The sequence below is a fragment of the Anser brachyrhynchus genome, assembly GCF_964034855.1.
Source record: "Anser brachyrhynchus genome assembly, chromosome: 8".
NCBI lineage: Eukaryota > Metazoa > Chordata > Aves > Anseriformes > Anatidae > Anser > Anser brachyrhynchus.
This window is the reverse complement of record NC_137702.1, coordinates 6,614,368-6,756,950: the sequence shown is the minus strand read 5'-3', so window position 1 is coordinate 6,756,950 and position 142,583 is coordinate 6,614,368. Positions and strand designations below refer to the sequence as shown.

The following is a 142,583-nucleotide window of genomic DNA, read 5'->3' as shown; positions in this document are numbered from 1 at the left end:
TTTAAAATCTTTCTTGCATTATCTCTTATGTTCAGTCTTTTACAGGATCTGTTTCTTTCTTGAATGCTTCCAAACTCTTTCACAGCACTTATCTGTCATCTTTCACTGCTGTCCTCATCTTCCTTCCTTTCTCACCTGTCCATTGCTTGAAGTAGTACTGAATGGATTACCCAGGGCAATGGAAAAATCTCTCGACAATGTGGATTTCAAGGAGCACAGTATAGAGTCAGCATGGGCACCACTGGATTTTTGATTTCTTTTGGCAGCTCTTGGATCAGACCAAGGCTATCTCTCGTAGAGCCCCATTCTGATGCATGCTCTGGTTTCTAGGAATTGATATTAGGTCCAGCAGTGTAACATCAAAGCAGCAGCCTGGTTGCGGTGCCGTATGCAGACTTATGTCTAGCATCTTAGAATCATAAAATCATAGAATAGCCCAGGTTGGAAACAACTGAAGACCTGTAGTCTAACCCCATGCTCGGAGCAGGGTCAGCTAGAGCCAGGTTGCTCAGGACTTCATCCAGGTGGGTTTTGAATAACTCCAAGGACAGACTGCAGTCACTCTGGGCAGCCTGTTCCAGTGTTTGATCATCCCCACAGTAAAAAAATAAAATAAAAAAAAAAAATCCAGGTCTTTTTTTGTACTTGCCCTGAAGTGCTCTACGGGCTCAGACAGCTCTCTGGGAGTCTGCTGGAATTTAGCAGAGCTTATTAGTGCTGATTGACTGTGAGCCAGACCTTTGCTGCTTTACCCAGGATGTTGGGACAGGTAACGGCTGTGGCTCTGTCCTGTCAGTTGTGCCCAGCACGGACAAAATGCAACCAGCATGGCCCAAGCTAATTCAGTGTAGAGCCCTTGGTTTTCAGGAAACATGTTGCAGAAACACATCAGCCAACTCTCTTTCTCAGGAAGGCAAACCTTCTTGCTCATTTCTTTATTTTCTGTTTCCCCATTTTGTCATCCCAGATCTCTCTATATGCTGATGCTAATGTTTTCCAGTGTTCCTTCTTCATGCTTACTGTCCCTTCTGCGCCACATGTTCAGCTCTTTCTCAGGGACTCTGCTGTTCTCCTATGACTGTTATTTTCTGTAAAGTATCAGAACTTAGGCTGTCTAATCTTGTGCAGGGTTCCCATTATCTTAATCCTAATTATCTTCATTACTTTTTCTTCTTCCCTTCCCTCCTTATCTAAAGCTTAGAGAGAACTCATCAAGTATGTAAATGAGGGGTATCTCTAATTAAAACTAAATGAATTAGTAATGCATAAATGTGTTAGATCCACCACTTGCTTAGGATTTGCTTTCTTGCATCTCTTTGAAAGTTTGAAGCTGACTTCTATTTCACTCTGGCATCCTGTGTTTTATGTGGCTTTCGGAAACTTCAGTGGGGGGTGGAGGGAGGGAGAGCAGGGATTCTGTGGAAGTGAGTGTCTGTTTACTGTTCACCAAATACTTCCGTTAATATTTTATGTAACTAATTAAAATACTTGTAAACAAAACGTTGTAACATGCTGATATACATTTTTCTGTTTTCTCTTGTTTTCTTAGAGCATGGTAGAATCAATAAAACACTGCATTGTGTTGCTACAGATCGCTAAAGTAAGTATGCTTTAAATCATTTTGAATTTTTATTATATGGCGTTAATCTGTGTGAGAACTTTTTTTTTTTCCCTCTGACATTTGAAATCTAAGAGTGCACTCTATGTGATCCAGGATATATGTCCAAAAAATGGTATACGTTGATTTCTGCTACTGCTTTAATGAAGCTTCCAAAATCCTGAGTTCCACAGAAGACAGTTGTCAGTATTCCTATTGACAGTTGTGGTGATGACAAAGCCTTTTTTTCATTAGAGAGAGACTTTCTTTTGCAGACTTTTCAGACTAAGTCAGAACTTCAACAAATGTAAGGTTAGCAGAATATAAACTTAATGGAACTAACTATTCTTTCTGTTTCATTTAAGGATGTGACTAGCATAAATAGGAAAAGGGAAAACGGTGATGTTATTAATCTAAACTGGTCTGTCAAAGTTTTTAATAGGACTGAAGTTCTTCACCATGTTGGAACTTCTTGAAATAAGTTGTATGGTTTGAGAATGCAATATGGTAATGTACTTAGGCTTTTCACTGTAATATTTTGTTACTTTGTAAATCTAGTGAGATTTGGAAGATTTGGATTCCCTTTTTTTAAATTTTTTTGGTCAAGGTCTGCACTTATAGAGTTTTATGTACTGTATTTAGGATATGTTAACTAAAAGATGCTAATTTATGTGTCAGGAGTGAAGGAGGGCGGTGTTCTGCAAAAAATTATGCTTTTTGAGAATTTAACACTATTAGAACACATTCTGATTTATTCAGGAATAAGTATAGGCTCTTTATTTTTGCATTCTAGATTGATCTTTTTATAACTTTCAAATATAATACTGTTGTTTATCATCATTGTAGATACCATGTATATTTTACAAAATTTTGAGTCTAGTGAAAATTGAAGTATTTGGAACCTTGCGGGATCAGGTTCCTTTGGAGGTAGAAGTCGTTAGGTATTGTTGCATATTTTTGTGGAATTCAGGTTTCAAATCAGTAGCTTAAAAAGAGGGTTACATTTTGAAGGAAGAGTACGTTAATAAGTTTATACAAAGCCAAAAATACCTTTACAAGTAGTAACGTACATGGAAATAGTTTTGTGCCACATCACTCTAGAGCTAGAACAGTCTATGTGTAAGGTATGGTGATGCCATCTGAATCTTTAACAGTAGTAACAGCAAGAGGAACCTTGACAGCACCTAATAGTTTGCTGTTACGTAGTACTGAGTATATTTAGAGGTGCTTTAGAATAATGAAACTGGTAGATGATGTGTCATTCTTTGGGGGTTTGGAGGAGTCAGTTAGAGATGGATTGGATGGTAGTTTGCTGGTTTTCTTACATGGATGTATGGGACTTGCAGTGTTAAAGTAGCTGTCGGACAAACCGTGCGCAACAAATGATGTGCTCATTTTTTGCTACTTCTACATAAATGCATTTGATAGTTGTTATTTCCAGAAAGGTTTATGCAATTAGTAGCAGAACTGAAAGAGCGAAGTTACAATCTCCATTTCAGATTCTCGATCAAAGCTGGTAATAGTGGCTGAGTTAGCTTTTTTTTACCATTGAATATCAAATCCCACTTCTGCTATGTGTTACGGGTAAGTTTAGGGGGTTAAGAACCAATATGCTTGCTTTTCTTGCACTGATTCTAAGCATATCATTTTGAAGTTGGTTAGGTAGTTTGCTGAGAATGGACAAAATGGAGCTTGTAGTGGCAATTGTAGTCATTTTTGATCAGGCTCAGTGCTTTGCTGATCCAGCTGCCATATAAGCAAAACATAGGTGGAATCTGGGTCTCGGGAAAACGCCAGAACTCTCAATTTCTGTAACACTGAATCAGACTTTGAAGTTCTTCCTTCTGTCCTAGAAATTAATACAAACCTGTCCATTTACACTGGTTAATAAATTTTGATTTTTTGCTAAGGAATAATCATATCTAAAGATCTTGAGGAGCTAGTGAAGATAAGGTGCTTTAAATGAGTGGTTTATGCAAAGCTAATTGGAAAAGTTGATTCACATATAGTGAATAACTACCCTCTATGAATCTTCCTGCTATTTTAATAACCTCTTCTGCTTCATCTCTTCATCTTCTTCCTGTCTCTCTCTTAGGCAAATGTACTTATTGACTACATGGCATTTCTGTCCCATCCCCTTCCCCCTTCCCTACCTGTGTTGGTACCTGATTTCGTACTGCATTAGGTAATTAAAAATACAATGCTTTTTTTTCCTTTTTCTTTCTCTAACAGTTCTGTTAGTTGCATGTCTATGAAGTTTTATGTATGTAAAAAAAATATTGTGCCTCACTGATAGCCTTCTGTTCTCCAGTATCTAACCTTTTAAGATTCTGGAAGTCTTTTTCCCCAAATCTGTTAGGCAAGTATCGTTGCTGACTTACACTACTGAAATTAAATTATATTATTAACACATGCAGACACACCCCTGCCTTTTTACTTCTACAGTGCATTTCTCATTAGGAGACAGATGTCATTACCTCTTTTTTTTTTTTTTGCATGCCCTGAAAATTATCACATTTCTGTACACTTCAGAACTTCTCTCTGTTTCCAACATATAGCCATATGTTCTAACATATAGCCAGAGCATAGTCATCTTCTTTGGAGGTATTCAAAACCTGCTTGGATGTGATCCTGTGTAACGTGCACTGGGTGACCCTGCTGGGCAGGGGTTTGGACCAGAAGATCTCCAGAGGTCCCTTCCAACCTCAACCGTTCTGTGATATATTATTTGGATTATTTTGATATGGAATATACTCTTTTGGTGTGTTGAGGCAAACAGGTTTTCTTATTGTGTGTTGAGCTGAGCTGTTTCACAGATGAAAACGGTCTGTGTTAGGTTTTGGGCAGTTAAATCTTCATTAAACTCGCTGGTAAATGAAGGGTGTAATCACGCCACTTGTGTTTGAGGTGACCCAAGGCGCATTTTGAAAATAATGAAGCAAATACCACATGTGCATGTATTACAACATTCTCACGTCCCCAAAACCAACCCAGCCACACGGAGCAGGAGGGGTGGGCACGGTGGTCGGTGTGTGTGAGCCCCGTGTGTGGTGTGTGACAGCTCCAGGTGCCCGGCTCGCTGCTACCCGCCTGTACGTGTAAGTCATGGTCCCTCAGCGCCTTGGCACCCTGCAGTCTTACAACAGAAGGAAGAATTACATGTTTTATGAAGTAGCTCTTACAGTTCAGATATTTAACTTTACATCTTTGCCTTCCCTTGTTTACTCTGTCATCTCTGGTTGCTTTTACCTGCCCACCTCTGTGGCGTTCCTCCCCTCAGTACCTCATCGACACGCCATGTCGCTGAGATAGGACAGCGAGGGGTGGTGCGAATGTATGAGGCTGCTTTGTCCTCATTTCTCAGGTCTTAGAGGTGATAGCATAACGTGCAAAGTTGGTGTGTTGGGGGGGAAAAAAGTCAATATATTTGGACTATCCTGGTGGTTTTCCTTCTTTGTTTGTAAGCTGACAGCCTGATGGAATTCATTGCCCTTAGCGTTTTTGTTTTTTTATCATGGGCAGCCTTGCTTAAGAAATGCCAACTAGCAGACATGAGATTTAAGCAGCCTTTTGCCAAGTGTATAACTTAAGGGTATATAAAGTGTTGAAACATGAGTATGTGCTAACTCTGTTAATGCTATTTACAGCTTTTTTAAAAAATATTTCTCGATCCTCTTCATAACTTTAACAACTGGAAGTCTGGGGAAATAAGGTTTACAGAAAGGAAAACTGAACTGATAGACTGGCTAATAGGAACTTTACAGAAGAAGTGAAGAGATTTGGCCTGGCGTTCAGTAAATTTAAAATGTAATACTGTCACCGGTACAGTGTTAAGCCTGTGCTAGCTGTAGTTTGGTATTAATTTGCCTGTTGCTAGCGTGATTTCCCCTGATGACAGTTTATTTCATGCATTGCCTGCTCTTTTGCATATGCTTCTAGGCAAAAACAAACAAACAAAAACACATGCTAGACTGTAGATAATACAAAAAGGTTTAAAAATCTAATAGATATGAGAGCAAAAGTTCAAAATGTTTTATTTATAAAGGCATTTTTGCCTTTTGAAAGCAAAAAATGCTTCTAAAAACTTATTCTCTATGCCAATTGTTGTTGTTCAGAAACCAAGAATGTCGTGTATTCAGGGACTCACTGGTGCTATAGACCATGTTTCAGGGGACTCTTAGCTGTTTGGGAATGACGTACACTGTAAAATGTGACTGTATTCAGCAGTGTAGAAGGGATATTTTTAAAGTTATTTGAGCTTGTTTGAACAGATCCTGAGAAAACACTAATCTACAGAGGTGCAGTGATAATGTATAGAGCTATTTCTTAGTTTAGTTTAGTTACTGTATCACATGGTGAGGAACACTAACATTTAATGGCTGAAAATGTAAACATTCCTGGGAGAAGCTTGCTGTTAGAGCACTCACATAGCACAGAACTGATAAGTCATGCAAGATTGATATGTTGATATTCTTAACATTTTTTCCTTAAGGACCAAAATAATGAGGAGAAGCACGCAGATGGACTTATAGTAAGTTTAAATCTAATCTTTATCTCCCTTTATTTCTGCAGAACATGTGAACAGAGACCTGAATTTCCACTCATTTTACAACATACTTCTTCCTTTCTCTAATATACTGCTTCAAGTGTCTCGTTAAAATTACTGTTGAGTCATTAGCTGCTGAGGTTGGCTAACACCCTTGCCATTAGAAAATGTAATGACCAGTTTTATGCTGAGTGTCTTAAATGGCAGTATTATGACTGAACACCTAGATAAAAATCTGCCATATAAACAGAGGAAAGGGAAATTACTGGGATATAAATAGTCCAGTGTTCCATCTGAGTATCTTTATGTATGAAATAGATGAGCTATCTATGTGCTTCAAGTAGTTTGTCTTCTCTGCAGTGCTGCTGCTCGTTTGGCCCAGCTGTATTCTGTCTGTTAAGCAATGTCTCTTCTTTAATCCAACTTCTGCATTCTCAGTGTAACTTCTCTTCGGTTTTGTCACATGTGACTTCTTTTTCTTTGTTCTCGATTTGTCACTTGAGTACATTTCAGATGCTTTTAATAGCAGATCGGTTCAGTAAAACATAACTGAAAATTATGGTTTGTTTTCATTACAGCTGACAGTAATTCCCAAGCTTTATTTGTCTCTCCATTATATACAGCTTACTGGTATGGTTTTCTGATGTGAACTTTGGCGTAAAGATGCAGATAAAATGCTTGTAAAATATACAACTACCCTGTGTCACATAATTCAGGTGTTCATGTAACAGAGCAGGTTCTGTTGCATGCCCCGAAGACGAGAGATCACACAGGTCTGGCTACAGCAGTTCCCTGTGGTAGGGAAGATGTGGATGGAAGATCTGCAACTTGGAAATTTCATACAGATACTACAACCTAACATAGTCTGAATTTGATTAGCCACCACTCTAATTGTCGGTGGGCTGGCTTATGCCGAAAAAATGTATTGACTGATGTAGCAGTGGTCGTGAAGGCTGAAATTTTGATGCTATTGAGATCAACATCAGCTTGGGTACGAAGGTCAGGATTTCATTTTAAACTGAGGCAGGAATGTTTGATGCCATGGTGGAATCACAGTCTTGTTCTTTCTACGTGGTTGTTTTTAAATTGTTGTTAAAATCAGAGTACTGTACTTTTATATCTGCCTTAATTTGTTTCAAAACCATGGAGGCACGCCCCAAAATATCTAAGGAGAAACTCCAGTTCGTGTTGTGGAGTGGAGAATTATTTAAGAATAAGGTTACAATCCTACATACAAAGTCAAAGATTAAGTTACTTCAATTTTTTTATTTTATTTTTTATCACACCAGTGTTCTATATCATACATGTTATTAGTTTCCCTGAAAACCTAGGGGAGATGGAGATAGCAGTAGTGTCCTGTGTATCGTAGGACTGTCTCAGTTCTTAAGTCTCTCAGCTCTCAAAACAGGATCATAATTTTGAACTGTGAAGTTTGTGGGACAGGAACCTGCCCGTGTTGCATGCGTAATTGCACAACCAGTTGGAGTAATGGCTTAGGGAGGTTGGTTTTATGTTGGGATGCCGTGGAGTAACAGTAAATGTACTGGGTTATTTATTTGCACACCAAAAAGTGACAGCAACAGAAACTTGGAAAGCAATTTTTATGCCTCTTTTTGTAACTGGAGGTTTTTTAAGATAACCAGGGAACAATAATTTTGTTTTTAATATGAGAGAAATTCTGTGCTATTAAAAAAAATCTTCACAGCTTCACTGGTTTTTAACATGGAATAAAGTTCCGAATAGTGGTTATCCAGGAGAAGAGGCAAGAACGCAGTCTGCCTGTTGTAGGAAGATGGGAGGAAGAGGTTAAAAGGACTCCATTTCCCTCAGTCTGCATGCACGTGAAAATTCATAGTCTGAAGGGAGGGAAGAGCAGTTGGAAACTTCTAAATGTTTTAATAATCTAAGAGGATATAAATAAGCACACAGATTAAATTTAAAGGCAAAGCTCATCTAGCTTTTTTTTTTTTAGCCATTTTTTTGGGGGTTTAAAGTAGAACTCGTATTACTTGCTGGGCTTGATATCTTTAAATTGAAGCATGGTAGCAAGACCTAACAAGCAGGCAAAGATCTTCACAGTTCTGATGTAGATCAATGTTTTTTAATTGCAGGATAAATGGAAAAGGATTAAATGCCTCTTATCCAATTAATAGCCCAGAACAATATCCAAATTCTGGTTGTTGCAAGTAAACCTACTTGGAACAGAAAGAAACAATGCTTAGATGATAACAAAAAGTCAGTGAAGCAAGGCAAAATCTTGCCAGTTTGGATTAAAAGGCGTTGCAGTTCAGATTTCTGAGAGGTCTTTGCTGTATAAAAGCCAAGAACTCATCCTGAAGTCAGTGAATAACGAGTCGAGTTGGTGCTTTGCTTTCAAAGTGCCCATGTTCACGAGTAGATCGAAATGTCCTTTACTGGAGATGCTCTGAAAACTGTCAACTTGCATTCAAATGAATTTTGGCAACAAAGTGGCTCTTCCTGGCTGTAAATGTGCTGATGATTCCTGATTTAATTCATGGGTTGATTTATTATGGTCTGGACAAATTAATTCCTGAACAAAATGTCTTTAAACTACTGATTACCTATCCTGATTTTTGCCAGATGATTTATGTCTTATCTTTCTGCTCTTTGCATGCAGTATTTATTAATGGACGTTGAAAGGAATACCAGAAGCTAGAACTTGAAATAAGAATTCTTTATAAAACTAGTAAAATTTGTAGCAAATTCAGTTTAGTATATAAAAATTTGTGCAAAGAATCAAACTATTACAGTTCTGAACGTATTTCTCATGTCCTCAGCTGTCGATTTGTGTTTCGCTTTCTCTCTCAGGAATTTGCTGTCTTGCATTTGAGCAAGCAAGAATTTGCTTTCTTGTGCTCACAGTGTTCTTATTATCTATGCTTGCTTGTTGTTTGTTTTTTTTTGAGGAAAAAAATGTGCTTTTGTTTCTTTTATCTCAGAGCACTATAAACCCCGTTGACGCAGTCTATCAGCCCAGTCCTTTGGAGCAGCCGGTGATCAGCGCAATGCCTTCCCAGACTGTTATACCTCCAGGTATGCTCTACAGAGACAAGCTCGGTAGAAACGTTAACGAACAAGCGGGATGCAACTGTGCTCTAGATGGAGGGGCTGCAAACAGGTGGAGAGCTTCTGTGAGAAGCTTCTGTGTCACGCTCTGTGTCACATGTAGGGGTGCCCACTGCACGTGGTGGTAGATGCTCACCACAGTGGTGCAAAGGAAGGGAAGGGAGTTAGTGCCACTAGTTCTGTGGATAAGGTGATCTGTTTTACTTGTTCTAAGTTATCTGCCTATGTTTCTAATATACTTTCTTAGAATAAATGAAACTACAATTTTGGGAAAATAGAAGTGCATTCTAGCTAACTAACGTCAATTTTTAAAATGCCATCTTTGCTTCACAAAGAAAAAAAAGTGTTAGCTGACAACGATGGAAGCATGTTTTTTCTGAGCGGCTTTTGTAGGCAAGGATTTCTTTTTTGAAGGCCAGTTGAAATAATGTGGAATCTCTTTCCCAACAAAAGTATAATTCTCATATTTCAATGTGACTTTTGGGTTTAACATATCAAACTATGCCCTAGAACCCGCTCAGTTATGCAAGTCAGAGCAGCGACCCTCGTCTTTGCCAGTGGGACCTGTAGTAGCATCACTTGGAAATCAGACTCCAACACCAAATAGTACAGGTACAGTTCTGTCTGAATGTCTGACTGGTGTACAAGAAACTGAAACTATGCTTTCTGTATATGCTTTTCCTTCCTCAACTTTGACAGTTTTTTGTTTGTTTGATTGATTGTTTAAACCTGTAATGTTTAATACTCTACAGGAAGTGGGCAATCAGCACCGAGCAGCAGCCTCACTTCTCCAAGCCATGTCAATCTTTCTCCGAACACAGTTCCGGATTTTTCTTACTCAAGCAGTGAGGATGAATTCTATGATGCTGATGAATTCTATCAGAGCAGTTCTTCCCCAAAGAGATGTATAGAGTAAGTAGCTGAAAGAACGCAGTGTATGCTGAATAGTTTGGTTGGTTGGTTGGTTGTTTTTTTTAAAATCTCCAAGTTCATGGCTTGTCTACTTGTAGTCATTACTTAAGCTAAATAAGCAAACAAGATAGATTGGCTTAAAAAAGTCAATCTACTCTTTATGCAACAGAATAAAAATACCTTATCCCCAAGCACAGCTGTCTGTCAGGGATGCAGTTTCCTCCCCTGTTCCTTTCCATTCCATCAGACGTGTATGTTGACAAAGCTTTTAACGCACACTGAACTAGGGAAGCCACCAGCTCAGAGAATTAGTCTGAGACTACCAAGTATTTCATATCTGTTTGTTTCATAAATAACTAATTACTTGTTGCATTAATTAGAAAAACAAGACAAACAAAACCTTTAAGTTGCTGCCTCTCCCCAAAGTCTCTATTTATTCTTCTTTTTTATTAATCAGAAAAATAATTTTAAGAGATGCTAGAGTTTTATTGAATTAGTGTGCAGCACATGTAATAAGGCCTGTCAGTAACCTCCTTAGGAAATTGAAGCCTATGTGTATCAACTTATAATAATTCGGTTTGAATTTGTTCATTGTGAATCTCGAGTCCTTATTACTCTTCTTCAGTTCTTCAGGTTCTGCTGCAGTCCTGACTCGCAGCAGCACAGGAAGTAGTTTGAAACGTCCGGATACCACAGAGTCCCTCAATTCTTCCATGTCGAATGGGACAAACGACGCTGGTAAGTGGATTGCATGAACTTTCAGTAAGGAGCTCTCGATTGTTCATCTATCTGTAAACTGTGTCATTAATATGATCGTAAGTATGTGACAAGATACTTGTGGAAAATGGTTTATCTACTGGTTGTCGTTGTTTTAACTAAGGAAAGATTGTTGAATTGTGAAATTTGAAAATCTTAGTTTTATGAATAAGGCCTTTCTGACAGCTAAAAATATTTATATGCTAGTTAAATGTAGACAGTCTTTGAAGGTTTAGAGAAAAAAACATTTTTGTCTTTCTAGATCTCTTTGATCCTCCTGATGATAGAGATGATGATGGGGAAGGAGAATCAGTGGAAGAACATAAGAGTGTTATCATGCATCTCTTGTCACAAGTTAGATTAGGAATGGATCTAACAAAGGTAAGCTTGCCAGCTGTTCGTGGGGAGGGAGGTGGTAAACTGAGGTCCGTATGAATCACTTTAATATTAAAGTGATAACCTAACTTTACAGTGGTTCTTACGGCTAGTTAAGCTTTAATCTCTCTAGCATGGTAATTGTTTTTTAACTGGAATTCTTACTAGGAGAGGAAAAAAGAGTGCTGAATAAATACGTTCAACTGCTAAAATCTGATTGGGAAGGTAGTTTGCTATGGAAAGTAGACGTTTGTTTTAGGAAGTTGAAGGACACGTAAAACTTTACTACTGCATACAGCGTCCCTCTTACCCCAAAATTACAGGCACTCCAAAGATCAGGTTCAAAAAGAATGAATCTTCAATATCCCACTGTAAATATATATATATATATATATACACACACACACATATATTTGTATTTTTTTATATATATTTTAAAACACTACACATAGGACTGGCAAATAATGAGCTGGATATTTCCTGAACGTGATTCATGTTGGCATCTGTCTTAACGCTGCATGAACACCATTCAAAGTGTTGATCTTTCTAGTCAGTTTGGTTAAATTTAAACAACTAATTCCAGATAGAAAAATAACAGAAGTAATAAATTCTACCATCATTTTCCTTAAGTAGATGACTTTAACTGTCCAGTCTGGAACTTACAATAGACAACAAGAAGATACATATTCCTGGGGAAGTAGCCAGCAGCTCACAGATAAACTACCAAAGGTTTCTGAACTTCAGGTAGTTCTGAATAAGAATTGCTGCAAAATATGTCTGTTTTGGGAACTCCTGGAATAGTTGAAAAGTTACCCGAGCTGCCAAGAAGCATCATGAGTGTGCTTCTTGTCAGCGTTACTTTGAAATCAAGAAGAGCAATCCACACTGCTTCCCACAGTGGTTTATACCATCCTGAAGCAGACAAGAGGGTGATCCACAAGAATGGATCCTACAAATGCTGTTGTGGAAGAAAAGTGGTAGGGGACAGATTAACCTTCCTCTTGATAGAAGCACTTAAGATGATATGACTACATGGAATGAGATTTTGCCTATTAACTGCAAATTAAGTGTTCATATAGGTGAAATTAAATGATCAGTGTTACTGTAATTAAGAACAGCTTTTGATAAGCTCAGCCATGTGGTTGGATATGCCCTGAGTAGGACTAGAACATCTGTAAGACAAAAGGCAGCTCAGTTTAAATCTTTGGTTTTTTAGAAGATGCCAACTGACCTGCTTTATGTGAGAACTGTTCAGTAGGTTTGAGAACACAATCACCTTACAGGTACAGGACGCCTTGGGTGGTTTGTAAATCCAGTTAAAATTAGGGTGTAGAATGCTTTTGTGCAGGATGTTAAAATACCGTGATCTGTAAGAGCCCTTTTTCTTTACGCAGGTGGTTCTTCCAACGTTTATCCTGGAAAGAAGATCACTGTTGGAAATGTATGCTGACTTTTTTGCACATCCGGACTTATTTGTCAGGTATTCTATGTTTAAAGTAGCATTAACTGGTTCTTTTATTGTTAGTGGCCCTCATGGACTTTAAAAAATAAGTTAATAGTTTTGAAGAATAATGCGCAAGTTTTGATCTAAACTTGGAAAACGGTCCAAGTAGTCTTAGTCAAACCTGTAGCTGTGATTCTGTGATCCAAAAAGCTTCCCACATTTAGGGTATCCACTTGTATTACATGTTGCCTGTTCTTCTTTCCTGTCTTTTGTCCCGTGTAGCATTAGTGACCAGAAGGATCCAAAGGAACGAATGGTTCAAGTGGTTAAATGGTACCTCTCAGCTTTTCATGCGGGAAGAAAAGGGTCGGTTGCTAAAAAGCCTTACAATCCCATTTTGGGCGAGATCTTCCGATGTCATTGGGTATTACCAGGCACTGAAGGTGAAGATGATATGGTTAGTTTTCTAGTGGTATGTTTTCTGGTGCTTAGAACACGAGTGATTCCCAAAGCTTTATTGGTTTACTGACTGCAATGGCATATGTTGTGTTTCAGTAGCAAAATTTACAACCTGTGGCAATTTCTTAAATGATAGTTTCATCCCTCCTTTTCCCCCTTTTCTTTGGACAGAGGTTTAAAATACCATGTATAACAAAAATTTGAGCCATTAGTTTTTTTTAAGAACTATTTGACTTGTTGAAAACATTGTCCTTTTTTTTTTCCTGAACTGTTTCATAGCACTGAGTATTAATTCTCTTCTTTCCTAAATTCTGATTTGTATCAGTTCTCTGATCCCATTTATTTTTAACAATGGGGTTTCTTTCTGTCACTTAAAACCTGGAGAGCAACACATTTTTTCCAGTATATTTAATTATTGTCTTAAAATCTTTTTGTAGACTTCGAAGGGCATGAAGTCTTCTCAGATTTGGATTCTGAGCTTGGATAATACTTTACTTGTACATCTGTCTGCCCATTACTCCTCCTTTTGTATTTTACTTCGTTGGAGTATGTCTGGTTCAGTGAAGGACAAATAGCAGTGCCACTCTTGTAATCTGAAATAGCCTGACCAGTGTACGAGCTGTGCTTTCCTGTTACTACTCAAAGCCCAAGCTTTGAGGTTCAGGGATTAATCAGAGACCTGTGCGTAAGCTATGGTCAACACAGTGCCCCCACTGATTTTAGAGAGAAGTTGTGGCACTTGATATATACGAAGGGCTGTCTTTTTTATATTTTATTTTTATTATTATTTTTTAAAACACTTCATTTAGTCTTCTAAACCTGGGAAACTGCAAAAAGATATGGGAAGTGCTGTTCTAGGATACTTCCCGTAGCCCATGCGTAGTAGGTTTGAACATGATTGAGGTGTAATATTTTATCTACTTAATCTCTCTCCCTTTTCCTCCACCACTCCCCAGTTTGTTTGCCCAAATCTTTCTCTTGTTTCTAAGGTGAATGTTTGAAATCTTCTTTGCTCGCATAAAGACAGTGTTGTATTTGTCCTTCCACTACTTCTAATGATGAATTACACTTTTTCTGATTTGCCACAGGAAATGAATGGTTGTATGTGATGTATGATCTTACTAATATGCACGTCAGACTTTCTCAGAAGTAGAAATTAAAACAATTTCTGCCACCCATTTGTTATCACTTATGAAGAAATTTAATAAGTAAATATAAATATTACTTTGTAACTGGGTTTATACATGGTTTTTCGGGTTTAACTGTTGTTTCAGTATCATGGACATCTACCCAGATACATTTATAGTTAAAAACAAGAGAGTAGAAACTGTACGTTTAGAAAGCATCGTAGTTTCAGGAAGGAGTTATTCCACATTACATTAGCGAACCAACAAATACACAAAGAACAATTGGTGTATGTTTTTAGAAGCCTACTTTAAACTTGGAAGCATCCAGTTACTTTCTAGTACCACTTTCAGTGATGAAAATCCTCTCTACTATCACACAGGAGCAAGTTTCAGAAGGACCAGTTCCTTGGGTCAGTAAAAGCAGTGTAACGTTTGTGGCAGAGCAGGTCTCTCATCATCCTCCAAGTAAGTTGACAATAACTTTGCTAAAAGAGATGGCACTGGGTAGGAGCAAAAGTAAAGTCAGCTTTTGGTTTAAATTTTGGATTTAAATTTTCTCTCTGGATTTAAAAGCTGAAAGTTTTCTTTATAAACTTTTGTCATAGAGAAACGAATTGAAAATTCTGTTGCCACATAAATATCAGAGATATTTCCTGATACAGGAATTAGGAAACAACAGTATTGTTGTCTTGTGCTGCTGTTTTTAATATCTTTATCTTCAGTTTCAGCATTTTATGCAGAGTGTTTTAACAAGAGGATACAATTCAATGCTCACATATGGACCAAGTCAAAATTCTTAGGAATGTCTATTGGCGTTCATAACATAGGGCAAGGTATGTGTGTGTAAATTTAACAATAGAATAGAAATATACATGCTGCAACTAGAATTTTTATAGAAATTATTTTAAGTCATCCTATGAAACGTAAATGTTTGAAATTATGAATTTAGGGTGTACGTATCTAGGAACTGGAGATTCCTTCTGCAGACTTTGTGTGCTGAAACCACTTAGGGCCCAGTTTTTCCTGTGAAGAGCACAATTCTCCCTGCCTTCTCTAGAGGCTAGGCATTCTCAGCCTCCATGAGAAATAAAGCTCTTCACCTTCGTGAAAGCTTTTCATTATGAAAAGCTTCATAGAGTTTTTTCTGGATGTCTTTTAAATCTATTTTTTTTCCTTTGATAGGGTGTGTCACCTGCCTAGATTATGATGAACACTACATTTTGACCTTTCCTAATGGCTATGGAAGGCAAGTAAACTCCGGTATTTTCATTTTTTTAATGCCTTGTAATAGATCATGTTTAATATTAATCTCTTAAAAGGCTATATATACATGTATACATGTGTTTGTAATTACAGGTCTATTCTCACTGTGCCATGGATAGAACTTGGTGGGGAATGCAGCATTAGTTGCTCAAAGACAGGCTACAATGCTTCCATCGTCTTCCACACAAAACCATTTTATGGAGGGAAGAAGCACAGAATTACTGCAGAAATTTTGTAAGTAACTTCAGTCAATCTCAATTTTCTCTACTTAAATGCTGACGGTACTTTTAAAGTCAACAATGTGAAACAGCTATCCTCGTACTTTGGCTTACGATTACTTGTCCTGGAATGCCATTTTACAGCCAGGATTAGTGAGAGGAAAGCTGCCTAAATCTGCATCCTGGCTTGCCGGGCTCTGAAACATTCTCAGCTGCTTACCAAAAAAATTTAAGTTTTCATTCCTGAATTATCCAAAATGTATTAATCATTACCTCTCCTACTAAAATACTGAAGCAAGTCTTTTAATACTGCTGTCATGACTGCATGTCATTAAAGTTCTTGCTGCAGACTTTTATGTACTGATTTATATTTGTTTTGGTGAATTTTCCTTAGAACCCTATGCCTGTGACCAGAGCAGAGAATTCAGTGGAGAATCTCATGTTATTTAGAGATCTGCTATAATGTCAGTAAGCAGCACTGACAGAAAGAGATTCAAAACTTGGTTTTAAATCACTTCTTGACACTTCAGCATTGACACACCTCATTCTTGAACTACTGCGTGTGTTTCCCAGTAGTCTGGGGAACAAGCTTTGAGTTCTTGAAACCTTTTTAAACTTAGATTTATCACTCAATCTGTTTCTGAAAGCCTGTTACTCGTTTCCTGAACTCTAAATGCATATACAGCCCTAAAGCAAGACCTGGCTCATGTTGGAAGAGCACTTCCTTTTAATGTTTATCTAGTTGAACTAATTTATGGAAAACCTCTCACTTGCTAAGCTTTCACATTTTCTGTATTGGCAACTGACATTTTTAAGGCCTTTAGATCAGACTGTACAGCAACCAGGATAAAGTTTTGATCCTTTGGGGTCTCTCAGTTACTGTAATACAACTGAGAAATGTCTGTGTGTTCTTTTTTTTTAGTTCTCCTAATGACAAGAAACCCTTCTGCTCAGTTGAAGGAGAATGGAATGGTGTCATGTATGCAAAATACTCAACAGGGGTAAAGCAGCTTTTTTTTTCTTCATCAAAAGTGGAAGATTGTGCTTAAAACTAAACCAAAAATAAACATTAGTAGTTGGGAACTCTTGTGAAGCTGCCCAAAAGATATCAGGAATACTGAATTAAAAATAAAAGTCCTGAATTTATTTTATTTTTAAGATAATTAGATTATGTTCTTGCTATAAAAAAATCAAGAGATTAATGTTTGAAATGTATTTTCTGACAACCGGTGTATTAGAGTAGAGGGTATATAACTTTTCAGTCTAGCTAAAGAACTGATTTTTATTTCTTTAACTCTCACTAGGAGAATGCTGTTTTTATAGATACCAAGAAAATGCCTACAATTAAGAAGAAAGTAAGAAAACTGGAGGACCAAGAGGACTTTGAGTCTCGCTGGTAAGAACTTCAATTAAACTGATGAAAAACCTTTGGGTTTTTGTAGGCTAGCAGCACACAGTCTGACTGACCTGTAGCTTTTGGTCACATCCTCACTTGGAGCAAATTTACCTAGGGGGTCCAGAGAGCTTCACTACAGCCCTCCCATTTCTGGTACTATACCGTGCAGTTGTGGTTTAATATTTGTTGTTTTTATCTGTCCTTGGGATAAGTGAGGCCTACCTTAATTCAAATAAATAGTAACAACTAATAGCCAGTAGTATGTTTTTACAGCCTCGTAGCACTTCACATCTCTAAAGCAGTCTCCTTGCCATTCCATTTAACTTTTTAAGCTTATGGAAAGACGTAACCTACAACTTGAAAATAAGAGACATTGATGCAGCGACAGCCGCAAAGCACGCACTTGAAGAAAGACAGAGAGCTGAAGCCAGAGCCAGGAAGGAGAATGAGACCTCGTGGGAAACACGGGTGAGCTTTATTCAAACAGTGTAAATGTTTTCGAGCCTGTAGCATTTTACTGTCCCTTTCAACCTCAGGCATAAAAAGCTTACATTTAATTATTCTCTTCCCTCTAGTTATTCCATGAAGACGGAGAATGCTGGGTTTATGATGAGCCGCTATTGAAACGACTTGCTGCCAGTAAACATTAAGTGGGTTATAAAAACCGAACCTATTCAAGCCTTGGCTTAGCGAAGTTTACATCTGATACCAAGATAGTCATCCGTTGTCACGTACGTAACTCCTGGAGAACCTGTCCCCTCCCATTGCAGTGGTTCCTATCTCAGGGATACCGGACTTACTGATGCAGATAAACAGTTACACAAAACAGGAAACGTCTTGGCTGTGCAGTAACTTATATGGGACTCTGCTAGACTGGTAGTGTATTTGGGCCTCAAAGGCAGGCTGTTGGAGCCCTTTTACGAATGCTTCTGAAGCATGGAGAATCTGGGCTGTGAGCTGTACACTTCGAATAACCACTGTGAAGGCCATGACATTTGGTATCAGTTGCATAATATTCCTGGGTCCTACATATTTAAAAAATATAAACAACACAGAAAAAAAATGCAAGACATCGTTTAAATCTAGCTAATGTTTGCAATGTGTAAATAGGAGGATTCCTTTGATGGGAAAGTTTGTTAGAAAATGCTACATAAATGTTATCTTCCACCTGTATGATAATCAAATCTTTTGGCATTTCAGTGTCTTGCCCAAAATAACTTTGTTATTTTGAGATTAAAATGTAACCATAGATAATTCTACTCAGTGCATCTTAAAGCTTCATAAAATAGATTTTTCAAACTTCTCTTATGGACTTTTTATTTATTTCATAATAAACCTTTACAGCAAGACTGTGCAGCTGAGTGATGATCGTTTTATGTGAAAAGCATTAATATTAATTTTCCTCTGGAAGTTGCTAGACTTACTTCGTGAAGGAAATAACAAGCTAGCAAAAGGAGCAGAATTTGCAGCACCCCCAGGAGTGTTTCTGGAAACTACACTGGCCTTGCATTGCTACTAACTACCTAGCACGTGGGGAATTTTTGCCTTTCTCTGATTTAGCTTGAAGTTATGTTTGAGTAAGTAGCTGTTTGTAGCAATCAAACTATTTTTCCTTCCACAGTTAAATCTGGTTTTTATTTGATTTAATCTCAGTTTTGTTTACATACAGAAAAACTAAAAAAAAAAAAAAAAGCAGCATGAGGTTAAAGCATTGGAGTGTCATCCCTGCCCCCCCCCGCCCCACTCTTAATTCCTGCAGGAGACCTACAGCATACTCTGTGGGAAGATGCACTTACTGCTCTTAAACAACTGCTACAGCTCTGGAGGAACGATGCCCAGGACAGTGTGAACACAAAGGCAGCGCCCACCTTCAGCCAACTGGAGAGGAGACCGCGGCATCTGTGGTGGCAGGGGGCGCTCGCCCTTCTCGCCAGCTGGAATTCAGGGCGCTGCCTATTCGGAGTGACCGTGGGGGATTAATGGAAGGTTGGCTGAGAACTGCTGGAGGGAAGCTGCTTTGTCCCAGCTAACGCTACAGCCCTGATTTAATAGAAATAAATAGGTTTGTACTGGTTGTTGCAGAAAGCACCTGTATTACACGTTACTGCAGGGCAAGATGTCATTTTTATTTTAAGATTTTATGGTAAGGGAGAACGTTGAGAGTTGATGTGTAAGCTTTGATGTCCTTGATGGAAGTAATGTTAGTCATCAGGGAGGATGGGGGCAAGAAAGTAAGATGAGGTATTTCACCAGATGAAGAATTCTGTACTTCTGAGACAGCTGTAACCTCTGCATCCCCTTCGTGCTTTCCAAAGCCAACCACCTGGAAAAAAAGTTACCATAAAACAATTTGGCTCTAAGATTCTGTAATATGGGTATCGATCAGTGTTCATCTGCCCTGAAAATTAAATGCAGATACTTCAGTGCAATCTAAATGACAGGAAATACAAAGCCACTAGTGTGGCTAACCACCAGAGAAAAAGTTAGACAATGTGACTTTTCCTACAGTACACCCTTACTAGGATCTCTCTGAGGTTATCAAAGCCTGGCATGTCATAAGTTGGCATCACGGAGCTAACAAGAAATACTCACATGTACGCTGAGCACTTTCTTCTTGTTGCTTCTGTGAGCTTGAAACCAAGTGACCAGGTCTGATTTTGTAACAGACTTCAGAGCTTCAATCTGAAACCCAGAGGTTTTAAATAGCACCGTGACGATTCAAGTCATTTTGAACATAAAAATGGTTTCTCTACAACAGTTATTCCATTAGACCTTTTAAAAATAGCATGTTTCTACTTCAGTGTGTTTCTAATAGCATAAAACCAGCTACGTGTGCTTTGTATTTAACACTGCTGCAAAAAGCTACATGCAAGCGTTCAGTTTGGCAGTACTTGACAGCAATGAGCAACTCCCCACCTCACGGGCGAGCCTGTCAAAGAGATACTGCTGGGTCACAACTTCGTTCCAGTTCCTGTCGACTTCTTCTCCAAGGTGGGAATCTTCACATTCTTTAAGCTTTATCAAAGCTGTAACCTATGTTGGGGGGGGGGGGGGGAGAAAGTTTGAAGGGTTTCAACAACCTGAATTGACTATCTATCTATCAGCCACCTTTCACTGAAGTTAAAGGAAAACCCAAATGACAGTCACAAGACAGTTCATTGCTCTCAAACTTCTCTGGAAGTTTCCAGGGACAACTATTCAGAGCATGAGCACCGCATGGAGCGAGAGCCAGGACTTAAAGGTCAGTCCTTTGTTTGGGACCTCAGAAATATATTGGCTTGGTGTAACCAAAGCCTTCAGTTTAGGTGTCAGTTACCAGTTAAAGGAAAAACGTTTCACGACCGACTTTTACCTGGGTGCTAAAAGCTTCTTCGGTTAAATGCTTGATTTTCTCCTCAAAGCAAGAAAGGAACTCCTCTATCTTCTTGTCAACCAATTCAGAACTAAATGAGAGTTAAAAAATTAAATCAGCTCAGGCAGAGAAAAAACACAACAAAAATACTGAGGGATAAGGTAGCAGAAGAGCCCTCAACCAAGGGAATGTTTGCAGCAGGGCAAAGCAAGCTCACACATCTATAAACACCAATGTTTCTGTTTTCCCCCGTACTGAGGAATAAAAATAGTGCTCTGATTTTTATCTGTACTAAGTCCTGTTCAAACCCAGGGACTTCATATAAACAAGCCACAAGAGGAAGAGCTGCATGGTGCAGGGACTGCGGCATGCCCAGCAGCAGCACATGCTGCAGTGTGCTGTCGGGCCCCCAGTTGCAGCCCTCAGCCTTGCACATGAATAGAGCAGAAGTTGGTGGACTGAAGCAGCTGAACGTTAATGCAACGAACTCTGAATGAGAGTGGGTGCACTCAAAAAAAGTTTAAGCAAAAGCCAACTGAAGTCAGCTGTCATTGGCTCCAGTAGAACAAATAGACAGTTAAATGAAATCTCTCAGCTGGCTGCTGTATAAATACACCATAAAATGTGTGTAGACATGGTTGCACTTAGTTTGATACCTCACGAGACCAAACGAGGCCCAGATATTCAGCTCCTGAATTCACACAAGGGCTGCTGACCTCCTTCAGCACCACTTCCTAAAGCCACTTGCCGTACGTGTCCTGCAGTGAAGCCTTTCTCATCACTCAGTCTACAGCAAACACCGTTACACACTTACTTGTATTTAGTTGCCTGGGTTGCTACCGTGACTGAGAAGCCAAGGATCCCAGAAGTATTCCTGCAGGTGGGGTACACGTGATAGCTTTAAAAAAAAAAAAAAAAACAAAAAACAACACAATAAAGTAATTCCACAAAAACAATTAAATTTTCACCTGCAGGACATGCTACAAGTTTAAACAGTGTTGGTGCTTTACCAAAAAAGATCTCATACAAATTCTCAAGTCTTATTCCCATTATTTCCTGCATCAATACATTTCTCTGTTTTCTCATTTTTGGGAAACCCTTTCAAGCTTGGCAGAGTAACTGTTTTTGAACTCATTTGCAGGAATTACCAAACAAAACGACAAACCTGTAGCCATGAAAGACCTGTTCCCCTGTTCCAGTTTCATGGGGTGGACGGGTGCCTCTGAGGGAGGCCTGCCACTGCAGAGCTGCTATGGCAGCAGCCCTGGGGAACAGCGAGCTGGTTTAGGAAGGGAAGGAACAACTTCGTGCTGAGTAATGCCAGGTTAACACACCAGTGGCAAACGCCAGTTCTTAAGGGACTCCAGAACAACTCAGCTGCAGTTTGTGTCAATGGGTGCCTGTGGTTTTAGTGGGTTACATTTCTGCTCCCGTTGCAACAAGCCAGGAATTAACCACTGCAAGGAAGGGGCTTGCAGAGTAAGAACACTGGGGAACATCAAAAGCATAGAGCTGAACTCACCCAAGGGTCTGCTTGGTTCTCAGGAAGTCGAAGCAGGGCTCCTCCATGTGCATCTGAAACAAAGCACAGATGTGTCACGGCAGGGGTGATGCTCCTCTGCTGCTACCCCTCAGACTCAACCCAGAAACACAAATCACAACACAGGAAAAAACCACACTGCTGCCTTTCCAGCTACACCCACTGAATGAAGAAGGGTCTCAGTCTTCCGGGTCAGTAAAGAAAACTGCTCCACGCTGCCCTCCCCAGCAGCCGTTTGGGTATCCCCTCCCAAACGCTCAGAGGTTTAATGAGAATGAGCAGTGAGTACACACTGAACCCTTCGTACCATTTAGCCCCAAGGCCTTATCTTAGCTCTAAGCACTGTTTGCAGGTAAGGAAATGTCACGGGTTATGAGCCATGACGGCTAACTTACCACGAGCAGCTCCATAAGGGTGTATTCCCTAAGGCTCCTGGCACCTGACTACAAAGAAAAGGAAGAATTTAGGATGATGTCATGGAGTTAAAAGCTACAGTCCAGCTCAAGGTGACAAGTGTGACGTACATCAGCTGCACTACAGCGTTAAACACAATTCACAGCAGGGACAGCCGAAAAATGCTTGGTCTCTGAGGGGGCTCAGTGTTGCCTGCAGGACCGAGGGGAGGGGTTTCACCCGAGGACCATGAGCTCAGTGTCAGGACACCAGGACGTAACTGCAGCACAACGCCTGGCTACAAGCACAAGGCCAGGAGCAGAAGGTGCTGCCTTCAGGAAGTGCCACGTGCGGTGAGAGCACACCTGGGCTTAGCCAAGAGGGCCAAGGGTTGTGTGTTAGGTGTTCATATGGGGTTTTGGTGCGCTCTGTAACGTCCTTGCCCAGAAACTGCTCTTGGCTGAGACCTACGTAACACTACAGCACCAGCAGCTACCAGAGGGACAGGTAAGTACACACAGAGCTGACGCGTACCTGGTAATACACTGTCACTTCAGAGTTGGCATCCCCTTTGTTGAGAGTTTTCACCTTGCAGAGCAGGTGTGTATTTGGCAGATCCACCACCCGGAACTGCACAGGGCAGGGGTGGGCCAGGGGAGCGAACTGGAGCTTTCTGAAGGGAGCACAAAGAGCAAAGTGTCAAACACCTGCTCACGTCTTAGCCAAAACCAGCCCAACACCCGGACATCTACACACTCAGACTGACATTGGTTTCCCCTTCCCCAAACCAGAACAACGTCCTGCTTAAAATGCCGTGAGCAACAGTCACCTCGCGAACTGCCAGCAGTGCTGTACCCTGAGAGGGAGAAGGGAACGTCTGCACTGCTCCCACCCCAACCCCGTTCTCCAGAAAAGAATCCTGACTTCAGTTATAGTTACCACATGCACGGTGCAGGAGTCAGATACTCACTGAACAACGTAATTCAGAAAATCCTTTGCTTCCTAGGAGAGAAAATACAATTTTTACTCAGAAGAGAATTATTAGCCCCAATTCACAGCCACAAAGAAAGTAGAAAAGAGTCTTTAGTCAGTCTTCTTTTTTCCTAACTTCTCTGCAAGGAGAATGCAGAAGCCAGAGGAACAGCAACAGCCAATGCAACAGCAAAGGGCGCACACAGGAGGGCCCCTCTCTGGGACCAGAGCTGGAGATCCGGGAAGGATCAAAGAGGAGAAACAGTAAAACTGACCAGGAGCTACAGGGATGCACACACCATAATGTGAAAGGAGCTTAGCTCACACATGGAAATTAGCTCCACCATGGACATTTCTCAGTATCAAATAAATCAATAACAATATCTGTCCATATCAATACTACATCAAACTATAAAGAATGGTGGCAATGGGGGAAAAGGCTACAGGGCATATTTCTATCACATTTTCCCCTTAACTCAAATTCCTGAAAAAAAAATAAATAAATGGGCATCTATGAAGACCCCTCAGTGGGGCATCTGCATGAGCATTCCTGAGTTTTTGGAGATGAAGCTGCCCTGCACCTGCAAGCAAGCCTCTGGGTTGTCGGTACCGAAGAGGCATTCAGCTTGCTGGTGAGCATTAGGAGCTGTTGCAGCTGTGTTTAAGCCCATTTTCAGAACAAGTTCCAGTGTGGATCAGCTGCTGAAGCTGTACTTACTCTGCTCGTGAAGTTTCCTTGTACGAGACCCTCTACAAAGAGCTGTGATTTGAAAGCCTTGACAAAGGAGGAGAGGGACTCAATGGAAAGGCCGTTCATCAGCGTTTGGTACTTGTCTATCATGGACCACCTGCTGTGTTCTAGGATCAGCAGACGCACATCCCTGCAATGCGAGAAAAGAAAACAAAACCACAAGCCGTCAACGGCTGCTTAATGCAGGAGATCCGCTTTCTGACCCAGGAACGTACTGGGGACAGGGAGATGGCACCCACGTGCACTGCCATGGGCACACCCTGCCCTGCCTCAGCACCTGCTGTTGGCTGCAGGTAGCACCAGAACGGCAGCCACCTGGGTGTCCAGACTGAGAGCTAACCCTGGAACAAGCCTCCAGGAGCTCAGAGCAGTGATTTCCGAGCTCTTCCACTCAAGCCCCACACTTACTGTGAACAGTGACTGTGCAGCCACCTCTTGCCCTCCCCCAGCACTCACTTGGCTAGAGTCTCGGGTTTGATGAGGATGTTGAAGTATGTTTTCTTCAACTGCTCCGTTATCATTTCAAAAACTGCTGGAGTAAAGCTGAAGTCGGACAAGTAATCAATGATGAGCTGAAATAGAAGCTGTAAAGAAAACAGTTTAAAGTCATTTTTTCTGAAAATAAGACCAATTTGAACTTATTTCTGTATAATAATAAAAAAAAAATTGATCAACACGAAAGACACTGTTACTAAAACACATTCCTCAGTTCTGCTAGATGCTTTTCACTAAATAATTGTATACCAAATTACAGTCAGTTTCCAAAGGATGGCATTTTTAGTCAGTGAATGAAGTAAGCTCAGTATTCCAAACCAAGAGGAGCTTCCACATTCTACTGAAACAAACCTAGCCTTTGACTCCAACACTACTGATTTGATGTTCCAGTTTTTCTTTCTACTGCTGGCTAGCACAATGAAATCAGAACAGAGCGACATTTGTGATTAAAAAGGATATTTGGAGCATGCTATGTACATCTCTGTGTTTTTCTTTTATATCTCACATTAACAGGTCTGAGAGATGACGAACAGTTTTGTTAAAGCTCCACTCAAGCCCTTGCAATGGAAGCCTAAGGAAGCTCGGTGGTTCTCTGCTCTTTGAACTGTTCGTCCTCTCCATTTGTGCTTATCAGGCGTTACATGGCCAGCCTTCAGAGAATGGGATCAGGGATCCCCCAATCCTTGTAAAATCCTAGCAACCCCACAAAGAAAAACAGCATCCCAAATGAGCTCAGAAGCTGTATCTCCAAAATTAAATTGTAAAAAAAGCTATTTTCAGACACATTTCTCCAGATAGCATGCAAATAGCCTTAGTTTGTTGACAGAGAGGCTCTAACTCTAAAAGAACATGGGAAACTCACATCTCTTTTTAACAGAAAAGCTATTATAGTCTAAATGGAGATATAGATATTACTTAAAGAAAGATTTCTCTTAAGCCAGGCAAAAGTCAGTAATTTGAGCTTCTGTAAGTGAATAAAACATATGCAAGCCATGAAAAAGCATTTGCTGCCATTTCCTGTATTTGAACAGGGAAACAAATTTCCCATTTGAGATGGCCCATCTAAACGTTCTAAGGTCCAGCCAGCCAAGCTCCAGCTGCTAGGAGTAAAAGCACACATACTGAACAGAAGCATGCCTGAGTGTTTAGAAGATCATCGGTACTTACAGGTAGTTTATGGTTGAATCCTTTCACTCGAATGACTAAGCCATGCTCTCCGGCTACCAGCTTGTATTCCAACTGGGCGACGTCTGCTTCATAAGCTGGTTCACCAAGATTGTGGGAAAGGATGTTTACAAACGTATCAAACAATACTATGCTGTGGGGAGAAAAGAGTAGAGGGTTAAAAAAAAAAAAAGAAAAAAGGAAATAATAAAAGGAGGAAAAAAAACAAGGCCAACAAGTTTGGTTGTACACACACGAAATTCTCTAACAGAAATGAATACCTAAGTAAAAGGAGATTTCAAAACCAATTTTCAACAAATCTGGAAATACAAAATGCAAATTTCCCTTCATCCAGAATGCACATGACACTACTTAAAATTATTTTGACATTCAACTATTCTTTGCAATGAATAAAATTACAGCTTCACACGATTTTAGATTTCTTCAAGGTAGGAACACACATTGTAATGTGCCAGTGCTTGAAACATTGAATAATCACAGAAAAAAATATAGATTTTTACACTTTGTGTAAAGGAATGGAGGATAGCCAGTCTCTGTTTTTTTCTGAAAAAGCTTCTGCTATGCTAAGGACTTGAGCAATGAGATCACTTTCTATCAAGGTATAAATAAATAAATAAGCTACAGTGAATTGGACTGCAATGTGGAAATTGCTGTCCTGTCCTCTGCTTCCAGGTTTTTGTTATTGCCTGGATTCCAATTCAAAGTTCAAACTAATAAAGCCCTGACGAAAACAGATTTATAAAGACATTCTTGAAACATTCCTCCTGCAGGTCTCAACAGCCTTAGGATAAAACTGCCATGAAATGTGTTACAAATAGCAATAAAATAGCTAGCCTAAGCTCAGCAAAAGTGTAGCACATTCAGAGCTATAACCTTGAGGTCTGTGGAACAAAGGGTTCTAAATGCTGCCATGAGTCCCTTCACCTGCTCCTACACGCTCCCAGGTCACTGGTTTAGACGTGATTGTGCAGTTTTCAGGACCAATTCCTTTTTTAAGCACTTCCTTCTGGCATGCACCCTGCTGCTGTTACATTAATTTTTCCAGTTGCACTGGGGAATAACACACCATGAACTCACACACACCTGTCTGCTACAGTAACCAACGGCCTGCTGCAAAACCACTCTTGCCAAACTTCAGAAAAAAACTACAAGGAAAATGCAAGAATGTGAGAAAAGGAACTGGAATTTTCTATTCCAGTTTAAAATTAGTCTCTCTTCGTGCTTTTTCACTAGGTATGGGCCTATAGTTATACTGCAAGCTATGCACAAATAATGTAAGCCTTACTTCTCTGCAGACTGCTGTATCAACGGCGAGATCAGATGGAAACGAACATAACCTGGTGGGGGAAAAAGAGACTTACATGAGTAATTGTGTAACAATGGACAGCTTTCCAAAGTCAAATATATTTCCATCAGGTTATTCTTTGGTCACAATTCAAGTCTAATGAAAATGGTCATTGAGCTGTAAGAACATATTTTTCTTTTATTAAGTCATCATCAAATGCCTTCTCTTTTCCACTCCAAAAGCTTTCCTTAAAAATACCAAATATTAGCAAACACAAAGCTGCACTTGGTAGAATACTAGCTCACATGGTGTGACCAATAAAAATCAAAACAACTCTAAGAAAATTCCACAAAACATATGTTTAACAGACTCTAAAAATAATGACATTCCACTTGAAAATACCAAAATATTTTCCACATTTGTCTCAAAGGCAGGCTGTAGCTTTCTCGTTCTGTAGAAGAGACTACAGCTTTTTTCTGCGATGTTCAAGTTCCTCTCAAGCCCCAGTCTCAGTAACATATTCTGTATGCTAAATTCTGTCCATAGTCAGACAGCAGAAGAAACCAGTATTTTTCAGTGATTCCACCTTTTAACCTGAGTAATCAGCAGGGTTTCTTTATTGCAAGGTAGTTTACCTGCTTCTCTTTTATTGTAGCTAATAAATATATCAAAAGGACCACGGAAGAGCTGGCAGTAAACACTTCAGTATAAATGGCAAAGACTCTTGTGAGTTATTTTCCTTCAAATAAATTCCAGCTGGTAAAAACAGGGACTTCCTATTCTTAGGGAAGCCATAAGGCTTTTATTTACCTTTAGGGATTTTGAATTTATCATCTTTCCTGTACCAGAGACAGCCTTGTTGTGTGTTTAGTGTTTTGACTGGATATTCTGTCTCAGGGCAGTCAGCAACTTTCAAAGCAAAGTCAGTGGCTAACAAAAAGAAAAAACAAACCAAAACCAGAAGTTAGAGGGCTTCACAGACACAGCCAGGCTACATGAATAAAAGCCCGCAAAATTATCAGCAGAATACATTCTTCCCCTCCCAGTTTGTTACATTATACATGACGGCATATGTTTCCCCGGGCCCAAAGAACATTTAGAGTTTCACACCACTGAAAATGAATGACCAAATGAACACCAAATGAAAAACATTTTTCAGTTTCACACCAGAATACTGGCTCAGAAGCTAGGCAGAAATGGTAATGTTCTATATAGGCTGTAAATTACGGGTTTGTATTTTATTTGTTTTTGGCAACAAAGCCAGGTGCTATTTAAATACTTTCAAAACCAGCAGGATTAAGCAAATCAAATTCCTCTACTTATGCGTCCACAGTTCTGTGTTAACTCTCACAGTCCACAGATTGTGTGAGATCTGTTAGAGCTGTATGGTCTGCAACTTTACATATTAGAAAAAGTCAGCTCCCAAATTCATAAATAAGAGAGCATTAAATGAAATTCAAGTGAACAGAGCTCCCATATATTTTAATTTTCAAAATCAGGTTGATGTTCAGATGGAAATAAAGATTGTTTCTAAACCACATCAAACTCACACAAATTACTAGGGGAAGATTTCATTCGTGCTCAGGTGCCTTACCTATGTATTTGTTTTCTTCTGGAAGGTGTAAATCCTGATTTAATTCAAAGTCACTGGCCCATAGATCACTCCAGTACTTGTCAATATCTGTTAAAAATATGAAATGCATTTAGTTCAGCAGGAAGGCTAATGCTTTCCTATTTCCTAGACAAACCCAAGAACATTTGCAGTATGATAAGAGTTTCTTCATGTCACCTGGTTCATCACGACTTTTTCTAAATCTGTTCCTACCAGCTCCCTTGGAGCAGGACTGAAGCAGTCCTATTCAAAATTAAATCAGGCCTGCCTGCCTTAGTAACCCAGCTGCCAAGCCACCCTGTCCTTCATTGTTTGTGTTCATTTCCCTGTTCAGGACTTGAATTGCAGCCAAGTAAAGGGTTCACTGGGATCCCTGCCTCCTAAAACAACTGTAAACCAGGGAGCGGGAATCAACTGACACTAAACAAAGAACAATTACAGGAGGACAGAGTACTTGACTAATAATGAAGTCAGTTTAGCACTGACGACTCATTTCCCTGCTTCCATGTGGTTGTATTTTGTGTTGTCACCCTTTTAATAGCTCTAATGCATACATCAGACATTCTTTATGTTTCTGTCGCTGTTTTACCTTCCACGCTGTACTGTGTTCCAAACCACTTCTCCTTTAGATGACACTGGCCCTCATTGGCAGCAGACAGCAAAACGAGGTTGGCTCTCTGAGGACTGAGCTGGTTAAGGGCATCAGCAATAACCTGCAAGTGCAAGACAGCACTTCAGTTCAAATGCAACTGTGGCTCTGCCTGACCCAGCTGAGACTTCTTAATCTGAACATATGAAGAACAAGACATCATAAGCTTACAAAAAAAGGAGATGTGCTTTCTGAATATAAAAAGTGATTCAATTAGTACAAAACCTGTGCCTCTAATATGCCTAATTGCATGCTTATATGTGCCTATATTATACAGTATGCCTGTATTTTCCCTACATCAAAACATGTAATCAGAGTTCAAAGAACATTTACCTCAGGCTTGTATTCAAACAGAAGCTGGTCTCCTGTCAGAAAATCCTCCTTCTGAAACAACTGCATGTTCTCACAAAGGCTTTCCACATAGTCAACTGGATCTGTCTAAAAACAAACAAACAAAGCTATTTTTCACATAATCAGAAAACTAAAATACCAAACTTCTGTTTTAAGCAGAGCTTGAGCGGTCAGGCACATCGAGCAGGAGTTACGCGCTGAGTTTGGTATGGCATTTAGTTTTGATTATTAAACTAAATACATTTCATAACCATATCTAAGGCTCAGGGCTGCTCTGAGAATCTTGAAATATCAGAGACAGCTTTATGGAAGAAACAGCCTTGAGCATGTGTTTACAGTCATTAAACCTACTAGGTAAAGTCCCAGTAGAATGTGCTCCTTGCCTCTGAGGAACACAAGCAGAGTTCCACAATTCAAGGTTTAAAGTAATCTGGAACCTGGAAAGAGCAAGCTGAGGACCTGCTGCTGTATGGGTATATCTGATTCTGCTCCTTCCCTAAGTTGTCTGGCATGACATGCAGTATGGGAAGGAAGAGATGTCTGATTTGGACATGAAGTACTGTGTAACTGTGTAAGACTGCCTAGTAGAGACTTCTTACTGCGTGCATTTTCTTTTTGAACCAGCCAGCATCGTGCCATAAAGATTCTGGGTCCAGACACAGACCACAGCTCCCCCTGAAAAGAGGCAAGCTTGACACATCTGTGTCTTATAAATGTACAGAAAAACAGGACCAAGAATTTCTTAAGACACTGATATCTCAGAAAACATTAAGTCTGCCTTGGGGGCACATAACTGCTTCCCCCAAAGACATGCCTCTGTAACCATCGCGCTGTAGGCCACGTACCAGATTTTTCCATCACCCAGAAGAGCAGGGTGCCATGCCTAAGTCATTCATCTGTCCCAGGGAAGAGCCCTGAACAACCCTGTCACTAAATCACATACATACCTCTGTCCCTCGCTTTCTGAGTTAAGTTCCTGAGTGGCCAGTAACCACTTAATGATCAATTAAAAAACAACACCATCAACTGGCCAGAAAGGCAGGACTCTACACAGTGGGTATTTCCCCCATGTGAACATGGGGTATTTTCTGCCCCCACCTGGCTTGATACTGGGAAGTATAAATCCTATTAAAGCAGCAACAGTTTTGAGGAACATAAAATTCTGGCTTGGTCTATAAAAAAGAACACTAGCATGAACCTTTCAGAATTAAATAGCTTCATTTTGATGAAAAACGTCAAACTTCAGATTGGACAACACCTGTTTGCAATGATTAAAGACTGAATCATAAAACTGTACACAGGGCAACAGATATACCTATTATTTCCATTATACTAAACGGCCATCCTTTAGAGATTTTTATTTCTTCTCTACTTTGCTGGGGAAACTTTTTGCTAGGAGAAGACAGTCAGTTCTAATTTTTTAATAGTTGCACTTTGTTAACAAATTCATAAAAGCTGCGTTCCAATGAAAAACAAAACACCGCATTTAAAAAATGCACTTGGCAATCGGTGGAAACTTGTTCCTAGCAAAAAAATCCACTGCTCTGTTATGTATTACTTAGGGTTGTTGGCAGCGGTCCCTGCTGTCTGTATCACTTGCAAATACCACTTTCCTCTGTTACTCAAAGGCCACTCAAGACACTCAATATCCTCCATATGCTATTTTGAAGGCAGAGCTACAGATGGAAGGATTTGCTAAAAATGACGTTTCTAACATCCTGATGCTCAGTGCAGACTGGCAGATCTTAAAAGTGTCTGAAAGGACTTTGAGTATCTAGAAAGAAAAAAACTCTTCTGATATTTCCTTCCAATATTTCCTATTCTTTTTTTTTTGTCCTTCCTGCATCTGTGTACTTTAAAGAAACCAAGAAAACTCAGTGATGTTTTCAAGCCGTATACGGAATATATGGATTTGTCTTCCCAAAAGTTTTAGCGCCATTGAAAAAAATGAAGTTACCTTGGTAGAAATTGTACTCCCTTCTTTTTCTTTTTGTATCTTTAATAAAAACGCCTAAGATTTTTGCTAACTACTATTTTAATAGGCCAAGTAAGACTTGTCACAAAACCGAATTCATCTGTGTAATGTTGTAAGAGCAGACAAGGGGGTCACTAGCATCCTAGCCCTTGTGAGGCCAGGTCACTAGCCACACCTTTCACACAACACTGCTTTTCTGTTCCTAGAAATCAGCAGTGCAAAAACAGCTTAATAGCCACTGAAATTATAGAAAAAATAGTGAAAAGCACCAGACAGTTTGCAGAGCTCTATTAATGGGCACAGAACCTCACACGCAAGCGTCTAATGACTGAAAATCGAAGAGAGCCTACATAGATGACCATAAAAACCAAAACCCAATTTGTTGAGGACAATTCTTTCAGAAAAACAACCTCATTATTTTAAGTGCATAATCTGTTTCTAGTCATACAGAACTTTGAAAACATAGTTCAAAATTTTAATAAAAAAATATCCTGTTTATGCTTTACCTATATGCCAACAGAAAACAGTGGATGAATACCTGTTCCTGATAGTGAAACTCATTAGCTTCAATCTTCTGGATTTCTTCCCATATTCTGTAAATGAGGGAGGAGAGAATAAGTGGATTTCTTCCACTACTCCACAAGATTTATTGAGAAACTGAAAAAAGCAGTCATCTAGGAAAGGAATCAAGGATGAGTTTCTCTACAGTGATTCATTCTGGCACTAGACTTAGAAGCAATCTTACACATACTTCCTTTACCTCCAAAAGGACATTTCACAACTAGCAGTAAGTTCTGCTATCTTCCAAACAGGGAGAGACTTAACTACAAGGAGTCAAATACTGATACCAAATTAATATAAAGGCTATTTATTACCAGAGCACCACGGACTTCCACAGATTTACAACAAAATTTATTTAAATCAATGCAAAACCACACCCTACAACTACAACTAGTTCAGTTTATTAAAATTAGGAATTGATCACAATAAATCAAACTAAAAACACAAAGAAAAAAACCATGAACATTTAATAAATTCATTTTTAAACTTAAATACTGGTAACGCTTCCCGCACAGCTTTTCTACTGACTAACTTTTGTACTGACAAGCTTTACTACTGACCAACCAGTTATACTCTAGTAACCTACCAAAACATGTAAGCTACAAATAAAACGCTAATGGAGAGGAATGGTCTTGCCAATAGCTGATGTAGTGGCAAACACTTGCCTTTTATCTGGCCCTCTTTGCTGCAGCATCTTCACATACTGAAACACAACATGAGCCACCTGCAGACAAAGGAACAGATTATTCCTTCCAGACATTAGGAAAACAGCGTCAAATCAAGTTACAGTTACAAAAACATACCTCATAGAAGTGCTTGTAACCTTCATCAGTCAAAGTTACGGAAATGCTGAAGACAGAGTAGGTAGAGTTCTGTTCAAATCCTGTCTCACCATTTCCTCCATATAATGCAAGAGCCCAAAATCTGTGGAAGAATTAAAGACACTTATTAATTACTCATTTTAGCTTTATCTAAGCTTAGTTACGATTAGCATATCACAGCTTTACTTCAGTGGCTTTCAATCTGTTACCAGGTCACACAAAGTTTTTCAGCATAAAGATGTGAACCTCAGGATACAGAATTTAAGAAAAAAACATTTTTTTTAATGTAATTTAATTTAATTTAAGAAAAAGCTAAATTACCTTTGGGACATCTCTTAAAAATCAGTCACAGATGCTACTGATCCAAAGACCACAAAACAAAAACCACTTATTTCTCACTTGGGACTATCATCAATTTAAAGAATATCACTACAAAATGCTCATATAAAAAGGCAGACTTGACCTGCCTTTATATATTAAAAAAAAGTATCTGTGAGAAATAGTTTGCCTTTATTTTAATCATTTCAACGCATTTAATTACTACGCTTAAAAATACATACTTTTTCCTGAGAAAGGAGAGAACACTTCCTTTGCCTTCATGTCCCACCAACCAGGAAATATAATGAAGTGGCTTCACTCTAAAAGAAAAATTAAAAATTAAATGCCAAGAGGTAATACTTTTTAAATGAAGAATTCAAATCACTGTACAAACAACTATAAAACAGTTTCTTTACGACAATTATTACATTTTCAGGTAGCATTAGGATAACAAGCTACGGACGTGGGAGTTCAGAACATGATGACTGATATGAGTCAGAGAGGAATGACGTTAAATCAGTTGTGCACCCATTCCACTCAATTTATAAAAAGAACTGCATTTGCATCAGTTTAGTTCATTTAAAAAATGTTCTCCTAGCAGAACCAAAGTAATCTGTAACACAAATAAATGTGATTCTTTGGTTTCTTGTGAAATCCAATAAAATTATTCACAAGATAACATGGTAGAAGGAAAATACAACATCACGTTACCTGTAATACTGTTCTTGTGGTGGAAGTGCCCAGGTGATACTCAATGAATGAACTTTCCTGATTGGAACAACTAAACAGAAATAAATTTACTGAATATAAATACATGATTAGAAATAGGAAAGAAATTTTAAATCAGGCAGAAAGAATGGTTAGAAGTTATTCAGAACCACACAATTATTCTATGAAACACACAGATCCTTTCAGATCACAGAGGAAATATGAACGTATGTATTCAAAATATTTAAACAGATCTATTTTACTTACCTCTGTAAAGCTTGTGAAACTCTGGTGTGTCAAAAGGCTGAGTCAGATGGCCAAAGCTGGGTTTGGGCAAACCACTTGAAAGCAAAATTAAAGTGTGGTGTTAATGGCAAAGACTCAAGGCTATATCGAGATGAGATAATCACCAGACGTCAGCACAGAGGCGGTACAGCAGACAAGCAGAAAATGGCCCTTAACAAAGGGTGCAATGCAGGATCCACCCAAGCCAAACTGGAAGGAACCCTGTCATTCACTTGCACTCTGCCCACACAACAGAGCAATTACCCAAGATTTAGACACCCTGTCAACTCCTCCCTCTCCTTCCCTCCAAGGCAGTAACAAGAAAAAGCTTGCTTTCCCAACAGGGAAAGGGAAAGCCAAACACAGTAAGAAACTCGAGATGGATTGTCTTGTGCCAAAGAAGGAACAAGAGAAGGACACGGGCAAGAAAGACAAATGTGTCTCCGTATAGCATTAGACGTTTACAGGAGCATTTTCTATGCACTACAAAAATAAACATCAAGCAACAAGGGAAAATGAAAGGGAGAATAAAGTTATTTCCAAGTTAAGCTTCTGCAGAAACCTCTTTTTATATAGCACATGGTGGTGAAATATTTAAAAAAAAAAAAATCACGTCCTGATCAGTTGCCACCTTAATGATGACATTTCAATTCAAGATACCATCCTAATTTATTTTGTTTCTAATTATTTTTGACACAAAGGAAAGATAAGAAATATGAAATGATAATCTACTTTTAAATGATTTATCATAAAATCAAGGTATCAGCACAAATTAAACAAACACTGCTGCAAGTTAGCACCACACAGCTTGCGGGTTAAATGATTGCTATGCATAAACAAAATCTTCCTGAAACAATTAAACAGCAGTCTTTAAGTTTCAGAATTAGCCATTATTTTTTATGGATAAGGATAAACAAATGTTAATTTCTTTAACGTATCCAGTAAGAGATTTAAAAAAATAAAAAGCCCTGCCATTTTAAGCACAGATAATTTTATAATTTTTAATACTTTTATGCATCAAAAAAATCTTACTTATTTGGGATCTCAGAGAAGATTTCTGTCACCCACTTTTCCAATGTATCCAGTGTTTCTATTGAGGAAAAAAAAATAAATTTAATTTCCTGAAGACAAATTCTTTATCTTATCTCACCAGTTATTTTAAAGAGACTGCAAATCAGTACATGTTAAAATTGCAAAGTTGTAAATTATAAGCTTTAAACTGGTTTGAGTCATTTCTTAATATTCACTGTGTCTGGTTTTGTATACTATTCCAAAAACTGAGGCTGATACCACTAGGATTTAAATTCTGGTAGTACCTGGTATGACTGTGAACAAGAATTACTGACTTAGGGATCTGAAAAATCACCAGTACTTGCTAGACTCATCCAATCATTCTATGTCCAGTACATATAACGCAGTTTTCACTGATGGGAACTGCAATAAGTTTTAGGCTCTCAACAAACCCCTAAGCACAAACCTAACTTGAATGTACACAACTTTATTTTCAACACAACTCTATACTACCCACTTAACTTGTAAGCAATTTCTTTCCTTTTGTCTCAGCAGAAAAGGCCCATAGGTCTGAAGTTCTCTGCTGAATTTAAACACAATTCTATTTGCACAGAATTTTTCAGTCTATAAGGAAAAAAACTTCCTAGAGTTTCTTCCCAGTCTGTTATTTCAAAATCTCTCTTGAATGAGCCCCGTTCAGAACAAGACAACTGGGACACTCAGCCTCAGTCTCCCCATCACATTCTGTGGAGGTTCACTGTCGACAGCAAGGAAAGCAGCAGCATTAAGTCATTTAAGTGGTTTGACTTTACAATCCTACAAGTTTCTCTTTTAAATATAAATGAGGCTTTACCTTCTGAGTTAATATGGAATCTATTCATCAGTTTTAGTTAAAAATTTCTCGAAAGTGGCGGGATGATAATAAGAGAGCACAATTGCTTGAGTCTCGTTTCATTTGGAAACCTGGCTAAAATCCACATCTAAATACCTCCTGCAGGACAGGATAATTCACTAGCATGGCTTGTGCTAAAGCTGAACTAGTTCCAAAAGCGCTACCCCAAGAGCAGCAATGAGCCTGTTTATAAGGAACATCAGACATTACCTTTAGATTGGACAACTAAAGTCATATAGTGAGCAGAGTAATGGCGCTGCCAGAAGTCCCTCAGCCTGGTGTAGGTATCAATATTATTCATTTTAGGCTCGTGTTTGAGCGTATCTGCATTACCTGTAAAAGTTAAAAGGTGGTTAGTCAAGACCAGACATACCAAGAATTTCTTCTCTCCTGGTCGCTGAGTCTAGTCATGGCAAGCATGTTAAAAGTACTTAGAAATCTGGAGTTAAAGGAATATTAACCAAAATTTATTTTTTTCCAGTTTCTAGGACAGTTAGTATTTCTAGGACAAGAGAGGACAAAGTCCTCCTATACTATCAGATCACACATACTGTGTACTATATAGCTCGTTGTCTGCTACCAGCTTGCCAAAGGAACTTGCAGATTAGGGGTGGGGAAAAAGAAGAGAAAATATGGCTTTTAGTACATGTCACTACACAACTTTATAAAAATGATCTACATGTCAAAGCTGGCCATCTTTATTACCCATCACACTATAATTTATATGCTCACCAGCATCATGAAAGTGAGGGAGTTCTCAGAGGGACGCTATTGTCCTATGCAGGAAGGACAAACTTCCCTTCACTCACATAACCGAAGGTCTACTCCTGCAACCTTGACAGTGAATTATTTACTTTGAAAAGCCCCATTAGAATAAAATCCGGGAATATGTTATTTATCCATGGATTTGTAATAGCAAAAACAAGCTTAAACAAGACAGAGATGACTCAGAGAACACTGCCTTTACATTAACAGAAAGTTACATGACTCTATGCCTACAGCAACCCAGCTCCAACATCAGCAAAAAGTACCAGAATGAAAAGTATCTTAAGAAGCAGGCAGCTGCTTTTATTCCCAACGGCTTTGCTGTGAAATGAGTAATTGCTCTCATACTTCTGAGAACGGGTAATGCTCGCTGTGATAAGACAGCTCGTGTTAGTGCATCTTTTAAGTGGTTAAAAGTTTTAATACTTTATAACTTTAATTCAGAACTTACCCCAAAAAAATTTCTTCATAGGATGTCCAGGCCTGGCAAGACTCCCAAACAGCATCTCCTTTCTGTTTGCATCGGAGGGTCTTGCTAACTGATACTCTGTTAAAGATTTTGCAGTGGCATGAATCAAAATTTGAGGTCATGTTCCCATGGGGAAAACAAACAAAATCAAAAACAAAAAACACAGATGCAGCCTGGAATATTTTTTGTTTTAATGGATGATGAAATAGTGAAATAGGATAAGAAACAAGACTTGCTAGCAGTAATGAAAATAAGCCAAGAAAAGAGAAGAGAAAAAAATGTAGTTCATTGCTGAGAAGTAAAGAAAGGGATAAACAGGAAAAGCATACAAAGCCCCAGCCTGTCCTGTCTGAATGTTCTCAATCTGTTAAATTTAATGGGAACACAAGGCCATCAATATTCTACAGTCAGGCCCTGCAGAAAAAGCCAGAGATCAATTACAGATCTGTTTCTCCTGTATAACACAAGGAATAACTTCTAGCATAATAATGAAATGAGAAATTGAAAACTGAGCAAGATAGTTTCCAGAAATGAAGTTTTGCAGTTTAAACTAATCCAAATAAGGGATTTTCTGTTGAAAATTAAAAATTTGCCCTCTCCAACTGCATGTTCTTCTGGTAGAAGCTGTAAACTCTCTTGGTCGGGTTGTTCTGCAGCTAGTTCATCAAGATGACACAGTTACCCGACAGCTCACTGCTACAGTGTCAGTACAAGCCAAGGAGTAAAACTGCAGGATGAAGGTAGTGCAAGTGAAGGCATAAATTAGTTTACGCTGCTGAAGAAACTACACCTTAAATCACAAGACAGGTCCTTGTGTTTATACTGACACTTAGTTAAATTCAAAGATCGAGTTGCCCAGTTTTTCTTATCAGAGAAAAAAGAAAACACTTCAAAACCATATTTGAACCAGTCAGTGTATCTGCCAGGAACAGGTTTTTATTCTAAAGCAGTGAGCTTTTATAGGCAGTCTGGAAGTATTCATTATGTATTAAATCAAGTGAGCACTCCACTCACTTCTGTGCCAATTTCCTTCTGTGAAGCAAATTTGTAGTTATTACAGGCATTAGGATAACGAGACAAGTACAATCACACAGACTTATTGTATTAACAATAACAAACAGTATTGGAGGGAGCACTGGGGCTGTGCTGGAGCTACAGGAATGTTGTTCATTACAGACTACACACATGCTTATGCAATTGTCCTACCAGTTACTGCCAAATGACCTAAAATTATTAATTTTCAGTACAAGAAATAAGATAGTAAGCTCTATCGGTAATGGCACCATGCTCAGTCTTTCTCCTCTAACAGCCACTGATACCCATGAAAGTTAAGAAGAAATCTAAGAGTTTAATTTCTCTGTTGAGTTAGATGAACTTGACTGAAGTGTTCAGAAAGGTAATCCCAAGTAGGAAGCAATAAGCAATGCTACTAAATAGGTCTTATTTTTTATTAAGATGTACTAAACACACAGAAAAAGAAACTCTTACCACTGTCTACAGCCTCAACTTCTCGGTCTATTGCATCCCTGATCATCAGCGGGTGAATAAAGAATTGTGCCCACCTATGAAAGAGAAAAATATGTGCTTTTCCTCAGTGTCTCTTAAGATAAAGCAAAACAAACAAACAAACAAACAAACACAACACAACAACTAAACTCAACACCTACTATTTTTAGTTTATAAAGTTGCTTGTCTTACTACAAATGATGTAATTCTGGAGTGTACTGTCTTAAGGAGAGGTAAAAGCCAGTTTAGTGATAGTATCAAAAAGCAAAGGGCAAGGCTGCCATGCAGGAAGAGGGCATTTACATCCCAAGAAGAATCACACCAGATAAGACAAGTGATCCATCTAGTCTGGTTAACAGTGGCCAGTATCAGATGCTTCAGAGGAAAAATGCGGAAAAATCCTCAGCTGTTCATTACAAACAACATAACCACAAGGAAGTTCTTCCTAACTCTAGGCAAAAAGGAATGCTGATTTATGACCAGAAACATAAGTTTTTGTATCCATTACAATTTCATTTACTATAAAATTCCAGACACCTCCAGATACATCTCTGCTCCTGTACCCATAGAGAGCAGATCAATGGCAAGGGACAGGTCTGCAGTGAATGGAGACAGCAGAAGGCTGCTAGACAATCTATTATTTCTATTTTATTTGTATTTTTTCCACGCTTCGTGAAACTTGTTGAAGCAAAACGTTAACAGGAATACATTACTGACAGAGTTCTACGACTACAGAACCCATTAAACTAAAGTCCATTGAAATGTAATGTCTTTCTTTAATTCCAAAGTTGACCAAACGAGCAGAAATCACCAGCAACAACCATTTATTTTCTTTGTATGTTATCCCACAGCCTACAGAACTCCTAATTTCTGCTTCCCCTCCACTAAGTGAGCTGTTGTGACCAATTGTAATTATATTTTTTGATGCTTTCTCACTTTCAAACATCTAAAACCTGGACTAATCTGCAAATGAAAACTGAATTTAGCCTAATAAAGTAAAATTAAGGCAATACTTGGTAAAATGTGCAAATACTAGATCTTGTCTTCATCATTACTTTCCTCCTGAGATATTTCACAGCATCAGGACTACTCAGCTGACATGCCCTCATGAATGAGTAATTTCTTCTCATGGAAGGAAACTACTCAGACAGGTGGAGCAGCGTTGTCCTAACGTACCTCACAGCACAAAAGAGCAAGGTAAGTACTTCACCCCAAAAGATACGCATTTCGCTGAATAACCAGGACTGGGTTAAATGTACCCTTTTGAGGTGCACACTGTACCACAATGCTCAACGCTACCCTCCCACCCATCTTGATAGATTAGACTTGGAAACAAAATAATCAAAAGCCAAAATAATCAAAAGCCAACCCCTAACTCTATCAGGACAGATACTCAGAGGATGAATCACCAGGATTCTGGAGGCACCTCCCCTCCAGTTGTCACACTGCATAACGTTTCTCACTTCAACAAAGCCACCAGTTTAAGAGTGGCAAGACAAAGAGCTCGCAGTAAGACTTGCACACAGATCCTAAGTAACCACACAGCAGCTACACAGCTACATCTGTCAGATAGCCGTGGGGAAATCTCATTTCCCTACGTTTGATACCCTCTTTTTGTAGTACAAGTCCCTGTGGAAGTGCAGCAGCAGCCAGCCCCAAAATGAAGAACTGACCACCAGGGACACGCACACACCTCCACCACCACCACCGGCGGGCAGTTACCTATCCAGCGCTTCCTTGAAGTACTTCCTCTGCACGTCGAACTGGAAGACCGTCCGCTCGCAGTCAGTCGAGGCATTGTCGCTGCCCCCGTGCTTCTTCAGGAACGCGTCAAACCCGTTCTCATCTGGGTACTTCAAACTGCCCATAAATACCACTGAAACAAAAATCAGCCAAATTACCATGATGACATGAATTTGTTACTCCTCACTGCAGCAGGGAGCCCCCCACCCAGCTGACACAGCAGCTCCAAGCAGGCGTTAACACGTCGCCCCTGCCGGGACTGACCTCGACAGGGCCCAAATCCAAGGCTAAACCGAATTCTAACTTCTCACATCATTTTTGAACGTGAGGTAAAACACCACAGCAGATGCCAGGTTCAGGTTTGGAACCAGCGATGCCAACAGCCTGAGGGCATGATTAGACAAACTATCCCCCTGGCAAGAAACACAAGTGACATCCTCTGTACTTCAGTGCCATTTCTACTGCTCATCTGCAACGACCCAGGTTAAAACATACTTTTTTTTTTGAACACATTTCAGAATCACATCAAAATTAGATAAAACATGCAAGAACTGAAGGTGCACTCCTGTAGCAATCGACAATATAATTTGACCAATAATTAGAGTAACCTGCCTTTGGCAGAAGGCCCAAATAGACTGTGTCTTTCTAGGTATGACTGGCCTCAGTAGGTCACGAGTAGCATTTATAGATATGTCTGGTCAGAAACTTCACAACATTTGTCCCCACATTTAATAGTTAACAGAAAAGCGTACACTAATGCACAGCCTGCCAAAGGGAATGAGACTCCTTCTCCCACATTAAGAGTTCCTTACCAGATCAGTATTTTTTATAAAAACACAGATTTATTTAACTAATAAAAATAAATTTTAGGTAGCTGAAATTAGAATTGGCATTAAAAATGCCATAGACATCCAGAGCTAGATATCCCTAATTTTGCACTGCAGCTGGAGAAGATGAAACAGAGGCAGATACGTACTATGTTCCAGGAAGTGTGCTAAGCCAGGCAGATCTTCGGGATCAGAGAAGCTGCCAACAGCGACGCAAAGGGCTGCTGCAGACTGAGAAAATACAACAGTCTCAGTAAAAGCTGCTTCAAGAAATACTTTAGGAAAATGACAGACATGTAAATCAATCAGGATAGGTATAACACAAAGAATGACTCTGAATGTCTAATCACAAGGTTTCAGAGCACAAGAAAGCTCTGTATATAATATTTTTTCACTCTGTAGTTTTAAATACATACCTGCTTTTCTGTACAGCCTCTCTTTCTTGTCTCTTCCTTTTCAGCTAGCTCTTCTAATTCACTGTCATCGGGATCATTGAAATCCTCATTATCTCCATCATCGTCCTCACCCTCATCCCCCTCATCACAGTCCTCATCATCAAACCCTTCTCTACCATCTTCGATCTCGGCTCCAGAGTCGTCATCATCTTCATCGCTTTCCTCTTCAGATTCATCACCATCCTCTTCTTCCTCTTCCGAAGACAATGCGGATGGGGCACCCTCCAAGTAATTCAAATCCGAAATCAAAAGTGCACATAGGCCATTCTGCAGTTTGATATACCTGAAAGAAGAGTTGTTTGCAATGAATACAATCACTTCCCAAATCCAAATTCTCAGAAGCACAGAAATTTCCGCATTTCCCATCTTCAGCTGAGACTTCCCAATGAAATACGGGCAGCTAAGAAGGTGAGCAGACTCAGAGTGGAAAAGCAAAAATACTCTACTGATATTTAACAGCTGAAAGAAGCAAGCAATTCAAGACAGCAGCAGAAGCCCTTCTGCCCATAAGGTTAAGGACATTGATTTGGGCTTTTATTTCTCTCGGTGAGATATCTGAGCTAATGGCACCTGGTTAGAGAAAGCTTAATGTACTCAGAATAGGTAAACCCAAACTTCAGCACCCTATTATGTTTGGCAGGCTCTTGTGAACATATATTACGTGACAGAATTAAAATCTTTGGTTTTCCCTCTAAGCAGGCCCCAGAGACTCAATTTTATTTGATTTTATGAATGCTTTCCATCAAATGGGACCTGCAGGTTTGGCAGGCACATGTTAGAAAGGACAAGCCTCCTCCCCAGCCTTAATAAGTCACAGTGGCTTGGGTGTGTTGCCATCAATAGTGACCTTACACAGGTCTGTGTGTTTACATCCACATGTGGACGGCCCTACATACATTATGTATATACATGTGTATGTATAAATCCCTATCCAGCACCATTCCACAGCTTCTCAGGCTGAGGACAGTGCTGATGCTTTGCCTGACCAGAGCTCTCAGCAGTGAAAGTTCATGCCAGATCAGGAACAGACACAACCACACTTTGTCACATGAGGCGGAGCACCACCTTTGAGAGGTGCTGCGCTGCAGAAACAAAGGAATCTGGATCAAGAAAATACCTGATCCAACCTAACACTGGTTGTATCTGATCCATTACAAACCCTGGTGGTGTAAAACTAACCCACGGGCTCATCCCACCTTCCCAGAGAAATCTGAACAGCAGAGTAAGTTTATGCCAGATGAGACCGTTGCCGCACGGCCACTGTTTTTTATCTCAGAAGCAGAAATTTCAAAGCAGATTTGTGGATCAAGCTACAGGGTAAATACCCAAGTGAAAAATGAAATGTGTGCTGTTTGATTTCCAAATCCACTGTTCCCATAAGCTCTCCAGTACCGTTTCATGCATGGCTATCATTATGTGATTTCAAAGTTTGTACCAGTAAGAGCATGTGCTATTATCAATATTTCAATTCAAAATCTGAGGTCAGTGAAAGTTTCATTCTTTATAAGAGCTGCAAGACACTTGCTACAGCTCTGCAACCCACAGACCTGCTTGAAAACACGTTGCACAGGGCACTTCTCCTCCAGCTGAATTTAACAAGGAAGTATATGGATGAAAGCTGTAAAGAGGGCATCGTGATTACACATCACACTTCTTAGACTATCAAGTCTATGAAAAAAGCTGAAGACTAAACATTTAATAGTTGGGTTAAGTTCAGAAATTATGACTGCTCCTCAGCTGTGGAAGTGACAACACCTGCTCTGGCCCAGGGTTTCAAAATCATTAACATGCCTGTCCTGCATAGTGCAGTACCCTGAACAGGATGAATTTGATCCAAACAGGTGAAAGCGCAGTTGCATTCTTGTTGCTTTAACCCACTGCGGTGTTAACGTGCAGAGATGCTGTGACTAACTTCAGGAGGCAAAGACAGCACGAGATCCCTGCTAAAATGTCTGGGTACAAAGTCAATCATCCACACATTTGGAACGTCTGAATAGTGACGTGTTTGTACCCCATGTCACATTATGCAGCTGCAGCGCTCCTGAGCACGCGGCAGGGGTCCTACAAACCAGATGCACTGCGTCCTCGGGTGCTTCAGGCTCCGGAGAACTCCCAGCAAGAGCCCCAGACGGTGCAAGTCAGCACTGCTACAGCACGTCCTCCAGCAGGCCCAGCACCTTCCGCACCTCCACGCGCAGCTGTCTTCAGCTTCCACATCCCACAAAGAGCACTCACTTCCCTGGGGTCGGTACAGTCACTGAAGGCAGAGAACAAGCAGTACGGCGCTATTCCTCCAGAAGAGTTGCCATAAAGCTGCGCAGCCAGGTGTACCAGTAGCTCTCATTTCTCCTTTCCCCATGCAGCCATTAAACTAAGGCAGCAGGTGATACTAATTTGACATTACTCATCTCCAGGCTTGTCAGTGTTACATGCTAGCACCGAAAGCACAATAACACTTTAACCACGCTGCTGTCAAAGGCTCTCTGATTTCACTTAAGGAGCACCTGGAACAGCTGAGGTTGTTCTGAGCAGAGACACCAACTGACATCGGTGTTCTTTTCTTTTTCCGTGTTTCAGTCCAATGGAAAAGAACAAGTGTAATCAATACAGAAGTATCAATTAGTATGCAAAATACAGTAAGAAAAATGCAATCATGTAGCAAGAGAAGCAAGCGTAGTCCCATTGCTTTTTAGAAGAGCTGTACAGACACTGATACAAATAATCCATGAAACATAAAAGTCAAATTCTTAAAGATACATCCTGGGTAAGCTCCAACAGCTTGGTGTTCTCACACTAAGGTATTTTCTTACATCAGTGGCAATTGTTCAGCAGTTACGCAAATATTGAAATATGTAATAATGCATAGTAAACACTTAGAGAAATGTCTTAATTCTTCAAATTACAGAAAACAAGTAATACAAACTCATGAAATCCCATATAAGGATGAACTTAAATACAACAAATTTGGGGAAAAAAATCCAGTTAAGATAACTACCCACTCTTAGCTCTGAGAGACTATGTTCCATGAACAGATGCAACTTCGGTTATGATCATTTTGGTCCCAGCAAACTCACTTTTGAGAATACATTTTGCAGGCTGTCAGAACTCCTCTGCTTTTATGAATGGTGTGTTTGAGATGATAACTCGGTGAGAAGTGGTTTTAAGATCCATGAGAAAGAAATTAAATCAACTGTGAACAGCCTGCAGTATACGTCAACACCAATGCAAGAACAGAGGAGAAAAACTGTATATGCATCACTAAATCTTGTCTTTAAATTTGCTTAGAGGGTTTGGAACATAGCTAACAAAGGCATACTTAACTTTTAGCAACGCTGTCTTCCTAAGGGATACATTTGTGTCTGTTCTGTGCAAGGCTCACTCCCCATACACAGAAATCAATCTGAAAAGACGTGACTCCTGGCTTCCAGCTGGAAAAACGTCTGTTAAGTACAGAGAGCAGGATTTCTGAGAGACGTCGGCATTTGTCTACTCTATGCTGCATGCAAATGCGCTCTGCAATTCCCTGCGTGTGGAGGAGGTTCCTGAGCCTCAGAGCAGATTGCCAGTTTCCAGTGGACTTCCCAAGCTTCATCACACTGTCATTCCAGGTAGCAAAGGCACAAGTTTCCTAAGCTGATGGTCCCTGTAGCTACAAAGTGCAGGAAGCCACCTCCTGCAAAGCAGCGTGAGCGAGAACACCAGCAGGGGAGGCAGACAGAAATGGGGAGGAAGAAGCAGGGAAGTAGGACAAGAAGGGAAGAAGGAAGTTTGTTCCCCGAGCCAATGGGCACAGCCCCCGTGCAGCCAGCAGGGAACTTCAGCCCGTGTCACTGCGAGTCCACAATTCAGCTCCAGGCTGGGGTTTAGGCAGAGTCTGATCTGTGCAGCCAGCAGAGGCGTTATGAAGGGTAGAGCTAAAAGAGCACATCTCGCAGGGGCTGGGTAACCTGCCTACAGCATCCCTCGGAGAAGGGCTGCCTTACCCCGCCCGCAGCGCTCAGCAGCCTCTTGCCCAGGCCCAGCTGCTGGGGGACAGGACATTCCTCCGTGCTCCTGGGGGGTTTGTTGGGAGCACCAAGCGAAAACACCACCAAAATGGCAGCGTAAGGTCTCTGCTCACAGCCGTATTTAAGCCTTGGAACCCCTCTATATGGGAAGAGTTTTGCTGCTGCCGGTTTTAGCCTGGTTTCAGCTCGGCGCTGCCTCGGGACACCCCCGACAACCGCCTCCCGCTGGGGATCGGCGCTCCCGGGGCCGAGCAGCCCGGAAGGGGGGGCGGTACGGGAACCGCACCAGGCCCTCACCCGCGGCGGGGCCGGCCTCCAGCCCCCCCCCAGCCCCGTCCCGGCGCTCACCGGTACTGCTTGGGGTCGCTGGGCGACTTGACGATGTCGGGGTCGCCGAGGTTGGCGCCCCGCTCCTCCTCCTCGTCCCCGTGAGGCGAGCGGCCTACGGCGTCGCGGCCCGCCTCGGCGGCCTGCTGCCCTCCCGGCACCTCGGGGCAGCCACCGCCGCCCGCCGCCTTGTTCCTCCCGGGCATGGCCGCCCACAGCGGCCGGGCCCTGACGAGAACCGGCGGCAGCCGCCGCCGCCCCCGCTCCGCCCCCGGCCCGGCCCCGGTCGCAGTCGCGGTCCCGCTCCCGGCCGCCGCTGCCGCCCGGCCCCTCCTCACGAAGGCTGCCGCGAATCTGCGCATGCGCGGCCGGCCGCCGGGCCCCGCTGCCAGCCGGGCGGCTCCCGCCCCGCCGGGAAGTGGCGGTGGTGGCTGGGCGGGGGCCGGGCCCCGCGCCCTGTCAGCGCCCGCCGCGGTGTCACGTGGGGGAAACGGGGAGGCCCCCGTGGGCTGCGCGTGGCCGGAGCGGGCGGTGATTGGTGAGGGTGGGGGGAACCATCGGGGGGGGGAGGAGGGGGAGAGACGACTTTCGGAGATTAGGCGGAGGGAGGAGAGCAGCGGGGTGAAGGGAGGGAGGAAGGCAGAGGCGGACCCCAGAGCCCCGCCCTCCGACATCGCGGTCCGGCATCGTGGCCGCCTTCCCTGTCCGCTGCTCCCCCCCCCCACCCCGCTCGGCTGTTGGATGAGTCCAACCGCCCCTTGCGGAGGCCGGCCGCCTCGCTTCCTCCACCCCTTGGCCCAAGCAGATATCGCTCCCTCCCGACACGACCAGCCAGCCGTTCTCTCATTCCCTTCACCTATTGGTCCAAGCGGATGCCGCTCACCTGGAAGAACCAATCAGCTCGCGCGAGCCGCCCCAAGGGCCGTGAGGTGCGAGGCCCCCTCAGCGCGGGAGGGGCACAGCGGCTGCCTGAGGCGAGGCTCCTCCCCCTCGCCCCGCCTCCCCCGCTCCTCACAGGCGCTGCAGACCTCTCGCGGACGGTTACCTTTCGGATCTCCGCGCCTGTTTATTTTTTATTTTTTTTTCCTAAATAAAACAGAACATCTAACAGAAAAGACAGAGCTGCGGCACTCAGTGCCTGTGGGCGCTGTGGCCCAGTCCCTCCAGTTCCAAGCACTTTCCCCTCGGTACACAAACTTTCCCCCCTGCGAAGCTGCCGGCGCCTGTGTGGCGAGGCCCAGCCCCAGCAGGAACGCTTCTCCTCTGCTCCGGCATCTCCCCGAGCCGCCGCCTCCAACGGCACGCATCTCCCGCAGCCTTTTCCTTGTGCTGCTGCGGGGACTCCTTCGCGCCTGCTCTTCCGTTTAAGCAGCCCCTTTGCATCATTCCGCACTTCAATCTCCTGTAACGCCAGCGCTGTTCGCTGTTTTCTGTGTCTATGTTGCCTGCAAAAGGAATGCAGACAGCGATTTCGAGTGTGGGAAGCTCGCAGAGGTGAGGGCACGCAGACCCAAGGGCTGCTCCCCCCGTGCTCAGTGCCTTGTTTCTCCACTAGGTGGAAGCCAAGACCACGTCTCACCTGCAGCCTCCTTTTCTCAGCTTTTCTGACAGAAATGCGCTCTGAGTGCATATAAGCAATAGAGAAGCTTGTAGAGAGCAGTCCGTCAGTCCTTCCTTCCTTAAATCTTGTAACCATACTGTTTTTATCAAAACTAGGGCACTGCTGGTCAAATGGAAGGCAGTCAAATATAAGAATGCAGCGAACGTTTCGGGTTTGTCTTCTGTGGAAGTAAGTCCGGTATTTCCCTCGCCTTGACAGATCACCTCACATTCTGCCATTACCTTTTATAAGCTGATACAAACAGCAATTATTATTGACTCTGATAATACTGAAGTCAGATGGATGCCACTTAAGACAAAAGGCTTTCTCTCCATTCATGGTTTTTAATGTAAATGTAAGATGAGGAGATCCATCTCTCTATGAATATATTTTATGTCAAGCTTGCCTGCGATTATTTGATTTTGGATCTGAAATAAGCTCTGCAGTATTTCTGCATCAAATGCAAGGTTTCTCCGTGTATGGCATACAGGGAAGGGCAGAATTCATAACCATTTTCTTCGCCACTTCTTTGGACAATTCCAACATGTAGTTACTTGCTGGGTTGTGCTGTAAAAAACAATTCTGCCTAGTCTAACAACTCCTAGCTCACAGGGCCTGGAACATAGCTGTATTCTTCTTAGAAAAAGACATCTAATTTGACTGGAACATGATGAAACAATTATTTATTGGGTAGAAAAGCAAGAATTGAAATTCAATTTCTGCTGAATCCATTTTCTTTTACCATCAAGTTGCTGAACTGAAAAATTCATTATTTTCCCTGATGTGCTCTCTTATACCTTCACAGCTCAAAATCATCACTCTGCTGTGGAAGTTTTTATTTCTTTTTCTTACTACAGAAGTTACACTAAATCCTGCTTCTGCTGTAACTAAAACACTGCACCGCACATTTATTGGCCAAATAACCCTTGTCTTCACTGTTCTAAGTCTGTGTAGTGATTCTTGGCTACTGGGCTCAAGGATCATCAGGCTGTCAAAAATGGTCTTATATAGCTTGATCTACTTTAAGAGCATTAGAAGACACTTTCTTTATATACGCGTAAGGTTGGCTGATATTAGTAATGCAGCACATACAAGCTCTCTGACCACACCTGGTGATGACATTTCTCTTTATTTTGCAGTTTCAGGAGTTTAGGTACAATAATCAGAGTCCTTGCACTGCACAAATCGCATTTTCAGTACTAGATCATACACACCCAAAATGTCACAGTAGAGATTTCTGAAAGCAAACAAACAAATACAAACAAACTCTGTTGCAAAGGGATCAAGGCTTGAGCACAATGAGCTCAAACTACATCAATGTAGTTATATTTTTCTCCAGAATACCGTGCTTTTTTTCTTAGAACTATTATGCTTTGAGACATGACAGAACAAAATTACAAAAGCATTCACTAGTGCAATGATCCAGCAAATCACAGTGCAGTGGGCAGATACTGGACTCCAGTTTCTAACAGAAATTCTCCTTGGTCAGAGGAGTCCATAGACCTAATAAAAACTTTTCATAATTTTCACCCTTAAGACAGCAAAATCTTTCTATATCCACCTAATTTACACTCAAAAATGCAATGTGCAGCCACTGTTTGGAGCTAGGATGGGCAAATGACTGTGATCATGAACAAAGGCATACACTCTACACAATTTCACAGGTTTGCAAAAGCAGTTCCTCCATATATTTCAGAGAAATGCAAGCTCTGGATGTGGGTAGTACACATATACAGAGTTCTACACACACACATAGAAGATTATAATTTTAGAGATGTTGGAAGTATGTGAATATTTTAGGTGTTGAATATTATAAAGTGTGTGTCCCTTCAGAGAATCATGGAACAAAATATCTGTAGCATAACTGAGATCTTTAACATTTTTCTTTTGTAGTTTAAGTTTTATTAATCACATCTTTCCCTCCCTACACACACACACTTTTTTTTTTTTAATTGTACCTTGTGGTTGAATCTGAAACCTGAAAACCTATGCTCACACATGCACCCATCTAGCACAAATTGAAAACAGAAATCAACAAAATGCAAAAAAAAAATCTAATAATATTGGCAACAAGATTTTTTCTCCTGATATTTTTCTGAGATAGTGCTGTTCTAAGTCTTACTTGTCAGAATGTGCCTCCAACCAAGCATGCAGCAGCCACATCCTCCTTCCTTCATCCTGCAAATTATCTGCCATCGAGCAGCTGCTCAGAGTACATCCGAACCTAGACAGGTAACAGGGAAAAAGCTGCAGGACAGTCAGCTCTTGCGGCTCAAATGCTTGTGCACAGCAAGGTGCTGACCAGTGACACCAGCAGCACCTCGCAAGCTGTTACCTGAGACTGAGGAGAAGGCTGCGGGACAGAGCAGCCCCCAGAAGGGCTCTCGGTCCTTCACCCAACACCAGCCAAGAGCACAGGGCAGGGAACGTATGGCTGCAAGGACTTTTCCTTCCCTGCTTGTCAGCTTCAATTCCTCCATATCATATTCCTCCATTTAGAGGCTTGGCACAAACTGTGACAACCCTCACGCTCTTGGCACTCTGAAGGACCTTGAACTGTCAGATGGAAATACACGGATTTCTGCTCCATCATACAGAAAACTGAGGTCCATGTCTAGAGGAGACCAACCATGACTCCAAAAATATCTGGGGATAGCTTGTTGTTGTTTTCAATAATGTAAACAATAAAAATATAAAAATAAAAACAGTGATTTCTTGCCTTATAAGAGAAGATGGTTTTGTCCCCATTTTCTTTTAGGCCTTTTCCCTCCTTTTAGGTTTCCTGCTGTTCTTGACAAAACTCTTTCTGCTATAGTAGACTTTATCATTAAAAATGCAACATTCTCTGTGGAAATAACATTTGCAACATTATACAATTCTTTTTCTTCAGCGTAACTCACACATTAACACTAGGTGCACTTACGATATTTATTCTTTTTTTTTTTTTTAAATTATCGGATGAGGAAATACATAATATTAAACACTCCAGCACATTAAACAAACATACCAGTTTCCTACAACAGAGACTTCTGCCTTTGGATTACATGATAATGCACCATCACAAATGAAAAGAGAAAATTTAGTCAGGAAAGGAGAAGGACATTTCTCAGCAAGAAAGGTCACTAACACGAGCAGTTCTGCTGCGAAGGGGGTGGGTTGTCTGTGAGCCGCACATTCCTTCCAGAAGTGCCCCTGGAAGAGTCTGATTCTATACTCTCCGACATCTTTTCACAGATTATATCCACGAGACGCTCAAACACCTGCCTTACATTGATGTTTTCTTTGGCACTAGCTTCAAAATAGTCAAAACCTGTGAGGAAAAAATGCAAAAAAAAAAATCAAGACACTGATGTTAGGGAGATGATTTTTAGAATACTAACCATTTTCTTTGGAATTCACCTTAGGAAAACAAGACATTAGACAATTCTTCGGCTCCGTTGACTCTCACAGTCTCAGAATACTGAGCAGAAATACTTCTAAAAATCATCAAGCATCTATAAAGGTCAAAGGTGTAAATAGATCCTTACCAGAGCCCTGGTAAACACTTCTGCAGACAACATGGATCTGAATAAAGCCAGGACAAGGGAGTCAAATTCTCCCATTCCCATCAGAGAAGTGGGCTGCAGCTGCATGAGGACCTGCAACTAAATGGTGCTTTGGTCCTGTTTTGTCCTGTTCTTTGTCGGTTTAAGTGCAAAGCTCTTCAGTGTACTCAGTGCCCGTACAGCACACATCCTGACACCCGTTCTGACAAGGGCTGTTCAGCACTGCTGGATTAAAATTAATGTTGTGCGTCTCCAGTAGCGTAATATCAGCAGCCAGCAGCCAGCTCCTAACCACAGCAATGAGCACAGACTCCCAAATGCTGACTCTTTCTGATTAAAAGAACTACAACAAGGCTGGAGTCATACCGAGGTAGGGATGGCACAGAGGCAGCCATTCCTGCTGACACCCAGCGCTATGCAAAACCAGAGTCCTGGCCTCAGCCAGGAGCAGCATGCTGAACTGCAAAGCATTACCTGTTTCAGGCCACACGCTTTGTCTTTCTAACCACAAGGGTCTCAAAGACCAACCATAACTTACAATGGCTATTGCTTCTGTTTACCAGGCTATTATACTGCCAACAGCAAGAGCACAAGTACCACACAGTTTATTTTGGTGTAAGAGACATTTATATTTTGGGGGCATTCTCCATTGCATCAGTTTCCTTGATTCTGTCACAAATGAAGGGAAAGAAAAGTCGTCTTAGCTGATTACCACTGCTGGTAAACTGAGTCATCTTGCGTGAGATCCACTCCCTTCTACCACTTTTTAAAAATCATGGGGTAACAGGTGAAGTGATAGTGGAAATGTTTGCCTCGTTACTAATAAGCAGGGAGAGCTCTCAAGTAACAGACAAGGGTTCTGCCTGCCCCACTTGCCATCTCTGAGGATGATTAAGGATGTACGGAAAAGGCAAAAGAAATGAGACAACAGAACGATGATATTTATCAGTCCAACACTGTTTTAGCTGTTGCTGTGGCTGAAGCTGTTTTGATTTAATTCACATTCAGGCCAATAAATTTCTTAATCTGATTGGAAAATGATTTCAGCGGCGTTAATGCCACTACACAAGTTTAGAGAAAAACGCTAAAGGATAACCTTTATGTGAGTCATTATGATGAAAGCTAACAGTTTAAGCAATCAATAGTCAATTAAAGAGATTCCTCCTACCCGATACACAAAGTAGTTTCAGATAATGTTGAACACAGTTATCACATCTAATATACAGAAATGCTGCCTGTTAAAACCAGGTATATTTTCCTGTCCTTTTTTCTTTCAGCTGAGCTAATAAAAGCTGCTCTTTTCAGATAAACTTCATCTTCCTCATACCCTTACATATTAGCATTAGAGATACAGCCACCCTACAAGAAGGTATTGTTCAACACTAAACAAGTAAAATACTGAGCTAGAATATATTAATCATCTTTGAGCTACAATATATTAATCACCTTAATTGTAATGTCACTATTAAAGTGTTACTGATGGAAGGATTTTTTTTATTGTACTAATCAAAAGGAACACAGTATAAAGAAGTGGAGAAGAAAAAATAAATAGAAGAGCTATGGCACGTACCTAGCTGATCAGCCAGATGCTTCCCCTTCTCCAAAGGAACAATCCTTTCATCCTCCATGTCGCATTTATTTCCAACAAGAATCACTTGTGCATTGTCCCAGGAGTAAGTCTTGATTTGTGTGGCCCTACAGCAGGACAAGAAAGATTGTTTCCTTCCATCAGCCGTGCCAAAAGACAATCATATTTCAAGTATGAAAATAAATACCATTAAATAAAATATCTGTATTCAAAGACTGTAAATGAGAAGACAAATGACTAAGCTTACACACAAAGCAAGGATTCATCCAATGTAATCTACAGCACCATTCTCTTTTATTATTCCTTAACTTTGTGTGACAATAAAGTTCCTTATGAATTTGTAAGTGCTTTGCAGATCTTGAGATTCAGACAAAAAATTAATGGAATAATTTTTGAAGTCCAGGGGGAGGAAAAAAAGCATTCTTCTAAAGCTCATTCTACTTCAGCTGCAATCTGTCAGAAGAACTACAACCAATCACACCCTTTGAGGACACTGGCTCTGTAGAGAAAGCCACAAAATAGATACACACTTTATACTAGTTCTACAACTCCTTGCAAAACATGAAAACAATTCATAACAAGAAAAAATATCTGATTTTCTGCAGAGTTTTGGTAGCACCTTAAGAAATCGTATTTTGAGAGTCAAACGTAGATGAAAGCATCAAGTCCTCTTTGCTTGAACAGGAAACTATCATGGAGACAGAAAGGTGCATAGAAACATGGCAACAAATGCTAAAGAGAAACAGAAATTTATCAAATTGGGAAGATGCAGGCTCACGGTAAGGCTTTGTGAGCTAATATTTGAACCCAGCTGGATTAAGTGACACCTAAGGCAGGAAATAGCAGCTGCAGTGACAGACGGCACGTATCTGACGAATGCCAACATCAATGACAAAGGGATCAAGTACATGGGAGTTGAAGCAGGAGCACTGAGATGAACTTACAGCCTCTGAAGCTCTCTGGGGCTCAGTATGCTGAAAAAGGAGCGGAGCTGGCTGCAGACCTCAGGGGTCTGACCTTACACTTAGCCTCTTTATAGTTTTTCTTTGACGAATAGAGGAGTTATATACACACACACGGTGCCACAGAGCCAGCAGTGAAACAGTATTAACACAGTAGGATGTTTTCATCCGTTTTTCAGGCTGGCCCAACCTATTTTATCTTCACCAAGTCAGCTCTATCTTTTAAGTCTCCCTCCTTCCCAAAGGTAATTAGGCTGTTCTGCCAGAAGAGAGAAACACCTTCTTCTTCCACCCCTTCTCCAAACACTGCTCCAGGCCCTACTCACCTTCCCATTCCCTGTCCCTGCTCAGCACCCCTCTCTGTACAGGACCATCGTGGTTTCGGGCAAATCTATCATTTCCCAGGCAGCCAGGAAACCCCTCGGACTTTAACTTCTGTTTAGTTTGCTTGAACTCCCCAAACAATAAAGGCACTTGATTCCTTCGCTTTTCAATTAGCGGCAGCCTCCAGCTCTGATCTACTAATGATAACTTTTAATTAGTTTTGAGTCGCTTACTTGCCTTTGCCATGGAAGCAGACGGTCACATTGCTCCACAGATATCTGTGGAAAAGGGGTCACATCACCGTACAACTTGCCTTTAAGCAGCAGCCTATTCCGTTTGCACTGGAAAACACAAACCTAGACCAAGCACACCGCACAAGCCCAGGCTCAAACTGTACCTTGCAAAAATAAACAAGGACTTCGTGAAACTTAAATTCTTCTTACTGTCCGTCCCCATGTAGATAAGTCCTGTGAGAGCTATGTGATGAGCTTATATGGTATTCTGGGGGTTCTCAAGGCTCATCACAGAAGGAAATGACTTCAGAAATCAGCCAAAAGCCCAGGAAGATGAAATCTTCCCACTCTCACTCTGTAAACAATAGAGAGAATGTAAGTCTCTCTATGTTCAATTTAAAGCACCTACAGCCAGGCTCTTCTGACTCCCATTCCTCTCTCCGGTTTGGATTCAGCCTTTCAGGTGGGTCACATGAAGACATGCTGCCAAACCTTAGATATCTAAATGGAATTACTTGGAACGTGAAAAAGAGGAGAAAAACATGAAGAATTTCCCACTGAATCTCATTCTTCTTGTTTTGTACAAGTTAGTGAAAATCCTCTCTCATAATGCTGCTGTTTACAGTTATTGTGAATAATAATAATTAAAAAAGCTTTACTTTCAAAGAAGAATGTCTAAAAAATCCTGATCCTTATCCAAAAAGTGAACAAATTTCTAGGAGCTGTAGGAAAATAAAACAACAAAAGAAAAGGCTTGTGCAATTGAGATGCTTCAACAAATATCATGGCAGTCCTGTATATACACTGGAACAAATATGTGACAATAATAATGCTATGCCTTATTTGTGCTGAATTCCCCAAATTAATGATAAAGCATGTTTTTTACAATTCATGCTTAGAAGAAAAATAGCCTCAGGTTCACAGTTACATGGATATATCAAAAACCCAATTTGGAGATCAGCCTTAAGGATAAATAAAGCTAGTGGCTTGTGAACCCACCTGTTGCTTAAATCTAAGTTAAATTTAACCAATTTTTCCCTTCCCTCCTATGATATTGTCTAGATTATCCAAAGCCGTTCCCACAATGTTTTCTATTTACTTCACAGTAGCAAATTCTGAATATATTCTACTTTCTGTATGGTTTCAAATGATGTATAATACACTGATTTATCTACACAAAACTATCAAGGCAACATCAAATAATAACTGTCTAACAATTCTAGAAACTGAGCTGTAAGCCATAAAAGCTCATTTTAACCCTTTCACTCACCCTACAGGGAAGACATCTGATTCATGAGAATGAACTGAAGACTTCGTGTTCGTGTAGTACATCAAGAGCTTATTAAACACCTAACATACAAGTATGATCCTCCTTATTTAAGGCATAGAGTACCTTTATTTTGTTCAGATGAAGTATTTCTGGAGTGACACAAAGCAAACCAGAATCCTCTTTAGGATGTCCACTCATAAGATGGGTGTAGTAAAAAGACCACCCAAGGAAGAAATCCTACGGCAGACTATTTCATTTGTGGACAGGGCAGGAGGCTGTTAAAACAGTCACTGCCAAGGAGCCAGAGACAGGAGGTAAAGCGCACCATACGTACATGGGGTAAGTTTTAGAGGGGATGTTAGAGCTTTATGAAAAAGCTTGGAGAAAAATCAGGCTAGCAAACTACTACTATGGGAATTTCCCAGCTAGAGGGAGAATATGAGCTCTAAGACACTGGAGAGGACTACAAGGGAAACCAGCTCTCTGGTTGAGAGCTGACTTTGAACAAGCCTACCTCCCCCTAACTTCAGTGTAATGATGGATTTTGAGATCTCTGCACACCCCTGGGAGCTAAACAAGTTTGCCATGGGCAAGAGCTTACTTGGAGCACTAGGTCTCTGGTTCAGCTGTTTGTTCATGCTTTTGGCTTGTTTTCTGCAGGGAACTCTGCAAGAAGAGATGGTACAAGAGAAAGCAGTGAGATGGGCTGAGACTCTCGTTGACAGCCTGCTTACACAGCAGCTTAAAAAACCTGACCCACTGAACGGCAGTAGGCAGGGCACCAGCAAGAAGGAACAAGCTTTAGACTGGAGAATGTCCTACTGTAAAACACATAAATGACTACTGTGTACAACTTGAGGCATTACGAGGTTCTGTGAACGAGTAAAGTTTTAGGACCCAGGAATTATGTTCAGGTGGGAAATTCTTACCTGCCAATGAGAACGGACTAGGATGTGGACAGCAGCTAACCGTTAGTGGAAGAGGCATCATTTCTATTTATTTGCTCCTCATTTTCTTGAGCTACCCTCCTAAGCTTGACTGCATTTGCTTAATGAACCCAGTTCAACGATCACATGCCAGATGACTTACTCACATGCAGAAGTTTCAAAAATGTTAATTAATTTCCTTTTTATTTATTTGTAATAAATGTGTATTACAGTAAAATATCATAAAACTGTGCCTACACGCTAACTTGCCCCTAGATAGTTTGAAAATGCACTTGGTTAAATCAGTGTAAGACTACAGAAAGAAAACCCAAGAGAAGTTCACAGAAGTCCTATTAAAATATCTGTTCTGTCTATCAGAGAATATGCACTTCTTTTAAAATTCCATTTCTACTTTCTACCCAATTTCCATGTAAATACAATTTTAATATATTAATTCCAACTTCTTTTTACGTATCTGTCACACAGTCCATTAAACGTGCATGAATGTGGGCACCTCAGTTAAAATTATCCTTTTCTATATATTTTGTATTGAAAATATTTGAACATAAAGATTCTTGAAATCGAAGCCCTTCCTACTTATAAAAGCTTAAATCCTTCTTCGTCATTTCCAAATGTATTCATCAATTTCACAGAAACAAATGTTTTGAATTAGATGAAAGCACATCACCTAATTTGAAAATAGTTATCAGTTGTTAATTTGTAGTTTATTTTTTAAATTTACAGAAAGACATTTTCATTTTTTAAGGACATTCAGCAGGCTTCATTCTGTAGCTCACTACGCAGGTCCCATCAGTAGCTTATTCATTTTTTTTGTGCCAGAGGAACACTAAAATTCCATCCTCACATGCTATTTTAGAAATAACTCAGAAGATTAACAGGTTCCTCTTACTGGATTTAATTCACGTTAACTGAATACCGCTGATTTATTCTCAGTATCTAGAAATGTCAGTCAATTTGCCACATCATATTGCATCTATCACAAAATGTTCAGCTTAACTGAATTCTTTATTTACTGTAGCTAAACACCAAAAAATGCATCACTAACCAGCCAGAATATCAGGACATTTAAAAGCGAGAAAATATGTGTAGGATTAATTGCTGTAATCTTTTTTCGGGAAATTTTCAGGATGTAAAAATACCTGGGATGAGTTTGGCTATTCGCTTTTGCCACAATTATTGCTAACGTAATTCCAGGTTGATGCTCCATCCCTGTTACAGAGGCCCTCCCTCCTGCTGGGACAGCAGGAAGGCAACACATCCAGGTGGGATACAGGAGACAAGGCAGGGGCATGCTACTGATTCCACGGCCGCTGCAGCTTCCCAATTGCTGCTCCATCCTCTCACCAAAGAGAAGCACAGCAGGACTGCTAGGGCTGTTTTCATCATTAGGCGCACTGCTACCTCCTCACACTTGACCTGAGGAGGGACTAGGCTCCAGGAGCTTGTTCCACTCCCGTAGTAGATACCTGCATTTTCCAGGGAGCGTACAGTTCCCGACTGAAGACTAGATCCAGTGCAATAGTTTTTGTTTTGAAACAATAACAATATCACGAAGTGGAAAAAAAAATCCTGCATATTTGCTATTGATGTGCCAGGGACTGATACAGCAGCACCAGCAAAAGACAAAAGCTTTGGATTGCATTACTCATCCCTTCAGAAGTTTTGAAAACAACTTTGCAGAGTGGGAAAAAGCAGTCTCGTGGCTGCATGGCCACTAGAGGACTCTGCTGGCACAGCTATGCTGGCTTGCTGCAGGTATTATTTCCACTCCTGTGGACAAGCTTCAAAGAAAGGAAATGGGCTACAACATTTTTACCTGCCGCCACGACCACTTGGCCTCAAAATCTTAAAGCTAAGAGTTGGAAAGATTCCTGACAAGCCAAGTGAAATTCAGCAGTGATGGTCCACCTCTGTGCTTTGGTTGACAAGTTCCTCTTAGCAAAGACACTCTGGGGTTGGAAGAGAGTCAAGTACGCAAAGCTCACCTTGGTACATTCTTCGATGGAACAGATGTTAGACCATTTCAGTACAAAACTTCACCTGTGCAAACTCTAAAATAGTAGCTCAAAGATTGAGATTTGGTATTTTATTTTTATTTTTTTTTGCCCAAAAGACGATTTAACTGAAATATTGTATAAAAAGACTGACATTTGTATGAGCTCTGCCCATCTCAAAGATCTGATGGAACAACACCTTAACCCTCAATACCTAGACATGCTTCAGAAACATGGAAAAGCGGGTAGAAGAAAAACAATTTGAAAGTTACAGTGACACAAGATAAAAATGGCTTAGACTTGGATTTGATAAACAAAATTCCAAAGCAAAATTCCCTATAAGTTGGCTGATTTTTAGACATGAGTAAAAGCCAATGACCCTGTACTGTCTGTCTCTTGCCTCTTCATTGTGCAGTTATTTCCAAGGATGTGCAAAGTCAGCTGCTTTTAAGAGTACTACTTACAAATTATATAAAATTCAGGGAAAAAAAAAACACCAGAAAGGAACTTTTCTGCGACACAGAAAGCGTATTAATAACCTGCATTTGTATAACTCCTCGAGGAAACCTACATAATCAAGTCAGACACCTCCTTCCAAAAAATCTCCATGAACAACCCCATTCCCAAGTCCTTCAAGTTACTTGATTTGATAGCAACGAAACCCTGTGTGTTCGCAGCCTGGTGACTGGTTAGCTGGTGACAGCCAACCACAAAACGGAACAACTGAAGTTTCCTCACTCTCCTCTCTTCAAGAGTGCTTCTTTCAGAATCTTTCTTCTCCCCAGTCAAAAATATTTTCACTGAACATGTGTGAAGCTATATTTAAAACCTGGAAATTTGGTTTCTAGATTTGGTTAAACTAGTAAAACTCATTAGTGGGGAACCAACTTGCAGACAGACAGGTAGATGGGCTGTGTGGTCATATGTACCTCATTTCATCATGAAATCAAGCTGAATATATTTAGAGCTTAGTGAAGGATACTGCCCTAGCTCACGTGCCTGCACTCCTATGGAAAAAATCCACGTGCAGATACCTGCATAGAAAGCTCCATCTGAGTTTGGTGAAAGGTGTGTCATGTGGAGGAACCTGGTTTTGGCAAAACTTTGGGTTTATGTTTCCAGCAAGGAAAAAATCTATTCCTCTCTCATTAGCTGCTGGAAGACAAGTCAGGGAAGGTGCTGCAGTCCACCTTCTGCAACATGGTGTCATGATACTGAAGATAAGGTGGAAGTGGAGACTGCATCTTTAGATGTGATGATCAAGAGCAGCTGCTTGAGTGGACAGTGAGAACAAGTAGTGGGCAACCTCGGAAGAAGGCCAAATTATTAGAAACAACAAACTATGTTGTTTTGGCTTTTGAGTTACAACCTAGTTTAAGAGACGCAGAAAAGGAGCTTGACAAAAAGCCAGACTGAGCTGGGTGCTAACAACCAGTGCCAGCTAAGGAAATTTTAAGTCACCCACCTACTACCATCATGTTCTCCAGGGAGGTCACTGAGATCACTGCAAATCAATCTGTCAGACCTAGGAGATTCCATTACCCTCTGCACTGCCTTTCTTTGCATGCTGGCCATGCCTATCTGCAGTATTAAGCAACATGTAACAAGCAGCAATGACTGCAAGATACTTGAAGTCTCCAAGTCTCCCCTGTCAACGCGACAGTCGTAACGAGAATAGATGTCCCAATGTCAGAGAGTGTTCAGTGCCATTACAGAAAAGTCAGAGACATAATCTGGTTTCCTTTGACAGTTCTTTATAGCAGGGACGCCCACACCCTACCACCCAGCTCTGAACAGACTCCAGCTGCGGGCCTGTATGAAGGAACTCCCATTTCCTATGATCAGCATCCCTCTGAGAGGATGCCATGTCAAAACCAGAGTTCCAGCAACAGGGTCCAGCCTCCCACTTATCTGTGCTGTGCCTATAGCTGCTACCTTGCAGCAGCAGCTCCGGTGTTTTCACCCTGAGCATCGCACTGGTGAGAGAACACCTCCCATCAGCTACCACCATGGGGGCTGCAAGCACTGCCCTGTCTCTTCTGGGAAGACCACTATTCTTCCTGCTCTGTGTATGTACTTGTCCAGAAGGAAGAAGGTCTGGCCCACAGCTCCAAAATCAAATTGCAGCATGGGATAAGACAGAGCATTTCTTCCCAAGGAAGAAGACAGGTGGAGGGGAGCCTCCAGGTGAGGAATGGCAAGTGTACAACAGAAAGTGGGGAATTCACGCCTGGGTACCGATGCAGCTTTGATACTGCTATAAAATTTTTCAAGTGACTGATTTAGTGCTTTCGTTTTTCACTCTGGTTTGTTGTAACCAAAAAGTCCAGAAATCATTTTCTGGTGTTTCTGCTTCTGTACTGAATTCAGTGGAGCCAGAGAAGCTTTTAATAGCTGAAAATCTACTTCACAGGCTAGCTGCAGGTGAAGAAAGAATATGGTGTTGTAAAGCAATGTGAAGGGTGGGATGTCAGATGTTCTCAACAAACAATTATGAAGAGAGAATTACACAAAACAAACAAACAAACCTAACAACACTGATAACTTATTTCATACCAGTCCTGCACTGCATTGAAAGAGTCTTCACTGGTGATATCATACATGAGGATGAAGCCCATAGCTCCTCGGTAGTAGGCTGTAGTGATGGTCCTGTATCTTTCTTGTCCAGCTGTATCCTGGAACAGAGACGAATATTTAGGCTTTAAGACTCAGATTCTCAGAAACAGGACTTGTAGTTAGGTCCTACATGTAAAATAAGGCAATCGCTTTTTATTATTATATATTTAAAAGTTATCATTTGTTCTCACTGAAACAAGCTCTACTTAAATCTTAGCATTAATTGGGCTTTTGCATCAGTGATGATCTCTTAAATGTGTTTTGACACATGTATTCTTTAAAAAAAACAAAGATGTCAACCCCTTAATTGCTCTTCTCTGCCTCAGCCTCAATGCAATAACCAAATGTTAGCGGAGTTCACTGAAAGATGGCACTTCAAAGCAGAGGCAGTGGAAAACAGTCCAGCAGTGTACCTGGCAAAAGACATTTGTGTTGCAATTTAGTGTCACGGTCAGAAATACATGATTGAGATGGATAATGTGGGTGATTAGGTTCTTACCTGAGGTTAGAGACAACAATTAAAGGCTGGATGAAGTGAAAATTGTTATACAAAGTGAATTTGATATGGACTGTCCTGATCACAGTAGCTGAGGTGCATATGCTAATTCAAGACTTATTTATCCTCTTCTGCAGCGTAATTCTTTTCACCTGTGGAGCACTGAAGAATAACTTTACCTGCAGTTTTCATTACCATGTTCAGCCTGACAGCACAAAGGTGAAGCTCTGGCTCTGGCACATACAACAGAGGAATTTCAAAATACTCACACCAGCTGGAAAATATGCCTACTACCATCTGCTGGATGACAACATTTATTCCTCATATTTCCAGTGGTCTGCTCAAACTGGGGAATATTTCTACATCAGATCAGTAGTCCTCCAGCCAATCTGCTCCCTCTGGACCTGCCTACTGAGCCAGGGACAGAAGTTACATGCTTCAAATAGCATGTAGGAGGTATCTACCATTTGAACAAAACATTTCATCCACCTTTTGGCAAAGAGCAACTCCATGAAATAGCTGCAGGGAGGCATAGGGCCTTATCTTCGAAGGGCTCAGTACACGGTGTTGACTGCTGGTTACTCTTACAGGTCATCAGATCTGAGATGAGTCCTGAAGTCCTCCAAAACCCCCACTTCAGAAAGCATTCACTGCCATTAAATTAAAATGTGATTAACAAAAATTTTCTTTCTCTAGAGAAAAAGATCGAAAAAGGACTTATTCACATAGCTACCTGGAAGAGAAAAATAAATCCATACAGAGCACTCTTCCAGAAGCATAGGGTACGTTTCTGATCAAACACTCCACAATCCAGAGAAAATACATGAGGTGCAATGGGTAGGAAATCCAGCTTTTAAAATCCTAGTCCATAGGTCCCATGAATGCAGCTTTATTTATTTATTTGCATGCAAGAGACAGTGTTGGCCCTTCCAGAACACACTCAAGCAAGTATATGAAAAGGGAAAACATCAATGATCACCTGTTGTTCGGCACCAGCACATCACAGAGGCTCTCTGTAGGAGGAAGGCGCTTGTAAATAAGCTCCCTGCAGCTTGCTTAAAAGGCTCAGCCTATTGCACTGCCATGAGACTATCCACAGCTCTAACACAAAGTGAATCTCCCAGGGCAGAGATTATGCAGCATGAATCTCGCTGTGTCTCCACCACACCTCCAGAAAGATGAAGAGATTTTTCACTGGGACTTGTGCACTTATTTCATGGCAGGGTAGCCCACTGGCTGACCACGGTGAGGCACTATGGCTAAGAAATATTGCTCAGATTCCCTCCTGACAAGAAGCACCAGAGTGAGGTGGACACCACCTTGCAGCCTGAGCAATCATTTCTTCTCCTGCCGTTGATAAATCCATCACAGAGCTCTCCTGCTCACTGACACTGCACCCTCACTTAGCTGCTGAGCAGCTAAACCAGCCGGGCCGTCTGGCTCCTGCCTGTACTCCTTCAGGTGGGAAGGGTCTCTGAGCAATATTTTCCACTCTGTTAGTAAGGAGAGACATGATAGTTGCTTTATTTTAGCCTTTATTTCCTGAGGACATGAGGCTTATAGTATCACTGGTCTCCACACGCGCATGTGTGTATGCTTACTCTAACTCTGGAAATTACGAATGCATCTCAAGTCAAATCTGATCAAAAGTCAATCTTGGAGGTATGCTCTTACAAATGGTATAAAAATAGTTGGAATGGAGAAGAGAGACATTAAGCACACACTAAGCTCAAGTGCAGCGCTTATCTTTCTCAGACACAAAAGGATCCACAGGAGAGGTTTTCTTCATGCCTCATTAGGACAAAACACCTCTCTTTAGGAGAAAGATCTAAATCAGTATAAATAACTTCTCAGATACTACAAACGATGAAAAAAAATAAAATCCACAGGTAGTCAGGCTTCTTTCATTCACATGCTCACAGTGTTACTGTTTACTGGTTCTACCTACCAATTCTCACCTCCTATTTTCTGTTTAAATAGTCCCTTTTTGGTTTAGGGCAGGAGACAGATCAGGCAGTAGGAAACCACAAGCAGCATTGTCCAGCTACACACAGAATAATTTGGGAAGAAACAATTCAACAACGGCTTGGAGCAAGGAGTCAGCTCTGAGGAGGTCCTGGGAAGCCTGAACGGATGAGGGACCCTCACGCTGGCCTCCAGAAGAGGCGCTGGCACAAACTCCGTGCCTGCCTTCACTGAGGAACTGCACTCAGCCCACAGACTTATCTGCGTTACAGGGAGGCTGTGAGGCTGCCTGAAGACTGTGAAGTTTGGTAATTCTAGATTGTTGGATTTTGTATCCCCCTGTGAACCCCGGTGCCCTCAGTGAGAGGTGGGGACGTGGCAGCAGGGGGCACAGAGCCCCGGGGGCCTGCAGGCATTTGCTTAGTGACAGCCTGCTCTGGGTGGGCAATGCACTGCCCTCGTTAGGAAGGCAACTTGCACGTTCATTAATGTATACTTTGGTGCCTGCCTTCTCAGGTTATCTGGGAAGAGGGAGGCCAAAAACAAGCATCCTATATTTCACGGTACATGAAGTTTCTTCACGGCCTTGCCCTAGCAGTAGGGCGACCCGAGGCAGAGGTGCCATTCACCTCTGCGTGACTCACTGGTGGGTTCCCAGCTCTGGCTTACTGCACAGGAACAGAGCAACTTTTCTCCCCATAAAGGTTTTTAGTCACATTTCTCCAAAGCCCTTTGAATCTTTTAGTATCACCCTAACGTGAATTTTTTCCTCAGGTTATGTTAGATTCTTAGACAGCGCGAAAATGACTTAATTTTCCTGTCTCTTACCCTGTTTCACGCTATCTTTGTGTGAACTGCCCCCCCCAAACACACACACAGATTTTTCAACAGAAATGAAGGAAAATAAACTGCAGAATCTGAGCTCTATTTCTTCAGCTCGTACAGTAACTGCCCTTACATCAGTTTAAAATACCACGAGCTGCAGGTAATTAGGCGTTTCAGTTTTGCGTACAAGACATTTATCTAATGAAGGAGAGGAATAACTGACGCAGATTGCTTTTTTTTTTTTTTCCACCCCTCAAGTTGTTTGCAAGATTTCCAGGTAAAACACAAACTCATTAGAAGACCAGAGAAGCAAGCAGACAAGGCACAGGCGGGGATGAGCAGAAACCCGCTGCAGCTCTAATTAACAGTCTAGCCAAATGCCTAGGAAGAAGAGCCCGAGCCTTCAGCATCCAGAAGCCTGCCTGGCTCTCCCTGATGAGGAATCAGATAGCTTAGTTATAGCCAAGCACAGAAGGGCCTCTGTGAGGTATATTTACACTAATGTGCTAACAAGTCTGTTCTTTTGTAGCTTACATATGTGCCTGTCCTTGATATAAACAATTAAACAAACCCCGCAAGACCATTAGTTGGGAGCTTGAATCAAAAAAATGGAAGGTTTTGCATTAATGAGCAATCAAAATTCAGTGTTTATCACAGGAAAAAAGATCTAAATGCATCTGCATCGTGTGCAGATGCCCTCTACTCACAAGGTCCATCACCTAAACATTCATATGAGCACAACCATCTATTTGTTGTTTACTCGGCTGTCTCAACAGAAACGACGAGGTACTCGCAGAGGAAACACACTTGAATTTTTAAAGCCCAATAAATGATCTTTGCTGCTGGTCTGAAAAGTCAGAGTCCCTACCATTGCTCTTCCAATGAAGATTTTCCGGTCACAAGTCCTTTGTACAATATAAAACGTCACTGAAACTTCTCATCTGTACCAGATTTAATCCCCTCAGCACCGTGACTTTTTCAGCAGTGTACGTGACAGTCTTTATAATAAATAAGCCTTGCAATTCTTTGAAGGATTTGTTGTTGTTGTTTTTCAAGAATAAGAATACCTAAGAACAGATGTTACCTGTTGTCCAGCTGGATGGCAACAACTGCAAACTGCACGTACGGCAATCCGCTGCTGCTATGTACTTAACACCTTCCTTGCGTAGGCTGCTAAGAGACTCAGAGCAGAGGCTGCATCTACCCCAATCACCAGCACCAGCCACAACTGCCAAAGGCTATTGCTATAGCTTTTAGGTAAACCTTTTTGCACCTTGTTCCAAGTCTGGTCAGCCTTGGAGACAGGGTAATGGACTTCATGACACAGTGTTTATAGGGGCAGCAAGTTGTTTGACATCAAAATGTCAGGACATATCTGTCTCTCTGCCACCAGAGCTCAGCTCTCAGCAAGACTGGGCACCTCACCTCTTTTTCTCTACAAGACAGGTAACCCAAGTAAGCAAGAAAAAGGCACATCTTGCAGGCAGAGGGCTGTTTGTCCTGCTTCAGGGCAATCTGGGGCTCCTGCTTGACCCATTTATGTCCAAGACCTGTTTACTTTCCCTTCTGCATGGATGAGGAAACATCTGTGCTCATGTGAAGCCTCCTCAGTTCCATGCCAGCATCACTGCTGTGAAAAGACAGCGCTGCTCTGTGTCTGTAACCTCTGCTGCTCTCTTCCCAGCTCCAGACAGATCCCTCGGGCTGTGGGTGCAGCCTTCTCTGCTGCTGCCCTGTCCTTTCTTCCTCACTGGACCTAGTTAGCTGCTCAAATCTAGGGAATCAACCAGCATTTCCTCACCTTTCTGGACTGCTGCAATGTGAAGTGTTAAATTTCTTGTGACCTCCAGCAGTTCTAGCTGGTTTGTTCGATATTATTGATGCCTGCTGCGAGCTGGCCAGTATGCTCCAGTCCGACCTCTTGCATCTCAGCAGGCACGTGTCAGCCTGTATGCTCTGGGGCTGCGACTTCCTCAGATGAGTGTTTACCTAATGCTCAGTGCCGTGCTCTGCCATCAGACTTCCTGCAAACTACATGAACATGCATGTATTTCCTCTGCAAAAGTGGACTTTTGACTGAAAGCCACCAAGAATCTGCTAAACAGAAGTCACTTGGAGTAGGAGGGAAAAATGCTACCAAGAACCACACAGGTGAGTGAAGAGAGTGACCTGTGGCAGACTAGTATGTGACATTAATGAGGAAATGCTAATGTTGAGCTTACTGTTCCTGCTGGCAGCTAGAAATAGGAACAAACAGACAAGCAAGATGAGTCACTGGTTAAGACATGGAAAAGATGTGATGTCATGAAAAGTCTGTGAAGTTTCAATTGCTGCCAGGAGCAAAATAACACCTGGTTCCTTTAGAGCTCAGCTCTGATTAAAATGCTCCAGTTCAACGGATCATATTGAGCATGTTTTTTTCCTCTCTTGTTATTGAGTGCTCCCAATGCCCAAGAGTCACTGGAACCTACTCAGACACATTTAGATACCTTGAGAGCCAGTTCCTTATGAGCAATATTAGCAATGTGCAGCAAAACATTTTTACCAGAGAAAAAGCAACACACACACGAAAACCTTGTATTTTATATAAAAGGTTCTAACCCTGCAAAATGTTTTTTAAACACTGCCCTATCTTCACTTTAACTGGAAGTAGTAAAACAAGAAGCCTTGGATAATTTCAGTACCATCAGCTGCAAACACTTCACTCTCCCATCCTATTGTGCTTAGGCTGTACAGCAGCTGCTGCCACCCTGTTTTCTCTGGTGTTCCCACACAACTGCTTCCATCACGGAGACTGAGGGTTCATGAAAATCAGAGACTTTCAATACAAGCACAGCCTACAACAGCTCACCATCATCTAGTCAGTCCTCAGGGACATCAGTCTTGACCCCTTCCACTTCTGAAGTCGTGCTCTGTAGGGTACAAACTTGGTGGCTGGGCATCCCTCCAGGTGAGGAACTGCACCTACTGACTGCTTTTCTCTTTAAAGCACTTCTGCGAACTCAGCTGATGGACACGGAGAAAAAGTTAGCACAGGTTGACTTCACCAACCCTTACAGCATTCTGGGGGTTTGGGAAGCCCCAACTGCTTGAACTTGCTCATCAGCTCCACGCCATTTAGGACAAAAAAGTAAATCACTGAAAATGCAGCAGGGTGAATTTGCTCAACAGAATGTAACTTCCAAACTGGACTCAGACCAAGGTACTGTGATTAACACTCCTGCTCATGACCTACTAATATGTCAAAAAAAAATATTTCCATTTTCCTGGGTGCCTTGAGATTCTAGTAAAGATTAGCTGCAGCTGCCATTCCTGATTTGTTAAGTAGAAAGGAGGACTGAAATTGGGCTGTTTACTTATGAACACTATCTGCTCTTCTAATCTTTTTATAGGTTGAGTTTCTCTGTTAGAAGATTTAAAAGATTGTGGCTGGAAAAAAAAAAGAGGAATTACATGAAAAGGTACAGCTAGAGATTAAGTTCATTGCATCCATTTCTTAACTCTTATAAAACTGAAGAGTTTTATTTTTCATGAGCAGAGGATTAATATGAAGATCATTCTGGTATTTTTTTGATTCTTCCAGTTACCTTGACAGAAAAATAAATAAGTGCCGGGAATAAAAATATGTAGCACCTACACCACGTACCTATTCCCAACTTCCACTTTTCTAACTGCAACTAAACAATTCAAGGTAACAGCAAACAAAATTCAAATGCACCACATCTCTTGAAAGACCATCCACTGAGGGCAAGTGATAAAACCATCACTGATGTGATGAAAAATATTTAAGTATTAAGAGTCTAGAATAAGAAGCATTTTCGGCACTGAATGCAATTTTATATAAAAACAGTTTGCCAGTTCTGCATGACCTTTTTCGTTGTTCCACGTATACTAATTCTCTCGTTCAACCACTGTAAGAACAGCTGTACAACGCTGAGATGTCTGAGCAATGTTAGCCGCTATAAGGGCATGAATTACAGCTAGAAATGCTGAGAAGCAGATAAATCAATCACAGGCAGAGTACCTCAGAAGCAGCACTACGTTACTGCGAACAAGCGTGCCTGGACACCCTAGCTGGTACTTCAGTGCACTGGATAGACGTGGGCTGGTCCAGCTCCCACTGTGTGGGTCATGACGGCTGTCTGCTAAACCACGGAGATAAACAACAGAAAGGAAAATCGCAATGCGTTATACGTTATAAATCAACTGCCAAAAGAACAAATGCAAAATTTGTGAGGAGGAAGTTAAATGATCTGTGATACAAATCTGGCTAAATTCAGTAATCTGGTTCTTTGATCTGGAAAGTAACAAGAGCAGGTGAAGGGAATTAGCGTTATCCTGCTATCAGCCTCCCTCCCCCTCAAACCCACGCAAGCAGAACAGAGCAAATCCCAGCCAGGAGAGCAGCAGAACGAGACCCAGACTTCCTGGAGCCTATTTCTAGGTGATCAAATGTCATGGTAACCAGCAGGAGAGGCAGCGACAGGGACTGCTCGGGTCTGCGCGAGGCCGGGCAGCAGCTCCCTGGCTCACATCACGGTGGTACCCAGCCCTCGCCACTGCTGCCTGCATCCCTTGCTGCATGGCCCCAGGCAAGGCCTTCGGTTCACTCATTTCCAAAGCAAATATTTATGTGCAAAGGTGTTCATGTAACTTAATGGCTGCATGCCTGGAGACCTGTTTGTACCCCTGATGGTAAGGTAACTTAGTTTAGTATTCTGCTGCAAGCATCACTCCAAGGAAATGTTCCTATCTACAAGAGATTTCAGAATATTTAGTAGTGCATTAGGGCTAAACCTGGGCCTTATACTTCACAACCCTCCCCTCTCCCATACATATTATTTCAAGGGTGTCAATTCTAAGACAAAGTGCTCAGAAATTTTGGGCAACCTGCTGTACGTGGCCCTGCTCGAGCAGGTGGTTGGACCAGACAACCTCCAGAGGTCCCTTCCCACCTCAGCCATGCTACGACTCTGCAATTTTGGTTAAGGCTTTATGATATTTGTGAGATTAGAAGATCAAATCAAATGATGACTGAGGGCAACAAAGCATACGCTAAATTAAAGGACAGCAGCAAGACAAAAAGAAAACAGCCAATGACTATTTACGTTAAGAACCACACAAAATATTCTTTGAAACCCTTATGTCGTTTTTCAAGACTTGGTGGAAATTAAGAATTGATCAGGCAATTTCCAATTTATTATCTTCCAAATTAGAAAAAAAAAAAAAAAAAGAGCAGATTAGTCGTAGCTCAAACTTTTTGCAGGGATGGGAGTTTCACTTTAAATTGTGCTGAGAAATAATTCGAATGGTTTGCAGTTGAAGGTGGGACGTCTGTCCAGAACCCTGCCACAACAGGACAAAGCTGCTGTGAAAACACCAGAACCAGGAGCCTACTGAAGGGGACAAGAGTTCTCCCCCAGTTTTCCCTGGTAAACTTTGACCTTGTCAAAGTTTAAGGGTCTTTGACAGGACAGGACCAGAGGTAAACTGCCCCCCACGTCACTCATTTCTTTGGCAATGTGCTGTTGTGTAATGTGCCCAGGGACAGCAGCTGCCCACCCCAACACTGGGGGAATCACTTCTAGTTCTCTGAATGCTGTTCTCTGAGGCATTTCTATCAGGAATGCAGCAGTACTACCAAACTTAGGATTTTGTCCACATTTCTATGATCTTTCTCAAGCCCCACTGCTGAATTCAGGTCAGCATTAAACAAAATTATAAAAACATTTAAGGTTTTGGCACTCAAGAAAGTAGAGTAAAAGCTTCAAGACAGCAAAACCCAAAAGCAATCTGAAGCACATAAACCAGAAGGTAAATAAAAAGGAACAAAAGCCTGCATCTCACTTCAGTGGGATCTTGAAGTACATTTTCCAAATGTTGGAATTTAGCAATGACATAGATCCCACTAGCTCATAAGTTTACATTTGATAGAGATGTGCACATACTTTGAAAAACAATGCAAAAAATAAATCTGATACAGTTCTCATTGGTGAAATGAAAGGGGTTTTGCTTAAATTCACAAACATTTCGAGAAAACCAATCAAATGGAATTTGAAACTTTGCATGTAAATTCAGATCTCTGTTTAGAGTAGAAAGGAAAATGTTCATCTAAAGGACAGCTGTTTGGGAGTAGCTGAATTCTAAGCCTCCATTTTATGATGCTTACAAGTACTTTGTTAACCACAACAGCACATGCACGATGATGCTCAGTAACAGCACAAGACAATCTGCTACCATTTACCATAATATTTTCTATTTTAACCACAAAGTCCAGATGTTGAACTGCAGATTTCATTGTGCAGCAGCTGCAGATGGCTCTGCTGCACTCCTGAAGCAGTTCAGTGAGCAGCTGTGAGGTCCCTCTGGGGCTGCCACATGCTTACAGTGCCTACGGGCTTCTCAGCCTGCTGTCTTTTTTGCAGGCTATTTTAAGTTCATCCACCTTTGTGTTTGATGCTGTCTCCCCCTTTCCATTTGGAAAGAAGGTCATGAGCAAATACTTCTTGATATCTGTGTGAGGTTCTTTATCGTGTGATAATTTTACTGTGTACTTACTAATCACTTCATCACCTCTCGGTGCTCCTGTGGGTATCCCCACAACACCTCCCCGCTCTCTCCAGGCCACGCGCTGCTGCCCAGCCTTTGGCCAGAGAACACCCTAAATGCCTGAATGGCTCCAATTTTACTAATGAAAAGCACGTCTTTGTATCTACCTTTCTAGAAAGACAGAAGAAAGCCACAACAGATTTCCCAAATCAAGAAAATGTTTTGTTGGCATCACAAAAAAAAAGACATGACTAATTTATATAATAACTCTAATTTATCAAACTAAAATTCTAAGCCAGTTCCAATCCTTGCCCAGCCAATCCCAGCCTATCAAGAACTTCTCCCTGCTCTAAGATCATAAGGGGCTACATTCAGCTTTTCCCTACAGCAATTATCTACTTGAAATGTTCCAGTTGCTTTCTTCATTAACTGTTTAGAAAACAGTTTTAGCAGCACCTCTTAGCAGGAATCACACTGCATTTCTTCTAAGGATACTGCACCTAAGCCCATTTTAGGAGCAAGCCAAAACAAAATCCATTCCTCTAGACCCCTTTTTGAGGACAAATGGTTTTGCTAAGGAATCCAGCAAGGAGAGGAAAGAAAGCCCCATCTAAATGAAAAAAATAAAAATAAAAATTTGAAGGGCTGGCTCATTGAAAAAGACCCCAAGAAGCCAAAGTACATTTCAAACAGATTTAGCAAGCACACTACAGCTGGGACAATCACAGCATGCTCTGCAGCAGACCTACAACTGACACTTGTGAGAATATCAGCACTTCAGATGATCAAGATTTCAGTCCTGATCAGCATTTACAGATGCTGCTCGGCCCACCTTACATTGCATTTTGAGTATAAACAGCTGGAAAACGAGCACTAATGGATGCTCACACCAATGTGAATGCAGTTGAAGCCAATGAATAACAAACAAATATCGACAAGAAAAATACTGGTGGAGAACTCACATTTCTAATGATTATTAAGCAATCCAAGGCATAAAAGCTACAGACCATTTCAAACCCAATTTGCTGCTAGGCTAATATGTGTACATGTACACAAGTGGTAAAGGTCAAAGAACTGTCATCCTAGCAGGGAAAATGTTAGCTACCGGGGAGAATTTTGGTTTGCTATAGCAGCATTGTTTACACGTTTTTAAAGGATTTGAGCTAGCTTCAAGTGAGGGCAACAGAATTACTTTTATCAGGGGCAGATCCACTCAGAGCCTACTCTCTGCACTTACCAGCACGGCTCGGTTCAGCACAGATTTGGGGAGATGTACTTGGTAACTGAACTTTGATATGCAATAAACCCCAAATTGTCAGGTGCTGCCTGCACCCAGTGACCTCAGTGAATAACCCTGTATAGGCAGAGGTCTTGACCTCTCCCATGAGACAAAGTTTACAGATAATAGGAAAAGCAGATACAGTATTGGCCATGTAATCTGTTTCTCAAAACACCTAACAGCCCAACCAAAGAAGGCTGTAAAAAGAGTTGTTAATGACAACTCCAATTTGCCTTACTTAAAGCAAGTAAAGACCCTACGTGCAGCAGGGACTACACGAGATCATATTTGTACAGAAGACAAAGTTTATGTGATGTTTTATAGATCTGAAATACTGAGGCATCATTCTTCATTAAATTCTACCAATTTTACATTCATATTGCTTCCCAAAATAAGGAAACTGCACAGCATCATCCCAAACAAGCAAAGGTCTATCAACAGATCTGTAATTGAAGCAATCATAGTATCAGGCACAATGCAAGCACAAGTTCATGCATAAGCATTATGCTGCTTCCTAAATCACCCAGACTGTCCGCCAGGAGAAAATTGATAGCAGGTTCTCTGGACCACCGGCTCGGTTCAGCATAGGGCAATTCTACACTCCATTACCATCACACTTTCAGAAACACCTCCCAGCATGACAATGACTTTGTCCTGTTACGCTGGGGTAAAAAAAACCACTGAAATATTTATCAAATGAAGCCAACTTCCTTAGCAAGAACTAATCTCTAAGCAGTAAGAGCTCCTCTGCCTTCACGTGTAGCTGTGCAATTTGTCTGGAGAAGGTCCATCAAGCTGATCTTTTGAGGAATCCAAGTTATTTACTATGACAGAAGAATAGCAGACCCTTAGGGCGAGTTCTTGTCCCGCTCCAGTCCACAATCACTCCTCTTGACTGCAAAGGTGCAGAAGCAAACTTTGGGGCAAAGCATAACCTGTAAGTGAGCAGAATTAGATCTGCCAATGATCTAAAGACATTTTAACAGTACAGTCAACAGTATAACTGCTTCAAAACATGATGAAATTACAGTTAAATGAACTGCACTTTTTTGCCTCATTTTGATGTCAAAGAATTAAAACTCGACTCAGTTTTGGAGGCTGTAGAGCAGCAGTGGAAGCTTTAGCGTTGGCTGTCTGAATCTTCCCCTGATGCTTTATACCAAGATTTGGACAGTGACAGGATCTGGTCTTGCAGGAAACCAATAATTAGTTTCCATTTCACTGGGACACTCGTACCTGAACACTATTGCCAAAGAGTTCAGAGAACAAAACGTATCCCTGTTTGACGCATTAATGAAATTAATGCAAAGAACAGAAAGGAAAAGGAGAGCTTCTCTCCTCACAGCACCCAGATCATCTTTCTCCATCCAGCGTACTAAAGGTCATTTCCCTTACCAAAGGTTTTCTCATCATCTTGCAAGTCTGTTTAAAAATGACAGAAGACAAAATAACATCTAGATCACTTTGCTTAGCTGTTTCCTTTTGCTTGCTCTTCAGATGAAGCCTGAAGGGAAAGTAGAAGACTGCGTTCCTGTGCAATCAGCACTGTCTGCAAATGCACTTGCAAAGAGAGAGACAGCAAGCGCATCCTGACTTACACACCAAGAGCTCCGGCAAATCTCAGCAGTGCCCTTAACCAGGCCTTTTTGGCAGACCTGTGGTACCATCAGAGCCCATTTTCAGCCAGCACCTGCAGCTGAAGGAGGGAATCCTAAGATCTGATCCTTGAACAAAGAGATTTTGGCACAGGTAAGCAGCACTTTGGGCCAGCCTTCCTGATGCTGAGTGACTGAAAATTTCCCGGATTCTAGTTATCTTCCACAAGTGGGGCATTAATAAATACGCTGCAAATTTTCATCCACAGTATGTACTCTTCCTGGAGTCAAACAGTCAGACGATAAATATTAGATGACAAAGAACATACACCTCAGTTCTAATCTCAAAGCAGCCTTCCACCTCACTAACGAAGTCGTATCAAATCAGCCCTGCATTCATTAGGACAGTTGCATCAACAGACAGCAAGAGTTATATAAAATTTCTTAGATAAGCTCAGACAACATTCTGGCACATGTTTACTTCATTTTAATTAACGAACAGACTAGTTGGAATCCGATGTAAACATAACCAACCTCCACATATGCCCTATCTTTCAGAACAGCTGAATGACGAGACCTGCAGGAGCAACCTCCATCCACGCTTGCTTCAGTGATGCGTTCACTGCTCTGCCACTTTGAAAATGGAAGAGGCCACGTTTCTGCGTGCGAAGAAGGAAGCCAGCAAGTAAAGGTGCATTTGACAGACAGGGAAGTTCACCTCTGCACCCAGGAAAGAAAATGGAAGGGATCATACTACAAACACCAGTCTTCGGCTGTGCCACAAATGAGGCAGGACCGAGGCTTCAGAGTCTCTCTGCCCAGCTGAATATTTCTGCAACTCCTAAGAAACATTAGAAACTAAGGACGATCAAATGGCATTAGCCTGGTCATACTCAGGAAGATGGAGTAACTACTGCTGATCTGCCTTTTGTCTTGTCCTTTTTTAAAATCTTTGTCTGGAGTTTCTTCTGTTGCTTTTGGGGGTTTGGCCAAACTCAGATTATGAAGAAATTTGGTAAGGCATGACACTGAAAGTCAGAGATGCGTTTTGTTCATGTTCCGTTTACATCCAAGAGACTCAAACAAGGATTTGATGTCCCCTGACACATGCCTGTAACTGTGTAGCAGCATTCCCCTGGAGCTTTTCCATTTTGTCAATCTGACATAATCTGCACGCTGACAATTTCATCATATGATAACGTAGGTTAGTGCACGGTCTGCACAAGAATTAAAACCACACTGTCACTACCTCTACACCTACGTGGTTATTGAAAAAACATTTTTTCAGACATCATTCTCAGATTTCAGGAGCAAATTATGGAGATACAATTAATGAAATTATTTAAAGAAAACAGAAACTTGATTACAGGCTTCACATTGTGTCTCAATTAGACTGCTTAGGTCAGACTTCTCAGGTGTTAACAGGATTGTTAAAACAAAGAAAATGAACAAGTGAAGAAAAAATCAACCAGGCACAGTCATAATGCTCACAATTAGCACCTTTGTTTTACTGAAGGTATCAGAAAGCTTCAATGGCAGTGTAGCTGAGCATCAGAGAGTTTTCAAACACACCATTATAATAAAAGGAAAAACAAGAAATTCAAAAACAATGTGCTATATTAACTTGATATTGCCATGGTAAACAGTTTTACAATTTTGTAAGAAAGGTTAGAAAGAACACAAGTTACCATGGTACCATTGTTCCTTCCAGCTTCATGTTTTCAACACAAAGTGAATACATTAAAGGCAACATGGAGCTGTACTTTCTGCACTGCAAACTCATTCATCCTTTTCTGTGGGAAACTGCAATAACCAGCACAGGATATTTTTTTTTTTCCAGTTTCTTTGCCCACAGAAGTCACCAGCTTGTTATTCATAATTCATTATACTTTCCACCATTTGAAAATGAAATCATTTCTGTGGTACCTGGATGCAGTTTTCCAAGGTAACTTCAGACAAAGCATCTGAACCAGATTTTGCTCTCGGGTGTGCTGCTGGAGAATGGATGTCTGGATGTCTGATCTCAGCTCAGATTAGCAGCAGATCTACTGCTTATTCACTTGCTCGACAGCAACAAAAAACTGCCAATTAGGAAGCATGCTCCTGTCATTTTAGATGGACAGCGCTAGAGAGGCAGCTCAGAAAATGAGAGAAGAAAGCATGTCATATGGTATTTAAGCAAGGGAGACAAGCGAACATTGCCAAGGCCTTTTAGGACTCCTACTGAGTCTTTGTGAGAACCTGCCTCTCTTCACTGACCTGTTACCAGCAAGTGTTTTCCTCCCAGCTGTACAATCGGCTTCCTGCCTTCACTGATTACCTCTAGCCTTCTGGCCACTTCCAGGGCCCCAGCCCCGCTTCTACTCCCAGAGACCTTGCAGTGCAGAAAAGACTTGAATTTGGGGTGTGTGTGACATACCTAGACGTGACTAAAGCACAGCCAGGACTACTTTGTGTACTTCCTAAAGTAAAATGGAAATTCTTCAATGAGTGAGGAATTGATACCTTAAAAGAATAAAACAAAACAACAACAAAAGGCCTGGGGGTAGCTACTCATTTATATGGAAATACAGATTGGTTTTGCCACAGAGAAACATTAGATTTCATAGGTTCACATTATGAGCATACTTCATTTGCCATTACTATCTGCTCACCCGCCTGAATGAATACAGGGGTTAACTGCCAAGATTTACTCCCCAAATATCATATAAGAACTGCCTCATGGTCATAGCAAGGCTGTCATCTGCCACATGCAGAAGGAGATGCCACCCTGCTGCTTGACAGGAGCAAATTAAATATCATCAAGCCTCTTCCTGTCTTAGTAACTGTGCTCATGTCACTTGAATAAATCCTGCAAAACATACAGAGAAAGAAGTCAGCTTGCTTCATCCTGTGCCCAAGGAGAACGCCCGGCTGAGCTACAGGGTGACCTCACACATCGGTGTGCCCTTCTCCTTTGCAGCAGTGCAGTCTTTTCCCCTCTGCACATCACATTGCCTGGCGGTGAGAGAACTCCACAAGTTTCACCTCCAGAGTTTTCATGTTGTTTTCCTGACCATTGCCAGAATCCACCCCCACCTAAAAGACCGGACTTTCTACCATTCAAAGCAGCAGAAAATCATTATTCTGGTTCAGGGCAGTGCCCAAATCAACCTCACTGGCACTGCTACCAGCCGTGCTGCCAGCACACACTGCACTCGCCTCAGAGCCTCCCTGGGAGGAAGCAATCGCAGCTCTGTGGTCTGTGGGCACTCACCAGCTTCCCCAACCTGCAAGTTGCTTCCCCACCAGGGACAAGCACACAGCTTCCAGCACAAACACATTGCTTGAAACTGCAGAGCTCCCCTCTTCCAGATCAGGCTCAATACAGGAGACTCATCTACTTATAACCATGCCTTTTCAATCCAGTGCTGAAACATGAAAAATCAAAGAACCAGAAGCTGAGATATACAAGTAGAGGACAATATATAATCCTTTATCTTATACCTATCTAACCAAGTTTATAATTGCTTGCTTTTATCTAGGTATCTACTTGATCCCAACAGTCTTGCCACTTGGGCAGGCAAGCAGTAGGCATAAAAGAGGGAAACAAAAATGATAGCTGCACAGATATATAAGCATTTAAATTACGTATCTTGTAAAGGAGCTTTTATACAAGACAGAAAATCATGCATACGTAATGAGATGTCCTTTGCACTGTGGTCCACGACTGTTAATTTGCATTACCTTGGTAGCACAGGCAGTATGACTACTAGTGCTGTAGCCAAAACTTGCAGCAGAGCCAGCTGTAAAACATTCCACTCTTTCTTCTGCTCCTGCAGCAGCTACGTCTGTAGCGATCATTTGCATGTCACCTGCATCAGTTGCTATCAATGACTATATGATGGATTATTACTTAATGTCCTTATATAAATAAGGTTTTTACCTCCTTAATAAAGTGGGTATTTTTACCTAGGTGGAAAGCATTAGACATTAGCTGAGTGCCCTATAAGAACAGCTGATTTGCCATGACAATTTCATTTACCTGCCATTTGGAAAGATTTTTTAACTTGATACCATATCCATACAGGTAAGAACAGTGGAGCCTGTTGTTCTAACTCGGATACTTCAAGCAGAGGATGTTTATTAAGCATTTGCAGGATCACGGCCTAGATAAGTTGATGCACAGGAAAAACAGCTACATCAAGGAAGGAACCATCACTTTTAGTTACTTATAAAGAATGATGTATCATCCTCACACTTATTTACACTCATGCAATACACCAGGAAGGCTTCCTACCTACAAAGCGAATGCTCACAAGAAAGAGAGTTTTTAGCCCCAGGTTTGAGATGCTGAAAACACGGAGTGCTGAACCCAACAATCTGCTTTCTCCTACAACTCTCCACTATGTTATTACGTTCCTTCTCCCTAAGCAGTGTGTACAAAAAAAACATCTAAAAGGAACTGGCTTAATTAAAAACTTGAGGTACGATTTCAAAGATTCCTCCGAGCAGGTTGCCTCTACCTCACGCACCTTCAGTGGGAGCTCAGTACTGCATTTGAACCAAGCCTCCTTCTGAAAGTTTTTAGAAACAAGCGGTTATTTTGTTGCTTTGCCCAGGCAACACAACCTCCTGGCCCGTAGCAACGAGTTTCGCTGAAAACCAGCATTTTTTTTTCAAACACAGAGCGCGGCAGCTGAAGGCTGTTAGCATCCAGCAGCCCGGGGTTTTCTCACACCTCTGTGTTGGGGTGGGAAGCCGTGAGCCCCCACGCTCTGTACGAGTGCAAAGCCAGCCAGGTTAGCCCTAAAACAGCTGCTCTGCTGAAGCAGAGGGAGAATGGCAACTTGCAGGCACTCTAAGCATGGCAGGGAAGGGACGTGCAGGTGGCATGAAGCACATGCTGCAGCTCACAAAGATGCTGCTAGCCACAGGAACCTGAAATAAAATAAATAAGTAAAAAATAAATAAAATGGGCTTTGCTCCCAGCACATAAGTTGCCCAAAAAGCCTATGAACCGCTGAAGGCTTGGAAAACACATGAGCTTCAAATCTTTAAGAAGAAAGCTGCCTGGGACAGAATTTGCTTGCATGCTACTGTGAGCAAAGAAGGTGGCAGGGAAGAAATGAAGGGGTAGAAGAGGGTGCTGAGTTCTTTGACTTTGCATTAGAAACACAAACGCTCAGTGTGCCTTCTTCTCTTTCATGAAACTTTCATAGCTTTTTTTTCCTTTTATAAAAAAAAAAATGTAGTGAAAATAAGCACCAGCACCATGTTTTTATTTGTAGTGACAAGAACGTGCTGTCAAGCTGCAATTAGGGCGATACGTGTTTATCAAGGAGGACCCACTGAGAACGTTGCAAAATAGCCCAAGGCTTTTTACTGTACTTTTCATGCGTATCATACAAACGCTATGCGTCAACCGGGCTTGGAACTTAAACAGTCTTCTAGAAATTGATTGTTTCTCATTAGCATATCCTCATGTCAGTAATCAACATCAATCAACTTAAATCAAATTAATTCTCCATGTGTTCAGTTAAAATGTGTACCGTATGCCGGCTGAAACGTACACCAAACACAACTGTGCTGCTGCAGAAGCTTCCAACAGCAACATTGGGTCAATTGCCATAAAAAACCCCTCGTATAACTTCTTTCAGCCAGCCAGGAGCTCCAGGAGATCCATCACCTGACCTGCTGGAATTGGTCAGCAGCGACCCATGGGAGCACGTGCTGTCTCCTCTGGGCCCAATCAAGGGTTAAAGACCAGAGTTTACTCCGATCAAACACCTCCTCCCAGAAATTGCAATTCACAGGGCGTACCTGGAGCCTCAGCAGTGTCTGCAAGATTTACATCACGGTATTTAGAGTCATCACTTACTCTACCTAGTTAGACATCTGGCTGCTGTCAAATTTTCAAGGTATGCCGAGCTGGAAGGCACCTGCCTACAATACCAACTACTTTTAATATCATTTCTGTTGGCTAGGAGCCTCCACCAGGAAGCCACAGTGAAGAGGTGGTGAGCAGCCCCTGCCCCTGCTGGGGGAGAATCCCCGCAGGGGGACCAGCACAGAGGGCCAGGAACGGCCACCCACATCGGCCCTACAGCCATCTCCCTTGCCTTCCTGGAAGAAGCTGGGCAGGCAGTCCCTCGCAGATCCACCGTTGGTTTTTAACCCCACTGTTTAGCTGAGGAATCAGTATCAGGTGCGGGATTGCACGCCGACAGCACCCTCGTGGGACGTGGAAAGCTGGGCCAGCTGACAGGCCTCTCCGCAGTCTCTACAGTCCTCAGCCTCACTACCACAATTGCTGACAAAACCAGCTGCCATAGACTGCTTGAAGTTGAGTGGAAAGAGGACACAGCCCATTTTTGCATTAAATCCATTTCAGTTATATTAACATCCCTGTCCTAACTTGATTTCAAGTGGCAGAAAACCTTTGCTTGCCTCTCCACTCTCCTTACTAGAAGCCTCAATTTGCACTCGGTTAGATGACTTGTTTTTTTCTCAGCTGATCACTGTCATATGCCTTACTAAATGTGTCAAGCAAACAGTATTAGAAGAGATTCATAAATGCTAAACCTCTAAGAAGCTTAGGAATGAGAAACATAATCGAGTGTCACTGCCTGCGGCAGGAGAGTTGTTCAGGAATCCTGATAAGGACCAATTCAGCACAGATGCATTTTTATGCTGGTTAACCACAAACAAGCAGCTTCAGGAAGGAGAAAGCCTTCTTCTCTGCCTCTGTGCTCAATCACCAAGGGCTGGAGAAATTGCCGTGCCATCTCAGAGCAGCAGCTGGAGTGCTTCAGCACCTGGACCAATGTTTCAGGAACAGACACAAAATGGCAGTGAAGTACAATTATGTAAAACCTTACCAACAGGGGAAGCATTTTCCTACCTTGGCAGCCAATCCTTAATAAACCAGCTGGTGGTGAACCTCCTTTTCGTGTGGAACTGAAATGCTGGAACTTCTCCTCTTCCTTTTGCCTGCATGTGTAATGTAAAGGACCAGACCCTTCACAGGTCCCTGCCTTGCTAAGATTGCATACTGTGACTACAAGACGCTCCCTGACCATTCATGGTCAGAAGTCTTGGAAACCCTCTATAATCAGGTACATCAGGCAAGTTCTCATATACCACTTGCTTAACATTTTCTATCAAATTATCTACCATCACAACCCACCTCTCCCTTTCTATGGCAACCAAGGAGTTTTGGCAGAAGGAGGACTGTAAATTGATGGGGATTGGTCCCATCCCAGCCGGAGCCTTCAGCTGGAGACAAGGAACACCCCAATTCATGGAAGAGGCTCACCTGTCGCCCCCACACCTGCCCTGGCAGCAGCTCCAGCTCCCAGGGCTGCTGCTTATCTGTATTTCTGCTCAGAAGGCGCTGTGCACAGGCTTCAGGAGCCAGAGCCTCTTCCCTCGCACTCTTCTCACCTTCAAAGCACACGTACATTTTGCACGGCGTAGCTAGTCAGCCCCTATTGATTACTTTCCTGCTGAGCTCCTAGTGGCCACCTGCAGGTAGATCTAGCCTGTATTTAATCCCTAAATTTGAAGTTAGGTTTCTTGTTTATTTTCATAATGGCCTTGACTGCAATTTTTCACGCACAGGTACATGTAATGCCACCAATCTGTAAAAGCGGCTTCCCATAACAGTCTGTCAAAAGGTCTTCTCCCAGCATCAGAAAGGCACATGAACACAGCACTACAAATGACCCGGTGGAGGCACTCACGTTGCTGCCCCGATCTAGTTAACCAGCAATCACGTTACCTTGCTCCTTCGATACCTCTGGATTCACTTCAATTCACTTTGGTCTCTCTGAACTTGACACTACTGTATCTGCTGCTGTAAGATGCTCTCCGAAACAGTTAGATTTTGCAAGAGGCTGAACATCTTCCAACTCCTATTGCCCCAGTGGAAGTATACATTTAGTCAGAGCACATCTCTAGACTCAGCATGATCACTGCAGCACTATTAATGAACAATTAAACACACGCTTCCAGTGAACTGTCTGAATAGAGTTAGGATAAAGTATTCAACGTGTCTGCAAGTTATTTGTCACTCTGAACTGCCATATTCATTAATGCCAAAACAAGCACCACATAAATGAGTTATGCACTGATAACTAGTAACAAATGACTTCCTCACGGTTTCTTTTTCCTTTTCTCACCTTTTGCATTCTTCTCACTACATCTATAGAAAGTTTCAACAGCATTGTCAAACCAATACAAACACAGAACCTACAGACATTTAACTCCAAGAACAGTATTGCTAATTGCTTTCAAGAAGTTAAACGTTTCATGTTATCAAAATAATTCTCAAGACACATTGATATTCATGACTCCTCCTTATTTTCAAAATTCAGTTCTCTCCCATATGCAGTCAAGGAAAATCTCCAACAGGTTCCAAGTTTCTGTTCGTACAACAACGTACTTTGCAATGCTGCTTTAACAGAGGATTCCTGCGAGGAATCCTGCAAAATTAGAGCTGGAAAACTGAATTGTATTGCAAGTTGATAAAGTAGAAAGCATGCTGACATTCATTTTAGTCACTTCGAAACAATTTTGTTTAAATCTGCTGAAGGCAAATTTCAGTGTAAAGTATGAAAGCTCAAGATCATCTCGTTACTACGATGAATGCCTGTTACAGCTTCAGTTGGGACTATTGCCTTCATTTATAAAAACACAATTTCTGTTCCAACAACAGAATTAGCATAAGTGCCCTTACAGTCTCGCTCCTAAGATCTGTCAACTATATCTTCTTTCTTATTTCAATCTGAGATTGACGTCAGCAGCATTCACAACCTTTTGAGAACTCGTTCTCCAGTATCTACTTAATTTGATGTCTCAGAACATTTATGACTCACAAAACTTGGTGCTTAAAGCTTCGGGGCACAAAAATGGAAAGAAATCCAAAGGGAAAAAAGATTGCATTTAATATAGTAAAATAATAGTAAAGAGAGAGACAGAGAAAATATAGTCAGGTGCTATTTTTAGCAAGGGCTGTGCTGTAAGATAAAGAAGTGCAATTTTCCCTTTCATTACTCAATAAAACAAAGAAAAACAATTTTCTTTTCCATTCATTACTCAGTGAATGAAGAGGTCAGTCATAAAAGCAACGTTAAACGTGGACGATTTGTGCAGCACCCTGCAGTAGCTGAGCGATACTTTGGTACCATCAAAGAACCGGAGAATCAAGCCTCTCAGTAGAGAGCGTGCATCTGGCCCCGGGAGAAAGCAACTCGGCAGTCAGAAGTCACTGCTGGAAACAGCTCCAAATTGCAAGTATGAATTCAAAGTGCAATCTGTGCTGTGCAGAAGCGCAAAACTTGAGATTTCTAAGGAATAAGAGGTAGGAGATAATCACCGATGATGTCTCCAACACGTTTCACTCTTGCAGCCCCCTGCCCTTTCCTCTGCAGATAGCCAGGCAATCGACATCCTCGGGACGAAGGGAAGACCATGCTGATGGGGAGATGCATTCTCCTCACAGGGACACAATCTACTGCAATACTCCTGTTCTCTCCCATGGTGGTCCCTAGTTCCAAAGCTACATCTGTGCAAGTTCACCTCTGGTGAAAACTGAACTACCCCTCCTTTCCTGAAAGGAGAATGCCAGTTATACAAATCCCTCAAGTCTTGACACACAATAAAATTAACCTTCTTATTGTTATTAATCAAGAATTTAATAAATAAGATCTTAAAAATTACATGTCTTGGGAATCTTTTCATTTAAAAAATGGAGATCCAGTGAGTCATGACTGAAAAAGTCACTCAGCATCTCCCTTTGAGGGACTATTTTGAACAAATGCTTTATTGAGCAGACAGATTTCAGTGGAACACACATGACTCACCTGTGGTATGAAGGCAATTAAATCTATATCAAATTTCTTCTATCCATAAAATAAGTAGATAAATTAGAAGTGAAAATCCCCTGCTTCTCATATTTCCCAGTAACAGTCCCAGAACAGTTAGCAAATATGATAGCCTGGATTTATTCTCAATTTCCTCCACGAAAAAATATTAAAAAAGAAATCAATGCTGCAATGCTTCTCGGACATGCAGACTACGGTTTAAAAAAAAATACCAAGAACGCCACATCGCATGGATTCTGACATTATAACCAACAAATCAAATACTACCTCTTTTCCCTTAGGTAATAAAGAGATGTTCTTTTAAAGAAAAAAAGAAAACTAAACCACACACTGCTTCTTTTAATCAGCAAGCCGACTGCACCGACTCTCTCGCCGTTACAGGATAACATAATATTGTACATTTGGAGGGCATGTTCTCAGCCAGGAGGAAGTGCTGCCATTCCAGGAACTTTGAAGATCTTGGTAGGAGTAAAAGAGATGCACGGGTTTGATACTTTCAGCACCAGAGCGAATAAACGTCTTGTATGAAGTTAGAGGAAAATAGTCACCTGTTCTGGTTAAGCACCTGAACTTTGTAAATGGTATGAAAGGTGCCTACCTCGCCATCACTCAGCAGCTTCAGGTTTTGACATGACACTGGAGCACCTGTGCCTCCCCATGTCCCAGTCACACAGAGGGTTCCTACAGCCCCCGTGCTGCCGAGCGACTTGGAGCCAACAGTGCAGTGGTGCAGGTGCTGTTGGGGCTAAGTTAGAGCTGGGTTCTGCCAGTACCACTGCTTCGGGGGAAATTACCCATCACAACAGCAAATGTCTGGGAGACCAAGACTATTTCTGCACTTAGGTGAAAAATTATTCAAATTAGTTTTGCCACCCACGACAGCTTGGACAGTTTTTATTGGATTCGTTCCCTTTAGATTTCACGCGGTCTCTTGGTAGAATAATGACATAGATCCTATGCACATTTAGATCAGACTTCTGGTAGAAGATCTGAAATAATTTTATCAATCTCCAAGGCCTCAGAATGATGGCCACAGCTTTGAATGTGCTACTGTGGAGTAGGGAGAATGCTGTATATGTACTTCAGAACAGCAGCAAGTACATTACAGGGGCAGATCTTTATGCAGATTCTTCCTTTTTCCCCTAAATAAATCATTAACCAGCACAAGTGTGGTGGGGGGAATAAAAGATTAATTTTACACTTCCAAATCCTGAAGCCTCAGGGAAGACTAAGCAGTCCTCACAAATTTACCTCATTTAATATCTTTGCAGTAGTGACTTTCCCTGCATGCTATTTTCAAGATGATGGGTATTCCTGTAAAAAAGAGACGCATTTTAGCTAAGGGTTAGGAGCATCAAACAGGCGTAGATTTTTAGCTGTCACATAATTATAGCACAACAGTTGGGAAGTTCGGTATAGAAATACCGTTCATCTAGGGCACCGAGTTCCTATTATCAGCCAACCCAATCAAGTCCCTTCTGTGCTTTACACCACATTTCACAGTTAGTTAAGCAACCCAGGAAGCAGCTTTGGTCAGGAAGGGTGTACAAAAACAGGCTGAAGAGCTCTGCCAAATGCCTGGTTCCTCATCCCAGGAAGCGCTCAGCCCAGACAACCACCACCTCGTAGGAAGGCCGGAATCCACAGGGGTTTTGTGCTGTCGCTGAAATGTTGATGTGCAGTTTCACCCCTGCACAGCCCAGCCCTCCTGAATTTTCTGCTCTGGGCCACTCCTTGCTCCTTGCAAGGCAGCACTTATGGGCACTGCTTCTCTGGTGTTTTCCACTGCAATTAACAGGAGAAATTTAATTTATCACAAAGGTGTTGGCTTTCTGATGGTGTTTTTTTTTTTTCCCCTCCATTTGTTACTTCTAATAATTAGAAATCCTAATACAAATTTAAAAAAAATAGCAGATAGTCCTGCTTTGGTTCCACTCCCGTTTTGTGCCAGTTTTCACCCCATTCACTTTCCAGCGTCAGGGCACAGCAGGACCGCGCAGTGGGGTCGTGTACACGAGCTCTCTCTTCCCAGAGCCTGCGCTGCCTCCAGAAGATGGAGGTGGCACAGCTGTGTCCGTGTGAAGCTGGGCATAAGCTAAATTAGGCTTGCTGCAAGCCCCCTGCTGTACCAAGCATAATCTTCCTGGGTTTCAGACAAAGCATCTCCCCTCTGTTTTACTGCATCGCTGCCCAGCTGAAGGCGTCAGGCTGGGTTACTGCAGCATTAAACCCTACAGACGACCCAAGTCTGTCCTGCAGACCTTTCAAGTTTACATCAGTGTAAGAGATTAGAATCACATCTAAAAACCTTCCTTAGTTTTCTTCCTGTTTTTCTGTTAACTGTTAGCTCGGTGTCTTTGGGACTGTGTGCAGGAAAAAGAAGGCTGTAAATCCAAACACTTGATGGCATTTCAGTTTCTGAACCTTAAATTGTACTTAAGTTTCTCTGTCTGATGGCTGCACACAGCCAGAACTCGCTCCCTGACAATCATAAACAAATTCCCACAGTTCTTGCAAGCAGCGATTTCTGAAATAACACATTCCCAACGACGTGTGACACAAGCCTTCAGCCTTGGGCATCTTAAAAATAACATGGAAATAAGCCAGAGACATAGCAGGGCCGAAACCAGCACTTAGCATTCATCCCGTTACCAACTGGAACAAGCCCTGCCACGTTGTGCTGCACTGGAGGGGCATTTTGCAGGGCAAAATGAAAGTAATCCTGCCAATTTCACAAGCTAGCAGGGATTGGGTAAAGGTAGAAAGAAGCATGAGGTCCATCACTCCCCTCTAACATGGGAGAGACTTAAAATGCAATCCTCTGCCAGTCCTGCCTGGCTCTAAGTTTCCAGCACTGTTCCTCCACGCAACCAGATGATGCACCAGCATGCTATCTTATATCAAAATACCTCTTCTCTAAAAAGAAAACGCATAAATCAACTTTTTCTTTTCCCCAGTTCTTCTTCTACACTCTTATGCACAACTCAATTCTTTCCAATTCTGTTACAGCTGTACTCTGCCAGATCTCTCCTTCCAGTTAACCTAAAAGTGTTTCCAAAGGTGCTATCTGATTTTGCCAGGAAAAAGCCAGGGTGAGTAACAGCCAAGTGAAACTACAGGAGAAGTGGCACAGCCTTACAGAAACACGTGCAGCACGAGGCTAAAATGTACAGCAAGGGTGCCAGTTAGCCTTTGGTGGTAATTACAATAATCCAATAATGCAGAAGAGTTTTGGAAATAAAAAAAATAAAAATCAATTTGATGGGAGTTATTTCTCTTTCCTCCCTCTTAAAACACCACCAAAACAAGCGGGTACAGGACTTTCCACAGCCTCACAAAGCTCCTCACATCAGCCCACTGCAGTTCACCACCTGGAGCGCTTCTTTTCGGAGCTGGACAGGGCTCCGTGCACTGCGGGCACTCTGCGGAGCCCGATGCTGTTACCATGGCACTCGGGCACCCAGCAACTTCAGAAAAGCCTCAGCATTATTGCCACTCTATGGACCAACTGGCAGGAGGCAGCAGCTGGGTCTCTGAACAAGCCATGCAAAAGCAAAAAGCAGCATTAGGGTGAACAAGCTGCCTGGTAAGCATCCTCTGCACAAATCCTCTGTACAGTCTCTTTTATTTTAGCACTCTGCCTACAGGAAAAGCAGAGAGGCAGCATCACATGTGCATGCCTGCATCTGCACATGCTGCTCTCCCTCTATGGCTTTGCCCTCCAGCACTGATAGAGAGCAGCTAGCCGGCAGAGTCTGGCTGAGAGAACACCTCCCCGATCCATCTTTAAGTGACGCCCAAAGCCCAGTCGCTGGAGTCTTACACCCCACGACGTTACGGAGTTACCCCTACACCCAGCAGGCTGGTGGACCTCGGCGCACGCTGCGGTTACACTGCAGCTGCAGCACAACTGAACTGCAATAACCAGGTAAGAGTCGTGCTGGGGACCTGTTTGTTAAAAGAAAAACAGCAACGGATGATTTTATGTAGTGGAGAGGGAATAACGTCACCATTTCCCTTGCACCAGAAGGATCATCACTCATTCCCCTTTCCAACAAAGGAAAGGATGCTTGATGTACAAGGGGTACGTGTACAACCCTCCCTCCCCATGACTGAAAGTAGCCCTTGTTTTATGAATACAGAAGTACAGAAAAACGGTGGTCAACATCTGGAATCTTACTTCATGCCATTTAATGAGGCGGAAAGATCTCAAATAGCTAGACAACAGAAAATAAGTGAAAAAAAAATAATTCTCACTGTTAAACTTCAAGGTACTCGAATTGTACGTCAGGGTACAACCTCTCGCATCCCCAAACCAGTTGCTGTGGTCCTGGGTTCACTGGTTTTTGTCTCTAAATTCAGCCCTTCAGCCTACCCGTAGATGTTGCATGAACACGACACTGTACTGCACACAACACAACGCATGGAAGTTAGAAATGTGACGAAGCTCAATAATTCCATTTTCTCACTTGACCAAAAATACATGCCACAGGTCAAGTATGTGCTCACTTGACACCAATACTATGAGCAGCCATAAATTTCACACGCTGTACTATCTTGTAACTGATCACAGCATAACCAAGCCTATCTAAATATAGAATGTAGGCATAATGTAGAAGATAAAAACTATGAAATAAAATCATAGCAACAGTGATTCTGACCAGACAGGGACGACAGGAAAACATTTGGAGGCACATGACTCTAAGTCCCTAAGTAAAATGACAGTCAATTCGACCGGAAAGCACCAAAGTATCTGTTCTGGTTTCTGCTGTAAAAAGCAAGACACTCAAAAGGTCGGGAGGCCAGCAACGCCTCCGTCCTTCCAACACTTAACTGCCTACTACATCAACGGAAGATTTTCCCGTGAAATTTCCCAAGAAAAGCTTTTCCCCTGCTGTGCAACCAGTTAACATTGGCTAGTTTTCTTTAGGAAAGGGCTAAACCTTGGAACCATCAGCAGCTGGATAGGACACAGTACCGCTAAATGCAATGTTGTAACTCATTCCATTTTCCTGAACTGCACCAAACACAGGCAAACGCTCCATGCTCCTGGTAATTCTGCGAAGATGTAGCACAAAGATATTACACCTTGCAACGAGATTAAATCCAGTACCGTAAACTGGAATAAATCCAGTGATATCAGAGCTTAGGGTGAAGTTGAATTTGGCCTTCACTGTAATGCAGAGTTATAATGAGATAACAATGGGATTGAGGTGATTAACTATAAACAGAAATAAACCTTCTGTGCCAACTGTTTAACTGCAAACACAGGAATGCCCTGCTTAGGGCAAGCTTAGGCTGTTAAATAAATTCAACCCCCCCAATAAAATAAGTAGAAATATATTTTTAAGTGAGTGGAATAACTAACCATCCAGGTTATTCTTATTTGTAGGGTTTTATCTCTCTCCCTTTTTTCAGTCTTCGCAGTCCCATCCCAAAGAACATTCAGAGTGGCACGAGCACCAAGTTGTTCCCAGAGCAGGAGCATTACCACTTGAGATATAAGCAAGACCTTGGCTTGAATTATGGACAGTTCTGTATCCCTCCTCCGGTCAGATGTTATGCACTGTGATTTAACATGAGAAGTGGTGCTTTATGCCCACAGCCCTGATGATTTTCACTCCTGGGGCCCATTAAATCCTCAGGGCTGCAAATGAGATGTGCTCCTTACAAGGATCATCTTGTCTGTTCACCGTCACAACTTTGGCCATTTTAGTTCTCTGTCTAAAGAGCAAAGCAGAGGATCTCACACCAGCTGTGAACCTACTGAGCCAAATCAGACCCATTAGGTCTTCAGAGACATCCATCACTACTGCATCTGTACTCTGAGTTACAGAACTCCTAGCTCTTTTTTTAGAAACAGGTTTTGTGCAAGCAAGTTTGAAGTCAGTGCTTATAAGGAACTTATCAAAAACAGGATGGGAATAGGATGCCAGGGGAATAGATGATTCTCTCATCTGAAATGCATAATTAGCTTCTGGTTAAGTGTGCAATTAACGTTAAAAGTTTACAATCAAGTATGATGGCGTTCTAAATTTACCTCCGTTAAATGAAAAAAAATGAATATAGTTACCAGTGTTACTTCTTTGAATCCCTTCCCCGCGAGGCGCTCTGCTCAGTAACATCCTGTCTTCCGGGCGAAAACTGACACAAAAAGCTTTTTAAAACACTGCATATTTGCCTTGGAGATGGCTACACAGCTTGGGTTTTATTTTGGCTTACACTTTTTTGAGTTGTAATGCTAACTGCCACTCAGCATAATTAGCAGTTGTCGTGTTTCTGTTGGTAAAAATCCTTCCCACAAAAACAGAATGATGATGCTTTGTACCCTCTTCCCAGCTGTGCCCAGAAGCTGTAGCACGCGTGTTTCCAACATCCACCAGAGCTCATCTCAGACCCCTACGGATTTCAGCAGTTAAGCGACAAAAACATTTTTGTTAATGGGAAAGAAAAAAGCTGTACTCACCCTAGTAGTTTAAATCTGTTAAGCAGCATCTTAAAAGGAAATCGTACTGGAGTCTAAATATGCTGTCTCCATCTGAATATCACATCCTTTTTGCCTTTTAATCTTAAGTTAAATTTAACCTCTCACTGACTTAAAAAGGGGACAAGTAGTAGTTTGAATTGCAGTATCATCCACCAAAGCCTGTACTTAGTGATGTTTGTTATTAACCACATATATATTTATAGCAGTGCAACAAAAACGAGACATGTAGGGTGTAAAAGTATAATGAAGACTGAAGAAATTCCTCGTACAAACCGTGTATTGTGTGGTAACCAAAGCATTGTGGTGTACAGTATTCTGGGCTCAACACTGCTGCTGATTTTCCATCAGTAAATTTAAATTTAAATGATTTAAAGAGCTCACGGGATTAATCTATACTGGGCCAACAAGAAGGACAGACTTTGTCCCTCAGCATTTAACCTCAGAGCACGCTACAGCACTACGCTGCTCTAGAGTTCTGCTGTTACGATTACTTACCACCAATAGACACAGAAATGCACAGAAAAAAAAAAAAGAGATCTTTCATTGTTCTCAGCTGAAACCAAAATCACTTTTATTCATTCACCCTGCTTCGATCTGGCCAGAGTGGCCTTGCCTAGCTGCTAGGCAACCTGAACACTGCATTTAGTAATAACCAAACGCATTTGCTAGGAATATAATAATGCTACCTTTGAGATTTATTTATAATAAAAACCATACTTAGCTGATAATATTATAGCTTTCCTTTTTGATCACTAGGTAGTAACTCTGAGAAAACAAAACTGTTGGTCAAGAAAGTACCTGCACGTATACCCCGCATACAGAGAGAGGAAATGAAGCAGCCCCATATAAATATACCATGAGGGAGATGTTTTATATGGAAGTATTATTACAGATGACAGTGCTATAAAAAAATTCTAATCCAAGAATTCTATTTATGCAGATATCAGAATATCTGCATAATATTAATATATTTACATTAAAATGTTTTAAATTAGAAGGGATAATTACCAAACCTCATCCGACTACAATGTGAACTTTCTCAGTAAAGGTCATTTATCCAATTTACGTAAAATCACCATTCCAAAACAAGACAGAAAAAAGTTGGAATTAAAACATAACCCACTGACCTCAGAGTTCTTTTTAAAGAAAATGAAAGCACAAAACATTATTTTGTATAATCCCTCTCAGGACCACTTTACTGTTTCGTTCTGCAGCAGCAGAGCTACCATTCTACCTTAAAACCACCACAAATATCTTTGATTGGTCCCATCCCTCCCACCGCCCAACCCAAGAGAAAGAGAGCTTCCTTTCAAGTCTCTTCAACTGAGCAGATGATTTCCTGGACTGCTCAGTCACTAGTGCAACTGATAGAAACCTGATTAAAATACTAATTTGGGTGACTGAGGTATTAATGTCAACAAAGCCAAAGGCCTGCTGATTACATGAAAATTAAACAGAGCAGCACCCTTCTTTGATCTTGACACCCGACAGCTTGGCACTTGAAGTGGTTTGAGGTTCTCCTACCATTAAGAAATCCCAGGAGCTCTGTGTAGCTGGGCACTTTGCCCAAATATTCTGCTCTTCTGACCAACACAAAAAGGCAAAAGTCAGTCAACGTAGAAAGCCCCAATGATCACTGATCTTTCTCGATCACAGCACGCCAGACATGGTTACTTCCCCTCCCTTGAGATTTACGTGACATAAAACCAAGGTTGTATGTGCACAGCTCAAGCACCTCCAGCCTGCTCCAGCTGCACGCACTTGGCAGAGCTCTGCAAGCACCCATGGATGGAAAAAGAGGCAGCTCCACGGAGCAGGGAGCATACGAGGTTTTTTATAAGTGCTCCTCTCTGGGTTTTATACAGAAATTTGAAGTGGCTAATTGAAACACCTGCAACTTCTCCCTCCCTTAGTTCCGGATTACGCCTGATTCAGTCAAGACTTAACATCAAGCTTAGCAGGTCGTAAGTTTTAAAAAAGTCAACATAACTGGGAAGTTGCAAGTAAAAGCAGAGCGCTAAATGGAATTGCAGGGTCCCATGCTCACGGAAACTCAACAGCAGCTGTAAATCATTTTATAAAGGAATCAGAAGACAGATTGGTAAGAAGTCTCCTCCTTCCTACACATAGAAACGCAGTTCTGGGATACTGCTGGCCCTCACTACTGCATGTAACCTGAAGAATACACGGATGTTACGGATATTAGCCTTAGGACAGGCAGGAAGTAAGCAAGCTCAAACACTGTGCTTTTTTTAAAGCAGAACACACAAAGTTGACGGTTAAGGTCCTTAAATCATGACTCACATCAGGGATCCATGCAAGGAACACAGAAATAAAGAAGGAAAGAGCACAAGTCGCTCTGGAAACTGTCAAGCACTTACATAAACCTTTTATTGAAAGGAAATTTTAAATCAACAATATTGTTGATTAACTCCAGTATTACAGCTCCTACAGTTAGCACACACTGAGGAATCCACCTGGCATCTGTTTTCGTAAGAAGTTTAAGGTTATTAAAGCCTTTTTTCCTGAAATCTTCAAACATTTATTTAAAATTCCTGCTTAATTCATTTTAATCCTAGTATCTTTGAAATATATATATATATATATATAAATCATTCACAGTGCTTTCTTCTTGCTTTTACACAATTTATTAGAGAATTTTGTGTTCTGAGACCAAGAAAATCGAACGCAGGATGGAAGTCTTCTTTAATTACTTAGTGGGCCTGAACTCCAAATATTCTCATTACACAACCCCTAAATGAAATCAAGCAGTCCCATGCCAGGTTATCTGCATTAGTTTCAATGTCAGAATTTAGCAACACAGAGGGGATATCTTATTATATAATTGCTGCAACAAAAACACAGCAACACAGAAATAAAGTGAATCATACCATTGCAGTAAACAATAATAGAGTTCCTCATTTTAGATTCTCACTCTGGATTCAAAAAACAGTCACAATAAAAATGTGATTACTATAATATTAAAATTAGTTGCAATAACCAGAGATTAATTATAAATCAAGTGTATATAAATCAGTTAGAACACTAAGCTCTTAGCTGGGACAGGGTTTTGGTAGAAATGCTACACAGTTTCAACTAAACTTCAATTCTGAACTTTAAGCTTAACTTGTGGGAGAAGCCTCTAAACAGACAGCTGTTTCACGTTAGTGAGCTACCTCCTGGAGACTGTTATGAGAATAACAATTAAGAGAATGACAGCGTGATCTCTTATTTGAGATCTTTTCTTTTTATGCAAAACAGAAGGGAAGAATCTTGTTAACTGGTATTGCAGCTGGAGCCCTTTGGTACTTTAAAACACAACTTATGCTTTTTAAACACATCTCGTAATTCGTTGAGGCGCAGAGGGTTAAGCACCATCAGGATAAACACTATGGTAAAAACGCAATTTAAGTCATTTGCCAGTATGTAGAATAAAAGAACACCCCTTCTTTCTGTAAAAAGAAGCATCACGAGCTATTGACACAATTGCTTGGCCTTGGCCCTCCACTCTGCAGCTCAGGAATTTTTGTTTTTTAAACTGGGCTAGAAGGCTGTCATTTAGAGTCGGACAAGGACCCATGATGGGGTGCTTGAGCAGAGGAACCCTCCAGCTTACCTGCACAAATTCTTTTCCCATTTAATTTACCAAGAAGTCACTTCTGTCAAGATGGTTTGAAGCACATCTCTGCAGGCACATGAGTTGCAGGAAGGGACAAGTATCTCATTTGGAGGACGTCAGCTGACAGCACAAGCTACGTCTAGAGATCACTCATTCAGTGCTCACTGAATTTTCTCACCTACTAGTGCTCACTCAAGAGGTGCTATCACAAGGCTCCAGATCTGCTTCGGGTTTTGTTTCAGTTTAATAATACACTGACCCCTGAGATTGAAGAGCAGACCAAATCAAGAGTCCCATCAGTCAAGTGAAACAGCAATATAAAGAGAACTTACTGCAGGGATGGAAAAGGCGCAGCCACACAAAACATATAAACAAAAATCGGTATTCATACAAAAAAAAAAATCCATCTCCAAGCACGCTGTTTCTTACTGTTGTATCTTTGCCGGGTTTAATATAAACCATTTTTGAAAATGCTGGCACTTACCCAAATCTGCAGTTTCACTCGTTTGTCATTCCTATAAACTGTTTTCACTTTGAAGTCAATTCCTACTGTGCTAACGAAGGCTGGTGTAAAAGTGTCATCGGCGTATCTGAAGAGGAAGGATGTTTTCCCCACGCTGCTGTTGCCAATGATCAGGAGTTTGAACATGTAATCAAAATTTTGATCCGAAGTATCTTTCTGCCTGTATCTGGCATCTGTTACTGAAGCCATCTAAGAAAAATGACAAACATTGAAAAAGAACAGATTTAGGAGCAGTTCGAGCACTTGTCTTCCTTAACTGCGTACCGTATGTTTAGCTTCTCTCTCTTCTTTCTAATAACATACGCATTGTATCTACTGAAGAAAGAGCAACACACCTTGCAGTCTTCTTGTAAAGCCTGACTTTAAATTTCTGTTACCGACTTACATTGCTAAGATTTCCTACCCCAAGAAATCCACCTGTTGCACTGCTTTGTATTTAAAAGAGTAACAGATGGCTATTGCAGCTTGTTCAGATATTACTGGGGAACCAGCATTCTTTACCCCAGTGGCAGGGTGCCATTTCTGTTGCTCCGATAACCTGTAGTGCTGCAACAAAAACTACAATCTTTGACAATGCATCCAGCTATGCGATTCATTAAGCAGCCACGGAGGCACGTAAACCTAAATAATTCTTTTTATGACTACTAGGGAAAATCTGCATTTCTAGCTCACGCACTACCACCATTTTATCCTTTGAAAGTTCTGTCCTCTGTGTTGACAGATAAAAAAATAAAAAATAAAACACTTAGCTATGAGAAAAGAAACATCAGTTGACAAAAGGAGTTTCAGCTGACAACTCTGAAGCCATGCAACACTTATCTACTCTCAAGACTGCAATTAAAATAAACAGCACATGCATAAAATGGGAGGTTCAGCAGGGCTGCAGGCAGCATCCCTAATGGCTGGCTGATCCCTTTTGATTTCTGGGGGATAGAGAGTTGGGGATGTGAGTGAGTGCAGAGGAAAGATGCAGACTCAGAGATTCCTCCTCTAGTGATCCCGAACTGGATTCAGAAACCAAAAAAAAAAAAAAAGCAACCAATTGACCAAAAAAGCAACCCTTGTGAATCAAACATCACCACAGCTAGGACTCACCAAGCAACCCCAGGTTGCTGCAACATTCAGAGCTCTGACACGCAGCCTGAGAAGGCAAGCCCCTGCCTTTCCATTTGCCATGATTTTCATCTCTAACGCTGTTTCAAAATTCCTCCTGCACCAAACAGCTGAAGGTCCTTATAGCCAGTCAGGGGGCTGTGCAAACTGGGGCGATGGCAATGCAGGTCTGATAAGCAGCGGCTTGTCCACCAAGCCAGGACGCGCACTACTTGTGTGCAGTGCCAGAAAGTGAAGTCTGTATGGACACTGGAGTCTCTTATTCACCAACATCCAAAGAAATAAGTCAATTTTTGCCCCCATTCATAGTCACAGGCATCTTTGGGAACAAAACTCCTACCAACTTCTACTCTCACCATGTGCCCAAATAGTTTCCTTCTTATCAAGTCTCACCCACACACAGGACTTAACCCACCTGCTGAAAAGAAGTTCAAAATTCACTGTATTTAAACAGCTATAAACCAAAATGCTGCCCAAAGTTAAACTGGCATCCCAATTTAAATTAAGCTCCCAACAGAGAGGAAACAAATTGTTGTACATGTTTTATTTAAGTTCAAACGGAGCTGTTCTTCGTTTATCTCCGATCAAACACGTGCAACTTTCTCACCCAGGAAGGGGCCAGCACAGCGGACCTTTCACAGATTGCATTAATGAGGACAGCTCTGAAGAGCTTCAGCAGTAGCTCAATATTCAACAGCTGCGCTGAATGCAGTCAAATCTTCCCACAAGCAATTCTCTGTAGGATACAATACCACTCTGATACGCAGTTCTTAACTTCAGCTGCTATTCAGCAAGGCTACAGTCCTTTGCAAGCACTCCAAAAAAGCCCAAGTACAAATTTTCCTCTCACCAGTACATCAGAAAAGTGCTCTTCTATTCCTCTCTTGCAGTTCTTAACAGGAATTTCTACAAGGAAGAACTCAACATCCAACTAACTTCCATGTGCACGCTCAGGCCCCTGCATTCACTGCCTCGGTTCAAATCTTAGGAATCTCAGCTGCAAAAATTAGGAAATTAGGAATTAGATGATTAGTTGGTTTGTACCATCACTGAGCTGGAAGACAGGGAGTTGTAATTTATGTGCCTCGTACACATATGTAAGCCCACAAATGCCACTGAGAACACGTGCACTTGGTAACAGGGGGAAAAACCCAACTCTACTTCTCCATTCCACTCGCAGAGACTTGAAAAAGTGAGATGCCCTCATCACTGGGAGCCTGGTCATTTTAAGATTTAGAGGTAGACATTTAAGAAAGGCATTTTCCACTAATCATATATGAATCGATATCTCCTTCCTATCGCTACCTTTGTGGAATCCAGCCGCAAACTCCAAGCTGATCTTTCAAACGAAACGCTGCTGCTTCCATTAACCCCCTAGATTGCTATAATCAAAAGCGTACCTGGCTACAAATGCCACTCTCCAGCCCCAGTTAAAAAAGCAATTACAGAGTGTGACCAGCTGGAGCAGCTTTGTTAGGAGCACAATGCAGAAAATAAGATCAAACGCTGCTTGCACAGCGCCCGGCGCTGTTGTCATAGAAGCACAACGCTCGCGCTGAGGATGCTGCGGGTCGCTTCTCTGCATCGTTAAGGCAGCGGCGGCTGGCGCACAAACATCTCAAAGAAAATTCCATCTCCTCGCTTGAGTTTGACATTTCCCTTCCCCTCCTCTGGTCACTAAAGTGAAACTGGAAGGGCTGCAGTACTAATTACTGATTGCAGGTCATTACTGAAGCTGTACTCGGCGAGCATTTGGGCTGAAAGCCTTCACGGCGCTGCCCTGAACTCGTGCGATTCCTCAGGACAAGTCTCTGAGTCCCTTCCCTCACCCACTCGGTGTCCCACCCCTACCCCAAGCTCTCCCTTGTTACGCCAGCACTAAGGGCTGTGCGCAGAGCTGGTTTGGTGAACAGACAGATCCCAGATAAAAATAATTCCTCCTACAACTTCTCCTGTTTCACAGGCCTGTTTTTGAAGTGGGTTCAGCTCCTGCTCCAGCGCAAGCGAGGGAGCCAAGCGGGGGGACGGAGCGGTGGGAAGCGATGGCAGTTGCTATGCTACTGAGAGAAAGGTCCCAAAATCGCCTCTCCTGCAGGCCCTCGGTAGAGCTTCAGCCTCGACAGCAGGGGAAAAGCGACGGCTCGCAAGTGTTGGACAACTCCCATCGGACACACCCTGTCGAGCTCGGCAGAGAATCACCGCACAGCACCACACACCTCGTCCTCCACATAGACGTCCTGGTGCGGCTGCTGCAGATATAAATTGTGCTTTCCCCCTGGGGAAAGGCTGTCTAGTTAGCAACACAGACCCCGTACACAACTACCTCCACTCTTTGCTTAGGACACGCCAAGCAAACCAGGGTTTCTTACAAGAGACCAAGTCAACCACAACTGGAGCACAGAGCTCGAGGGGCTTGTGCTGGCTCCAATTTAACTGCCGTGGAGTAATCCTCAACAAAACACTGATAACAGAAGACTTGGCTATATTACAGAAAGCTCCTTACGCACCAGAAGAAAAACCTGCCCATGAGATTGTCGCTGAGAATCCTTTGGTGAGACCCCGCACGCTGTTCTTTGGTGGCCTGCTTCTTAGTAGGTAACAGCATATGAATATCCACAACGTGTGTTCCCGGGGGCTTTAGCGATGGGAACAAGGCCTTAAACACATCCATTTTGTGGAAGTTTTGTGAGAATAGGCAGTTACGTAGCTCCAAGTACCTTATTATTTCCCTGTTGAGGAAAAAGCCTGCAGCGTGAGCTCGTCTTTTGTTAGCCAGAGAATTCACGCAGGAGGAGGATGCAACAAATGCTATGAAGCAACAAAATCTTAATCAGAGCTTATTAGCCACCAAAGAATACCTTCCTCAGTCAAGGTGTCTCTCCTGCCTTTATTCCCTACTTTGCTCTAATGCAATTTAAAAAAAGGAGCCTCTCACCCTAAGACACCTCCATGGGAAACCAGCCTCCCCCAGCTTCAGTAATCACTGACATACGCCATATAGGTGGCCTCACAGAGCTGGGCTCTTTAATTTGTGTCTAATGTTGTGGTAAACAACCTGTTTTGTAGTACAACATGAACCATCAAAATGTTACTGCTCTTACAAAGCAGTAGAAGTGGTCGCTACTGCCCCAGCTCTGCAATATTTACAGCCTATAGATAGCTGCAGTGAAAAGCAGTACACAGACTGGGTAAAGTTGATGGTGTAGCCTAGAAATCACCCGGTATATCTTGCCACAGATTTATTTCCAGAAAAAAAAAAAAAAGGGGAAGAAAAAAAAAAAAGTGGACTTCAAGTGTTTCCAGTCCTTATTATTTTGGCTACGAACTAATGGAGGGCTGGGGCTGGCTCTTCTCTACCTTACAGACAAAAACCAATAAATTTCATCACTATTTTGGAAGAATAGACATCTCTGTATTAGCAACTGCACGTGCCTGTTCACAGCCACGGCTGTTTCCATGTCCCACCATCTCTCACAACGTTGCAAGGCAAAAGTCTGAATTGCCTTTGGAAAAGGGTCTGCTTGCCTGCTGCCAGGCACCTCAGTTATCAGCGAAACACGGTCACATCGATGGAACTCAAAAGTACACGGAAAGAAGTATCTGCGTTTTCAACATTATCAGTCTCTGTATGCTGTGTATCACGCATTCTGTGCATTTCTTACAGTAACAACATCCCTTAATATTTGTCACTGCTTTATTTTTAAGGCCAAAACTGAAATTTACCACAAATGTTTTGTTATATACCAGTGGCAATTTAAACATGAATGTTTAATGTTTCATCATCATTTGCTAGCACACATACATTTCTTTTATTACACATAAAATAGGGATGATAGGGACAAAACTGCCACTGTTTAAGAGTCAAAGACCTTATGAGAGCATGCTACTCCAGGCTGCTTCCAGCCCAGCTTCCTGTGCTCAGCAACTGAGCCTCTGCTGCTTCTCCTGATGTAGTATTTTACTGCCTAACGGAGCTACAACTGGTAGGAACCATTCCCTATTTTACAGTCATAACCTCTTCTCTCTTACATCCATCTTATTGTTCCTGAGCTCCGGTACTCAATATAAACCAACAGAGAAGGGGCAAAGAAGGTGACTGTCGTTTGAAAGGGGTAAGTGGTGGCAGCACGGAAGAAGAGAAGAGGCACAGTCACAAACAGCTGTACCTGTATGACTCCTGGCCATCCACAGCCACTGACAAATGTGGAAGGAAAAAAAGATTACTAGATACACTCCCTTAAAAGCAGAAATAATGAGGCTAAATAAAGGTAGAAAAAAAGTACATGGAGCTAAAGTCAACATACAGAGCTAAAGTCAGACAGATCCCCAGTCTGCCAAGGCTCTCAGAGAAGCACAGACAGGAGCACTGGAGACAGCTGTGAGAACATTGCAACTGGTTATGGAAACCGTTCGGTCAGTTACGTAATAGGGGAAAAAAAAAAAAAAGAAAGCAAAAGATTCTTTTATCCCTAGTATGTAGAGTTTTGTAGTAATCCACAAGAGACGTTATTCACATGCAGCATAACTTCTTTTCAAAAGAATTAATACCTTGTGTTTTTTCCCCAAAAGTATTACAGCGTGTCTGTATTAAAAATATTCTAGTTGACAAGCCACACATCTAGTGTCAATTCTCTATGATAAAAAACACTCCTTTATGTGCTCTGTCATCTGAAAAGAAAACCAAAACCTTTTTTTCTTTTTCAGGAATTAAAGTAAGTTCTGAATCAGATCTCTATCTACTAATGACTTTTTGTTGGTGGTTTGTTTGTGTGTTTTGTTTTTTTTTAAAGCCAATGTACACTGTCCTGAGACTAAAGCTCATAAAGGAAATAAGGCCGTGACCTTAGCAAGTCTTATACAAATACTAGTACTACAAGAGAGATTTATCAGAAGCAGAAAACACATTATGAGCAATTAACATAACTGCTAGTAAGTATGTCAAGCAAGCGATAGTTACCAATTTAGATCTATAATCCATGAGACAGATGGAGGCTTTGCTGTGACTTATATGAATCAAGAGTGGTCACACTGTTGAACCTGTGATGTAGAAGCAAAAGGATTACAATATTTAAGACAAAGATGGGTAACGAGAATATTACAGAAGACAGTAATGGGTGGATAGGTTAGACTGGGGACACAGAGCTGGGTAAAGGTCTGAATTTCCTTCAGAAGGTAGCGGGGAAAGCCCTGTAGTGTACAAAGATAAAAGAGACAGTACTCGAGTTAGTAATAGATACCAAGAGAATAGTAGATACCCGAAGCCATCAGTTTAGAATTTATTAAAGGGAGATTATCTAGATTAATCTAAATTTTAATTTCCAGAGATGTTCTAGAAGGGGATGCAAACCCTCAGATAGGAATTGTTACACCCTCATCACAGAAAGGCAGCAAAGGGAACAGAACCACGGAGGAGCTGAAATACATCTCCATGTATTTCTGTTTTGCACAAAGCCTGGGTCAAAGTCTACCGCACAGCAAATGCCAATTACAACAGGACGTGTAAATGTCTGCAACCCCACTTACAGCACATCTATATAAAAATAACTGCCTTAAAACAATAGGTTTTCCACATTTAGAAGAAAAAAAAAAACACATAACAGAATTCAGTCCTCATTTTCATGTTTAATATAATCTAAAGGCCAACTTCACCTCTGGTGCGTTTCCTCTCCAGCAGACAAGTGCAAACCCCCACTTGTTATCATGACTTATTTTATACTGCCTTGTGGAGGCTGCTGAAACACCCAGACAAACTCAGACCTCATGTAAATAAGCTGCAGCCACCAATTCTAGGTAACAATTTGGATCAGACAAGGACAAATCCTTTCTCACGATCCACACAATTGACAATCACCTCACTTGGCACACAAAACGGCACCTCGCTCTTGCCCAGACTACTCCACATTTTTCTTGATTACGGTTCCCTGTGTTCTCACAGCCCTGGCCTCTGCAGCAGGTATTTCTGTCACCACCTCTGACTCTCACTTCAACACTGTCCACGGTTTCAGGGAACTTGGTTTTGAAGCTTCATCCAAATAACTTAACTGCTAGATCTAGAACAAAAATAAGTCAACAGTGGAAACAGAAAGAAAAGCCACTATTTTGTTGCTTTAGAAATGTCAGCCCCTCATCTTGACAGCAAAAGCTAAAATTGATTTATTAATGAAGTCTTCACAATCAGATTTTTGTAGTGGACTTAGTCTGGAAACCACATGCTGTGAATGAGTTCAATATACGCATGACAACTGAAGAAGAGAAAGCTCTAAACAACATGGCCAGTTTATCATTACTCATTCAGATTTGGGAACACAAGCTTTAAAAAGTGCTGAGAATTTGCTGGGTGTGGAATAAAAGTCCAGAATCTGTGTCTATCCTCCCTTTCCCATCAACTCTCTTAACTTTACCATCACAATTTGTCAGGCAGCAGGCTGGGACTGTTGTCAGAAAGACTTCCTGGAGTCAAACATCTCTCTGGGTGTCTGGAACCATGCCTCTCCCGTTTCCTGCATAACGTTCAACATCCTTAATGTCCATTTCAGAACCATGGAAAAACTCTCAGGAAGAAGAAATTTATTACTCTATTTCTACAATGGAAAAAATAAAGTAAAGTAATAAGAGTTTCCACATTGTTTACTCTCTGCTACGAGTGTTTTCTTTGTGGCTCTTTTAACATCACACAGGTTCCTGCCTGTTGGCAAACACGCTGCTCAGAAGGCACAGAGCACACCACTTAACAGCCCAGGGATCTCCCCTTCTGCAGGGGAACTGCTAGCTGAGCCTGGCTCAGCTCTTCCTGAAAGGGTGTGAGAGACTTACATCCTCTTTCTGCCCTAGAGAGCAGATGCAGGGAGGATTTCCCCAATTCCCTTAATATTCCAGCAAGCCTGGAAACCAGAGGAGCCAGGCATTTTCTGGAGCTACAGAAGTGCTAGCCAAGGCTGTCCCCAGCACGAGCTGAGAGGGCTGATCGCTGCTACAAGACACGCTGTCATTAAAGCCTTCCTGCTACAAACACTCCAGCCATGGCTGAGGTAACAGACTTCAATCCTCATTTGACTCTCCAGCTTTGCAGTTCTACCTCGGTTTCTCCAAGAATAAACTAGCAAATGTATACTGCCTACACTGAAGCAGCGCGGTGAAATAAGAACGCTCAGAGCAGCACACACAGCGGATCCGTCACAACTCTGCTCCAAGAGGGGTTCAGCTCGCCGCTGGTCCTTCCCCAGCTGGAGGACCGGTGAGGAGCGAAGTGCTGTGCCAGGACACAGCAAAGCCGCCACCATGCCCTCCCACTCTGCTGGAAAACAACGCCAGTTCAGCCACACGAGGGAATTCACACTGCTTGGAGCCACCGGCCGGCCGTACGCTGACTCTGACACCCATCCCACAAGCAGGCAAGAGACTTTTGCAGATTTTCCTACGTCACCAGGTCCAAAACCTTCCACCTGTACATAAAAATCAGAACCGAACCAGGTGACAGGAGGCTGGCTTCATCCTGTAGTAACACTCATGCCGCAGGACTGCGTGGAGACAGGGCTAGCTCAGAACGGCGCCGCGGTGCAGGTGAAGTTTGTTTGGCTGCCTTCTGCCCCCAGCCTCAAAGCAGAAAATCCATGAGGGACACGTTACTTCCTTTCTCTGTGCTACGCTGTCCATGCTGTGAGGTAAGCCAGCTGCTAACGCAGATTACAAGTGCCCCGACAATTCCCAGGTTTTAACTAGCTAACACTCCCGAACGTACGTCTTATTGCTTATGTCAAAGACCAAATACGACTGCGTTGCAGGGAGCTCAGCACGCATTACAGGAGCTCACTAAGTACCGCAGAACTTCAACCAGCGTGTACATGAAGTACAGCTGAAAGGCCAGCTCGGGACACGCTCGATTTTAGCCATTGGGACGTGCCTCCTGCAAACGCCCCCAGGCAGCACCCCCGGCCTCGCTGGGGAGGCTCAGGGGACACGCGTCCCCTCACACGAGGACCAGCCAGTGCGGTGCACGGCCCTGCAATACGTACTGCTGCCAAGAAGCTCCCTCATCTCCCCTTTTTGATCGGGGGCTGCATCAGACCACGGCAAAATGGAAGTAGGAAGAACACCACAAAACACGCAGCTCAGCTCACGACTACTACAGGCCAGTGATGGCTAGCGTGTTAACGAATGCACTGCTTTGCTACACCTAAGGCTCAGCAAGAAATACTGCTATTAAAACCTCAAAACATTAAGTCTTCTCAACTTGTTACTTGATAACGTGTCAGATCTGCAGAAAGGGCGGCAGTTTTGTCAAAATTGCAAAGGAAGTCTGATTTAGAGATTGGCTTATGGAACTCTCTTCTGACTTGCAATACAAATTGCCCTGATAAAACAGTCTTGAAGGCAGCGATCACACCAAGGTCTCAGTAAGTGCATATATAACTGTCTGCAGGACAGCGAGCACAAATAACAGGAAAGAAAAGCTTTTTAGTTACACGCTCATATATAGCGGTATACAGATTCAATTTACAGCCTGACAGAACTCCCATGATCTGCATCGAGATACAAACACGGGGGTCAAGACTATGTTCCACTGACAACTTTAACTTAGGATGGAGGGGAAGGAGGAAGAAAAAATAGAAAAAGAGGGCTATTTTAACCCAGGGCTAACCCAGGCTAGTATGAAGCCCCACAAAGAGTTATCAGCACAAGTGTGGGTGCAGCACTGGATAAGGAGTGACAAGGAACAAGGCTGGAGAGGTTTGAACCGGGTTTGCCACCAAGAAAGCGTGCAGAGAAACATGAATTAAAGTTCTGCAGTCACAGTCTTGGGCCAAGGGAAAATTCACATTCAAATTAACCTTTTTTTCTCTTTTGGGTCAGGTTAGTCTTAATGGAGGTCAGCTCAACCTGGTTCACTGCACAAACGTGCCGTGAAGAAGGGAAGGACAGCACGGGGACGGAACCTCGGGAGGCACAGAGACAGGAATGATGGTGCTGGTGTTGGCGATGCCGCCGTGATCCCACAGCACAAGGCCACCATGGGCATCGCACGTCCCTGCCTTGCTGCTGGCACACTGAGAAAAAACACATGGTCTCGGGACAGGTGGCAACAACACCGTGTATTTGGCACCACGTGAAGTGGAGGAAACGGAGAGTTGGTGCTTTTAGTGAGTGAAATTGGGATGGTGGAGCTACTCGGCTTCGTACAGCGGGCTCGCTGCCTGCTGCTGCTGGGCGCTGTGGACACACCAAGCGTCCTCCACCTGTGCGGCGGGCGAGTGACACGCGGGCGCTCTGCGGGCCACCAAGGCGCAGCCAGACCCTCGGGAGGCAGCCGGCCTCTGGCCTTCCCATGGCAGCACCAGCAGGAACAAAACCCCGTCCGTCTCACTGCCGGGCAGTTTTTAAGCGCTGCCGTTCGCCCAGCGGAAAACATCCGTGCAGAATGACAGGAATCGACAAGGATTACGCACCAGCTGGAAAACAGCCGGGGAGGCCACAGCCTCCAGCCCCCCCCACTCCCCCCCCCCCGCCTAGGTTATTTAAAAGATAACGCAACGGTATATCACCTTTAATAAATATTTATTTTAGAGCTGTGGCTGCATTTGGGTTCTCCTCGCGGCTCCTCGGGGGGGGGGGAGGGGGGTCTGCCCTTAACACCCCGCGGGCACCGAGCCCTCAGCCCGTCCGAACAGGGAACCCGGGACGCTGATGGGGGGGCGAGGACGAGGGAGGAACCCGAGGGGAAGCCAGGCGAGGCGAGGCGAGGCCAGGCGCCTTCCCGCCCTCCCGCCCCGCACACGAAGCCTGAGGGGACGGCGCCTGAGGGGACGGCGCCCCGGCGCCCGCCCCGACGGCTCGGAAGCGCCCGTTACCGGCGGAGGGAGCCCGGGCGCCGAGCCGCTGCTCTTACCTGGGGCGGCGGCGGCGGCGGAGGAGGAGGAGGAGGAGGAGGAGGAAGGGCAGAGCCGAGCCGAGCCGTGCGCCGGTCCCGCGGCCGTTGCAAGCGTGGCGGGAGCCGCCCCCCCGCCGGCACCTGGGGCGGCCCCGAAGGCGGAGCTGTGCCGGGGGGGGGCACCGGCAACGCCCGGGAGGGAGCGGAGCCGCCCTCGGGGGGGGGAGTCCCGGCACCGGGCTGAGGGAGAAGCTCGGTGCAGTGGCGGGACTGAGCACCCCCGAGGGTCCCGTCAGGGCTCGGGGCGCCGCTCAGCTCCTCGTGGGGTGCGAATCCCCTCAGCAGCCCCCGAATCCCCTCAGCAGCCCCCGCAGCTCGGGATGCGGAGAGCTTTGTGCCGGTGGGACTGTAACTTGCCGTTCCTGGTCTTGCAAGGGCTGCAAGAGGACGTTTCTCTTCAGTAGGAGTGTTGACTCTGAAGCCTAGTGACTGCACTGCTATTGAGGAGGAAAAAAATGAGGTGGTAGCTGTGAGCTCTTTGAATTGCTTGCCTGAAAGAGGTCTGACAAAGTGCTTAATGAAGACCCTCTTGTCTTTAAAATCCTTCAGACAGACCCCAAGTTCAACATCAGAGGCTTGATTTCCATTGTGACCTTTCTCTGGCTGGCAAACCAAACCAGCTCTCAGAGATGATCCCCGAGAGAATGCAAACAAAAATTAATCATGAGTGTTTTAAACACCCCTCTGGCATGACTAACGAGGCACTTCCTAAACAGCCAGCCAAGACGGCAGCGCATTTCCCCACTGCCTGGCTTTAAGCAGGCGGCCAAGCACAAAGAGCAGGTTCTTGGTTCACGAGAGCGGCTCCTTTTCAGGGGAGATCAGCGCAGGAGCCACCTAAAGATTCAAGAACTGCAAAATTGCAGCCTCCAGGGACCAGCTCTGATCTCAGGGCTCTAAACCAGAGCAGAGATGCTGCTGTGCCCTTGGCACATCGCTCTGAGCACTGTTCCCTTCCTGCCCCATCTCATCGTGGTGGAGTGTTTGGTTTGGTGTGCGGCACTTTGGCTCGGATACTGCCCACACTTTGTCTGCTTGCAAAAAGCTTCTTGCACGTGTAGTGATCTGAACTGACCGTCTTTGGACTGGCTTGTAGGTCAGCCAGCCCTTGGATAAACTTTAGCTTTATAACAGCTCAACCACTTGAAAGGAGTCTGTAAATTACTTTTACTGCTACGATTTCCCCAGGGTAGCTGACCAGTTAACAGTTTGGTGGGAAGGTAGAAAGCCAGAGAGCGCTGCAGTGCCACATAACTAGAAAACATCCAAGGCTTGCATTTTAGGAGCAACACAGGAGTGCTGCAGGGAAGCCTCAGGAAAACCTCTTCCCACTGCAGATCAGAGATGCCACGTGGCTTCTTGATTTTACTCAAGTCAGAGCTATTTGCCAGGTGGCTCAGCAGACAATTCTACCCAGCATCTAAATGATTTCCTACCCTCACCTAGAATGGCAATGTTTATTTGCCATCGACACCACAACTAAAAATATTGTTATATAAGCCAGGACGCAGTCATCAAGAATCTAACCAGCCCTGATTTAAGCCTTAAGTGAGACATCAGCTTTGTGTAGGCAACTTGACATAATCAATACTATAACAAAACCCAAGACTCATTAGAATAGTTATTTCAAAGACATTCTGTCAGGCTTGACACCTGCAGAAGTCTTTTTAGCTCTTTGCAATCCTCTCATTGCTCTGGGAAATGTTTTCCGCCTTTTCCAAAGGCCAAGTTCCACACTACCCAGGACAATGTCTGCAGCGATGGTGCTAATGCTTTTCCCTCCTTCTGCTGACTGATGCTCAATCTAGAAAGCATTGCAAGCCAACAGCCCTGTAAAGCACCAGCATGGAAGACAAGTGGTCATGGGCAGATATCTCCACCTTTGAGGGGTGGGACACATGATGGTTTAGGCTTACCTGGGCATCTGGTTAGTGATCACCTAATTTACCAACCAAGGATAGCAGCCACAACAAGCGCAGAAGCACTGTGCAGCCTGCTTCCAAAGGCACTTCCAGACTTCACGCTCTCTCTGAAATGCCAGTGTTTATGTCCAGCTGCACTGGAGGATTATAAAAGCACTCTCTCAGTCAGGACTCACTGAAAAGAGGGATGCACTTAGGTAATTAGGGGACAGAGGAATTTGTAGTGATTCTTTTGCAAGGCTGTTTTGGGGTCCGTCTATCATTTAGTTTTGCCCTGTTTCTATAATTTAAGAAGAGAAAATTGTTTGCTCTTCTAGTGCACTTTCCTTCTAGGATTTGATATTATGTGGTCATCAGTTGCTTACATGGCTTCCAGTGAGGGAGTTCTGTATTATCTTAGATTTATTGGTGGCCAATTGAAGACAGGGAATGGAAGAGAACTCCCACAAGCACACGGAGTTGGAAGGGAAGAGCAGATGTTACACTTCATCTTGTTTTCTGGCATGTGGATCTCACTGACTCTCACAGCAGTTGAGCAAACATATTTATCAAGCATGATATGCATACTCCACTACTCTCCCAACGTTTCTAATTCAAGTTACTGCATCCACACAAAATGCAACTGACCTAGAGAAACAATTTTAATCTCTTCAGTTCCTTCTTTTCTCAAAACAGTATTTTATCTATGACTACAACAAGAGCAGCACCAAAGCACCTAAATCAAGGATGATGCCCTGCTATGGGTGATGCTGTAAGCAGTAATAATACTAATGACCCTGTGTCGAAAAGGCTCATTCTCTAAACTCATGATAAGCTCTGGTCACATAGGAAGAACAGTATCTCATCGAAGCACTGTTTGCACATGGAGCAATGGCTTCAGCTCATTACCAGCTGTCGTCTGGGGAAGCTCAATGAAAACATGCCAATTGCAAGAAGAAAACCAAATCATCTTTGTTTGAATAGGTAGCACACATCCAGGCACTTCCTCACTTCAGTGAGGAAAAAGCAGCATGTATGCCCCATGCTGTCTCTCCAAGAGGTGTGTGAATTTCATTCTCTTCATCAGAGCTAGTGCACCAAAGTTCTTAAAAATGTCGTTTGCAAACGGATCATATCAGAAACTGCACAATAAAGTGACATCTAAATTTGACTGTGCTGCCAACAGAGTTTCTCTTATGCACAGCATGTTATGTTGTGTCCTGAAACATGCTCAGAAAGCAGGGAGAACATCTGCAGTTCTCACCAATTAATATTTCTGCAGCACTTCTACCTCCCCCATACAGTGCTTGTGCTAAATGGCTCAAAAATGAGTACATACCAGTAAACAATTTCTAACCAGCAACTGGTTACCTACAGCCTTCGCCAGACACAGTCCAGCCTGTGCTGCCCTGAAGCCCAGCTCCCACAGGCCTTCATCCCGTTCCCTGGGGTGGCAGCAATGGCATCATGCCCTTTGGAGAAGGGGGAAACTCTAACAAGTTGTCTCCCCATCATCCCCACATCATCGCAGAGATGTGGGAGGAGTCACCTGTGTTGGTTGGAGGAAGGAGAACACGGGAGCAGCTCAGAAATGCTCAATTGTTTTGACAGCAGCCACCCCTCGGTGATCCCATGCCCAGGACGTACCCTGCGTGCTCCCTGCACCTTGCTTGATGGGCTGCTCTGCGCCTGTCCCCGGGACGAGTGCCAGCACTGGTGGCGTGTCACGTTTCCTGCTGCTCTGAGTCACAACCTGGAACGCTTAAAGCACAGGTCAGCCAGTTTCTGCTTCCAGGGTAGTTATGAATGGAGAAGCTTGGTCTCTCTCTCTCTCTCTCTCGCCCCTAAAGGAATCTAGCTCTAATTTAGCCATTACAAAATTACGCCATATTTGGCAAAACCTGGAGGAGATCGCAGAAGCCTCGCACACTGTTCCCTCTGCCTGCGACAGGTGACAAGCCCCAGGAACTGGCTGGCAGCTGAGATGCCTCCTCCTCGGCACGCTGACGTGGTGGCAGCGGGCTGGCGGCGCAGGAGTGAATCGCCACCTCTCCTAGGAGTGGTGCTCCCCAGACAATGGCAGGCCTGGGAATTGTGCGCAGCCACTCCTTACGCTAGACAAACTTTGAAAGGAAAAGCAAACTGAGTTTATCTGACTAAACTGCTTAACAAATTGGCACCTGTTTCTTGGAGAAAGAAAGGTGGAATGTGTTAATAATATGCCAGATAGTTTTGAGAGAAAGTGACTTTCACCAGTTAACAGACCTTCATAGTTGCTTCTTGGTTCCCTTCAGACAGCAAACTCACCTGCTAGCTAGCCCCCAAGACAACTTACACAGCTCTCTGGAAGAGGGATGCAACCTTTTAGATCAACCTTACCCTTTCCTTGAAATGCACATGAATCGGCAGTGAAAAGTTCCATCACCTCCACGGATACACGGCTTGCATCCACACAGGCTTACTAGCACCTCACTGCAGAGCTGTTTCGTTGCATAAGCTGTATGTGAGGGCAACGAATGAAGCTCATTAGCAGTTTGATACAAGTTAGATATGATGGCAGACAAACAGACACGGGGATGAAAGTGCATTTGACTAGTACCTCCTAAACTCTCAGCATGCCAGAGTGACGGACGGGTTGCTCTGGCAGTGCTGGCGTTCCTCCCTGTTGCACTTTTGTTCCCTGCTGTGAAGCGTGGTGAAGGAAAGGTTTCCCGAGCCTCTAGCTGACACTTCCTTAAAGCCTGCTCAGCCCCAGGTGCACAGAGCAACCTCTGTTCCTAAGCAGCCAGATGGCTAGCTGCAATCTAGTCACTCTTTAATTAACTTTGCATTTTTCCTCTGTGGGTTGTTTCTGGGAAGAAGGGAGCTGACAGCATGTTTGTTTACACGAGATTGATTTGGCCTGGCACTTCCCTGTGTCTATACTAAGAATTTTGAAGTGTCTTTGGGTTTTGTTATCCCCATAAATGGAGAAGCTGAGAATCCAAGGGGATTTCTGTGATGTATCTAAAGAAGTTACGTAAGGATGGAGGTTTACTGCAAGTCATATGCAAATAGATATGAAAACAAAATGAAGCTGATGGGGGCAAACTAATCTGAGGCCTTGGTTACTGTGCGCTGTTGAGTTGCTGCAGTGTATAATTAACTTTAGACTCAACTACAACAACAGTGACCTGTAAGAAGCTCCCCAAAACCCCATGGAGTTGCTTGCATGCATAAAGTTACACAATATACATACAGCAGCTCTTGGGAGAAAGGTTCAAGATGTATCCCTCTGCATGGCAGAAAATGCCAACCAGTATTTTTCACCTGATCTAGATCAAAAAGCAGAAGGGTGTAAAGAATCTGCATTAGGAATTAGTGGCTAAAATTTCCAGGTATAAAACTAGCAGGTAGCCAGAGAAAATGGGGATGCATCAGAGTAGTGGCGATGGAGATTAATTTTGAGTAAGAATGGTCTTAAAGGTAAATGATGAAGCACACTTCCCACACCTGTCACCAAAGGGAGATCTCCGTAGATGGACAGCTTTCTAAAAATCACTTTGAGGCAATGTTTGCTTCTGACATCAGAGCATTTTGTAAAGCAAGGCTTTGGGACAAATGATGTGCATGTCACAGGCTGTAACTTCACTGCAGAGTTAAGACAAGGGCAGAGCTGCTGAGAAAGCATGCCTGGAAAATCACAAAGTTGTACCCTGCTATTCTGCATCAGAGATTGGTTTTCATAATTATTATTTGTTGAATCATATCCCAGATGAGCAAGCAGAGTCCTCCCCCTGGTGGCAAGCAGAAAAACACATAGCAACGAGTTTCTACAGTTGTGTTAATCTAAGGCTATAAATGAAGTATGGAGCATCAGACAGGACCTGTTTTTTATTAGGTCAACTGATACATCTGGGAAAAAAATACAATTTTGCAGAACACAAATCATTTTTCAGGACTTACATAGAATTATTTACTTTGAAGGCTGATACAACTTGAGAACAGTTGCTGAGTTCAATTTGACAATTTATTAGACAATTTGCAAGAGGAGCAGAGTATAAAACTTGTATAATAACTTTTAGTAGCTGAACAGGGTAATTGCAATGTGCAATAATCCCATTATCTCCACTGAGTCCTTGTCTTTTAGTGCTCAATTGAGTATTACTGTCTAAAATCCCTTTAAGGCAGAATGGTCTGGAAAGTAAAATTCATACCACCACTAACAGTAAAAATGGACTCAGTAGGCAAGTTGCTTTTATTGTATCCAACAATTTTCCTCAACTAACATCCTCAGGTAGCTTTTAAAAAAATTATCTGTAGAAAATTATCTCTCTGTGTTTGTTATTGGAAGTTATGGCAAGTGCCTCTTGGACAGGATTTTTTCCTTTAGATGACTATTTCAGTGGATGAGGGGAGAGCAGTGGGTGTTGTTTATACTGGCTTTACTAAGTCTAAGACTAAGACTTTCCTTTTTTTTTTTTTTAAGACTTTAGAAGGGCTTTTGACTGTCTCCCATAGCATTCTCACAGACAAACTGAAGCACAGGCTACGTAAATGGACAGTGAGGTGGACTGAAACTGATAGAACTGCTGGGCTCAAAGGGTTTGGTCGCTAGTGGAGTGACCAAGGGGTGGACACTTCAGCATCTCCATTAGCAACCTGCACGGACAGATGGATCGCACGCTTGGGATCTGGCAGATGATACGAAACTGGGAGAGCAGCTGATAACCAGACACTTGTACTGCCATTCAGAAAGACCTCAACAGGCTGGAAAAAGAGGCAGAGAGGACTATCAGGAAGCTCAACGTGGAAATGCAAAGTTCTTCCCCTGGGAGGAAGAACCCATGTATCAGTACAGGCCAGGGGCCAACAGGCTGGAAAGCAGCTCTGCAGGAGGGATGTAGGGGTCCAGGTGGAAAACAAGTTGAACATGAACCAATGATGCACCCTTACCAGCAGGTAGAGAGAGGGGATTTTTCCTCTCTATTTTTCTTCTCAGTTCCAGTAGATAAACACTAGGTATAACCTCGACCTCAACCTCAAGTGTAAGAATGGCTGAATTACAATTACATGAAAAGCAACTGTTGTATTTTAATTATATAAAGGAGAAACCTTCTTCAGCTGTGACATTCAACACTAATAACCACTGCAACATAAACACAAATATATTCCCCAGTCTTTAAGAATGGAAAACTATGCCCTTCATCAAAAAACACTGTCTGCATGCTTATGTTTAAAAAGGTTTAATTTTTCACCCTGGTACAAAAATACAGTACAATGTGATGGCAAGGCATTAGCCAAAAACATTCAAAGAATAAAAGGGGATTCCCCGTAATGCTTCAACATAACCCACCTTCACTCAGTAAGACAATCAAAAGGTGAGTAAGTTCAGTTTCTGCCCAAAGGCAAATAAGGATGAATCACAGAGTCTTACATAAAAATACGTTTGCAGAGCTAATAATTTTACATGCTACTTGGACATTGATGAAATTTACTCTACTTGGCTTAGTGGCAAAATTTATGGTTTGGGATGTCTAGAAAACACCTGGCCCAGGAACATGTCCCACTCATATGAATCCCCAGTAAAACAATGGGATCACACAATAATACCAGTGAGAAAAGAGGGATCCAACCCTGATTAAGCGTCAAAATGTCGGCTACTTCTAGTTATTCCAATCACACTGTTTGTCTTCAAATGAATGTTCTGCCCTACACACCTCCCTTTTAACACCAATATTAGTGGTTGCTCAAACACATGAATTGATGTGTTTGCACATTATCTGGTTGCAAAAAATCATTACAGTACACACAGCCAGGCAGAGGAGGAGATAACACTGAAAGTGATGCATGTGTGTGAACTCCAAACAGGGTTTAACCTAACATTGTTGACAGGAGAATTATGTCCCTCCAGTGCATCTACATTCTTGGTCAGTTTAATCATTGCCTTTTAGAGTTTTGAAGTGATGGGAAAGCGTCATTCAGTGTATTCATTATAGTTCATCTCCCAGGTGTTTTTGTTTGAAAGCATCACCTGTGAGCTTCTCTTGGGCCTCCTTCATCCCTTGGACAACTGCAAGATCAGACAGAGAGAGATCAACTATTAATCTAAAGACAAAAACACCAAGATAATGGTAATGAATGTATTTTAAATCAACACAGAGTTATATGTGTACACAGAATGTAAATCTACAAAACAACCCAAGGGAAAACAAAACAAAAACAAAACAAAAATCAGGCCTGTGCTCTTCTCCCAACTATTTATGAATTGGATGATTTTCCATGTGACAAATGGAGGAAGCTTAGGTCCTAGAGACATTACGGTAGGTATTAAGGTGAATCATGATTCTGAACATGGTTCCTCAAAGCACAGAGAGTCACTCTGTGTAACAGCTCCTAGTTATGCTGTGATGTAGCATTTTTCTCCACAAAAAAGTGAAGGTGTTGTCCTTCACTCAGGAGACACCCAGAGCTTCACATTACTAAAAAAACACTTCAAATTATTTTTCACATACCTTGATCAGCATTGGTATAGAAATACTTGTAGCTGGGGTTTCCTTTCTCATTTATGATTTCTGGGTGAACTTTTCCGCTGGGGTCTATGAAACAAGAGATCAAAGAGGAAATTTAGGTGGCAACAGTAAGAACATGATCCTCTGAGTGGATACAAAAGCTGTGAATGTCCTACCCATGAAAAGGATTCTAGGAATGTAACCTCCATCAGGACTGAAGGCTTCATCCTTTGGCTCTTCATCGTCCTATCGAAGCAAGACAGAAAAGAGGGAATGTATTAGCAAGCTATCTAACAAAACACAGTACTCTTTTTAAAGAAGCAAGCTATTGCCTTCAGATTCCATTTACCCTGAGCAATTTACAACTTGAACAGACAATAGGTACTGCAGTATCTTCCACTTTCAAAGAAAATAATGTTATTTCCACCTAAACAAGTATAATTTGTGAAAGTAATCTTTTTTTTTCCTGTCAATTTGCATTAAACATTGCTTAGGTTTAGAAATGTTTTATACATCAGGAAAGAATGAATACGAATTCCTTTACAGTGGCAACAGCCTGATAGATGGTAGAAATTGTTAAAGAGACAAGCACAGAGTCAGGTTTATAAACACAGTTAATAAAACTATACTGAAAAAAAAATAAAAACAATTAGCTGCATCAATCATCCTGCATACCTACTCAGGAGTGCAAGGGTTAGGATGAAGACAAAAACCAGATGCAACCAGTTAATGAGGATTCCAAATACTTAATTACTAAGCAGTAACATGGATACAAATCAGAGGGTAGCGTACCTCGAGGTTGACCATAACAAAATTATGGGCAAGTTCAGAGATCTCCTTAGATTCAGCAAACTTTGGCTTCAAAGCTAATTAAGGAGGGAGGGAGAGACAGAGAGAGAGATGTGTAAATACAGAAAATATTTCAGGTTTTCAGATCAACATCAAAGTCTCTACTCCATTCCTGCCTCTAGAGAGCTAGTGATTTTCAATGAGCAGTAGGTAAATGGAATGTATGTATCAAGCTGTTCAAGCCAGGCTCAGAAGAGGCAGTAACTAAAGCGATCCCTGCTGAGCTGCCACATGATGAAGCCTGGCCAACAGACTTACGCACTCATTTTGGAACCAACGGAACAGAAGCAAAAAGCTTGCTTTAAACCATTTCTTACTCAGCTAGTTCAGCCTCAGCCTAGTCATTATGACTAGCTTGTTCCTTTGTGATGCTGAGAGAGAAAAAGCCTCACCTTCTAAAACCACCAGCCGAAAGTAAGGGCAATATAAGGGCAATCTCTTAATTCTCAGAGATCATTCCTTCCCTCCCATTTTTATAGCCAAGTGCAGGAAAAATTGCAGCCACTACAGACGTGCAGCATTTCATGTTACTTTGCTGGCATTCAGGCATGACTGGCTTTTGGCAGCGCTAACAGGTAATGCGGTGTGATATTGCACCGCTCCAAATGAAATACAAGTACAGCTAACTGCATTTTGAATGCAAAGTTCATGTTTCTCATGTTACTCAATTTGCATACAAAAGTTCATGAGAAATTCCATCAAGCTTTAGTGTTAAATACACTCACCTTTGCAAGCTCCACACCAAGACTTGTGGATGATAACCATAAGAGGCAAACCACTTTAAAAAAAAAGAAAAAAAATGTCAAATAAAGCTTACAGCCAAGCCTCTCAGCTATTACTTTATTATTTCTAAATTCTATTGTACATTTTAACAGTCAAGCCTTCTACAAAGGCTATATGTAACAGAAAATATGGCGATGCAGAGGGATTCATCTGCGTTTGTAGGTTTTGCTGTCTTGCAAGAAGTATTCCAATCTTAAACACACGCCCAAATAATTTATTAGAAATGCCAACCAATGATTCTTGTGGAGTAGGAGACTTCCTTTTTGGAAGGTTTGCTGTCATTAGTTCAGACATGCATAGAAGCATAATTGGTCATGTGTTTTTTTTAAAAAAAGGCAAGGGTTAGTCACAGCAGCTACGTAAGAGATCTCAGAAGGGATTTGCACAGCCACTTAAGCCAATGCAATGGGTGACCGTCATCCATCCATCCCTCTCCTCGTCACGGTCTGTGTGTTTCAGACACTTCTTTTGTAGCCTCCCATGATTAAGATCTGGGATCACTGAGCAATAATCAAACACAGTAACCTGGAAAACCTGTCAGCTTCCAGGCTAGTTTCCCACATGCTGGTATGCTGAAACAAGTGTGAGAAGTGCCAGGACCAAGAAGGGAGCTGTGTGGAACTGCAGCCTAAATAAAGTACAAGGTAGAAGGACCGAAGTGAAGAGCCTAAGTTCACTGCAGAATGAATATAGAGAAATGCTTTTTACAGGACAACCCAGCGTACTAAGTTCAGCATATCAAGTACATCATGTGAATATTATTCTCCATCTCTCTTCCCAAAGACTTCACTTGACCTTCACTACCTACACTACCTGGAGGTTGATTCCACTGCCTGGGCTATGTCTCATTTAACCTTGTTCTAAAAAATCCCCTTAGCATTTCGCCTTCTGACGAATTCAAGCTTAACAAGTTTGAATTCTCTAAGCTCCTTTGTAATGTATTCAGGCTGCATTATGTGATTAGACAAAGAGGCCTTAAACACGAAGAATTTCACATATTTCCTGTTGTAAATGCTGGTGACTCAATTAATCCCTCACTTCACTGCTCTCAGTAACATATCTTGACTATTTTACATGAAGTTTATGTTTCTAACAAAAAAAGTGACGTACTTACAGGTGATTTTTATTGCTATTGAACACATTTAGGTAGTACAACATCTACCTCAACACTGTTTGCATGTGGAAGTCCTTACAAACACTTTTCAAACAGCTGAGCTAGTGAAAGCAGACTAGCACAATAAACTACAGAAGACTAAGAACAAGGAATTGGGAATCTCATCCCTTTTCTCTTCCCATTTATTCCCTTTAGCTATGGAAGAGTATCCAAGGGAAGCTAGTAATAGTGATATAGCTTTCAAAATAGTAAGAACAACCTAAAATTAGGCAAAGGAAAAGAAGGCATCTAGAAAGGTAAACAGAGAACATATTACATAGATACTTCTTTCAGGTAATGCCAAGCAAACACCACTGTGAACAATGGCAAATAATGGCTAGAAGAACTGAAAGACAAGTTTTTCTTCAGCTGCAGATTGGTATGAAAAGAAATCCCTATCAGCTTTAAGTTATAGCTTTCAGGACCAGTAAAGGGTGGAAAGGAAGGAAGGAAGGAACATTTGGAGTAGTTCAAACAGAAGCCTGGCATTTATAACTAAATGACTGCTGTCATCTTCTTTACATAGGACTTTGTTTGCAATGAGGAGCAAGAATACACATTTCCCTGGTAAAGCTCATATTACATCTGTGCCTTCTGCCTGATGACAAAAATATACTTTTTTCAGCTTTTATACAGTCCAACCTGATTTTGCTCCTTCCTTAAGATGAGGCTGATTTAAGTCTGGAAAATATGCATTGTCCTTATCATCAAGGATCTTCACGTCAGAAGAGTTACCAGAAACACCTGATCTTTGGTACTGCGTCACACTTTTTTTTTGAGAGATTTTCAATGCAGATTTTAAATGCAATTGCTCAGAGTCTTGGAATACAAACTCTTAGCCAGAGAGAACTCACAGAAGTTTTAGAGATACTGCACGTGTTTCCTCACCTTTATTCTCTTTGACAGGGAAATTAATTTTATTTACATCAAAACATTTCTGTAGTCATTTCTCAGTTCTGAAATGCCTAAGTCCATTTAGCAACTGGTATGCCAGATAAATAGCCAATGCCATGCAAATCAATGAAGTAACCCTTCTTGCCCCACTTTACAATTTCCTCCCAGGTAGCACTATAAATACAATTAAAATCAGAACCCAACGACATTTATTTAAATGAGGAATGAAGCACCCACCAGAAAGTGAAAAGTATATTTAAGCCATATGAGTAGTAAAGACTGAAATTGTTGAAACTAAGCACAAAAATGAGTTACCCAGTCACAGCCAGTACAGACTTAGGGAGAGTTTCACCCAGAGCAGAAACAGCCATTTTAGTTCATCCTTCTTCGAAGAGCACAAGAGCACTCATTCTGAAACAATTAGTGATTTTAAAAGCATTTAATGATGACCTTGCACAGAAATGCCATAGCACGTTATTTCAATAAAACAGTCCCACGGGTAAATTAAATCTACTCCATTTAAGGCACATTTTATTGTTAAACCTGAAATAGAGAGGTTTAAGTTGGCTAAGCCAGCACCCTTCTGTTGTGCTGAGTTCGCAAATCTATCTCTTAGGTTCAATAGGATTTTTCTGAAGTTATATCCGAAAAATACAGCCTGTTCCAGTCTGGGAATTGAAGTCCCTTCTGCAGTTTGACATATCTGGAGACAGCCTTGGAAAAGCAATCTTCTTATTCACAACATAAACAAAGCCACTGCACAGTGGACAAGTTTTCCTTATGGTCTCTATCTTCAGGCTCTGACATTTAGATACGACATGATTATCGGGGTGTAGGTCTCCACAGGAGACTTCACTTGCTTGGGGATGCAACAAGGCCTCCTCTTGGAAAAACACACGTGGGGAGAATGCGGTGGGGAGGGTGGCACGAGAGCCTCCCTAGGGATCTTCTTAGCAGTAAAACGTCAGCAGCTGCTGCAGGGCCACGGCATCCTGCTGCTGTCATGTGTCACGATATGCGACAGGCGGGCCACGAGCTCCTTGGGTCCGCGGCTGGGAGGCACGCTCTTGCTGCTGGCAGCGCTTTGGCCCGGGGCCTCGTCTTCACTGGATGCTGCGGCTCAGGTACTGCAGGAACATGCTGGCCAGCTGGGGCAGGTTTTCATCGCTGGGCTGCATCTTGGTGTAGCTGATGAACTGCCTGCGCAGCCGGCTCAGCTCGGCCATGCCGACGGGCCGGGTGAGCACCAGCCCTTCCACCACCCCGGGGACGCGCACCGCCTCCCCGGGCAGCACCCCGCTCCTCTGGGCGGCCATCACGGCGGCCACCACGTCCTGCGTGGCTCGGTCGAGGCGGTGCAGGAACTCGCACGACTGCAGCGGCTGGCTGCGGGTGGCCCGGTGCGGCGGCGGCGGGGTGCTGTCGAAGAGGGCGGCTCGGATCTCGGCCAGGGGCAGCGGCTCCTCGCCCCGCACGGTGAAGAGAGGCCGGTCCCAGCGGTTGCGGGGGTCCGGGGCCTCGAAGGGCGGCTCGGGGGGGCCGGCGGCGCAGTGCAGGAGGCAGAGCGCCGTGCCCGCCTGCCGCGCCGCGCAGTACAGCTCGTAGCGGCCGCTCCGCAGCTCGTTGCCCGCGTCCACGATCACCACGTCCCGGCGGCTCAGCCGCCGCTCCACCTCGGCCCGCAGCGCCGCCCGGCCGCCCTCCGCCTCGGTCACGACGTGCGCCCGCCGCTCCGGGCCGTCCAGCGCCTCCCGCAGCTCCGCCGCCCGCCGGCTCTTGCCGCTGCCCGGCGGCCCGCACAGCACCACCAGCGGCATCCTCCCCTCAGCGCCCGCCGCGCCGCCATCCTGACCCGGACGGGGCCGCGACTGCTTCCGCTGGGCTCCGGCCCGTCGCCATGGCGGCACGGCCTGCGAGCGGCCACGGGGCGCCGCCACAGAGGGCACCGTGCGGGTCCCCTCACAGGGGGGCGGCGTGGGGAGCCAGCAGGCTGCCCCTGGCACGGCGACACTGAAATCACCACGCAGCCCCTGGCACTGTGACACCCGAAATTGCCACACAGCCCCCGGCACTGTGACACCCGAAATCACCGCACAGCCCCTGGCACAGTGACACGGAAATCACCACACAGCCCCCGGCACTGTGACACTGAAATCACCACACAGCCCCCGGCACAGTGACACTGAAATCACCACACAGCCCCTGGCATGGTGACACCGAAATCACCACACAGCCCCCGGCACGGTGACACCGAAATCACCACACAGCCCCTGGCATGGTGACACCAAAATCACCACACAGCCCCTGGTGCGGTGCTGCCAGTTTGCGAACTGTTTTGTTTAAAAGTACAATTGCGCTGGAGTTAGCTTCGAGAATGAGATGCTTTCAGAAATACACAGAATCATAGAATGGTTATAGGTGGAAGGGACCTTACGGATCACCCAGTTCCAAGCCCTTGCCATGGGAAGGGACACCAACCACCAGGTCAGGTTGCCCAGGGCCTTGTCCAACCTGGCCTTGAACATCTCCAAGGATGGGGCATCCACAACCTCTCTGGGCAGCCCTCTGAGTGAAGAATTTCTCCCTAACATCTAATCCAAATCTCTGCTCTTTTAGTTTAAAACCATTCTCCCTTGTCCTGTCATTATATGACTGAGGAAAAAGCCGCTCTCCATCTTTTTATAAGCCCCCTTTAGGTATTGAAAAGCTGCAATAAGGTCACCCCTGAGCCTTCTCTTCTTTAGATTGAACAGCTCCAGCTCTCTCAGCCTTTCTTCATAGGAGAACTGCACAAAATTCCTCCATCTCCACAATGACCTGTAGCGTATGTAGACGCCGTTTCCAGGACCTCCAAGACATCCAAGGAGTGCTATTTACAGAACCAGATTTAGTCTTGAAACTTCCTGTACTATTGTCCCCAATACATCTTGCTACATAACAGATAATTTCATGTAATTTTAATCGTCAGCCCTAAGGTCAGACTGCTGACCTGCATCAAGTGAGCAGGTCTGTGTTTCTAGCAAGGAAAAACAAGTGTGCATCACATCCATTGCTGCCCAGGGGGGATTGTGAGAACAAATGCTCATCCTGCCTAAGCACTCCCTCCTTTATCTGTGCCATTTAAAAACTTCCTCTGCTTTGTTGCAAGGTAACACTACAATTGTTCCTGCAAATACTGAAATTGTCTATTTTTTTTGTACATGTATATCAAATGAATGCTAAAATATCCAGTTATAAATGTTTGCTAGACTTCTGAACAGTACCATCTGTGTTAATATGACTAGACCTTGCACAGTGAGTGGAAATCAACAGGTAGATCAGTTTGAGAGCAAAATTCAATTAAACTACAAACCTGGAAAGCATAAGGAACTTCCACTAATGTCAACATTGTAAGATCTAGGTTATAAATTTAAAAATGTAAGTAGAATTTATAAGCATACAAATTTCTTCCTCACCTTTTAACAAGAAGAGATTCTGAGAAAAATATGTCAAAATGTCATTTTTAAAATCTTTTCATAGAGACAGTGTTGTTATAGAACTTAACCTAGAGAAGGTTCTACTTAAACAGCTTATAAGTTTACTATAGTTTAAAACTTCTTTTTGCAGACAGTAACAAAACAAGTTGTCTTATGTCGAGATCTCAAATCTACATAGGTACATCCACTGTGATGGAAACTATCAGCACTGCTGAGTTCAAGGGGACTGAGTACCACTAACGCATGTGTTTGTGGGTTTGGGATCCATATCTTTACTGTGACAAATGCTCAAAAAATATTTTCAAAGACATGATAGAACTTCAATAATTTAATTCCACATCTGAATAGTCTCCTAAACCATCTTTATATTTGTTAATAATTAGTATTTTCTGTGGTTAAATTTAGGATTGATACAGAATCTTGACAAATTTTTAAAGCCACTTTTCTGTATTTAAAACTAGGTAACATACCTGGCCGCTGCCTCTTTCTTCCCATCTTCTAGTGTTCTCCAATGAATATGATCTCCAAAACCTGCCAGAGAGAAAGGTTTATAAATGCTGCATAGTTTAACATATCATCAGAGGAAAACAGTCCAACCCTTTGAACATTTTCAACTCATTATATAATCTTTTTTTACAGGAAATTATAATCTCAGTCCTGGGAAGACTTCTGTGAATACTTACAACCTACATGGTCTTACAAGGAATCCCACTGAAATTAATTAACAAAAACAAACCACAGAGTCATGAATATTTACACATATGCAAAGGACACCAAAATTCCCCGAGCAGAGATTAAAATTGAAGTGCCTTCTGATTATTCCCCATTCTTCCTCGATCTGTGAACATTTATTAACTGATTACTGACAAATTAAACATGTCACCATCTGGCTTCCTAAATCCCACTGAATGTGAACTAGCACAAAATAACTAGGCCTTAAAAATACCTAGGCCAATAAATGATTATTAATTGCTCTAAAGCTACTACGTTAAATACTACCACTGATGATAATTGTCACCAAAGAGTAAGAAAGAACCCCGTTACGCAGATTACTGAATGTTACAGTGACTGAACAACGCAGGAAATATTCTACCCAACAAGCAGATAACAAGACTTGTTGCGTCTTGTCTGTTGAGATAAACCAAACAAGCCCATGTCAACAATGGTAAAGCAGGGACTGCCATTTTTTTCACCCTGTAGCCAACACACCACTACCATCATGTGGCTCAAAGCCACACGGAGAGCTGAGATGAAGGAGATTTGGGAACTGTTCAGAGGGGAAACCCCTTTGAAGACCTCCCCAGAGGTCTCATCGCTCCAGTAACGCGGGGCTGTGCTCAAAGAGCAAACATCAGCCATGGCATGCCCCTTCCCATCGCTGAGGCTCACTCAGCAACCCCCAATGCCTGGGACAGACTGTAACCTCACTGAGGGGGCAGATTTTGGGAGCTACAGGGGGACCAGGAGCCACAGGCTGCCCATTGCTGTCACAACGGCAAGTGGACATTGCCTCCAGTAGACACCTGCAGCGAGGCAGCTGAAGAAAGCTGAGTGCAGGGCCAGCAGTGCCTCCTTACTTCAGCATCCAGGAAGTTTGAACTGCTGGCACAGTATCTTTATCACCTTAGCTTATCTCCCGATACGAACTGCCATGACCATGGATGATGCAACACATCAAATATTTAGTTGTGCTAATAGTAAGGCGGAGATGCCCCCTCCATGTCCGCGTACACGTATCCGTGGCAGTCAGCCGCAGACAAGAGGCTGTGTTCGTACTTGCTGAAGGCAGCGGAGCTAAAAGCTGTTGGGTTAGCAGAAGTCATGTTTACTCAGAATATTGACACATTAGGTATCGCAAAGGCCAACGTGTTCAAACACGGGAAATCTTCTATTGTTCTAAGCAAGAAAGCGCCTTCTTTAAAACTAAAAATCAGTTTGTGATGAGCTTCAGTCTGTTTTTTAAAGCATTACGCAAAACATTACAGCGTGTTTATTTTGAATGAGAGTCGATTAACCGCAGAATGAAAGTTTGCCAATCCCGATACGGAAATAATGGGGGCTCGCACCACAAGGCCCTGCTGACCACGATCCAGGCGCGTTACCACAGCCCTGGGAGATTCACCCGCGGGGCAGCCCGCCCAGGGTGAAGCTCGGGTCCCTGGCGAGCCGTGCCTGAGCCAGCCGTTAACCACGGCAATTAATTACACGGGGAGGGAAGGCGAGGAGCGGCCAGGCAGCAGGGAAGCCGGGGAAGTGCCATTCATCGCCTGCCAAGAGCCAGCGGCGGGGCCGCCGCGCACCTCAGCGGCCGGAGCGGGGACGCCGAGGGGCTGCGCTGCCTGAGAGCGGGGCAGCTCCCGGAGGCTTGGGTGTAACTGGAGAAAAAAGCTGCAACGGCAAAGACCGCTCAAAGGCCGCCTTGTACCGAAGGGCAGCACCTCCCTCAGCTGCAGGGAGCTGTGGAGGCAGTGCCGGTGGGTTGGGGTACCCAGCCCGGTCCCCCCCCCCCGGTCCCCTTCCAGCCTCGCCGCCGAGACCCCCGCGCCCGGCTCCCCGGCAATGCCGGCAGGTGAGAGGAAAGCACGAAGGAAACGTTTGCCTGACCCTTTCCGAGCCCTTCGGAGGCGGCTGCGGAGGCCGCCAGCAGCAGGCACAGGCAGAAGATGGAGACAGCCGCGGGCTGAGCCTTCATGGCGGCGCCGGCACCCCCGGGCGGACCCTGAATCTCCGAGACGCGGTAGGACCGGCTCCGGTGATCTTTTTCTTTTTTTTTTTTCCTTTTTCTTTTTCTTTTTTTTTTTTTTCAAAGCCAGGAAGTGATGAGAGACGGATGTGGGCGGTGCTGCCGGCCCCTCTCGGCTGGAAAGCGCTGGGGGAGGCGGCGGGGTGGGGGCTGCTTCTCGGGCCGGCCAAGCCCGGTGCCTTGCGGGCAGGCAGCCGGGGCCCCGGGGCAGGGTCCCGTCGGGCAGGCCGGGGCCCAACACCCCTGGTGGGCCCCTGATCGGAGCCGAGCTGCCTCGGCGGGAGCAGGCCTTGGGAGGGGGGGGGTGTCGACTTTCTTTCCTCCTGACAAATAAACCTGGTGGTTCTGCAGCTCTCAACCGGGCGGTTGGGAGGGTAGAAGTGGCCATAAACGTTTGTTTTTGTTGGAAGGGGGCTTCAGTAAGAGGGAGGGGACGCGCAGAGCCGCCGTGAGCCGGGCCAGGTATAGCGGGCTGGGGCGCCCCGGGGCGCCGGTCCGTGGCCGGGCGGGCTGCAGGGCCGGCTGGCAGCACACAACGCTCGTTTACTTTGCGGGCAGGAACTCCGCAAACGCTCCCGCCTCGCAAGCGGTTGTACGTTTTTGGGTTTTTTTTTCCCTCAAAAGCAAAAGTCACGGCAGGGTCACGCTGCGGCGCTGTGCCAGCGGACGGCCGTCCCGCAGCTCCCGCACGACCCGCCGCGCCCCCTCCGCAGCAGACTACAACTCCCAGCAGGCCCCGCTTTCAGGGCGCACCTCCCCCCCCCCCCCACCTTCGCCATGCAAATACCACGCGGAGCCGTCGCCAATCGCCGGGCGGGGGCGGGGCGGGCTCGCGCCGTCACGTGGCGCGAAGCTTCCTTTCTCTGCGCGCCCCTCTTTCCTTCCTCGGCCGCCATCTTGTGCGCACCGCGTGTCGGGCCGCCGAGGGGCCGCCGGGCTCAGGTGAGAACCGCCCCGCGCCCGCCGGCCCCGCTCCGCCGCCCTCGGCAGGCATCGGACGGGCGGCGCCTGGGCCTCTTCCCGGCCCCTTCCCGGCCCCTTCCCTTCCGCCCGGCCTCGGGGAGGGGAAGGGGAAGCGAGGCCGGGACGCGGTGCTGCGGGCTCTGCCTGTCCCTGGCACGCTGCAGCCGCCCCAGGGGCGTCCCCGCGGTCAGCGGAGCGCTGAGGGCTCCTTGGGGCAGGCCCGCGAGGTGGGCACCTCGCCCTGAGGGGGTTTTGCACCCGCTCCGGGTGTTTTAGCTCTTAGCCTTTAAAGGTCACGCTTGGCCCGCGGGGGAGCCCACTTGACAAAGTTCCCAGCTATTGAATTGGGAGAGGAGCTGCCAGGGATCGCTGTGGCAGTGCGCGGACTTCCCTGGGTGGGCAGCTCGGGCATCAGCTGCAAGTAGCAGGGGTTCATTATATGGAAATAGCACGCGAGGCAGCTCTGCGATGAGTCTCGCTCCCTGGGCTCTGTTAAGCACAAAGGTGCGATCCTTGAAGCAGTTGTGCTCTACGTGCTGATCTTCGTCTGAGTAGTTCAGCCAAATAATAAACTGCTGCACTTGGAAATTTGCAGCTAATACCTCGAACTGATGTAACGTGAAATGTGTTGGCGTGCTTCATTGTGATACGCGCTTCAGCTAAACAAGCTGCTGCTGCACTGCTTTGTGCTATTTAGATGGTGCGGCTTTAAAGCTTTTTTGTTCGTTTGCCCTGCTCTGTTGAGGTTTTTCCTTAATGTTTTAGCAGCTAATTTGTATTTCTATTTCATTCTTCAGACGCAGCACTATGAATCAAGAAAAACTGGCCAAGCTTCAAGCTCAGGTCCGAATAGGAGGAAAGGTAAGAAAAGCACCAGCGATGCACTATTTTCTGTAACTTACATGTTAAAAGAGAAATCTCTTTAAAATTTCCTTTTTCAAAACGTAGTCCAGGAGGGGGAAAATACATGCTTTAACAAAATTGTATTTTTAAGGCCTGTAACGTGATTTGGATCATAGTACTGCTTACCTGAAATGCAGTTTTCTTTTAGCTCACAGCTGCTGGATGAGTAGTTTCCAGGGTGTATCCTCTTTTTAAACCTTGTTACTTGTTGTGACCTGTGAAAGCTCAAGCTAAGCTTACCTGTTGGTTTTTCCAGTTTTGTCTTCTCTCTGTTGGAAAGTTGCTTTGTTTGTATCAACTCTAGGGCTTGTAATTGAGCTCTTTGTTTTCTCTGAGCTAGCAGATAGCTAATGTGACAAAAAAGCAATATAGGTTGTTCAATGTGGGCGTTTGTTTCCTAACCATAGATCGTGGTGTTGGAGGGATTGTACAGAAGTTTTCAAAGTAGGAATTCCAGCATTGGTATCTGGAACAGTTTAAAAACGTAAACTGAGTAGTTACAAAAGTGTTTTAAAATCACTGTATTTGTGTTTCATCCTGGACAAACTAAAGTTCTCAGAAAACATTCTTTTATGTTGCTTAATAATAAATGGTATTTTTGTAATCCAACTTGTGGAAAGAGAAAATACTGCTGTTTTTCAGTGTCGTCTTGTCTCTCATGCTTAGGAAAAATCTCAAAATTGAGACTGACAGCAAAAACTGTAGGTGAAGGGAAGAAAGACAAGAAACGTTTTTCACTAGAGCTTTTTCGTAGCTTAAAGAGATGTTGCTTGGACTGTGAGAGGACTTAAATTTCAAGTGTTGTGAGAGTTTGTGTTGCTGACTGTTCTCTTGATTCTCTTCCAGGGAACAGCTCGCAGAAAGAAGAAGGTGGTGCACAGAACGGCAACAGCTGATGACAAAAAACTTCAGAGCTCCCTCAAAAAACTGGCAGTAAATAACATTGCTGGCATTGAAGAGGTATAGTGAGAAAATAAATGTTTCTTGTGTGAAATAAAATTCATTATGTTGTTTTGGTGTTGGTTTTGTGTTTTTAATTTTCTTTCTTAATGAGTTTTCCCCTCAGACTCAGGTGTGATTACTGATAGGTGAAGTTACTTTAATTTTTTTGGTCTCATTTACATTGATGTGTACATATCTATAGAGAAAAGGGAAGAGTTTCTGGCCAGACTGTCATCACAGAAGCCAGTAAGCTGCTTGTAATGTATGTCTTTTGCATTAATTGCAAAACAAAACTTCCCTTGATTCTTAACTTTATGCAATCAATTGCCTAATTTTAATATAAGTGTTAAGTACATCTTACTGCACAGGGACATGTAAAGAAAGAGTTATGTGATGCAGAACATAAAGTAGAGAATCAAAATGCTTGGAGTAACAACTTGCAAGTCTGCATTATCAAAAGAAGGTTCTTTTATTGCATGAACATAAACTAGATTTGTTTGTGGAAGTTACTGGAGACTGATATTTCTTACAACACTAGCAAAACTCTACAGAAACAGCCTCTCTGTTATATAAAGCAGGAACACAAAGGCTTCAGGTATTCCCTAAGTATTTTCTGTGTGTATAAATTTTTCCATATAAAGTATTTGCTGGAATAGAAACGACTTCCATAGTGCTGTAGAGAGTGTGATGCTCATACGTGGGGGAGGAGGTGTTACTTCACTGTGAGCTCCATGTTACTGTAGTACGTGGTTAAAGAAGCATAATATTTAATCTGTGATTAATTAATTTAAGCAGGGTTGTGAGACTTCTCCAGAGGTCACTTAATGCATATCTCTCCTCCAAAGGCAAATACAGATTCAGTATGGAAGCCTGGTTTGCCTGTAAGCTTTCATACCTCTGCTGCAGAAACACTTTAATTTGGCTGACTGAATTACGATGTTTATATGCTGTGCTATACAAATACAAACAGTCCTTGTTCTTTCTTTTTACACAGAATATAAGATCTTTATTCAGACACGGTTATTAAGACTTAAAATGTGTTGATGTGAAGGAAGATTATCCAAAATCCTTCTACCTTGATAGCTAGGTATATAATTACAGTATTACTGTTCAGGAAGACCCAAACTGACCTATGCAAATAGAGTTTGGGGAAGTTAGTAGTGTTGAGAAGGCAGACTGTTTTTTTTGTGATTTGTTTTGGTTGGAAGAGGATTTTAAATAAGATGACTCCTTACAGCTTTTATCGTTTTCCCTCAGTCTTGCAGGAAGGTGACTCCTGTTTTTTCTGTTTATTTTTTTCTGTTTAAAACAGCTATTAATCTTCAAAGTTGAGTACATTAAATCTATGTTTTAGATTTGTTCTTTAATCCCCCAATTTTTCTCCCTGTAACTTCTACTAAAAACAGCATCATAAAACTCATGAGTTTCATTACAGCTGTTCCTTTGGATGAGTAAAACTCTTCCTTTTTTTTCTTCAGATAAAATTTTCTGCATAACCATAGCTCAGCCATGCCCAGGAAGAAAAAAGCTTTTAACTCTCCCTTCTTCAAAAAAAAAAAACCCCACAGAATAAACTTCATCTGTAGGAGCCAAAACAGGCTGCTGTAAGAACTGAAAGTGGTTGTAAAACTTAATTCTTGGTAATTCAGAGCACCAGGCAAGGGGAGCAGAATCATTGTACATTGTGCTTGGTTTCAGTAATTCTGTGATGACTCTTCTAGGAGGGCACAGAAACCTGTTCCAGTGCAGCTAATTTATAAAACTAGAACACTGTAAGAGATGTGAGGTGGAAGTCTTTGCATTGGGCAGTTTCAGCAAAGAGGCCAGATTGTGAATCTTGTGCCTTTGCCAATTCTGCTGCAGAAACAATAACATATTCCTGGTGGTAGCTGACACAGATAGCTGTGAATGGCAGTGTCTTAAACTGATAAGGCAAAGCTTTTTTGTTAGGGCTTCAGTTTTTAAAGAGTTAGTGCAGAGTTGGAGGTACTTCTCCCTAGACAGTCCTAATAATAACTGGTTTATGCCTTAAAGGCTAATAGCCTGTATATATTTTTTTGCCTTCCACAAAAATATGTGGACTGTATGATAACACACAAGCCTTTGTATATTTATTGCTTACTATACAGATAAATATGTAAGACAATCATAGCAGTTAAATTCAGACTTTTCATACACTATGTGTGAGCCCTTTCTAGACAACTAACTCATTTTACTTCCAATTCAGGTGAAGTTAATTCTAGGTACTTTACCTGTGGTTATATTCTCTAGGAGTACTAGTTTTGTATTTTCTTTATATTTTAAGATTTAAATCTAGTTTTGAATTAATTTATTGTGCTTGTTCAGCAAGATGCTGCAACACTTTGGTAAATGTTACTTATATATTTAAACAGGTGAACATGATAAAAGATGATGGAACAGTTATTCACTTCAACAACCCCAAGGTTCAGGCATCCCTCTCTGCCAACACTTTTGCAATTACTGGTCATGCAGAGGCTAAACCGATCACAGAAATGCTTCCAGGCATCTTAAGCCAGCTTGGTGCTGACAGCTTAACAAGTCTCAGGAAGTTAGCTGAACAATTCCCAAGACAAGGTAGGTGTTTTTGGAATTTTTCATTGATGATTTAGAGAATACATGCAGTGTTGAAACTTCAACCCAAATTTAGTAACAACACGTAACATAAAAGCAATCAAAAACCTACTTGGTTTTATTTATTGGCCACTGTTGTGGACATACAGTATGTGATGGGGGGATAATCAAATTTTTGTTGATGTTTCAAGATTGTGTATATGCTGGCCCTCATTTAAAATTAACATTAAAGTCTGGTAAGTCAGGCATGTTGTAATTCCAGGCACACAACTGCATGTGACAAAATACTTAGCAAAACAGAAGTAATTTAAGTTTTCATACAGAAAATCTCAACAGGTTCTCTTTTTCAGGGTACCAGGTCCGTTTTCTTTCTTCCACAAAATGTTTTTACTGTGGATACAGAGGAAGAAAACTTGTCCTTTATCTTCTATTTTGGAATTCCATTTGGAAGAAAAACAACACTCTAAATTCAAAATCAAATCTTCCAGTGTGATTCCTTTTCTACTCATTTTAAAACCACAGAAGATGGTTTGTTTTTTATATATATATATACACACAAAAAATATGACATTTGTTTTTATATATATTGTATTGTAATTTTGATGCTAAGTACCGGAGCCTGGAGAGAATCCTGGTTAGAATATCTTCTTCTTGAGGGACCACTGTAATGTGATTTGTAGTGGTCTCAGCTATTCTCTCTAAGCAAGTTTGTATTTTAAGAATAAATGGGAGTTTATTCTTAAATAGCATATTTCATGAAATTGGAATACAAGAGTATTTTAAAGCATGCAAGTAATCAGTCTGATTTTGGTAAGTGTTTGTAAAAGCTTTCTTTGACTGTGGAATAGGTATGCTTCTCATTTTAAGTCCATATTAGAGTTCATGTTTCATGTGTGTTGCCAAAATTAATTCTTAATATCAAGCCCCAGTGAAGTTGGACATTATAAATACGAAAAACAGTTTTTCGACTTTTTTTTGTCTTGAATGGTAACTGAAATGGCCATTAAAAGGACTGTAATTGAATGTGTTGCACTTGTCCCTCTTGGGAGTTAGAAAGTACATTATTTGGTTTAATATTTTCAACAAACTAATCTATTTCTTCTAAATCAGTAATTTCAATCTCATCTATATCTCATATTCAGAGTTTAATTGAAAGTAATTCTTCCTTCTTATTTTACTAGTGTTAATAGGTAGAAAGATGGGTAATCATAATAATACTTCTTTATTACAACCTCAGTACCAATAAATTCTTAATGTGTTTCCTTAGGTAGCACAGAAAGCTAGTTTTGGATTAAGTGGACCAATGTGAAGAAATTCTTTTTATTTTACGTTCTTGGATTTCTCCAGATTACGTGTAACATGGTCCCAAGTTTCATCATGACTTACGGAAGAATAGGTTTCATACAGGACCCTTGATGTGGAAATACTTTTTCTTACAGTTGTGGCCTCTAGGAAATCAAATAATGTGATATGTTGGCCTTGGACTGGTGGCATGTTATTGTTACATTAAAACACATGGCTTCAGTTAGATTTAGTCACACTGGGGTTTTTCTGTATCGTTTGATCTTTTGTTAGCTCTGCATTAATATGCCTAGGCGTTTGAAAATGTCAGTGTTAATACTTTAATACAAGAATGTTCACAAGTGGACCTTTTAATCATGCTGATTACTGTTGATACCCAGTCATTATGTTTGTTTCTCGGAATGAGGGAATGCCTTCTATTTTCACCTGTATGTTATGTATTTTTGTTGTTGTGTGGTTGTAGTAACTCTGTACAATGAGAACTCAGCACCAGTTTTCTTTTTACAGTGTTGGACAGCAAAGCACCAAAATCTGAAGATATTGATGAAGAAGATGATGATGTCCCAGGTAGGCACATGAACATACACGTCTGTTTGATGTACAAATACTCAATTCACGCACTTGAGTACTTAGCTCTTGATGTGATTATTCTACTCATTTGCTAAGGCAGGCTTCATATACTGGGCAGCATTGCAGTAGTGATGACTCTGGATTCCAGCTTTTGAAAGTAGTTTGCCTTGCACAAATTGCTTAATTCTTAGGTAGAAACAACTTAAAATACCTTCAGGGAGGTTGAACAGGTGGTCTAAATACCCAACTAGGGCTTTAGGGCTGCAAAATGGAATATCTGTAAAATGATGTGATTGGCATAGTGGTCAGGGTGTCTTTAAATCAGGGTTTGGGGTGGGGACTCTTATTTCTGCAGTAGAAGAAATCAAGCTTCTGTCAGTATTTATTGGCTTCTTGAGAAACGTTAATTCTAAGTTGTTAATCTGTCAATTGATAACTCTATAAATCACCACGTTCTCTTGTATGCATCATCAGTATGGTGTGTTAGCTAAAACAATGAGTTGGTGACCCAGATGTTTGATTTCTTTTGCTCTGGCGCTTAATTTTTCTGACCTTACCTAAAAATGTACAGATCTCTTCAAAATTTTGTTTGCTGGAGTACAGAAGTTAATAGGTGCATAGCTTCAGACAGTTGTTAAAGAGTGGCCGTTGTTCAAGACTCAACTGCATATAGTAGAGCACCTCTGAAAATCAGATGTTACTCGATGTTAGAACTTAAGCTCTTTCTGAGTGTTCCTGCATGTCTAGTTCTTTGAATATATACAAACTCTATTTTCTAGAGCAGTTTGAAATCCTCCCTTAAAAAGCGTGCATGAGTATAGTTGAGAACCACTTAACATTTCATATAATACATGCATTTTTCACTAAATGTCTGAAGGCGTCGTTACTGGGCATTACTGTATTAAATATCTTCATCTCTTTCAGATCTCGTAGAAAATTTTGATGAAGCATCAAAGAATGAAGCTAACTAAATCATTAATAGTTCTGGAAGCTGGCATGGACTAGATTTAAGAAATCAGCTATGTGGTTCCAAAGTTTTAAAGAAACAGAGAACATCATCTGTTAATAGTTCAGTAATATAAATATTTTGTATTTTTATGATGCTGTTTGTTCAGCATTTTCTGTCAGTTGATTTTGCATTTTGCACTTACTCCCAAGATCTACTCTTTTGGTCAAAATGAAATGTCAGTGCAGTTTGAGGGGTGTGTGCATGTGCGTGTGTGTATGTGTGTGGGTGTACATATAGTGGAGAACAAATTGGAGAACACTTATTTAACCTTTCCCCCTTTTATTTTGGAAGTAGAAATAAAACGAATCTTCAACATTGTTACTTTTGATTATCACAGAATAGTGCACAGAAGGCAGTGAAGATAAGTTCTGTCTGCATTTTGTGACCTGAAGGCTTTACACCATTAAAATTGGGGTTTAATTTGCTCTAACTATTGTACTTTCAGATGTCTTTCATCTATGTTGAAATGTACACGGTATTTGTTATCAGCCTTATGTTGATCCCAGATGATACCTTGGACGAGCTATTTTATCAGCTTGTTTGGTACAGAAACTTTTTAAAAAAAGAAAACTCAGTCCCAGAAAAGTGTGATTATTTTTTTTTCCTTTCTCAACTTTGACTCCTTCCACACACTTAGCTGTATGTTCTCCTGTTGATTGTGTAGAGTATATCACGTCAAAAGGAAAACAGATCCCTTAGTTTTCTACCATCAGGTCACTTATGAAACTCAGAGGTCTAGTTGGTAATAGTCCAGTGAACCAGTTTTGCACAGTAACAGATTTTTGCTTGAATAACTTCAAGCTGTTCTCTTGGCATGACTGCATTTACTAGCAGCTGATGATCCATTGTCACCAGAAATTAAATGCACCATGTGAGCAACGTTTAAGGTGGGAGGAAAGAGTTGTTGACATCTTGCCTTGCCTCCTGCTGGGCAGTTTGTGCAATGACTAGCTCTAAAGGGATTTTTTTTGCCTGTATTTTACCTTTGCCTATAACCTACCTCTGGGTTTGCTGTCATCTACGTAGTACCTTACTAAAAAGACACATGTTCCTCGGGCATAAAGAGAACATTGGGAGGTACCATTGGTACAGTGCAGTATTTATGACCTTCCTTTAAGATGCTTAATGTGAACCTGTTTTCTCAGAGGCTCTTTCAAGGTTCTTGTAATGTAATGTGCATTAGTGTAGTTAGACATCATTGTAACCTGTGTCGAGGGCAGCTGTGGCTTAAGAAAGCCATTTTTTTCCTTCTACATCTGTCAGTTAACTATGGCTTAATTGGAACATATCAGCTTTTTATGTAGGTTCATAGGCTAGAAAACTGTAAAAGTACAAGGTAAACAATACATGAGTCCTGGTGATGACATCATAAAACCATGAAAGCAGAGCTGTAGTGGTTTGTCATCTGAACTCCTCAATTTATTTTATAGGTCTTTGTTCGTTTCTTTGTTATTTTATATACTACATGGATCTTGCTACAAAATAAAATAGCAGTACAGAAGAGGAAACGTCCCCTCTTGTATGTTGTCTCATCCTCCCACCAGCAGTAGCTGAGGAACAACTGGTGGATGCAGCTGCTGTTCTGAACAGCAGGGCCTCCTTGCTGACAGCTCCTGACAAAGATACATGCAGGTTTAGGGAAGATCCTGTTAGAGCTTTAGGATTTCACACTCCCATATATCCATTCTCCTATTTTCTCTGCAGTGTTGAATGGAACATTGGTCTGTTGTGTGGCTAACCTTGAATCGGCTGCAGATTCTTCGGTTTATAAGGAAGAGATTTCTTCATTAACGTATGCGCAGGCACACTGAATTGCCTTTTGCTTCCTTTGCAAGCTCAAAGAGCAAATGAAGGATACTAGGAAACAGGTATTTGCGGTGTTCTGCCATTTGCTTAAGGGGCATGAGTGAAGAGCACTTCAAAGTAGCAACCGTACTGAGTTTGTGGTATGGGATGTCCCCCTCTCAAATACTAATCAGATACTGAAAATTCATGCTTGTTGGTTTCTGATGTAGGAAGTATGTTGGAAGTAATTTTGTGAGAGATTAAGAGTAAGCATTGGATTTGGTAAACTTCTGTATAGGTGAATTTCCTGATCCTTACAAAATATTTGTTTAATTTTTGCTCTTGGTCGTCATGAGAATTTACATGTTAAACTGTCATTCTTTCATATGTTTGACAAGCAGTAAACTAACTAAATATGCTAGCTTATGTAGTTACGTTATCTTCAGTTTTTCACTGTATCTGAAAACAGTCAACCACTTATGATTTGCTGCTGGAAATACTAGAGCTTATCAATCATTAAACTGATTTTAATTAAAATTAACCCATCGAGGCTCTTGTGGGAAAAACTATTTTTCTTCATATTTTTTCATGGTAAATTCAGTGTTTGTACATGCTGATGGAAATGCAGAGTTATGAAGTGTAGTGATGGGGGAGTGTTGCTACAGTAAAAATTCCCCACAATAAGGTGGACAGGTGGTGCATTAAAATGTTCTTTGCTTGGCTTCTGTAGTGAACTTGCTCACTACTTTAATGCTGTTGACATTAAAGATATTGATAAAGTTACTGACATACTAAAGATCTTGGTAATAATTTGGAAATAGTATTGGAAAGCAGAGTCTAGGTTAAAACTTCTTGGACTGTATGTGAGAAAGCTGAATTACAGAAGACTGAAAGAATCGAGAACTTGGCAAACTTTTAAGACTGCAAACACTGGTATTCTACTATGACTGCCACTAGGTCTGTGTATTTCCCTAGTTTACGAAGAGGAAACCTGGGACTGACTGGCCTCAGGCAGAAGAGCAAGTATGTAGAACACTTGTGCATTTGCTCTATGAAAAGATGTGCGTGAATGACAGATGGCAGTAGAACAACTCAGTCAGTGGTGCTGGAAACTTGGTACTGAGTGCTGGGATTCCTCGTGCAGTGCTTGGTGACAGAATGAGTTTGCAGAAAAGCAGTGGTAGGGTGGAAGAAGTTGATAACAGAACATTTGATATACAGCAGACTGGAGAAATAGGGTTCAAGTACATTTTTCTTCAACTTCTGACAATTTTGTAGACTAAGTTGTCTAGGATTAATTGAAGAGTGCATAGAATTGGTAAGGGTGAAATCAGAACTGCTACTGAAATATGTTAATTCCCTACTATTTGTCAACTTTCCACTGGAACTAGGAGTTGTTCATGAAATCCCTTCTGCCACCATCTTCACAAATAATGTTTTGGATTCAATATGTACCAATTGGGCACTGACGGTTTTAATAGTGATTTGGTTACTGAGCAGTGTATTGATTGACCAGCGCATTGCTTTTTACAGGAAAGAACCAAGGCAGTTATAAAACAGCGTGGTAAATCTGTGCTTTATGTGAGTGTTGAATTCATGTCTCTACTAAAGAGTCTCCCAGTGAGGAATTCTCCTGTTTTTCCCTGCAGTCAGCCTGTGCTGCTCCAGATGGAAGGGACACATGCAGGGGCTTAACAAACCATGCACTGTAAGTGAACTTGGGTTATAGAATTCTTCCACTGGCCCTTAAGATTAGCATCATTGTATTATTTGAAGACAGTAGCGTTTTGTTCAGCAAAGTGGCCAGATCATTCTGGAGATCAGGATTACACTGATTAAATGATCCATGTTTTGTAATTGAGCAAATGAAGTGATGCGGAAACAGAAGCACATCACAACAGCCGTAGCAGCTTTATGGAAGTGATTGCAGAAGTACAGGGAATGGTTATTCACATTCAACTATTTGCGTTCCCATCAAGTAATTTTTTTTATTTTTCCCCCTTTTCAAAGACCAGTTTGCAGACACTGAAGAATTTCATGGATTTATTCAGAAACGTGGGGGCTGCAGTGCCAGACAAGAATTCAGTTAGCCAAGCAGAGCAAGTGAAGAGACTAACTCTAAAGTCGGTCTTGCTGGTATGTTTGGGTGGAAGCTTGGGTTCATGTCTAGAATAGGGTTATTGGGAACTGGGCTTTTATTTTGGACTTTGGCACTGTATGTTTGGCAAGAAGAAACAAACTTACACATATTACAGTGCCTTGGTTTGCCTTCATTTTGGGAGCACCGCTCTTCCTCATACAAGAATGTAGTATGTAAATTAATATAAAATGGAGATGGCTCTTCAGAGAAGAGCTATGTCTATACAGATGTTACAAAAAGCTACTTCTACATGGTAAACATACTGTTTGGGGGGTTGTCAGTCCTATTAAATGCCCTCTCACTAAACAACAGAACCACAGCTTGCTCAGGCACAATTTTCTCTTTGCAAGCTGGTATCTATCAGGTTCTCAGATATTAGTGCTTCTTTGAATTCCCCATTGTGGATGGATTTAATAACTGTGCTAAATTTGTTGCATCCTTGGAGTAAAAGGAGATTACCTGCTCATTTGAGGCTTTAAAAGTTGTTCAGTATTTTTGATAAGGTATCAACAAAGGCAAAAGTTTAAAGAAAAAATCATATTCCAAGGCTTTCCAGTGTATGTCTAGCTGAATAGGAATTAGGTGACCTCTCACCCTTTCTTGCAACATGCTTGCAGCAGCTATAGTAACTCCTTATTGTCAGAAAGTAATATTAGAAAGTATTTGATGTATTTTTAGATGATCTGATGCAACTTAACAGACAGTTAAGAAGAAGAGCCAGTGCCATGTGACCAGCTTTCTCCAGACACTGGGAAATGTTGCACAAACTACATTTTCAGAAAATCAGATCTGACTTTGAGGCCATATGAAGTTGGAAATTTCCAAGCGATGCAAATTATTGCCAGACATAGGTAAGTGAAGGCTTAAAATCTCAACAGATTGTCAGCACCTTTGCACGCCAGGACTAGTTTCATGAAAGGCCTGTACCAAGCTTCCAAACCAGCAAGAGAGGCAGCCCTCGCCTCGCTTTACTTTCTCAAGCGCCAGCAGCAGTAGGTGATCTGAGAGGTCGCCTAGATCAGCTTGGCTGGTTGTAAATGACTTTTTTGTAAGTTTCCAATAGTTTTTTTAGCTCAGCTGATTGTTAAAGCTGACCACACAGTTGTGCATGGTAGTACGTGCATGGTAGCACGTGCCAAAAGCTTGGTCATTCCTCGCCCTGACAGCTTGCTTAGGTTGGTTTAGCCAGCTTGTGGAACTCCATCCCGCACCTGGGTGGCAGTGTTTGAGCCTGCGGTCTCCTGCGGGGAGCAGCTGCCTGCAGAAGAAGCTGTCTGTACAGGGTCTGCTTTGGTCGTCTTTGCCTTGCCATTTGATAGATGGCCAGCTTTGACTCTCTGAAATAAATGGTAACCTTCCTTTAAAAGGAGAACATCTGCATTGAGTCCTTTTGTGAAGGCTTGGCAGAGATGGCCATCACATAAATGGGCCTTGCACACTGAGCTAGCCTTTTTCCATGCTGCTGCTGCTTGCTCTGCTTCTGAGGCTTCTCTTGGTGAGGCAGTATGGGGAAGCTTGCAGTGCTGCTGCCAGGGTCATAGTGAGTTTGGGAAGAAAGGAAGGATTTACCATATTGATGCCTTGGGCAACAGAGCTGGTCAGATTCCATAGCTTGCAGCTTATTTTTAAACTTTTAATTGTGAAACAGGAGGTTAGTGCTGGCAAACTGGTAATGTGTAGGCAGTGCCTGCAACGTGGGCTGGCAAGCTGAATGCAGCACGTGGCTTCAGTGTGCCATTACCGCAGCCACCCTCTGACCCAGCCATCCCCCTGCTCTGCAGCCACGGCACCCAAACGCGGCCTTCCCCTTGTGCCCATTTTGCATGACTTTGTAAAAAGTGAAAAGTGATTTTTCTGGGGCAAGCTGTTGAAGTTTCAATTCATGCTGCAGGTTCCTGTTCATTGAAAACCTCAGACAGTAAATAGCTTTCAATGTGGACTTTCAGAAAAAATTGCCGTCTCTGATGAGATCTTGTTTCAAATGGGTTTCTAACACATGGTCTTTAATCGAAAATAGCTGTAACTTGCTCACAGCATTTTCACAGTCTCAAGGGAATAATGATGCAACTAAAGTTCCTTCTCTGGTCATTTTAAAGCATTTGTTCTGTTTCTGGAGACTGAGTGACAGTTGTAATTAGTAATGGCTTGCATTTTTGCATGTTTCTGAAAGAAAGCAAATAGGGATTAAAATAATTCTTACAAGGGAAGTAACCCTTGTTAATAGTCCTTAAGTCTCCCACAGCCTGATTTCCTTAGCTTGACTGGAAGACCAGGATTTCTCACAATCTGCTGCTGGACATTTGAGTACTTTGCTGAGACTTCTGTTTTGACACAAAAGAAATAGCAGTTTTCTGAAAAACAGGGAATGTATTACATATTCTAGTGTTTTCTGCGTCACTTTCCTCCCTGCCCCGTGGTTTCTGTGTTGTAAATTATTAACATTTGAACACAGCAATATTATAACCTTTATCTCTCCCGCCCTTTGAGTTGCAGAATTGCTTTCATTGGCAGTGTGCACCGAGAAATCACGTTGGCCATTTCCAACTTTGAAATTGTAGTAGTTTATCCCATTACATGGTGATTTTCCAGCTCGGTTCTCCTGAAAACCTTGAAATGGATTTTCCATTAAAAAATATTCCATCCGTTCTTTTCTTTTAAAGGCTACAAGTCGAATTTGAAGGGATAATCTAGCTATTGTTTCTAGTGGTACGTGTTCTCTCCTGATGATTTTCTTAAATTATAGAAGATTTTTTTTTATAGTGCAGGCTTGGTCACTGAAAACTTGTGAATTCTGTGAGCAGGATTGCTTGCTCTGTGGCAACAAGCAGAGGTATGTCATTGACATCTTAACTGGCAGAAACTTTCCCGTGCATTCTCTCTTTCTGGTTTTAATCTGCAAAATAGTCCGAATTTGCAGTAAACTGCCATAAGGCTTCAATGTCTTACAGCGTTTTCTCAACGGCTCACAGTCCTGTCATCAAGAATGTATATACCAAGTGCATCTTCCTTTGTAACTGCTTTGTCGTCTTTCTCTCTCTGTGGTTGCTGTGAGTACTTCCTGAGAAGCAGCTGCTGAATTTGGTCTGCCTGACATCACAGGACGTGTTAAAACTTTCAGACTGCTGGGGCCTTCTTGGCTTTTAATTTCTTGGGATGACCAGTATTTGATAGGAAAGAGCAGACGAACAAGTAGCCATTCAGAACAAGACTTCACTTGCCTCGAATAAACATGATGAGACATCCTATTTGGTATTAGTTTCTCTGAGCATTAATTCGTGTTAGATTTTTGTATGATATGTGCCTTGATTAAATTTTTGCCCTTCTGTGTTAGCTTAGATAAGCCAAGATGAGAGAGGTGATGAAATAATTATCTTTAATTAGTCTTAACCTTCTAAACAGTCACACAGAAAATAGCTGTTGGAAGTATTAACGCATTGTTTTTATTGTGCAGGTAGCCAAGCTTTAACAGTTGTTACTACTGTAGTTAAGTAATCCTGTTACAGCAAAAATATTTGTGATTTTTATGCTCAGAACGTCTCCCTAATTTGGTAAAAGCTAAAATAAATGACAGATTACAAAGAGTACTTTTTTTCCTGCTCCTCTCCCCCTCAAGCAGCTTCCTGATGTATTTACTATTAGTTTACTATGCATTATTCTATTGAAAAACATTGTGACAAACATTCTATATCCTTGGACATTTTTTTTGTCAGTCATTTATGGTCAAAATAGAATTGTACTACAGTTGCTTATCCAGATGACTCTTATGCAATAGATCTCACAGGACCTTTCTTACATTAGGGTAAACTTCTATCCAAGGACCAAATACTCTTATTGGTACTACCAAACTTCTAGCTAAAAAAACCTAGTGTGTACTTACCAATTATTGTAAAAAGCCATAATGTAAGCAGCAAATACAGGCAAAATTATTTTGCAAGGGTTCTGGCAGTTTGAAATAAAGTACCAGCCTTTTTAGCAAATTTAGGATATTCATCTGACTGACTTTTTAGTTATAAGCCCGAACAGTTTACAGACTGTATTCTCATTGAGATGAGGAAATAGCTGGGCAGGGCTTCCAAAGTGCTCTGACTCACCGCATTTCACACAATCCCAATCATGTGATTTAGCAAGGCATAAATAAGCCTGTTTTGTATAGGCCTAATTACACCTAGTGAAGCAATGTCCTTTAGCTAGAGCAGGGAGTTGCCACACACTGTTGTGAAGTCAGAACATTGCTAGGAGGAGAACAGGATGGTTCAAGCAGGGCCACGAAGCTCATTAGAGAAGTGCAAGGAGCATGTGTCACTATAAATGTTCTCTCCACGTGTACGCTTCGATGTGATTTAGTGGTGGGCTTTGTCTGTGATAAGACTGAACGATTCCCTGTTTGCCATCACTGCTGACCTAATAAATGACATGGTCAAGACTAGCATGTGTCTGGCTTTTGTTTTCATATTTACTAGTGAAAGAAATGAACTAATGGGAAAAAGGTTGCAACGCAACTTGCCTGGAATAACTAGTGACTTGTATTCAGCATGGAGGTCTGTACAGTGGCAGCAGTGACGTTGTTGCTTTTACTCAATCAGTTTTTCTGTGATATGGTGTCTATATGGCAATGTTTCCTGGCTTCCTGACTCCCTCAGTCCATAGAGTTCAACATCACTCCTGGCAAGTGGGAATTGTAGGTATGTTTCCATGAATAAGGGGGAATAGCACAGGCTGGTATCCAAAGCACTTACTGAGCTGGTGCAGCTGCAGTTTGTGGGATATCTTCCACCATTAGTGGAAGCCAATTCCATTCCAGTTGTTATTGGTCTAATGCTTGTATCTCCGGGATTGTCTGGTTAAACACCTGGTCAGGGGAGAATGCAATGCGCTCTTAACATTGCATCATCATATTGTGTAATATGCCTTACTGGATGCTAATTCCTTCTTACACTGCTTTCTGTAAAAATACAGAGTAAAAGATGGTTCTTTCCCTGGAGAGCCTATAATTTAAGGTATAGTCAAGCTAATAACAACTAGTTTTCAGTAATGTAAAATGTCAGTGCAGGGCTCAGGGCTTCCTTGCAGGGAAAAAGAGCAGTCCTAGCACAAGAGGACACAGCTAGCAGGATCCATCTAACACATACTCCCTTTGGAACAGAGCTAGAGTTGTTGAACAATCCCCATTTTGTGAAAATTGCTTTGAGGTGTTTTTCATCCTGGCCAGATGAATCATTCTTGTTTGCTGGTCAGCTTTAATTTTCACAGCCTGCCATGCTAAATGGCATTTTTACCAAACAAATTTCTTGATCAAAGACTTTAGTTATAGAGACCACTTTGAACTCAGCTTAAGAAGCTCACTCATTACTTTCTAGTATTTGAAGCCCTTTGCCTATTGCATAAATTACAAGCCGAAGGAGCTCCCCTTGGTCCCACACCTGAGTTATCTTGAAGTTCAATCCAGTCATCTTTCTACCTGTCAATTTGTTGATCACCTGGACAGTGCCACAACCATGAAGCTATGAATCCACCCACCGCAGTTTCTCCTGTATTTTCAGATTGCTTTCTAGTAGCCTTATCCTTTATTATTCAAGCACTCTACCTGACGTGAATGTTCCCTTGTTACCATATGACATAAAATTCTGGCTTAGTGTTAGCTTGCTTCCTTTATTCATCCAAGAGATAGGATTCTCTCCATTATTACTAAGGTGCTCAGCTTTTTGCAAGCTATGGGAGGGGATGTTTGCTCATCAGTTTTCTCAATGTTAAGCACTCGCTTTCCTTTGGGGAAACAAGTCAAAACTTTTCTTTCTGGCTCTTCAACAAAGGAATCATCTTCTTACAAAAGTAAGAATGAAGGAGAGAGGCTGTACTGTTTTCGCTTCAGTTTCAAGACGTTTTTTCTCTTTCTTACCCTTCAAAGGAGAGCTTGATTCTGTATTTGGGCACTGTTCTTATCTTTTGATGGCTAGTTCAGGCATGAGTTGTCTATCCAGTGCAGTTAGCACTATTGTTTTGCTTTGCTACAATTTATGCAAAGCTTATTTTATCATTTTTATAAAAAAACATTTATTTTAACTCTGTCCAATAAAGAGAATAAGGAATTTGGTGCCAATTATGAGATTGCTGTATAGAGATGTGGGGAGCAGTGGCATGGGGAGGAAAGCAGCTTTCAAGGAGTTCAAAAGGCAATATGAAACAGGGAGGTAGGCCTGCGTGCTGCAGTGATAATGATGGAGGGAAAAGAAAAGGGGATCTGCAAAAGAACTAAATGCCTAAGGTGATGCCGAACTGACATTGCTGCGTGGGGGGATTATGCCAGCTGAGGTGTGCTTCAAGGGAAGAGAAT

At 42.3% G+C, this 142,583-nt stretch overlaps 6 protein-coding genes across 17 annotated transcripts in view; 2 read left to right on the top strand and 4 right to left on the bottom strand.

Annotated features, from left to right (window-relative positions):
* OSBPL9 (oxysterol binding protein like 9) overlaps positions 1–18,536 on the top strand; it is a 62,974-nt gene extending 44,438 nt beyond the window's left edge. For 3 of the 4 annotated variants that reach the window (XM_080603287.1, XM_080603290.1, XM_080603288.1), the window contains 17 exons: positions 1,550–1,600; positions 6,090–6,128; positions 9,104–9,197; positions 9,741–9,842; positions 9,983–10,142; positions 10,768–10,880; positions 11,161–11,279; positions 12,668–12,753; positions 13,000–13,174; positions 14,684–14,768; positions 15,026–15,136; positions 15,486–15,549; positions 15,660–15,800; positions 16,707–16,785; positions 17,089–17,180; positions 17,513–17,648; positions 17,756–18,536. In XM_080603287.1, coding sequence (XP_080459413.1) covers positions 1,550–1,600; positions 6,090–6,128; positions 9,104–9,197; positions 9,741–9,842; positions 9,983–10,142; positions 10,768–10,880; positions 11,161–11,279; positions 12,668–12,753; positions 13,000–13,174; positions 14,684–14,768; positions 15,026–15,136; positions 15,486–15,549; positions 15,660–15,800; positions 16,707–16,785; positions 17,089–17,180; positions 17,513–17,648; positions 17,756–17,830 — 1,722 coding nt within the window. In that variant the 3' untranslated portion in view covers positions 17,831–18,536. The remainder of the gene's footprint in view (positions 1–1,549; positions 1,601–6,089; positions 6,129–9,103; positions 9,198–9,740; positions 9,843–9,982; positions 10,143–10,767; positions 10,881–11,160; positions 11,280–12,667; positions 12,754–12,999; positions 13,175–14,683; positions 14,769–15,025; positions 15,137–15,485; positions 15,550–15,659; positions 15,801–16,706; positions 16,786–17,088; positions 17,181–17,512; positions 17,649–17,755) is intronic. The other variant, XM_080603289.1, reaches the window with a different exon arrangement.
* Positions 18,537–19,285: 749 nt separating this feature from the next.
* NRDC (nardilysin convertase) lies at positions 19,286–46,867 on the bottom strand. The gene is made up of 31 exons (XM_080603273.1): positions 46,457–46,867; positions 42,063–42,384; positions 41,796–41,877; positions 40,799–40,952; positions 39,059–39,132; positions 37,553–37,648; positions 36,547–36,669; positions 35,466–35,523; positions 34,416–34,489; positions 34,152–34,221; positions 33,683–33,760; positions 33,105–33,225; positions 32,967–33,025; positions 32,279–32,333; positions 29,748–29,852; positions 29,355–29,478; positions 28,748–28,834; positions 27,964–28,083; positions 27,154–27,205; positions 25,851–26,001; positions 24,645–24,772; positions 24,156–24,318; positions 23,436–23,467; positions 23,000–23,138; positions 22,468–22,515; positions 22,055–22,107; positions 21,347–21,430; positions 20,533–20,623; positions 20,097–20,213; positions 19,773–19,862; positions 19,286–19,503 (listed from the first exon to the last, which is right to left on the bottom strand). Exons 1-31 carry the CDS (start codon positions 46,795–46,797, stop codon positions 19,306–19,308), a joined length of 3,489 nt encoding a protein of 1,162 aa, XP_080459399.1. The 5' UTR covers positions 46,798–46,867; the 3' UTR covers positions 19,286–19,305.
* Positions 46,868–49,149: 2,282 nt separating this feature from the next.
* On the bottom strand, positions 49,150–106,322 carry RAB3B (RAB3B, member RAS oncogene family). 6 transcript variants are annotated; one of them, XM_080603327.1, is made up of 6 exons: positions 105,715–105,850; positions 100,789–100,868; positions 94,680–94,907; positions 61,455–61,573; positions 53,151–53,275; positions 49,150–51,345 (listed from the first exon to the last, which is right to left on the bottom strand). In XM_080603327.1, exons 2-6 carry the CDS (start codon positions 100,807–100,809, stop codon positions 51,158–51,160), a joined length of 681 nt encoding a protein of 226 aa, XP_080459453.1. In that variant the 5' UTR covers positions 100,810–100,868; positions 105,715–105,850; the 3' UTR covers positions 49,150–51,157. The 6 variants fall into 6 exon arrangements, with proteins under 6 accessions (XP_080459453.1, XP_080459452.1, XP_080459456.1 ...); XM_080603326.1 differs by lacking the exon at positions 100,789–100,868 and having other exon boundaries at positions 105,715–106,322; XM_080603330.1 differs by lacking the exons at positions 100,789–100,868; positions 105,715–105,850 and adding an exon at positions 96,682–96,832.
* Positions 106,323–111,515: 5,193 nt separating this feature from the next.
* On the bottom strand, positions 111,516–124,041 carry TXNDC12 (thioredoxin domain containing 12). Its single transcript, XM_080603337.1, has 7 exons — positions 123,908–124,041; positions 121,774–121,834; positions 115,723–115,775; positions 114,941–115,014; positions 114,325–114,394; positions 114,152–114,235; positions 111,516–113,709 (listed from the first exon to the last, which is right to left on the bottom strand). Exons 1-7 carry the CDS (start codon positions 123,993–123,995, stop codon positions 113,630–113,632), a joined length of 510 nt encoding a protein of 169 aa, XP_080459463.1. The 5' UTR covers positions 123,996–124,041; the 3' UTR covers positions 111,516–113,629.
* Positions 117,793–121,751, bottom strand: KTI12 (KTI12 chromatin associated homolog). 2 transcript variants are annotated; one of them, XM_080603332.1, is made up of 2 exons: positions 120,071–121,751; positions 117,793–119,967 (listed from the first exon to the last, which is right to left on the bottom strand). In XM_080603332.1, exon 2 carries the CDS (start codon positions 119,642–119,644, stop codon positions 118,931–118,933), a length of 714 nt encoding a protein of 237 aa, XP_080459458.1. In that variant the 5' UTR covers positions 119,645–119,967; positions 120,071–121,751; the 3' UTR covers positions 117,793–118,930. The 2 variants fall into 2 exon arrangements, with proteins under 2 accessions (XP_080459458.1, XP_080459457.1); XM_080603331.1 differs by having other exon boundaries at positions 117,793–119,975; positions 120,079–121,751.
* Positions 124,042–124,118: 77 nt separating the features above from the next.
* BTF3L4 (basic transcription factor 3 like 4) lies at positions 124,119–134,653 on the top strand. Of its 3 annotated transcripts, XR_013954570.1 has the most exons (7): positions 124,119–124,292; positions 124,671–124,988; positions 125,807–125,870; positions 126,759–126,872; positions 129,248–129,449; positions 131,256–131,315; positions 132,243–134,653. XR_013954570.1 is itself a non-coding variant. In XM_080603320.1 (6 exons), the coding sequence occupies exons 2-6, from the start codon at positions 125,817–125,819 to the stop codon at positions 132,287–132,289; spliced, it is 477 nt and encodes a 158-aa protein (XP_080459446.1). In that variant the 5' UTR covers positions 124,829–124,988; positions 125,807–125,816; the 3' UTR covers positions 132,290–134,653. The 3 variants fall into 3 exon arrangements, 2 of the variants coding, with proteins under 2 accessions (XP_080459446.1, XP_080459447.1); XM_080603320.1 differs by lacking the exon at positions 124,119–124,292 and having other exon boundaries at positions 124,829–124,988; XM_080603321.1 differs by lacking the exons at positions 124,119–124,292; positions 124,671–124,988 and adding an exon at positions 125,214–125,236.
* Positions 134,654–142,583: the final 7,930 nt, after the last annotated feature.

Coding starts and splice junctions, on each gene's coding strand:
- TXNDC12 (XM_080603337.1), bottom strand. CDS start 123,995: ATGAAGGCTCAGCCCGCGGCTGTCTCCATCTTCTGCCTGTGCCTGCTG. Junction 115,015..115,722: donor TTGGTGTGGAGCTTGCAAAG/GTGAGTGTATTT, acceptor CTCCTTAATTAG/CTTTGAAGCCAAAGTTTGCT. Junction 113,710..114,151: donor CTATACCAATGCTGATCAAG/GTATGTGAAAAA, acceptor CTGATCTTGCAG/TTGTCCAAGGGATGAAGGAG.
- KTI12 (XM_080603332.1), bottom strand. CDS start 119,644: ATGCCGCTGGTGGTGCTGTGCGGGCCGCCGGGCAGCGGCAAGAGCCGG.
- NRDC (XM_080603273.1), bottom strand. CDS start 46,797: ATGCGCAGATTCGCGGCAGCCTTCGTGAGGAGGGGCCGGGCGGCAGCG. Junction 29,479..29,747: donor TGTTTGAATACAAGCCTGAG/GTAAATGTTCTT, acceptor TTGCACTTGCAG/GTTATTGCTGATGCCCTTAA. Junction 24,319..24,644: donor AAACCCGAGACTCTAGCCAA/GTGAGTGCTGGG, acceptor CTCGCATTGCAG/GGATGTGCGTCTGCTGATCC.
- RAB3B (XM_080603325.1), bottom strand. CDS start 95,903: ATGAAAATCATGGCAAATGGAAAGGCAGGGGCTTGCCTTCTCAGGCTG. Junction 94,908..95,813: donor CAGCAACCTGGGGTTGCTTG/GTGAGTCCTAGC, acceptor CATTTTTCTTAG/ATGGCTTCAGTAACAGATGC. Junction 51,346..53,150: donor GCATCTGGCTGATCAGCTAG/GTACGTGCCATA, acceptor TTTTCCTCACAG/GTTTTGACTATTTTGAAGCT.
- BTF3L4 (XM_080603320.1), top strand. CDS start 125,817: ATGAATCAAGAAAAACTGGCCAAGCTTCAAGCTCAGGTCCGAATAGGA. Junction 126,873..129,247: donor ACATTGCTGGCATTGAAGAG/GTATAGTGAGAA, acceptor ATATTTAAACAG/GTGAACATGATAAAAGATGA. Junction 131,316..132,242: donor AGAAGATGATGATGTCCCAG/GTAGGCACATGA, acceptor CATCTCTTTCAG/ATCTCGTAGAAAATTTTGAT.